At 46.4% G+C, this 124,992-nt stretch overlaps 2 protein-coding genes across 2 annotated transcripts; both read left to right on the forward strand.

The window, feature by feature from the left end:
- The first annotated feature begins 56,749 nt into the window (after positions 1–56,749).
- LOC145338610 (putative G-protein coupled receptor 139) lies at positions 56,750–57,628 on the forward strand. Its single transcript, XM_080182989.1, has one exon. The coding sequence runs from the start codon at positions 56,750–56,752 to the stop codon at positions 57,626–57,628; it is 879 nt and encodes a 292-aa protein (XP_080039115.1).
- A 10,403-nt stretch (positions 57,629–68,031) lies between these two features.
- Positions 68,032–116,139, forward strand: LOC145338611 (uncharacterized). Its single transcript, XM_080182990.1, has 15 exons — positions 68,032–68,129; positions 68,446–68,613; positions 81,816–81,865; positions 91,321–91,471; positions 92,135–92,211; positions 92,302–92,466; positions 100,988–101,132; positions 105,766–105,842; positions 106,705–106,866; positions 108,455–108,550; positions 111,802–111,897; positions 112,963–113,058; positions 114,451–114,546; positions 115,954–116,049; positions 116,093–116,139. The coding sequence occupies exons 1-15, from the start codon at positions 68,032–68,034 to the stop codon at positions 116,137–116,139; spliced, it is 1,620 nt and encodes a 539-aa protein (XP_080039116.1).
- Positions 116,140–124,992: the final 8,853 nt, after the last annotated feature.

Raw genomic sequence — 124,992 nt, forward strand, 5'->3', positions numbered from 1 at the left:
GGTGAATCGAGAGTTCTGGCCTCAGACAGAGCATATAAAGCACAGACAGTTTACAGATTACTGATACGAATGCGAATCTTTACACCTAACCTGCTGTTCAAGTCCGAAAGTGGCCGGCAATGTGTGTGGAAGGAGCACTGATGACAGGTTAAAGAGATGTGTATCGTCTCCAGACAGTACAGTGAGTGAGGTTTTACAAACCCAGGCAAGTCACAGAGGTTACAGATAGTGCGACATGAACCCAAGATCCCTGTTGAGACAAACAACAACAAAGAACAAAATCAGCCCAGGAAACAGGCCCTTCGGCCCAACGAGCCCGCGCCGCCATCTCAATACCACCAGTCCCCCTCTCCACCCATGACCCCTGTCTAATGTTTTATGGCCATCCAGATTGAGGGAAACTGTTTTAGGGACAATTTATTCCTGCCAATCAGCCTAATAGCACATCTTTGGGGTGTGGGAGGAAACCGGAGCACCCGGAGAAAACCCACGCAAGCACGGGGAGAATGTGCAAACTCCCACAGACACCGGCCCAAATCCATGTGTCTGCACAGCAATCAGCGATAGTCACTGAGCTGTCGTCTTGCCCAGTATCTGGTCCAGTTTAGGCACACACTAACGACATGAAGTACTAGGCCAATCTCGAACAACCAAGAGCAGCCCCAGTACGACCCATCGCGTGTATGGTCTGTTTGAGGTTGTCTGGTTGTCTGAAGGCAAGAAGTGGGGGTGTGGGGATGGCCCTGGCGAGATGTTCGTCTTCATCAATGACAGACCATTGTTCGCAGCAAACTACCCAGCCTTCAGGAGAACAGTGACCACAACACCACACAACCCTGTCACAGCAACCTCTGCAAGACATGCCGGATCATCGACATGGATACCATCATCACACGTGAGAATACCATCCACCAGGTACACGGTAAATACTCTTGCAACTCGGCCAACATTGTCTACCTGATACGTTGCAGGAAAGGATGTCCCGAAGCATGGTACATTGGGGAGACCATGCAGACGCTACGACAACGGATGAATGAACATCGCTCGACAATCACCAGGCAAAACTGTTCCCTTCCTGTTGGCGAACACTTCAGTGGTCACGGGCATTCAGCCTCTGACCTTCAGGTAAGCATTCTCCAAGGCGGCCTTCACGACACACGACAGCACAGAGTCACTGAGCAGAGACTGATAGCCAAGTTCCGCACACATGAGGGAGGTCTCAACAGGGATCTTGGGTTCATGTCGCACTATCTGTAACCCCCATGACTTGCCTGGGTTTGCAAAACCTCACTCACTGTACTGTCTGGAGACAATACACACCTCTTTGACCTGTGATCAGTGCTCCCTCCACTCACACTGTCGGCCACTTTAGGACTTGAACAGCAGGTTAGGTGTAAAGATTCTCATTGTAATCATTAATCTGTGAACTGTCTGTGCTGTTATATGCTCTGTCTGAGGCCAGAACTCTCCATTCACCTGACGAAGGGGTTAACCTCGAAAGCTTGTGAGTTTACTATCAAATAAATCGGTTGGACTTAAACCTGGTGTTGTCAGACTTTTTACTGTGTTTACCCCAGTCCAACGCCGGCATATCCACATCACAGCTGCATTTTAACATTGCTGGGATCGGATCTGACCTGAACGTAGCAAAATAGCACAGAGGGTCAAGGCGACTGAAGTTCAACACCATCCAGAACAAAGCACCCACTTGATTGGCACCATATTCACAAAACATCCTGTCTCCCAACCAGCGACGCTCAGCAACACCACTTTGTATAATCGACACGATGCACCCCAAGATACTGTCATAGATTTCTTATACAGCACCTTCCAAACACACGACCACTTCCATTTAGCAGGATAAGGATAACAGATACAAGGGAACACCAACATTTGCAAGTTCTCCTGCCAGCCACTCATCATTCTGACTTGGAGATATATCGCCGTTCCTTCACAGCTTTAGAGACAAAATCCTGAAGTGACGTAGGATGGATCGTTGCCAGAAAAAGGTCCCCACAGTTTTCTCAGAGGAACATGTTAATATTCACACACCTGATGTGTGGATTGGCTCCCTGTTTCCCCTCAGTGAGGAGAGCTCACCTACAGGCACAGACAGTTCCTGTAATACAGGAGTAAATGTGTCCCCAATCCTGGTTCATTAATAGCAGCATTATTTTTCAACATGGGATGAATGATTGAACTGGAAACTCGTATTTAAATACAAATGACGTGTAAAATTAAATTTCCCACAATGTATCAGGTTGCTTTGTCACTTACCTTCACCATTATCGTACTGGTCATTTACTCTTCCAATCTCCAAAATATTGAATGTACTCTGTGCGAGGAATAGATGTCCCAGAGCAATATGTTCACCAACAAACATCAGTGCATATTTATATCAACAAACATAGGATGGCGCGGGAGCACAGTGGTAAGCAAGAAGGCGAATGGGATGCTGGCCTTCATAGCGAGGGGGATTGAATATAAAAGTAGGGAGGTCTTGCTGCAACTGCAAAGGGCACTGGTGAGGCCGCAGCTGGAGTACTGTGTGCAGTTTTGGTCGCCGCATTTGCGCAAGGATATTTTGGCCTTGGAGGGAGTGCAGAGGAGGTTCACTAGGCTGATACCGGAGATGAGGGGGTTGGACTATGAAGAGAGGCTAAATAGACTGGGTCTGTACTCGTTGGAGATTAGAAGGCTGAGGGGGGATCTTATAGAGACGTTAAGATAATGAAAGGGATGGATAGGGTAGAGGTAGAGAGATTCTTCCCGCTCAGAAAGGACAGCAGGACTAGAGGGCACAGCCTCAAGATAAGCGGGGGGGGGGGGGCAGTTTAGATCAGAGTTGAGGAAGGACTTCTTCACTCAAAGGGTGGTGAATCTCTGGAATTCTCTGCCCGTTGAAGTGGTGGAGGCTGCCTCGCTGAATGTATTTAAGTCACGGGTAGGTAGGTTTTTGACAGACAGGGGAATTAAGGGTTATGGGGAGAAAGCGGGAAAGTGGAACTGGCGCTCCTCCATCAGGTGTGTGGAAGGTTTTGATCAGAGAAGGGCGTACAAAGACACACACAGTTTACAGAATACTGATTAGAATGCAAGTCTTTGCAGCTAACCTGCTATTCAAGTCGTAACGATACAGACAATGTAAATGGAGATAGTATTAGCACAGGTTACAGGGATGTGTATTGTCTCCAGACAGGACAGTAAGTGAGATTTCACAAGTCCAGGCAAGTCATGGGGGTTACAGATAGTGTGACATGAACCCAAGATCCCATGTGTGCGGAACTTGGCTATCAGTCTCTGTTCAGCGACTCTGCGCTGTCGTGTGTCGTGAAGCCCGTCTTGGAGAACGCTTACCCGAAGATCAGAGTCAGAATGCCCGTGACCGCTGAAGTGTTCGCCAACAGGAAGGGGATAGTCTTGCCTGGTGATTGTCGAGCGATGTTCATTCATCCGTTGTTGTAGCGTCTGCATGGTCTCCCCAATGTACCATGCTTCGGGACATCCTTTCCTGCAGCGTATCAGGTAGACAATGTTGGCCGAGTTACAAGAGTATTTACCGTGTACCTGGTGGATGGTATTCTCACGTGTGATGATGGCATCCATGTCGATGATCCGGCATGTCTTGCAGAGGTGCTGTGACAGGGTTGTGTGGTATTGTGGTCACTGTTCCCCTGAAGACTGGGTAGTTTGCTGCGAACAATGGTCTGTTTGAGGTTGTGTGGTTGTCTGAAAGCAAGAAGTGGGGGTGTGGGGATAGCTCTGGCGAGATGTTCATCTTCATCAACGATGTGTTGAAGACTCCGGAGAAGATGTCGTAGCTTCTCCGCTCCGGGGAAGTACTGGGCGACAAAGGGTACTCTGTCCATAGTATCCTGTGCTTGTCTTCTGAGGAGATCGGTGCGGTTTTTCGCTGTGGCTCATCGGAACTGCCGATCTATGAGTCGAGCGCCATATCCCGTTCTTATGAGGGCATCTTTCAGGGTCTGGAGGTGTCTGTCACAATCCTCCTCATCTGAGCAAATCCTGTGTATACGGAGGGCTTGTCCATAGGGAATGGTTTCTTTAACATGTTTAGGGTGGAAACTGGAGAAGTGGAGCATTGTGAGATTGTCTGTGGGCTTGCGGTACAGTGAGGTGCTGAGGTGACCGTCCTTAATGGAGATGCGTGTGTCCAAGAATGTAACTGATTCTGGAGAATAGTCCATGGTGAGTCTGATGGTGGGATGGAATTTGTTGATATCATCATATAGTTGTTTCAGTGATTGTTCACCATGAGTCCAAAGGAAGAAAATGTCATCGATGTATCTAGTGTACAGCATCGGTTGAAGATTCTGTGCAGTGAAGAAGTCTTGTTCGAACCTGTGCATGAAGATGTTGGCATATTGAGGTGTGAATTTGGTCCCCATGGCTGTTCCATGTGTCTGCATGAAGAACTGGTTGTTGAAGGTGAAGACATTGTGGTCCAGGATAAAGCGGATGAGTTGTAAAATTGCATCTGGAAACTGGCAGTTGTCGGCGTTGAGTACTGAGGCAGTCGCAGCAATGCCATCGTTGTGGGGGATGTTGGTGTCCAGCGCCGAGACATCCATTGTGACGAGAAGTGTCCCTGGTTCAACTGCTCCATGTGTGCTGAGTTTCTGTAGGAACTCCGTAGTGTTGCGACAAAAGCTGGGGGTTCTTTGTACAATGGGTTTCGGGATGCCCTCGACGTAGCCGGAGAGGTTCTCACTCAGAGTCCTATTGCCCAATGCGATGGGACGGCCGGGTGTGTTTGCCTTGTGCATCTTTGGGAGGCAGTAGAGATCTACAACGCGGGGAGTACATGGGATGAGAGCAGGGAGGGTGCTCTGAAGGCCCAGATCAAAGGTCTTGATCAGATTGTTGAGTTGACGAGTGTGTTCTTTGGTTGGATCTGCGGGTAACTGTCTGTAGTGTTCCTCATTGTTTAGTTGTCGGTACACTTCTTCACAGTAATCCGTTGTGTAAGTTAGAGTGAATGCAAGCTGTTTTTCTTCCACTGAGGCCAGGGGAGAAAAAATAACTAGAGGACATGGGTTAACGGCTAATGTTACGCCGTTGTTTAAGAAGGGTGCCAGGCAAAAGGCGGGGAATTATAGGCCGGTTAGTTTAACATCTGTGGTAGGTAAAATGTTAGAATCTGTCATTAAGGAGGAAATTGCGAGGCATCTTGAAGGGAATTGCTTCATAGAGCAGACGCAGCACGGTTTCATTAAAGGGAAGTCGTGTCTGACAAATTTACTGGAGTTCTATGAGGATGTGTCTAGGGCGGTGGATAGAGGAGAGCCGGTGGATGTGGTCTTTCTAGATTTTCAGAAGGCGTTTGACAAAGTACATCACAAGAGGTTATTGCAGAAGGTCGAGGGACATGTAGTTGGGGGTAGGGTGTTAGCGTGGATAGAGGATTGGTTGTCAAATAGGAGGCAGAGAGTGGGGGTCAACGGGTGCTATTCGGATTGGCGGATGGTGACTAGTGGAGTGCCCCAGGGGTCGGTGCTGGGGCCTCAGCTTTTTACCATTTATATAGATGATCGGGAGGAGGGAACCGAGTGTAGAGTGTCGAAATTTGCTGATGACACCAAGATTGGGGGAACGGCAAATTGTGCGGAGGGTGTGGAGAGTCTACAGAAGGATCTAGATAGGCTGGGCGAATGGGCCAGGAAATGGCAAATGGAATTTAATGTTGGCAAGTGTGAGGTGGTCCACTTTGGTAGGAAGAATGGTAGGAAGGACTATTACTTACGGGGCGAAAAACTGCAGCAGGCGACGGTGCAGAGGGACCTCGGGGTCCTTGTGCATGAGTCGCAAAAACCCAGCCTGCAGGTGCAGCAGGTGGTCAGGAAGGCGAATGGGATGCTGGCCTTCATAGCGAGGGGGATTGAATATAAAAGTAGGGAGGTCTTGCTGCAGCTGTATAGGGCATTGGTGAGGCCGCAGCTGGAGTACTGTGTGCAGTTTTGGGCGCCGCACCTGCGCAAAGATATTTTGGCCTTGGGGGGAGTGCAGAGGAGGTTTACTAGGCTGATGCCGGAGTTGAGGGGGTTGAGCTATGAGGAAAGGCTGAATAAACTGGGCTTGTACTCGTTAGAGTTTGGAAGAATGAGGGGAGGTCTCATTGAGACGTATAAGATGATGAATGGGATGGATAGGAAAGAGGTGGAAAGACTCTTCCCGCTCAAAAAAGACAGTAGGACTAGGGGGCACAGCCTCAAGATAAAAGGGGGGATAGAACGTAGTTGACGAAGAACTTCTTCACTCAAAGGGTGGTGAATCTCTGGAATTCTCTGCCCGTTGAAGTGGTGGAGGCTGCCTCGCTAAATATATTTAAGACGCGGGTTGATGGGTTTTTGATAAGAGAGGGGATTAAGGGTTATGGGGAGAGGGCGGGAATGTGGAACTGAGACACGACAGATCAGCCATGATCTTATTGAATGGCGGGGCAGGCTCGAAGGGCTAGATGGCCTACTCCTGCTCCTATTTCTTATGTTCTTATGTTCTTATGTAAGGGTGAAGGGGGAAAAGATTGAAGGGAATATTGGGGAGGGGGGACGTTTACACAGAGAGCGGTGGGAGTGTGGAATGAGCTTCCAGATGAAGTGGTAAATTCAGGCTCACTTTTAACATTGAAGAAAAGCTTGGACACGTACATGGATGAGAGGGGGTGGAGGGATATGGTCCAGGTGCAGGTCAGTGGGAATAGGCAGAAAAATGGTTTGGCATAGACAAGAAGAGTCAAAAGGCCTGTTTCTGTGCTGTAATGTTCCACAGTTCCAGGAGGGACAGTGAGACAGTGAGAGATACTGCCACAGGCTGAGGTTCCATGCTGCATGTATTTCAGACAAAACCAGCACGGACACAGATCGTTCTACTAAATCAATGAATCACGTCACCTTTGGTAAATAAGATTTTCTCTTAGCGGAACCATACAAATTCTCCATTTTAAACTCAGAATCATTCCAAATGCCAACTTTTGCATGGTGGCACAGTGGTTAGCACTGCTGCCTCACAGCGCCAGGGACCCAGGTTCGATTCACACCTTGGGTCGCTCTCTGTCTGGAGATTCCACGTACTCCCGCTTTCTTCACTGGTTTCCTCTGGGTGCTCGGGTTTCCTCCTACAGTCCGGAAGACAGACGGGAGAGGTATATTGACCATGCTAAATTCTCCCTCAGTGTACCCGAGCAGAAGCCAGAGTGTGGTGACGAGGAGATTTTCACAGCAACCTCGTTGCAGTGTTAATGTAAGCCTATCTGTAACTGTTACAAGTGGTGTGCCTCAGGGATCTGTTTTGGGGCCACTGCTGTTTGTAATTTTTATAAATGATCTGGATGAGGGTATAATTGGGTGGATTAGTAAATTTGCTGATGACACCAAAGTCGGAGGTGTGGTAGATAGTGAGGAAGGGTGTCATAGTTTACAGAGAGACTTGGACAAGTTGCAGAGCTGGGCCGAGAGGTGGCAGATGGAGTTTAATGCGGAAAAGTGTGAGGTAATTCACTTTGGCAGGAATAACAGATGTGTAGAGTATAGGGCTAACGGTAGGACTCTGAATAGTGTTGATGAACAGAGGGATCTAGGTGTATGTGTACATAGATCCCTGAAAGTTGGGAATCAAGTGGATAAGGTTGTTAGGAAGGCATACGGTGTCTTGGCATTTATTGATAGGGGGATTGAATTTAGGAACCGCGACGTCATGTTGCAACTGTACAAAACTCTGGTGCGGCCGCACTTGGAGTATTGTGTGCAGTTCTGGTCCCCACATTATAGGAAGAATGTGGAGGCATTGGAGAGGGTGCAGAGGAGGTTTACCAGGATGTTGCCTGGTATGGAGGGTATGTCCTATGAGGAGAGACTGAGGGATTTGAGGTTGTTTTCGTTAGAAAGAAGGCGGCTAAGAGGGGATCTTATTGAAACATATAAGATGATTAGAGGTTTAGATAGGGTGGACAGTGATAGCCTTTTTCCTCGGATGGAGAAAGCTAGCACGAGGGGGCATGGCTTTAAATTAAGGGGGGGTAGTTATAGGACGGATGTCAGGGGTAGGTTCTTTACCCAGAGGGTGGTGAGGGATTGGAATGCCCTGCCTGCTGCAGTTGTAAATGCGCCTCGTTTGGGGGCGTTTAAGAGATCCGTGGATAGGTTTATGGATGGAAAGGGATTGGTTTAGGTTAGAGGGTCACTGTTTTTTTAATTGGTCGGCGCAACATCGTGGGCTGAAGGGCCTGTTCTGCGCTGTAATGTTCTATGTTCTATGATATCTAAATCTTATTTCTGTTAGAAAACATTGCAGAGTCAAAAAGTGACCCTCAACTCCCGGACATCATTCTAACATAACTGCAGGATCAGGATTTACCTTTCCCCTTCTACTTTAAGGTTTTTTTTTTCAAAAATAATTAAAAGATTCCAATCCTATGACAGCACTATTTATGTGATGTACATTGATGAAAGTACAGCCAGTCCCTTCAACAGTTCTTTGTGCAACCAAACTTCACTCACCCAGACAAACAGAAATGTCCAATAGAAGAAAACTGCCATTTAAGACATAAATCTGAAATAAAACAGAAACCACTGCTGACATTTGTGGAAATAGGCGCAGGGTAAAGGTGTCAGAACGCATGTAAAATGTTCCAATCTTTTTGACATTAAAAGAAAACTTTGGATCCAAAGGCGGTAACTGGGCATATTTGTTTAGTGAGTGTAAGTAATTTCACTCTCCATGGACAGTAACTGTATTCCCTGGATGGTTCCCCCTCTTTGTTTATCAAGGGAATTCTTTCAGTGAGTTATATCAAAGTTTCAGTGGGTGGAAACAACACCGATATTCCAAAGAATTGGAGACTCCACAAAGGAGTGATCAGAATCTGAGACAAGTGATTGGAGTGACAGAGCGAGAGATCAGAATCTAAGAGGAAACACAGATGGACATTTGACACCAATGGATCAGAATCAGAGTACAATACATTGGAATGAGATCTCCCCTCATTCTTCTAAACTCTAGCGAGTACAAGCCTAGTTTATTCAGCCTCTCCTCATAGCTCAACCCCCTCAACTCCGGTATCAGCCTAGTAAACCTCCTCTGCACTCCCTCCAGGGCCAAAATATCCTTGCGCAGGTGCGGCGCCCAAAACTGCACACAGTACTCCAGCTGCGGCCTCACCAATGCCCTATATAGCTGCAGCAAGACCTCCCTACTTTTATATTCAATCCCCCTCGCTATGAAGGCCAGCATCCCATTCGCCTTCCTGACCACCTGCTGCACCTGCAAGCTGGGTTTTTGCGACTCATGCACAAGGACCCCGAGGTCCCTCTGCACCGTCGCCTGCTGCAGGTTTTTGCCACGTAAGTAATAGTCCTTCCTACCATTCTTCCTACCAAAGTGGACCACCTCACACTTGCCAACATTAAATTCCATTTGCCATTTCCTGGCCCATTCGCCCAGCCTATCTAGATCCTTCTGCAGACTCTCCACACCCTCCGCACAATTTGCCTTTCCCCCAATCTTGGTGTCATCAGCAAATTTCGACACCCTGCACTCGGTTCCCTCCTCCAGATCATCTATATAAATGGTAAATAGCTGAGGCCCCAGCACCGACCCCTGGGGCACCCCACTAGTCACCAACCGCCAATCCGAATAGCACCCATTGACCCCCACTCTCTGCCTCCTATTTGACAACCAATCCTCTATCCACGCTAACACCCTACCCCCAACTCCATGTCCCCTGACCTTCTGCAGTAACCTCTTGTGAGTTACCTTGTCAAACGCCTTCTGAAAATCCAGAAAGACCACATCCACCGGCTCTCCTCTATCCACCGCCCTAGACACATCCTCATAGAACTCCAGTAAATTTGTCAGACACGACTTCCCTTTAATGAAACCGTGTTGCGTCCGCCCTATCATGCAATTCCCTTCAAGATGCCTCGCAATTTCCTGCTTAATGACGGATTCTAACATTTTACCTACCACAGACGTTAAACTAACCGGCCTATAATTCCCCGCCTTTTGCCTGGCACCCTTCTTAAACAACGGCGTAACATTAGCCGTTTTCCAATCTTCCGGCACTTCCCCGGAATCCAGCGACGTCTGGAAAATAACCACCAAGGCATCCACTATAACCTCCGCCATTTCTTTCAGAACCCTCGGATGCATTCCATCCGGTCCTGGGGACTTGTCCACAATCAGCCCCTCCAGTCTGTCGAGCACCACCTCTCTAGTAACAGTAATGTCATTAAGACCCTCCAGTCCTACCACCTTTCCATCGCTAACACCCGGCAAATTATTTACGTCCTCCTCCGTGAAGACAAAAACAAAAAAGTTATTCAAGACCTTAGCCATATCCCCATCCCCTACCACTAGCTCCCCTTTCTCATCCTCTAAAGGACCAACGTTCACCCTAGCCAGCCTCTTCCTTTTTATATATTTATAAAAACTCTTGCTATCCTTTTTTATATTAAGTGCTAGCCCAGCCTCATAGCTTCTCCTACCCTCCTTTATCAACTTCTTTGTCAATCTTTGTTAACATTTAAACCTTTCCCAATCCTCTTCTCGCCCACTACTCTTAGCTACTCTAAATTCCTCCGCTTTTAATTTAACACTTTCCTTCACCTCCTTCGTTATCCACGGCTTACTACCTCTCTTCCTACTGTCCTTTTTAACCATCGGAATAAATTTCTGCTGAGCACCAAGAAAGATCTCCTTAAAGATCCTCCACTGCTCCTCAGCAGACCTACCTTCCAACGCACTCCCCCAGTCCACATTCGCCAATTCTTCTCTCATCCTACCATACTCCCCTCTATTCAAACAAAGGACGCGTGTCCGGGAACCCACTTTCTCCTCCTCCATCTGCACCAGAAATTCCACCATACAATGATCACTCTCTCCAAGAGGATCCTTCACCGCAAGGTCCCTAATTCTACCCGCCTCATTACATAGCACCAGATCCAAGATAGCTCGCTCCCTCGTCGGCTCCAACACATACTGTTCAAGGAAATTATCCCGGCAGCATTCCAAGAACTCCTCCTCGAGCCCACCTCGTCCAACATGGGTCGACCAATCAATATGCAGATTGAAATCTCCCATAACTACGGCCGTCCCATTCCTGCACGCCGCACTTATCTGCGTGTTAACCGCCCGCCCCACCTCCAGATCATTATTCGGGGGCCTATAGACGACACCCACCAGCGTCTTCCTCCTTTTGCTGTTCCTAATCTCCACCCACAACGATTCCACTTTCTGCTCTTTGGTTCCTATATCATCCCTTACTACCACCTTGATACTATCCTTAATCAGCAGAGCTACGCCACCCCCTCTTTCCTCCTGCCTATCCTTCCTAAACACTTGATAGCCCTGTACATTCATCTCCCAGTCCCTGTCACCCTGCAGCCACGTCTCTGTAATGGCCACCAGATCGTATCCATTTGTGTCGATCTGCGCCACCAGCTCATCCACTTTATTCCGAATGCTTCGTGCATTCAGATAAAGCGCTTGTGATTATTTGAATTGGCCATATTCAATTCTCCCTCAGTTTACACGAACAAGCGCCAGAGTGTGGAAATTCAGGGATTTTTATGGTAAGTTGATTGCAGTGTGACTGTAAGCCCACATCTAACACTGATCAATAAACATTAACCTTATGTTCATCCACAAGGCATATTGTTCTGCTGGTGAGTGGTTGAGAAAACATCTCCACACCCACCCATTTCATCGAATTTGGCACTTTTTGTGATAATAGATGAGTCAGCCGAGGCTATGCCATCATACTTCACTGCCAGAGAGCAGTCCCCGCTGTGTGTTGTTGTAATTTATACATGTGTATGTCCATGGGGACCAGGGAGTGAAGTTAGTGTGAAGGAGTCTCCTGCCACCCCATTCTTACTCTTGTTACTGCAGATAATCTGCCTCCTGGCTTTGTCAGTTCTCCTTGTGTTACATCAGGCACTGGTGGGACGTGTGTGCCAGGAAAGGACCAGGCAGAGATGATCTCCATCAAAAAGAACATCTAACAACCCTCCATTGGCTTTCAGTGGAATAACCGTTGCTGAATTCATCACTATCAAAATCCACAGGTTACCATTGACCTGAAATCTCATTTGGACTCGCCGTATAAAAATGTCACTAACAAAGCAAGAGAAGAGCTACTGACAGATGTTTATAGAAGACGGTGTTGTTTCCGAAAGGCAAGGGAGTCTAAAACTAGAAAACATACGGTTAAGGTGAAAGGAGAGAGATACAATAGTTTCCAGAAGGACATTTTATTTACAAAGCAATGCTCTCAACTGTGTACAGTTCTGGTTGCTGTATTATACAAAAGACATTATTAAATTAAGAAAAGAGTGCAGAAAATATTTGCTAAGTTTCTTCATGGACTTGATGCTTTGAGTTATAAGGACAGACTGCATAGACTGTTTTTCTTTTCCTCTGGAACGTGGGAGGTTCCGGGGTGATCTTATGGGAGTCTATATAAAACAATAAGGGACACAGAGACAGAAGAGTCTAAAACTAGAGGCTAATGGTTTAAGGTGAGAGGGGAGAGATAAAAAAAAATCCAGCGGGTGGTAAGTGCCTGCAGCGACAGATCAGCCATAAACTTACTGAATGACGGGGCAGGCTCGAAGGACTAGATGGCCTACTCCTGCTCCTATTTCTTATGTTCTTATGTTCTTATGAGTAGAGGTGGGTACATCTTTGTCTTAAAAAAAACATTTAGACAGTTACAAGGGTAAGATTGGCATAGAGTGATATGAGCCAAACACGGGCAATTGGGAGAAGTTTCTTGGGTAAAAAGAAGGTGGCATGGAACAGTTGTGCCAAATGGCACATGTTGTAAGCCTTGATGACTCTATGTATCATTTCAAATTGCTTCAATATATCACTGGATGCTGGCACACTGTTAATATTTCATATACTCGTCAATTAATTAGACATTTCTCAGCCAGATCTTCTGATGTTTAACTCCATTATTGTGTTCTATTTCCTTACAGTTATCTCACTGACAATTGTCGTTCTGTGTCGAAAACAATGTGGTCTCTCCAATTGTGTCACTCGTTACCTGGTGGCCATGGCAGTGGCAGATCTACTCGTTATTATATTGGACTTGATATTGAGGCAAATTCCGATTGTTTTCTATGAACAGTTTTATTTTGTGTGGTCTCTCACCGTGTGTAACATCCACGCCGTCCTGCTTTATGCAGCCACGGACTGTTCTGTCTGGTTCACGGTCACTTTCACATTTGATCGATTTGTGGCCATTTGCACCCAGTGACTCAAAGGTAAATATTGCACCAAGAGAACAGCGGCAGTGGTTCTGGTAACAGTGACTGTGCTGAGCTTCTTGAAGAACATTTCCTGGTATTTCATGCTACTGGGTGAATATTATGGAGCCAATGACCCCTGGTTTTGTAGCATGCCTCTTGATGTTATGGACTCAGTGGTCTGGGGAGCAATTGTATTTGTGCACAACATTCTAAACCCGTGTGTCCCATTTATTGTGATCCTGATTCTCAACGTTTTGACTGTTTATCACATTTTAGTCAGCAGCAAGACTCAGAGATGGAAAGTCGAAGGAAATCTATTATTCTGCTATTTGTTATCTCAGCCAACTTCATTGTTCTGTGGGCATTGTACATGTTTCATTCTATCTGGAGGCGGATGTGGTTTCTGGGCCATAAGGATTTCTATGTACCTTATCTTGTGATGGAATTAGGCGTCATGATGCAGGTACTGAGTTGCTGCACAAACACTGCCATTTACGCAGTAACACAGACTAGGTTCAGAGAGCACTTGAAAGATATGCTGAAATATCCATTTATTCTAATTCTTCAATACTTTCACGTCTGAGAAATTTTGCATCTTTCCATAGTTGTGTCATTTTATTTAAGGGCAGTGGAGTCAGTTGGAATGAGTAGAGTTCTGAGTTGACAAGTCCCACCATTGTTACACTTTCCTTTCATCAATTGTAATTTAGAAATGTAGCATCACCTATCCTGAAGGAATGCCTATGAAACCAGCCAGCATCGTTCTGCTCCAATTGACAGAGTCAGCCTCTCAATGATTCTTCTTCCTTGCACAGATTGCACAAGGATCAATGAGTCATGGTCCCAGCTCTAATTTGTACGTATATTGACTGTGGGTCATTAAAAACAAATATCTTGGTGGAACTCAGTCCTCATGCTCCCGCTTGGCCAACAGAGAGAATCATTAAATAGTCCCACAACACCAGGTTAAAGTCCAAAACGTTTATTTGGTAATTCGAGCTTTCAGAGTGTTGTTCCTTCATCAGGCGAGTGCAGGATTTGTTACACAAATAGGACTTCTATAGACACAAACTCAATTACAAGACAATGGTGGGAATATGAGCCTTAACAGGTGATCAAGTCTTTACAGGTGTAGCCAATGTGAGTGGAGAGAGAGTTAAGCACAGGTTAAGGAGGTGTGAGTTGTCTCCATCGAGGACAGTTAGCGAGATTTTGCAAGTCTAGGTAATTCATGAGGGTTACAGATATTGTGACATGAACCCACAATCCACTGTGACCGTCCTCAGAACATGGCTGTCAATTTCTGCACAGCAATTCTGTGTTATGTGTCGTGAAGACTGCTTGGAGAATGCTCATCGGAAGCTCAGAGGCTGAATGCTCTAGATTGCTGGAGTATTCCCCGGCAGGTAGGGAACACCTGCCTCGTGATAGTCAAGTGATGCCCATCCATCCATTGCCGTGACGTCTGCAAGGTCTCGCAACTATACCTTGCCTCCCGATATTCTTCCCTATAATGTGTCAGGTAGACAATGTTGGCCCAGTCACAGGAGTATGTAGCGTGTTCCTGGTGGATGGTGTTCTCACGTGAGATGATGGCAGCCGTGCCGATGATCGGGAATGTCTTGCAGAGGTTTGTGTGACATGGCTGTGTGGTGTCATGATCTCTGTTCCCCTGAGGTTGGGTAGATCGCTGCGTGCAATTATCTGTTTGAGGTTGTGTGGTTATTTGAAAGCAATTAGTGGGGGTATGAGGATGGCCTTAACATAGAGCATAGAACATTCCAGCGCAGTACAGGCCCTTCGGCCCTCGATGTTGCGCCGACCAGTGGAACCAATCTAATGACCCTCTAACCTAAACTATTCCAATGTTATCCATATGCCTATCCACTGACCATTTGAACGCCCTTAAAGTTGGCGAGTCCACAACTGCTGCAGGCAGGGCATTCCACACCCTTACTACCCTCTGAGTAAAGAACCTACCTCTGACATCCGTCCTATAATTACCACTCCTTAATTTAAAGTTATGTCCCTTTGTGTTAGCCATCACCATCCAAGGAAAAAGGCTCTCACTGTCCACCCTATCTAACCCTCTGATCATCTTGTATGCCTCAATCAGGTCACCTCGTAACCTTCTTCTCTCCAATGAAAATAACCTCATGTCCCTCAGCCTTTCCTCATAAGACCTTCCCACCATACCAGGCAACATCCTGGTAAACCTCCTCTGCACCCTTTCCAATGCCTCCACACATTTCTTATAATGCGGTGACCAGAACTGTACGCAATACTCCAAGTGCGGACGCACCAGAGTTTTGTACAGTTGGAACATGACCTCACGGCTCCGAAATTCAATCCCTCTCCCAATAAAAGCTCACACACCGTACGCCTTCTTAACAACCTTATCAACCTGGGTGCTAACTTTCAGAGAGCTATGCACATGTACACCGAGATCCCTCTGCTCGTCGACACTACCAAGAGTCCTTCCATTAGCCCTATATTCTGTACTCCTGTTACTCTGACCAAAGTGAATCGTCTCACACATCTTGCCTTGGCAAAATGATGAACATACTGAAGATTCTGGATAAGATGTTGAAGATTAAAGGTCAGATGTCCTTTGTCTTCGGATAATTTCAGAGGCGTTGGTGGGTTTTGGGAACTGTAGGGTCAGCATAAGCTGACCAAGACAGGTTGTTAGAGTCTGGACAGCTCAAAACATAAAACCTGCATTTATGCAGACATGGGGCATGTGCTCATTTACTCTTTCGTTTTGTTGATATTGAGGGAGAGTTTATTGTTGCCACAACAGTTCACCAGATTCTCGTCCTCATTGCTGTACTCTGTCTTGTCAGTCTTTGAGATCGAGCCCACAACGGAGGTGTCATCGGCAATCTTGAAAATGGAATTTGAGAGGAATTTCACCACACATTCGGAGGTGTATAAACATATAGTGGGGGAGGGGGCTGAGAACACAGCCTTGTGTGGCCCCTGCGTTGAGGATGACTGTGCAGGTTTGAGTTCTCAGGAAAGTTTGGATAGACTGGAAGTTTGTTTCTGGAGCGTAGGAGGATTAGGTGTGATGTTATGGAGGTCTATAAAATAATGAGGGGCACAGATCAGCTAGATAGTCAGTGACATTCCCCCAAGGTATCCCAGCCTAAAATTAGACGGCATAGGTTTAAGGTGAGAGGCAAAAGATACAAGAAGGTCGAGAGGGGCATTTGCTTCACACAGAGCGTGCTGAGTGTCTGGAACAAGCATCCAAGTCCCTTGTCAGACCCCACTTGGAGGACTGTGCGCCGTTCTGGTCGCCTCACTACAGGAAGGATGTGGAAGCTATTGAGAGGGTGCAGAGGAGATTTACAAGGATGTTGCCTGGATTGGGAGGCATGCCTTATGAGGATAGGTTGAGGGAGCTGGGACTCTTCTCCCTGGAGAGACGAAAGTTGAGAGGTGACCTGATAGAGGTTTATAAGATGTTGAGAGGAATAGATAGGGTGGATTCTCGGAGGCTATTTCCCAGGGCTGAAATGGTCGCTACGAGAGGGACACAGGTTTAAGGTGCTGGGGAGCAAGTACAGAGGAGATGTCAGGGGTAAGTTTTTCACTCAGAGGGTTGTGAGTGAATGGAATTGGCTGCCATCAGTGGTGGTGGAGGCGAACTCGCTGGGGTCTTTTAAAAGACTTTTGGATGAGTATATGGGATCTAATGGGATTGGGGGTTATAGATAGGTCTATGGATTGGTAGGTATGGATGTGATCGGCGCAACATGTGGGCCGAAGGGCCTGTTTGTGCTGTAGTGTTCTATGTCCTATGTAGTTGCTGAACTGGGTTCAATTTTGTCTTAAAAAAAACACATGTACTCTGTTGTATCGGTAACTTGGCTATCGAGGGACTTGGGCTAAACATGGGTAATTTTGATTAGTTTAGTGGTTAAAAAAGAGTGGCGTGGGCAAGGTTGGCCATAAGGGCTCTTTCCAAAGCTGTAAACCTCTGTGACTTTACAACTTAACAACTGCCATCGGCCAACTAGGAAAGAGCAACGCCTTTGGGGGACAGCACAGACAGAGTGGACAAAGATCAACTTAGTCCAACATAGATCCATTCAAAGGTCTGAAGGCAGCAGGGAAGAAGCTGTCCTTTAATCGGTTTGTACGTCACTTCCGAATGTTGTATATTTTTTTTCTGAACAAACGAAGGTTGAAGAGACAATGTCCTGAGTTATACTGGCTGCTTTGGTGAGGCAGCGGAAGTGTAGATGGAGCCAGTGGGTGGGAGGCTGGTTTGTGTGAGGGATTGACTGACATTCACAACTGTTTCTCGTTTTTTGTGGAATTGGACGAAGCTGGAGCCATGCCAAGCTGTGAGATATGCGAAAGAAGTGTTTACTATGGTTCGTACACACAGGGGGACGGCACAGACAGATCGGGCCGAGGGGCCTGTTTCCATGCTGGAAATATTTATCGAACATACCAGCTGATTTTCTTTTTCTTCTTCACCGTGGATGTGGAAGGATCATTGGAAACATGGTGTTGGGAATTACCCCAATGGCCTTCTCTTGAAGGTGAATTGTGGTGAGCATGAAATCTTCATTGGCAACAACAGTTTGTGCCAACTTGTATTGCAACAAAGTGTTTTGGAAATGGGACCCTAAATTGTCCCTAAACTAGTTTCCCTCAATGTGGATGGCCATAAAACATTAGATCAGGGTCATGGGTAGAGGGGGGGGGGGGGGGCTGGCGGTGTTAAGATGGCGGCGTGGGCTCGTTGGGCTGTTTTTGTTCTTTTTTGTTCCTTGTTCTTTATAAACATGCATCCAATTGAGTTTATTTTTTTACAGAAAGAGGGCAGCATGTTGGCACAATGATGAGCAGTGTTAACAAAGAACAAAGAACAACCCAGCACGGGAAACAGGCCCTTCGGCCCAACGAGCCCATGCCGCCGCATTCTCCTAAGCCTACCCTGCCCTGCGTGTCTGCGAATGGAACCCCTAACTTAGCCAGATTCAGGGGAGAATAGTGTCAATTTGGTAAACCAATCAGCCTAAGAGCACATCTTTGGGGTGTGGGAGGAAACCTGAGCGCCCGGAGGAAACCCACGCATCTACAGGGAGAATGCACAAACTCCCACAGACAATGGCCCAAATCCATGTATCTGCACCGCTAGCAGTGCTAGTCACCGAGCTGTTGCGGCGCCCGTCTACTGGTCCAGGATCAAGCACACACACCGACACGAAGTACTAGGCCACTCCCGGAACCTCCAAGAGCAGCCCACGCACGACCCACCGTGTGCATGCCCCTTGTTAGACAACAAGGTGGACCTCCACCTGCGGAATAAAAAGACAAAAACGTTAACATATAAGTCTGCATTTCCGGTGTCTCCCGAGGCTCTGACCCTATTTAATACCCTCTACTATAACCCTCCATCCTTGTTTCGCTCATGTGTCTATCTATGTAAACCTTAAACAAGTCCAACGTTCCTGCCTCCACGACCCTACTCGGTAGCGCGTTCCAGACCCCCACGACTCTCTGCGTGAAGAACCTTCCTCTCACATCCAAATTATACTTCTCCCCCCTCACCCTTAGATCATGACCTCTCGTATTTGTACCCAGTCTAGGGAGCAGCCTCTCACTATTGACTCTATCTATTCCCTTCAGTATCTTATTTATCTCTATCATGTCTCCCCTGAATCTCCGTCTTTCCGAGGAGAAAAGTCCCAGTGTTGTCTGATAGTATCAGGGAGCAGGACTCAGTTCACTCTCTGTGCAGAATCTTGCACGTTCTCTCTGTGTCTGCGTGTGTTTCCTCCAGATCATCCGATTTCCTCCCACAGTGCAAGGATGTGCGGGCTACTTTGATTGGCCGTGTTATATTGCCCCTGATGTCAAGGAGATTTGCAGAGTAAATATGTGGGGTTACGAGAATAGGGTCCTAAGGGATTCTGGTCTGCGTAGCATCGATGGGCCGAAAAGCCTTCTGCACTGCAGAGATTCCATGAAATTTAAGTTTAGAATGAGTATTAGGTGTATGCAATGAGGTTACTCTGATAATCTAGACAGGCTGGATGTCTGTAGAATTGGAATATAACGTTAGCAAATGTGAAGTTATCCACTTTGGCAGAAATAATAGTAGGAGGGATTATTATTTAAAAGGGGGAAAGCTGCAGCATGCTACGGTGCAGAGGGACCTGGGGGTCCTTGTGCACGAATCGCAAAAACCCAGTCTGCAGGTGCAGCAGGTGATCAAGAAGGCAAATGGTATGTTGGCCTTTATCGCGAGGGGGATACAATATAAAAGCAGGGAGGTCTTGCTGCAACTGTACAGGGTACTGGTGAGGCTGCAGCTAGAGTACTGTGTGCAGTTTTGGTCCCCTTATTTGCAAAAGGATGTATTGGCCCTGGAGGGAGTGCAGGGAAGGTTAACCAGGCTGATACAGGAGATGAGGGGGTTAGCTTATGAAGAGAGATTGAATAGACTGGGTCTGCACTCGTTAGAGTTTAGAAGGCTGAGGGAGGATCTTATAGAGACTTACAAGATAATGAAGGGGATATATAGGGTAGAGGTAGAGAGATTCTTCCCACTTAGAAAGGGCAGCAGGACTAGAGGGCACAGCCTCAAGATAAGGGGGGGGGGGGGCAGTTTAGATCAGAGTTGAGGTGCAACTTCTTCAGTCAAAGGGTGGTGAATCTCTGGAATTCTCTGCCCGTTGAAGTGGTGGAGGCTGCCTCGCTAAATATATTTAAATCACAGGTAGATAGATTTCTGATAGACAGAGGTATTAAGGGTTGTGGGGAGAGGGCGGGAATGTGGAACTGAGCCACGACAGATCAGCCATGATCTTATTGAATGGCGGAGCAGGCTCGAAGGGCTAGATGGCCGACTCCTGCTCCTATTTCTTCTGTTCTTATGTTCTAATAAACAATCCAATGAAGGGTACTGCACCTTGTTGCACACAGATAAAACATTACTCCACACTGTCCCCATCAAAAGCTCCAAGGACACGTGGATCATGGGTTAGAAGCAGTGTAAAGATTCCTCCCAAGCGTCCCTCTCAAGGTTTCCCAGGACAGGTACAGCACAGGGTTAGATACAGAGTAAAGCTCCCTCTACACTGTCCCCATCAAACACTCCCAGGACAGGTACAGCACGGGGTTAGATACAGAGTAAAGCTCCCTCTACACTATCCCCCCATCAAACTCTCCCAGGACAGGTACAGCACAGGGTGAGATACAGAGTAAAGCTCCCTACACACTGTAACTATCAAACACTCCCAGGACAGGTACAGCACGGGGTTAGATACAGAGTAAAGCTCCCTCTACACTGTCCCCCCATCAAACACTCCCAGGACAGGTACAACACGGGGTTAGATACAGAGTAAAGCTCCTTCTACACTGTCCCCCCATCAAACACTCCCAGGACAGGTACAACACGGGGTTAGATACAGAATAATGCTCCTTCTACACTGTCCACCGCTCATTGTTTCCAGAGGAGCATTTGGAGAGGAGACTCAGTACAGAGAGTTTGAAGGTAAGGATTTTTTCTTTTTTTTCAGAGTTTTTTTTTAAACGCCTGCCCAATTTTTTAAGACATGATTTCCCACACACAGCACCTGGTGATCATATCAAATCCATCCTTGGCGATCCAAATGCAGATATATCCTGACTCTCAGCATCTGCTCCAATAACTTACCCACCAATGAGTTTATGTTCAAAAATCTGCAGTCCCTTTGCTTTCTAATGCCACCTTTCCTGAAAGTGGCACAACATCTACCACCCCCCCCCAACCAACCCCCCCACCCCAGTCTTATGGCACTGCAGCCGATGATGTATATATCTGCTTATATCTATCCGAGGGCACCAATAATATTTTCCTTAGCTTTCCAAAATGTCCTGAGATGCATTGCTCAGGTCCCAGATATTTACCAATCTTCAAACATTTTTAAGAAATCTGGCAAACTTTCTCCTGTGATGTGAATGTGGAAAGGCAACAAAGAACAAAGAACAAAATCAGCCCGTGGAACAGGCCCTTCAGCCCAATGAGCCCACGCCGCCATTCCAACACCACCAGTCCACCTCTCCACCCATGACCCCTGTCTAATGTTTTATGGCCATCCACATTGAGGGAATCTGATTTAGGGACAATTTAATCCTGTCAATCAGCCTAATAGCACATCTTTGGTGTGTGGGAGGAAACCGGAGCACCCAGAGAAAACCCACGCAAGCACGGGGAGAATGTGCAAACTCCCACAGACACCGGCCCAAATCCATGTGTCTGTACAGCAATCAGCGATAGTCACTGAGCTGTCGTCTTGCCCAGTATCTGGTCCAGTTTAGGCACACACTAACGACATGAAGCACTAGGCCAATCTCGAACAACCAAGAGCAGCCCCAGTACAACTCATAGCGTGTATGCCCCTCGTTGGACATGAGGTGGACCGACTTAAAACCTGTGAATGAAAAGGAAAAAAAAAACACATTATTATTGTACTATATCCATTTACCTTACCAGGGACGCCCCAATGCTAATGACCCTTATTTAAAACAATCTCCTATATCCACCCATCTCCAACTCAGTCATGTGCCTGTCTAAGTTACTCTTAAAGGACTCTAGTGTGTTGGCCTCCACCATCTTACTTGGCAGAGCATTCCACACCCCCACTACCCTCTGTGTGAAAAACCTCCCTCTAATATCTGTGTTGTACCTTTCCCCCCTCACCTTCAGTCCAAGGCCCCTTGTCAGTATTGAGTTACCAGAGTTCAGTAGATTCTAACTGCTTTTCTGCAGAAAATATGGGCGAGAAATATCCGGCTCGGAATTCAGACCCGACTTCCACAACAGAGAACCTTGCTGATCTTGAAGTTCATTTTGCTCTGACTGGTTACCTTTTGTGTTTAATGTGCTTGAAAAATACCTGGATATCCTTTTTTTAGGCTTTCTTGCAAAGTTGTTTCCTCCCGCCTCTTTCACTTCCTGATTTTCATTTATAAGTGTAATCCTGCACCCTCTATACAACTCGAGTGATTCGCTTAACATCACCTTCTGACACCTGGCACTTTCTTCCTTCATTTTATTGACCAGCTCCTCAATATTTCTAGTCATGCAGTGTGTCCCGTCCACCCGCCAGCCTTGCCCTTCACACTGACAGGAATGTGCTGGTCCTGACCTCTCATTACCTCTCTTTCAAAAGTGTCCCACTTGCCAGACGTGTCACTCCCATTCTATGCTTTCTAAGTGAAAATCCATCAGGATTACAGGCATATTTTTCTTGCAGCTATCTCAGATCTCCCTACATATTTTCTCTTCAACTTAACTTTGACTGTTTGGGGCCTGTAGTCACCAAGTGATCGCTTCTTTCTGTTTTTCATATATCCTCACTGAGGGAAAGATTGGATGATCCCTCAGGGATACTGTCTCTACATGGTGTCAAGACAACTTGCAAGTCAAAAATGCAAGTTCCCCCTCTTCTAGAACCAGCCCTTTTGTCCTTCTTGCAGCAACTGTACCACAGAACATTGAGCCGCTAGCCCTTCCTTCCCTCAGCCATGTTTCCCTCAGTGGATGTCGTCTACTTGGATTTCAAGAAATTCTTTGACAAGCTGCTGTACAGGAGACGAGTGAGTAAGATTAGCGCTCATTGTGTGAGAGGCAAGTTACCATAATGGACAGATACTTGGCTGACTGGTGTTAAGCAGGGAGTGTGGAAAATATGATCTGTTCAGGTGGGAAGCCGATGATGCATGAATTTCCACCAGGGTCAGTATGGGGACAACAGATTTCTCACTCAATATGTTAAAGATCTATATCAAGGAACAGAAAGTACTGTGGATAAACTTGCCGATTATACAAAGGAGTATTGAAGAGATGGAGATGCTAAGAAGGCTTTGAACATTACAAGAGTGGCGAACACAGTGATAGATGGAACACAACGTGGAAAATCGCGGCATATCCTCTGCTAGTAACACTTGAGGCATAGACTATTTTCTAAATGGAGGCTGAATTCAGAAATCAGAACCGCAAACAGACATGGGATTTCAAGTTCATGATTCTCTTCAGGTTACTTTGCAAGTTGAGTTTGTAGTTAGCAACCCGAGTGCAATGTTAGCATTCATTTCTAGAGCCCTAGAGTGCAAAAGCAGGGATGTAGTGCTGAGGATTTAGAAGGCTTTGAGAAGACCACATTTACAATATAGTGAGACATTTTGGGCCCCCCATCGGAGGAAGGATGGTTCAACCTGGGAGAGTTTCCAGAGGAGGTTCAAAACATCGAGGGCCGAATGGCCTGTACAGTGCTGCACTGCTCTATGTTCACGAGAATGATTCTGGGTAATAGATCTTGATGTATGAGGAGTGTTTCACGTGTGTCATTTGTACTTCATCGAGTTGAGAAAGATTATGGGCAATCTCATTGAAAATTTGAGAATACTGATCGATCTGGACAGAGTGGGGAGGGGAAAGGTGTGTTCATTAGAAGGAGAGAACAGAGCCTGGCATCAGATGGAGGGACAGCCCTTCAAATCCGAGATGAGGAGGAATGTCTTCAACCAGATATGGGGAAATAGTGGAACCCATTGATACAGAAGCCGGTGGAGGCCAGGTCACTGAGTGTTGTTAAGACAGAGACAGGTAGGTTTTGGTTATGGGGGGGAGCGGGGCCGCCGGGGGGTCGGGGGGGGGGGTGGCGGAGAATGGTGTTGAGAAAGTGATCAGCCATGATTAAATGTGAAGCAGTCTCGAAGGGCCGATTGGCCCAATTCTGTTCCTAAGCCATATTAGAACATAAGAACATAAGAAATAGGAGCAGGAGTAGGCCATGTAGCCCCTCGAGCCTGCCCCGCCATTCAATAAGATCATGGCTGATCGGTCGTGGCTCAGTTCCGCTTTCCTGCCATCTCCCCATAACCCTTAAATCCCCTGCCTACCAAAAACTTATCTATCCGCCTCAAATATATTTAGCGAGGCAGCCTCCACCACTTCAACGGGCAGAGAATTCCAGAGATTCACCACCCTTTGAGAGAAGAAGTTCCTCCTCAACTCCGTTCTAAACCGTTCCCCCCACTTTATCTTGAGGCTGTGCCCCCTAGTCCTGCTGTCCTTTCTGAGCGGGAAGGTTCTCTCCACCTCTATCCTATCCATCCCATTCATCATCTTATACGTCTCTATTAGAGCACCCCTCATTCTTCTAAAGTCTAACGAGCACATGCCTAGTTTATTCAGCCTCTCCTCATAGCTCAACCCCTTCAACTCCGGTATCAGCCTAGTAAACCTCCTCTGCACTCCCACCGAGGCCAAAATATCCTTGCGTAAGTGTGGCGACTAAAACTGCACACAGTACTCCAGCTGCGGACTCACCAGTGCCCTGTACAGTTGCAGCAAGACCTCCCTACTTTTATATTCAATCCCCCTCGCTATGAAGGCCAGCATCCCATTCGCCTTCCTGACCACCTGCTGCACCTGCAGGCTGGGTTTTTGCGACTCTTGCACAAGGACCCCCAGGTCCCTCTGCACCGTCGCCTGCTGCGGTTTTTTCGCCATTTAAGTAATAGTCCTTCCTACCATTATTCCTACCAAAGTGGACCACCTCACATTTGCCAACATTAAACTCCATTTGCCAGTTCCTGGCCCATTCACCCAGCCTATCTAGATCCCTCTGCAGACTTTCCACACCCTCCGCACAATTTGCCGTTCCACCAATCTTGGTGTCATCAGCAGATTTCAACACCATACACTCGGTTCCCTCCTCCAGATCATCTATATAAATGGTAAATAGCAGAGGCCCCAGCACAGACCCCTGGCGCACTCCACTAGTCACCAAGGTTTTAACCTAGTCACTAGGTTTTCTGATCTCAGCCCCATGTGCCCAGGCATGTTCTGAGTTTATCTGTCACTTGCGTTGAAATAAGTACAGTTTAGTACATCACTCGCCCCTTGTTCTTCTATCATGCTAATATCTGTATTATGTATTTCAATTTCTCTCTTTAAATCCTGTATAAACCTCAACGCTCCCTTTTGTCTCGCTACTCTTTACTTCTCGCCCACCTACCTGACGAAATTAAACAATCCCAAGTCGCTTTACAGGATTTCCCCACCAGTGTATTTTCTCCCTCCCAGTTCAAGTGTAACCTACTCCTCGTGTACAAGTCCCTCTGCACCAGCCGAGTTCCTAAAGCTGGAGAGTGGGTCCGACTGCACTTCTCTGAGGTGCCAGCGCCGACATCATCTTCCAAAATGGAACAACAGTTCGTAAGTGCTTGCTTTAAACAGGACTCTAGCTGTTCTGCTGTTTTCCTGGGTCCCCAGGCGTTTTTTTTTTGCATATTCGCATTTGATGAGACTGATTGATTGGTAGTTGATATGACTGGGTGGAACTACGCTTAGCTGTAGTTATCAATCTCGATGCTGCTTTGAGTTGTGAGGGAACAGTGCCTCTCCATTCCCTTCAGTGAAGATGGAGACTGGGATGTGCAAGGGAATAAGTGTCTTTCTCTGAGATTCTGCTGCTTCGATGTGGGCTCTTCTCAATGAGACTTCCACCTGAGAAGATGCAGATTTGGAAGTCTCAGAGGCAGGGATCCCATTCCGCCAATGAACCCATCAGACTGAGAGTTGGCATGGACGAGGTTTATATATCTGACATTCTGCATTTGAAAATGTGTCCTTCCCTTTAAGCCACTGTCTCGATCTCTGTCCAGAGTTTTTGAAAGGCCAATGTCCATGAAGCATATCTGCTTCTGGTGTCCACGTATCAAACACAAATTTGAATGCATTGTAATATCAGTCACTTGGAAGACATGGTCTCCCCTTGTTCAGATCCAATGTAAAATGTCTCTCTGTTCCATGCCTTTGTTTAGTGCCTCACTACAAATCACTCTCGTCAGTTAATCCAATTAATTTGTTTCACATTTTCTACATTTATGTGTGATGGTAAATTTTCTTCCACTAGCGACTGTGTGTCACTTGCATAAGAACAATGGCCAATTCCAGAATTTTGGGATCCTGTCAGAGGTTTCAATAGATCAGGGTGGGACGTTGTGCAACTGAAAATGAAAACCCTTTTTTTGGATCACAGAAAGAAAGCTTATTATGATTGATTTTATTTTCAACATTTAACATGTTGCACTACACCAGAAAAGGGAACATTTAATATATTTTTCAACTGTTGCCGGAAATTCCGCTGTGTGATGGCGTAAATGCATGTGTTTGTGCAACAACTCAGGAGTTGCAACATGAGGCCTATTTCAAGTATGAAAGTAGGAATGTACACAGAATCAAAGCCAAGATTAAAAAGTCGCTGCCACATTGAATATATCAAGAAGACAGACCACAGGATTATGAAGTTCCCCGATAAAGCAAATAACAAAACTATGGATTTCTGTCGACTATCCATTTCTTGGTCCTTGTCATTATCCCCTTTGCTCACAGCCCGTAGTTTCCTGCGTGCTCTGTTGCTCGCCAAAATGTGCCTGACCGTTAAAAAGTTGAGAAGTAGAATCAGAACAAATGGGATCCCTGGTGTGAAGATACTATGGAATATCTCGATAGCTCCCCACACGTCTGAGAACATCATGAGAACATTCATGTAACAAAACCAAGGGCTGTTGTTCAACCAGTACCAATTGGTCAGCATAAAGTACCACGTGGTGTCCTTTAAACTGCACAGAACGGTCACTGTCCCCAGCACCAAGGCCGCCATTCTCTTGGTGCAGTATTTACTTCTCAGCTTCTGACAACATATTAACACAAACCGATCAAAGGTGAAGGTGACGGTGAACCAGACGGTACAGTCAGTAACTGCATAAAGCAGCACAGCGTGAATATTACACACAGGGATGTGTCGCACAAACGATAGTTCATATGCAATGGGAATCTGCCTCAAAATCAGGTCCAGGATTACGACCAATAGAACTGCTGTTGCCATGGCCACCAGGTAGCGTGTGGTTGAACCGGACAGTCCACATTTTCCCCGAGAAAATATCATGATCGTCACCAAGTTAACTGCGAATAAAAGAAAGCTTCAAGATGAGTAAGAAGAATGTGAGCAAACCATTACCGCTGTGATTAATGTAGAGTGAATTTACCCTGGTCCCCACACACCAGCACCTGCTCGCGTTCACTGAGGAGAATTTATCATGGCCACTGTACCTGGTTAACACGTCTTTTGGACTGTGGGAGTACCCGGAGGAAATCCATGCAAACAAGAAGAGAAAGTGAAAACTCCACAAAGACAATGACCTCAGATAGAATCGAACCCGGGTCCCTGGCACTGTGAGGCAGCAGTGCTCACCACTGTGCCACCATGCTCCCAAACTGGACTAGATACAGGGGAGGTGAGGGAGGACTGGGGAAATACAGACCTGTTTCCATTGTTTAACCAAGGATGAAATTCAGTGGCAGACAATTATCACCCAGGCAGATTTACATTGGTGTTGGGCAAATTAGTAGAAACAACCCCAAAACTTGGAATGACTGTCCCGTCACAAGATATAGACTAGTCAAAGATGATCAGTGTGGATTTTTGAAGGAAGATCTTGCCTCACACATTTGATTGAAGTCTTTCAGGATGTGACAAACAGTGGGTTTGAAGGCAGACCATTGGGTGCCCTGTGTATACAGATATCGTAAGAAGTCGGGTTTAATTCTAACCAGTTTATTCGATAGTAACACCACGAGCTTTTGGAAACAGTGTTCTTTCGTCAGGTGTGTGGAAGGTTCTGATCTGAGAAAGGCGTATAAACACACACAGTTTACAGAATACTGATTAGAATGCAAATCTTTACAGATTACCTGCTATTCAAGTCATAAACATACTGACAATGTAAATGGAGAGAGCATTAGCACAGGTTAAAGAGATGTGTATTGTCTCCAGACAGGACAGTTAGTGAGATTTTACAAGCCCAGGCAAGTCATAGGGGTTACAGAAAGTGCGACATGAACCCAAGTTGAGGCTATCCACATGTGTGCGGAACTTGGCTATCAGTCTCTGCTCAGCGACTCGACTCTGTCGTGTTTGTGAAGTCCACCTTCAGAGCACCCTCCATGCTCTCATCACACACACTCCCCGTGTTGGAGACCTCTACTAACTCCCAAAGATACACAAGGCAAACACACCCGGCCATCCCATCGTATCGGGCAATGGGACCCTGTGTGAGAAACTCTCTGGCAACATCGAGGACATCCTGAAACCCATTGTACAAAGAAACACCAGGTTTTGTTGTGACTTCCTTCAGAAACTCAGCACACATGGAGTAGTTGAACCAGCGACACGCCTTGTCACGATGGATGTCTCGGGGCTCTACACCAACATCCCTCACAACGATGGCATCGCTGTGACTGTCTCAGGACTCAACGCCAACAACTGCCAGTTTCCAGATGCAATTCTACAACGGCACGGTAGCACAGTGGTTAGCACTGCTGCTTCACAGCTCCAGGATCCTGGGTTCGATTCCTGGCTCAGGTCACTGTCTGTGTGGAGTTTGCACATTCTCCCCGTGTCTGGGTGGGTTTCCTCTGGGTGCTCTCCTTTCCTCCCACAGTCCAAAGATGTGTGGGTTAGGATGATTGGCCGTGTAAGAAATTGTCCCTTAGTGTTCAGGGATGTGTAGGTTAGAGAGATTAGTGGGTACAATATGTAGGGATATGGGGGTAGGGCCTGGGTGGGATTGTGTTTCGTGCAGACTCGATGGGCCGAGAGGCCTCTTTCTGCACTGTAGGGTTCTATGATTCGAACTCATCCGCTTCTTCCTGGACCAGAATGTCTTCACCTTCAACAGCCAGTTTTTCATCCAGACACACGGAACAGCCATGGGGACCAAATTCACACCTCAATATGCCAACATCTTCATGCACAGGTTCGAACAAGACGTCTTGACTGCACAGAATCTTCAACCGATGCTATACACTAGATACATCGATGACATTTTCTTCCTTTGGCCTCATGGTGAACAATCACTGAAACAACTATATGATGATATCAACAAGTTCCACCCCACCATCAGGCTCACCATGGACTATTCCCCAGAATCAGTTACATTCTTGGACACACACATCTCCATTAAGGACGGTCACCTCAGCACCTCACTGTACCGCAAGCCCACAGACAATCTCACAATGCTCCACTTCTCCAGCTTCCACCCTAAACATGTTAAAGAAGCCATTCCCTATGGACAAGGCCTCCGTATACACAGGATCTGCTCAGATGAGGAAGATCGCGACAGACCCCTCCAGATGCTGAAAGATGCCCTCATAAGAACAGGATATGGCGCTCGACTCATCGATCGACACTTCCGATGCGCCACAGTGAAAAACCGCACCGATCTCCTCAGAAGACAAACACGGGACACGGTGGACAGAGTACCCTTCACCGTCCAGTACTTCCCCGGAGCAGGGAAGCTATGACATGTTCTCCGGAGTCTTCAACATATCATTGATGAAGACGAACATCTCGCCAGGGCCATCCCCACACCCCCACTTCTTGCCTTCAGACAACCGCACAACCTCAAACAGACCCTTGTCCGCAGCAAACTACCCAGTCTTCAGGAGAACAGTGACCACAATACCACACAACCCTGCCACAGCAACCTCTGCAAAACCAGATCATCGATACGGACAGCATCATCTCATGTGAGAACACCATCCACCAGGTACACGGTACATACTCTCGCAACTCAGCAAAAGTTGCCTCCCTGATACGTTGCAGGAAAGCATGTCCCGAGGCATGGTACATTGGGGAGACCATGCAGACACTACAACAACGGAGGAATGAACATCGCTTGCCAATCACCAGACAAAACTATTCCCTTCCTATATTTATCTGACCCATGGAACTTTCAAAACACTTTTTTAAAAAATTACTAAATGTACCCGCCTCTGCTACTACCCCTGGCAGCCTAGTCCAGACACTCAACACCCTCTGTCTGAAAAAATACGCCTCAGGACCATTTTGGATCTCTCACCTCTCACCATAAACCTATGCTGTCTAGTGTTAGACTCCTCTACTTTTGGGAAAAGATGTTGACCATCCAGCCAATCTGTGCCCTTTGTTATCTTATAGACTTCTGTAAGATCACCTCTGAGCCTCCTACGCTGCAGAACAAAAAAAAATCCAGTCTATCCAGATTCTCTTTATAACTCAAACCACCGAGTCCCGGGAACATCCTCCCACCTCCTCTAACCTAATTATAAGTGTGGGGGAAGGTATTTTTTATATATTTTTATTTTTCTGCTGGTAATTGTTTCAGGGATGGCAGTTCAGGCAGTAAGCTGCATCTCCTGTGGGATGTATGTGGTGAGGGAATCTAGTAGTACAAAGAACAAAGAACAAAGAACAACACAGCACGGGAAACAGGCCCTTCGGCCCAACGAGCCCGCGCCGCCGTCCCACTGTCTCAGTGTCCTATTCGTGATTTTAGTCTACGCCTATTGTGCGAGGATCAGGGAGGTCCAATTTAGGGACAATTTAGTACCCAATCAATCAGCCTAAAAGCACATCTTTGGGGGATGTGGGAGGAAACCGGAGCACCCGGAGGAAACCCACGCAACCACGGGGAGAACGTGCAAACTCCCACAGACACAGGCCCAAATCCATCTGTCCGCACAGCAACAGAGATAGTCTCTGAGCTGTCATGTTGCCCTCGAGATGGTCCAGTTTAAGCACACTAACGACATGAAGCAATAGGCAACTCCCGAAGCAACGTCCAAGAGCAGCCCACTACAACCTGCCTAGTGTTTCAGGTGATTTTACTTGAAGGAAGTGTGTTAGATTGCAGCTTCTGGAGGAGCGTGTAAAGGAGCTGGAGGTGGAATTAGAGGAACTCCGCATAATTCGGGAGGCGGAGGAGGAAATTGATAGGAGTTATAAGGAGATAGTCACTCCTAAGAATGAGTCTTGGGTCACTGCCAGGAAGAGGGGAAAGAAGCAATTGGGGGGACAATCCCCTGGAGCTGTTCCCCTCCAAAATAGATTTTCGGTCCTGGAGGCTACAGTTGAGGAAGAATCAACTGGGGATAACCGAAGGGAGCAGGTCTCTGGGGGTGAGCCTAGTGTGAAAGCTCAGGTGATTAGGGGATGTAAAAGATTGGGCCTCGTGATTGGGGACTCTACAGTTAAGGGGACGGATAGGAGAGTCGGAAGTAAAGGTAGGGACTCGGGGCTGGTGTGTTGCCTACCAGGGGCTGGGGTCCGGGATGTATCGGAAAGGGTATTCAGGACTCTTAGGGGGGAGGGAGATCAACCCCAAGTTATAGTTCATGTGGGGATGCATGACATAGGGAGGCTAAGGGAAGGGGATATTAAGCAGAGATTTATGGAGTTGAGGTGGAAACTAAAGGCCAAGTCAGAAAGAGTGGTTATCTCCGGACTCTTGCCTGTGCCACGGGATAGTTTAGAGAGGAATAGAGAGAGGGAAACTTTGAACTCGTGGCTGAGGGGATGGTGCAGGAGGGAGGGGTTCAGGTACTTGAGCAATTGGGGCTCATTCTGGGGAAGGTGAGACCTCTATAAGAATGATGGCCTACACCTGAATCAGAGGGGAACCAACATCTTGGGGGGTAAATTTGCTAAGGCTATGCAGGGAGGTTTAAACTGATTCGGAGGGGGGGTGGGATCCTGAGTAGAGGGGGTGAAAGTGAGAGGGGCATAGATGGGGACTGCAATGCACGGCATCGTGGGGGTGGGGCGGAGCAGGGTTTGAAATGCGTATACTTTAATGCGAGGAGTATTCGCAATAAAGTGGATGAACTTGCAGCGTGGATCAGTACCTGGGACTTTGATGTTGTGGCCATTTCAGAGACATGGATAGAGCAGGGTCAGGAATGGTTGTTGCAGGTCCCGGGGTTCAAATGCTTTAGTCGGAGTAGAGAAGGAGGTAGAAGGGGGGGAGGGGTAGCATTATTGGTCAGTGACTGTATCACAGTGTCAGAGAGGAAGTTTGATGAGGACTTGTCTGTTGAGGTAGTATGGGCGGAGATTAGAAATAGAAGAGGAGAGGTCACCCTGTTGGGAGTCTTTTATAGACCTCCTAAAAGTTCTAGAGAGGTTGAGGAAAGGATTGCGGAGATGATCCTGGTTAGAAGTGAAAGTAATAGGGTAATTGTTATGGGGGATTTTAACTTTACTAATATTGATTGGAATTGCTATAGCTCTAGCTCGTTAGAGGGGGCAGTTTTTGTACAAAGCATGCAGGAGGGTTTTTTGAGTCAGTATGTAGATAGGCCAACTACAGGTGAGGCTATATTGGATTTGGTGCTGGGAAATGAGCCAAACCAGATGCTAGACTTGGAAGTTGGTGTGCATTTCGGTGATAGTGACCACAATTCGGTTACGTTCACCTTAGTGATGGAAAGGGATAGGCATGAACTTCGGGCCAGTAGTTTTAGCTGGGGGAAGAGTAATTATGAGGCCATTAGGAGACAATTAGGAAGCATAGGTTGGACTAGGAGATTACAGGGACTGGGAACGTCTGAAATGTGGAGCTTTTTCAAGGAGCAGCTACTGCGAGTCCGTGATAGGTATGTCCCTGTCAGGCAAGGAGGAATTGGTAGGGCTAGGGAACCGTGGTGCACTAAAGTTGATTCGTTGGTTAAAAAGAAAAAGGAGGCTTATGTTCGGATGAGACTTGAGGGCTCGGGTAGTGCACTAGAAAACTTTAGATTGGCTAGGAGGGAGTTGAAGAGTGAGTTAAGTAGGGCTAAAGGAGGACATGAGAAGACTCTGGCTGATAGGATTAAGGAGAATCCTAAGGCGTTCTATAGGTATGTCAAGAATAGAAGGTTGGTTAGGGCAAGATTAGGGCCAGTTATAGACAGCAGAGGGAAGTTATGTGTGGAACTGGAAGAGATTGGAGAGGCATTGAACCAATATTTCTCTTCGGTGTTCACGCAGGGGGACAAGAATATAGCTGAGGAGGACACTGGGTTGCAGGGGAGTAGAATAGACAGTATTACAGTTGATAAGGAGGATGTGCTGGGTATTCTTGAGCGTTTGAAAATAGATAAGTCCCCTGGTCCGGATGGGATTTACCCCAGGATTCTCTGGGAGGCAAAGAGAAGTGATTGCAGAGCCTCTGGCTCTGATCTTCAGGTCGTCGTTGGCCTCTGGTATAGTACCGGAAGATTGGAGGTTAACGAATGTTGTCCCATTGTTTAAGAAGGGGAACAGAGACTTCCCCGGGAATTATAGACCGGTGAGTCTCACTTCTGTTGTGGGCAAGGTTTTAGAAAAAATTATTAGGGATAGGATTTATAGTTATTTGGAGAGTAATGAATTGATTGGAGATACTCAGCATGGTTTTGTAGCGGGTAGGTCGTGCCTTACTAACCTCATTGAGTTTTTTTGAAAAAGTGACCAAAGAGGTGGATGGGGGTAAGGCAGTTGATGTGGTATATATGGATTTTAGTAAGGCGTTTGATAAGGTTCACCATGGTAGGCTTCTGCAGAAAATGCAGATGTATGGGATTGAGGGTAATCTAGGAAATTGGATCAGGAATTGGCTAGCAGAGGGTGGTGGTTGATGGTAAATATTCATCATCGAGTTCGGTTACGAGTAGTTGCCTCAGGGATCTGTTCTGGGGCCACTGCTGTTTGTAATTTTTATTAATGATCTGGATGAGGGTATAGTTGGGTGGATTAGTAAATTTGCTGATGACACCAAAGTCGGAGGTGTGGTAGATTGTGAGGAAGGGTGTCATAGTTTGCAGGAAGACGTGGACAGGTTGCAGCGCTGGGCCGAGAGGTGGCGGATGGAGTTTAATGCAGAGAAGTGTAAGGTAATTCACTTTGGTAGGAATAACAGATGTGTTGAGTATAGGGCTAACGGGAGGACTTTGAATAGTGTGGATGAACAGAGGGATCTAGGTGTATGTGTACATAGATCCCTGAAAGTTGGGAATCAAGTCGATAGGGTTGTTAAGAAGGCATATGGTGTCTTGGCGTTTATTGGTAGGGGGATTGAATTTAGGAGTCGCAGCGTCATGTTGCAACTGTACACAACTCTGGTGCGACCGCACTTGGAGTACTGTGTGCAGTTCTGGTCCCCACATTACAGGAAGGATGTGGAGGCTTTGGAGAGGGTGCAGAGGAGGTTTACCAGGATGTTGCCTGATATGGAGGGGAGGTCCTATGAGGAGAGGCTGAGGGATTTGGGGTTGTTTTCGCTGGAAAGAAGGCGGCTAAGAGGGGATCTTATTGAAACATATAAGATGATTAGAGGTTTAGATAGGGTGGATAGTGATGGCCTTTTTCCTCGGATGGAGAAAGCTAGCACGAGGGGGCATGGCTTTAAATTAAGGGCGGGGGGTAGTTATCGGATGGATGTCAGGGGTAGGTTCTTTACCCAGAGGGTGGTGAGGGATTGGAATGCCCTGCCTGCTGAGGTTGTAAATGCGCCTAGTTTGGGGGCGTTAAAGAGATCCGTGGATAGGTTCATGGACGAAAAGGGATTGGTTTAGGTTAGTGGGTCATTGTTTCTTAACTGGTCGGCGCAACGTCGTGGGCCGAAGGGCCTGTTCTGCGCTGTAATGTTCTATGTTCTGTGTTCTGTGAACTCTTTCTAGTTTAATGATGTCCTTTATCTAACACAGTGACCAGAACTGAACAAAACATTCTCCAATAATGCAATTGTATTCTGATACAATCACAGATTCATGTTTCTACCCTCCGAAATTATCCAGGAGAGGATTTTGATAAATTTATCTGTATGTGACTACACATATCTCACTGACAAATCTCAGAATGGCTCTTTGTTCCAAACATTCCCTCCTTTGTTTAAATTAATCAATTGTATATTCGCCAAGTTTTGTGAAACGTTGTTTTAATTTCTCCAATTGTTTGTTTCACACAGTACATTTTACTCTGCTTATCTATACAGCCTAAGTCTTGCATCAACTCGGACCATCACAGTTCATTGTCTGAATGTTCTTAATAATGTTAAACCATCCTCACCTTCTTAATATACAAACTGATGGAATGTGGATCTTTCTATGAACTCTAATTACTGATCAATTCCACTTTGCTGGAGAGTGTTTCGTTTAAAAAAAATGTCCTATTCATACTATAACACCAAAGACAGGATTCAGCCACTCGGCCCATCGAGTCTGGCCCGTCATTCCACCATGGGTGATTATTTTTTCTCTGATTTCCATTATCCCGTCTTTTTCCCATAACACCTGATCTGCTTAATAATCAAGAACCTTTCTCTCACTCTCTCTGTGTCTTATAGACACTCAATTGCTTGGCCTCCACAGTCTTCTGCGGCAAAGATTTTCACAGTTCCATCCCTCCCTGGCTGGAGAAAGTTCCTCCTCATCTCTGTGTCAAAAAGATTGCCCTTTTATTCTGATGTTCTGACCTCTGGTTCTCGTTGTTCCTCCCAGTGGCAACATTCTCTCCACATCCACTGTATCCACGCCTCAAAGTATCCTGCGAGTTTCCTCATGATTCTACCCCTCTGTCCCCACCCTTCTAAAGTCCAACAAATACACACCCAGAATCCTCAAACGTTCCTCATACAACAAGCACTTCATTCCACACCCATCATTCTTGTGAACCTCCTCTCGAGGCATTTCCAAGGCCAGCACACCCTTGCTAGGATATGGGGCCCGAAACTGCTCACAATACTCCAAGTGTAGTCTGACCAGAGACTTATACAGTCTCAGGAACACATCTCTGTGTTTGCATTCTCGCTCCTGAATCGTTTGTGAGGAACCTTTTTGTTCAAAGTGAAATTTCAGAGTGCGTTGAACCAAATGTATATTCTGAACTATTCTGGTGGCTATTGTGTGAGACACAGTTCCCCTATTCAAAAAATGGAGGACAGCACACAATGTTTCTCATTTTACTATTGCCTTTGTGTGCATGATCCACAGGAAATGAATATCACATTTTCTGTACAGCACCAGGAAATGCCAGTCATCTGTGTTGAAACCATCGAAAAATACACTTCACTATCACATCTGTGGGGGCTATAGACTCATCCCCAGGTTTCTGTAGAACAACCTATTCAAACAAATTAATCTGCTCTGCAGCACAGCCCAGCAAATGTATTCCCCTCAATCCCCCAACCAAATTGAATGTTCAAATAACAGATCTTTTCTGCTTTATTTAGTATTGGCTGGCAATAAGTTGAGGCAATTTGAAATATGTTTGTCCTGATCAGTGACCCCATCTTTTCCCACAATATCCCATGGACAAAACACTCCACCTGTTTTCAAATTTCTCTTAACTTGCTGAAACGTACAAATGTTTGGGATAAAAATAAGTAAATCTACTCCACACATTTCAAACATGCTGACATCGTTTCTCCCAGTTTATTTTTCTCCCCCCAGGGTAGATGAGTCAATTATTCGGGTGCATAGGTTCAAGTTGTTGGGTGGTGGAATGGAATTGTAAAGAAGATGAGCGGGGAAGTTTTTTTTTACACAGAGGATGGTGGGTGGCTGAAACTCCCTGTCGGGGGGGAGGTAGGAGAAGCAGAACAGCTGTGATAGTGAATTTAAGGGACATTTTCATGAATACATGAAGAAGGTGGAGAGAGAGGTATTGACCCTGAAAGGGAGTTAAGACGGGCAACATGGTCCTTGCAAGCTCGGAGGGCTGAAGGGCCTGTTAATGTGTTGTAATTTCATTCGCTCTTTGTTCTTTGTTCTAAACACTGGTGACTCTAACAAGACAGAATACCCCGACACTAACCGATAGCAGGTTTAAAAATGTGGGGTAACATTTCATTTCTTGAATTAATTATCTTTATTTGGGAAACAGAATATCCTCGATAAATTGCTGCTACGTGTTCTGATCTGCCCCATTATTTTCACATCTCAATGGATATTGGAACCCCGCGTGACTTTGTCACTACGGAGCCTCCAAATAACTTCCATTAAACCCATATTTGCTTCCTGCAGAATTATTCCAAAATGTATCAGCTGGCAACAACCAGTACTAAAGTCAATTTCGGAAATGCTTAGCTAGAACAAAGAACAAAACCAGCCCGGGAAACAGGCCCTTCAGCCCAACGAACCCACGCCGCCATTTTAACATTACCAGTTCCCCCCTCCACCCATGACCCTTATCTATGCCTATGGCATTCCACATTGAGAGAAAACTAATTTAGGGACAATTTATTACCTCCGATCAGCCTAATTGCACATCTTTCGGGTGTGGGAGGACACCGGAGCACCCGGAGAAAACCCACGCAACCACGGGGAGAATGCGCAAACTCCCACAGACACCGGCCCAAATCCATGTGTCTGCACAGCAATCAGTGATAGTCACTGAGCTGTCGCCTTGCCCAGTATCTGGTCCAGTTTAAGCACACACTAAGGACGTGAAGTACGAGGCTATTCTTGAGCAACCAAGAGCAGCCCAATTACGACCCATCGCGTGTACGCCCCTCGTTGGGCAACAGGGCAGACCGAACCATCTGTGAATTCAATGAGTGTCATTCTCCAAATTATTATTCTTGGAACATTGACTAGAGTTACTGAGATATTTCACATGCTATGATGTGACGCTGGACAGAACAATCGGTTTAAGTAAGGTCAGTGTGTCAACTTTACCCCCAGTCGGGTACCATTCTGTCAAAACTGAAACGGTACCTAACTCAGCGAGAATCAGTCGAACATTAGTTATTATCGATGTTAAAAAGCTTTGACTGCCATTTGCAATCAAATCAACTATGAAAGAATCTGCAGAGTTGCAAATTCTGTTCTCATTTTAATTGGTGTAACGAATTCTAATGAACAATAAAATCATGTACCGCCAGAAAATCATTCATAGATCGTGCAGTGTGACCGGAACTGATCTGCCACAGACAATTTGCTAATGCACGCTTCAGGCTTTGATCACATTTATTTTCCAAGTGATACGAGTAGAAAGCCATTCCAGATATATGGCTGGCTACAGATTTCCCTCAATGACATTGCACGCTCTTACTTATTCTCCCAGGCAATGATACGGTTCGTATGTAGCAAGGGATGGGAAAGGACAGGGTGCCGGTGACTGCTGGATCAGAAAACAATGCATTATGTATTCAGGACACTTAGGGCGAGACAGTGACACAGTGGTTAACACTGCGACCCCACAGTGTTAGGGACACAGGTTCGAATCTTGCCGTGGGTTCCTGTCTGCGTGGATTCTGCACGTTCTCCCTGTATATGTGTGAATACTGTCCAGGTGCCGTGGTTTCCTCCCCCCAGTCCAAACAGGTACATGTTTAATACATTGACCATTCTTATTTCTCCCTCAGTGTACCTGAGCAGGCGCCAGAATGAGGTGACTCGAGGATTTACACAGTATCTTCATCGCAGTATGAATGTTAGCCTACTTGTGACCAAAAAAGAAACTTTATATTTCAGCCAGATGAGCTAGCAGGACCCGGCAAAAACTTCAATGTTCTAATCTGCTCACCTTTCTCACTTTATGTACTTCTTCTTTGCAGACACAATCCATGAACATTTTATATTGGTTAATGTCCAGACACATCTCAAACTTTGGGAGCAAGTACAATTGGAACCTAACTTTGACCATTTTGCACCAAGACAACTTAATGACTGCGGAGTTTTCCAAATCATTGCAATCAGAAAATGAAAGTCTGAATATGAGAAAAATCACAGGTTGTAAGCAGAGAACATTGTCTGTCACAAAGCAACACTAAAACATTGGATTAATGTCTGAGTGTCCCTACATCATGGATATAAATAAAGGCAGAAACATAAACATTAAAATCATTAAAGAGATAAGAACATACCAGAGACACCGACAACAGCCAGGATGGGATAGTATATCTTTTCTATCTCCACAACTGCTGCAAATATCATATAGACGTCCATCCCCTTGTCTCAGTTGTGAGCTGTTACTTCCTTCCCCTCTCCAGAATGATCGACACATTCAGTCTCTGGAATCACACTTTAACTGCAGTTCTTTTATTGATGGATGAGGGAAACCCCCAGTGACACAATTCGTGTCCCGGGAAACAGGAATTAATTACAGTCAGTGAACAAACAAGTTCAGTTCTCCACTTTCAATTTCCAATTTCCAAACACGTAAATAGATTGCAAATTTTCTGTGACTATGGCATGAAATAAGCACTAAAGTTTTCCAAAGCATCAAACATGTTGTTAGGATGTAGCTCTCATCGTTGAAACCTTCCCAGAAGGTATACAAAAAATCATAAAAGCTCGTTTGTAACGTGAAACGCGGCGCGGGACCCGACACACTGTTTAGGACTGATGTGTGGGTGTGTGTGTGTGTGTGCGCATGTGTGTGTGTATGTGTGCGTGTGTGTTCATGTGTGTGTTCGTGTGTGTGTGTGCACTTATGTGTGTTTGTGCGTGTGTGTGCGTGTGTGTATATGTGTGTGTGTGTTGCACATTCTCTTCGTGTCTGTGTGTGATTCTCGTTTCCTCCCGCTATGTGTAAGCTGTGCTGGTTAGTTGCCTGACTCATGTTAAATTCTCCCTCTATGCGCCCAAACAGGCACCAGAGTGTGACACTCGGGGATTTTCACAGTAACGTCATTACAGTGTAAGCCTTATTTGTGACGAAAACATAACTTTACTTCAGTTTAGAGGCGTGAACTCAGCAGCAATTTTGATTTGTTTGGATATGATTTATTCTTGTCGCATGTATCGGTGCTGTTTGTTGTGCGCGCTTGAAACAAAGCAGACCGTTCATAGAGAAGGAAAGGAGTTAGTGCAGAATGTAGTGTTATTGTCATAGAGAGGTTGTACAGAAAGATAAACTTCTTGTGGGGCATTTCCATTTTCGAGTCTGACGGCAGCAGTGAAGAGGCTGTTCATCAGTCATTTGATACGTGACCGAAATCTATTTTATCTTTGACACAAGGAAATGGAAATGAGAATGCCCTGGATGTGGGGCGGGTTGGGCGGGGGGGGGGGGGGGTGTCCCTTACATTTGCTGGTCACTTCTCCGAGGCAGGAGAACGTGCAGGCGGAGTCAGGGGATGGGAGACTGGTTTGCCTGACAGATCGAGCTACAGTCGCAATGTTTTCTCGTTGCATGCGGTCTTGGGCAGAGCAGGAGACAGACCAATCTGTGATACCAAAAAAAAAATGTTTACCATGGCGCATCTGCAAAAGCTGGTGAAAACCGTCGCTGAAATGCCGAATTTTATTCCTCTCTTGAGAAAGTAGAGGTTTTGATGAGACTTTCTTAACGATAGTGTCGGCTTGTGGGGACCGGGACAGATTGTTGGTGATTTGGACACCCAAAAATATGAAGCTCACGACCATTCCTACTTCGTCCCATAATCTGGACAAGGGGACAATGGTCAACATGAGGATGGATAGAGCTGTATGACAGCTACCATTCTGGACAGTGTCCTCTGTGTAGATTAACAAACAGGATCATGCACAATTAATATCTAACTGCCTACTTGTCCATGTATCTCTCCTGAATTCTCTCCTTCTATAGAATACTGTACTGTCGCTCTTGCTTTCTATACTCCTTTCCTCTCTGTGCCAAAACCTCTTTGTTGATTTTCCTTGGTTTCTTAGCAAATCTGATCCTTCACAAACTCAGGATGTTGGTTCATCAATAATTACTCATTATGTAAAAAAATGCATCAAATTAAATTGGCCTCCAACAGACCCCAGGGTACTGAATCCCAATCAATCAGATTCACTAGGTTTATAATTCAAGGTTGAATCTGCCTCAGCCACAATCTCAGGTAGGCAGAAATGTTGTCTGTGGCAGAGAGATTTGTGAGAAGTGGTTTAAGTGTATCAGTCCCTTTTGTAGATTCTCTCATTTTTTGATGCTATAGAATGATTTTTTTCTTCCCCAATGCTGTCAAATTATTTGCTTCTGATTTCGCCGTTTGAAACGAGATCACCTGACTTGCCGTGTCCCACACAGTGCCGACTAATTGTTTTGTTTTTCACATGTTGGGGCATTGACCCATCAGCTGAAGGATGGTGGCAGCTGGGAATAAGCAGGAGGGCTCTGCTGGGAAATGCTGCCTTGAGATTTCGTCAACAGCTCGAGTCAAGATGAAGGGCCCCCAGACTCAGATTCTCCAGAGCCAAACCATGGCGCTGCTATCGGTGCAGTGTCAGTCCTGTCATTCGGACAGCACAATTGTGAGACATGGGAATGGAACATTCTCTCTAAGGTTCCATTCCAGGAGGAGAAATATTCTGGATTACAGAATGGCCTTTGAAATTTCTAAACGCCAAGTTAATCTGCTAATTTCCTGATCTGTTTCAGAAAAGAAAACGAAAGGAATAAATGTTGGAATTTTATGGGATGCAGTGTGTGTGTGAGTGTGTGTGTGTGTATGTGTGTGTGTGTGTGTGAGTGTGTGTGTGGGTGTGTGTTTGTGTGTAAGTGTGTGTGTGGGTGTATGTGTGTGTGAGTGTGTGTGTGTGGGTGTGTCTGTTTGTGTGTGAGTGTGTGTGTGTGGGTGTGTGTGTGAGTGTGAGTGTGTGCGTGTGTGCGCGCGTGTGTATGTGTGTGTGTGTGTGTATGTGTATGTGTGTTTGTTTGTGTATTTTTGTGTGTTTGTGTGTTTGTGTGTGAGTATGTGTGTGTGTGTGTATGAGTGTGTGTGTGAGAGTATGTGTGTGTGTGAGTGTGTGTGTGTGTGTGAGAGTGTGTGTGTGTGTATGTCTGTGTGAGTTTGTGTGTGTGTGTGTGTGTGTGTGTGTGACTATGTCCATCCTAGCCATATGATTTGTAAGAGGATTTGGTTACATTGCACATTTAATAGTTCTTCTGAAAATTGACATGGGACAAAGAACTGACTGGACATGAGTTCCAATCGCCTCTCACAGTCTTCAACATCATGTGAGGATCTGACAGGAATGGATCACACTGAGAGTATGAGCCAGATGATTCCTGTCTGTCTGTGTGGAGAATTCACATTCTATGAAGTGCGAAGTGCATCTTGTCGATTATACAAAGTGGTGTTGCTGAGTGTGGCTGGTTGGGAGACAGGATGTTTTGTGAATATGATGCCAATCAAGCGGGTGCTTTGTTCTGGAAGGTGTTGAACTTCAGTAGCCTTGACCCCCTGCTCTGTTTTGCTACATTCAGGTCAGATCCGATCCCATCGATGTTAAAATGCAGCTGAACATGACACGGGTAACACGACAGCTCAGTGACTATCACTGTTTGCTGTGCAGATACACGGTCCTGGGTCGGATCTCCGACTTGGGTCGGTTCTGTGGGAGTTTGCACATTCTCCCCGTGCTTGCGTGGGTTTTCTCCGGGTGCTCCAGTTTCCTCCCACGCCCCAAAAAAGTGCTTTTAGGCTAACTAGTGTTTACAAATTGTCCTTAAATTAGACCTCCCTCAATCTGGCGCACATAAAATTCTCTAAATTTGCACCCCTTTATTGTGGAGTCCAAGAGGTGTAGACAAAAGTCACAGATAGAAGGAGGATTGGAATGAAGCGTTCAGTGAATGTTAAAATGGCGACGTGGGCTTGTTGGGCCGAACGGCCTGTTTCCTGTGCTGTGTTGTTCTTTGATCTTTGTTCTCTGTAACATCATACCATCTCTGCTGTCACTGGGACACATCCCTTTCGATTTCTGTCGCAGTAAGAATAGCTCACGGTCTATTCCTGGAAATACAGCGGCAGACTCCGTTGCTGTTCTGCTATAATAGTCTACGCCACATCCCATCGGTGTGGGCCAACTTTATTTTTCCCCAGGGTGACGGGTTCTACAAGTACAAGACCATAACAGCGACATGAGGCAAATCTACCTCCCCACAACAAATGGTTTACAAATATGTAAAGCGATAAATTTGATATGGACATTAGGGTGCGTTGATCGCAATTGCTTCATTGTGATAGGAGATGTTGGAATGGATATCGTTTCTTTTCATGTAAGTTCATGGATTTTTTGAAGGAACGGATTCACCGAAATGCTAATTAGTTTCATCAACATTTTACTCGTCTCACCCAGGCCAGTTTACCATCGCCAATCACTCGTGTGTTGACAGCGATAGCCGAGTGTTATTCAATGGCTACACAGCACAGCTTGTCCCAAGTCAATTGGCTTCCAGCCTGAGTGGATTCAGCTTCATTGAATCACCCCCTTTCCCCTGTTCATTCACGGTTGATAGAGCTCCAGGAGCTGAGGAGGGAACAGATAAAGAACAACGAGAGGTACGGCACAGGAAGATGTCATTCCGCTCACCATGTCTGCACCGAGACGGATGCTTCTCTACTCCAACATATTTTTGACTCGACGTTGTCCATATCCCGATATTCCCTGTCTATTCATGTAACTATTCAAATGTTTCTTCAACGCTGTTATAACAATCTGTTTCCACCACCTCCTCAAGCAGAACATTCCGATCATTTACCACCCAATATGCAAAAAAAAACTTGACCTGCCATCTCTTTTAAACACTCCCCCCCTTTCACTTCCAGAGAATGTTCCAGAATAATTACCCTTTCGATGCTGCAAAAAAAAAACACGGACTCTCCGCTCTATCCAGGCCTGTCACAATGTTGTAAAACTCTCACCCTGCCCCCATCAAACCTCTGTCAGCTCCACATCCTGCCATATCCTCTGACAATCTACCTTATCATTTGCTACACCCCAATATTTAAATCAGTTGCAAACTTACTAATAAGCCACAAAACACTGAGAAGCAGCAATGGTCCCAGCACTGATCCTTGGGGAAATAGACCTCCAGTTAGAAAAAGTACCGACAACAGCGACTGTCTGCTGTCTATACCCAAGCCAGTCTGTACCCATCTTATCAGCTCACCTAGGATCCCATATCATTTCACCTTCTGTATTAGGCTGCCACGAGGAAATTTATTGAAGGCTTATTAATGTCCGATATACAAAATCTACTGCCCTGCCCTGGCCAATACTTCTTGTCACTTCCTCGAAGATCTGAATGAAGCTTGTGAGAGATGATATCCTCTTCAGAAAAAAAAGACACATGGTGTTTATCACTAACAAGCATATTCTTGCCAGATCTGAGCACATCCTGTCCCTAAGAAATTTGTCCAATAATTTCCCCATCACTTTTTTTTTTGGATCACAGGCCTATCATGTTTTCGGATTGTCTTTTCTGCCCTTTTTAAACCAAAGGAACAATGTTAGCTACTCTGCAATCCTGTGGTACATTGTCGGTAGCTAAGGAAGAGACAATGATTTTGGCCAAAGCCACAGCAATTTCTTCCCTCACCCTCCAAATATTCTGGGATAGATCCGATCTGGCCTTGGGGCTGGTCCATCCTATTTTTTTCTTTAAACCCCAATACCTCTTCTTTTTATCTCAAATTTCTGGAATATCAAAATCCTCCTTTCTGCACTTCCCATGCACCATATCATTGTCCTTTGCGAATACTAATCCCAAATACTTGTTAAGGGTCTCAGCCCCTTCATCTTGTTCCACACACAAATTCTCTCGTGTTCAGCTCTTCTGTGAGGATTGCAATAAAGCTATAATGAGCTCAGCAGCTCAGGCAATTTGGCAAAAAGATAAACTATGTGACTGTGAGCTCAATAAATGAGGTAGATAGTGCTGCCGTTGACACGTTCTACACTGCTGCAAAATGACTCGAAGTTGGTTTGTGCAGTGTTCCGTTCCTGGGTTAATTTGTGCTGATGTTTTGGAGCCTTTACTATTCAAAAACATACCTATGCTTACCTTAAAACATTCAACGAGGGAGCCTCAACTGGTTTACTGGCGGGGATTTCCACAGATTCATAACCCTCTGGATGAGGAGGGTCCGCGTCAACTCAGCCTTAAATCTTAACTTGAGGCCATTCCCCCCTAGTTCTAGAGTCACCCGCCAGTGGAATCTACCTCCCTGTTTCTATCTTATCCTTCATCATTTTATACAATTCTGTAAGATCCACCCCTCCGTGCCCTCGCCTGCTCCCTCTCCCTCCTCTCCCCCCCCACCCCATCCCCACGCCCCCCCCACTCCGCCCACCCCCCAGAACCCCCCTTAACTCTTCTGAACTCCAATGAATACAGTCTCAGTCCAATCATTCTCTCCTCATAAATCAACCCGCTCAACTCCGGAATCATACTAGGGAATCTCCTCCGCACCCCCTCCAGTGCCAGTATAACCTTTCTCAACAAATATACATCACTAATAGAACATAGAACATAGAACATAGAACATTACAGCGCAGAACAGGCCCTTCGGCCTGTTATATATTTATTATATTGTATTATATATTATATATATTATAATTTATTATATTATATATACTAAATATACATTCCTGTTAAATAATAGGTTTTAACAATTTTCCCAACAAAATGTTTTGGTCGCACAGGATTTTTATACTGAATCACCGAAATAAGACTCACATCTCACTCCAACCACTCAGCCAATTTTCAATCTAAACATACATTAACTGACATTTAACCCTGAATGGTTGCATTGTGAGCACATTTAGAGAAATAACACACTTCTCTCAGCTCTGTACTTGTTCAATGAGAAGTCTCCCAGCGCCAGGTTAAAATTCAACAGGTTTATGTGGAATGGTGACCATTCAGAGCACTGTTCCTTCATCAGATGAGTGAACACTACATCAGTCCTGAGGACTTATCTACATTAACATAGAACATAGAACATGAACATTACAGCGCAGGACAGGCCCTTCGGCCCATGATGTTGCGCCGACCAGTTACAAAACAATGACCCTCTAACCTAAACCAATCCCTTTTCATCCATAAACCTATCCACGGATCTCTTAAACGCCCCCAAACTAGGCGCATTTACAACTGCAGCAGGCAGGGCATTCCAATCCCTCACCACCCTCTGGGTAAAGAACCTACCCCTGACATCCGTCCTATAACTACCGCCCCTTAATTTAAAGCCATGCCCCCTCGTGCTAGCTTTCTCCATCCGAGGAAAAAGACTATCACTATCCACCTTACCTAAACCTCTAATCATCTCATATGTTTCAATAAGATCCCCTCTTAGCCGCCTTCTTTCTAGTGAAAACAACCCCAAATCTCTCAGTCTCTCCTCATAGGACCTCCCCTCCATACCAGGCAACATCCTGGTAAACCTCCTCTGCACCCTCTCCAAAGCCTCCACATCCTTCCTACAATGTGGGGACCAGAACTGCGCACAATACTCCAAGTGCGGCCGCACCAGAGTAGTGTACAGTTCCAACATGACGCTGCGACTCCTAAATTCAATCCCCCTACCAATAAACGCCAAGACACCGTATGCCTTCTTAACAACCTTATCTACTTGATTCCCAACTTTCAGGGATCTATGTACACATACACCTAGATCCCTCTGTTCATCCACACTATTCAGAGTCCTCCCGTTAGCCCTATACTCAACACATCTGTTATTCCTACCAAAGTGAATTACCTCACACTTCTCCGCATTAAACTCCATCCGCCACCTCTCGGCCCAGCTCTGCAACCTGTCTAAGTCTCCCTGCAAACTATGACACCATTCCTCACAATCTACCACACCTCCGACTTTGGTGTCATCAGCAAATTTACTAATCCACCCAACTATACCCTCATCCAGATCATTAATAAAAATTACAAACAGCAGTGGCCCCAAAACAGATCCCTGAGGCACACCAATCGTAACTGGACTCCATGACGAATATTTACCATCAACCGCCACCCTCTGTCTCCTATCTGCTAGCCAGTTCCTGATCCAATTTCCTAGATTACCCTCAATCCCATACATCTGCATTTTCTGCAGAAGCCTACCGTGGTGAACCTTATCAAACGCCTTACTAAAATCCATATATACCACGTCAACTGCCTTACCCCCATCCACCACTTTGGTCACTTTCTCAAAAAACTCAATAAGCTCAGTAAGGCACGACCTACCCGCTACAAAACCATGCTGACTATCTCCAATCAATTCATTACTCTCCAAATAACTATAAATCCTATCCCTAATAATTTTTTCTAAAACCTTGCCCACAACAGAAGTGAGACTCACCAGTCTATAATTCCCGGGGAAGTCTCTGTTCCCCTTCTTAAACAATGGGACAACATTCGCTATCCTCCAATCTTCCAGTACTATACCTGAGACCAACGACGACCTGAAGATCAGAGCCAGAGGCTCTGCAATCACCTCTCTTGCCTCCCAGAGAATCCTAGGGTAAATCCCGTCCAGTCCAGGGGACTTATCTATTTTCAAACCCTCAAGAATATCCAGCACATCCTCCTTATCAACTGCAATACTGTCTAGTTTACACCCCTGCAACCCAGTGTCCTCCTCAGCTACATTCATGTCCCCCTGCGTGAACACCGAAGAGAAATATTGGTTCAATGCCTCTCCAATCTCTTCCGGTTCCACACACAACTTCCCTCTGCTGTCTGTAACTGGCCCTAGACTTGCCCTAACCAACCTTCTGTTCATAACATACCTATAGAATGCCTTAGGATTCTCCTTAATCCTATCAGCCAAAGTCTTCTCATGTCCTCTTTTAGCCCTTCTTAACTCACTCTTCAACTTCCTCCTAGCCAATCTAAAGCTTTCTAATGCACTACCCGAGCCCTCAAGTCTCATCCGAACATAAGCCTCCTTTTTCCTTTTAACCAACGAATCCACTTTTTTGGTGCACCACGGTTCCCTAGCTCGACCAATTCCTCCTTGCCTGACAGGGACATACCTATCAAGGACTCGCAGTAGCTGCTCCTTGAAAAAACTCCACATTTCAGACGTTCCCAGTCCCTGTAATGCTTCTTAAGACACCCTGTCACCACGTTGTTCTCTCCAAGATCACGGTGTTCCGCTTCCCAAAATCACCACAACCCACTCATCTCAGTGGTTCTTCTCACACCCTCAGTGAATGCTCCATTATCCAACCATTCTGCTAATCGGTCTGGGTATCTCCCTCCCCACTCCATCAGCAGAGCTCCCTTGCCTTGAAGGAGCTGATGGCTGGTCCATGTGTTGGGGTTGGCTGGGACTCCACCAGATTGAAACCTTCCTTCAGAGGCGGGAAATCATGAAATCTGCAAGTAAATTTAAAAGAGCAGTGTTAGTGTGTGGGTGCTGACTTTTCCGAGTGTGGGGTGTTTGCAGAAGAGGGAGTGGAGAGAATGCTTGGGGCCAGCAGGAGCTCCCAGCTCTCCGGGACAGAGGGGTTGGGAGCTGCGGGTTAGACGGGTCCAGCCCCAGGGACGCTGCTCTGGTCATTGGAGAACAGCAGAGTGGAAGTCCCTGCTTCCAAAACAAAAAAGATTTTCATCGTGAAAGGTGCATTGGAGAACACGCCCCTGTCTACATCATAGAACAAACTAGAAATGGTCGACAGCTTCAAGTTTTTGGGTGTCCAAATCACCAACAACCTGTCCTGGTCCCCACATGCCGACACTATAGTTAAGAAAACCCACCAAAACCTCTACTTTCTCAAGAGACGAATGAAATTCGGCATGTCAGCTATGGTTTTCACCAGCTTTTGCAGATGCACCAAGGACAATATGTTTTTCTTCTTGTATCACAGATTGGTCTGTCTCCTGCTCTGCCCAAGACCGCATGCCACAAAAAAAAACTTACAATTGTTGTTCAATCCATCTGACAAACCAGCCTCCCATCCCCTGACTCTGTCTACACTTTCTCCTGCCTCGGAAAAGAAGCCAGCAAAAATGTAGGGGACCCCCCACACCCCGGACAGCCTTATTTCTTCTGTCAACAAACGATTTAGAAGTCGATCACCGACCAAATGTCTCAAGAACAGCTTCTTCGCTGCTGCCGTCAGACTTTTTAATGGAACTACCCCACAATGAGTTGATTTTTCTCTACAACCTCACTATGATTATAACCCTGCATTCTGCACTAACTCCTTTCCTTCTCTATGAACAGTTTGCTTTGTTGCAAGAGCGCACAAGAAACAGCACCAATACTTGAGGCAAGAATAAATCAAATCAAAACAAATCAAAATTTCTGCTGAGTTCAAGTTTCTCAACTGAAGTAACGTTATATTTTTAGTCACAAATAAGGTTTACATTAACACTGCAATGATGTTACTGTGAAATCCCCGAGTATCACATTCTGGTGTCCGTTCGGGCACAGAGAGAGAGAATTTAACATGGCCCATACAGACAAGCAGCATGTCTTTCACATTGTGGGAGGAGACGAGAGCACCCGGTGGATAATCACACGCACAGACACAAAGAGAATGTGCAACACACACATACACACACACACACACACACACACACTCACACACACACACAAACATACACACACACACACACACACACACACACAAACCAAGAGCAGACCTCGGGATCCTTACACTGTCAGACAGCAGTGCTAACCACTGTGCTGCCGCGCCACATTTCACATTACAAACGAGTTTTTATTATGCGTGTATCTGCTGGGAAGGTTATAAACTATGAGAGCTGCATTCTGACAGCATGTTTGATGCGTTGAGCAACTTTATTTCTTATTTCATACCATCGTCACAGAAAATGTACAATGTGTTTACGTATTTGGAAATTGGAGATTGAACTTGTTTGTTCACTGACTGTGATTAATTCCTGTCTCCCGGGACACAAATTGTGTCTCTGGCGGTTTCCCTCATCCATCCATAAAAGACTGCAGTTAAAGTGTGATCCCAGAGACTGAATGTGTCGATCATTCTGGAGAGGGGAAGGAAGTAACAGCTCACAACTGAGACAAGGGGATGGACGTCTTTATGATATTTGCAGTAGTTGTGGAGATAGAAAAGATATACTATCCCATCCTGGCTGTTGTCGGGGTCTCTGGTATGTTTTATCTCTTTCTAATCACTGCTTTAATGATTAAGTGTACGCCTGTATTTATTTCCATGATGTAGGGACACTCAGACATTAATCCAATATTTTCGTGCAGTTTTGTGACAGACAATGTTCGATGTTTACAACCTGTGATTTTGTCATATTCACCTTTCACTTTCTGATTGCAATTATTTGGGAAACTCCGCAGTCATTAAGCTGTCTTAGTGCAAAATGGACAAAGTTACGTTAAAAATATATTTGCTCCCAAAATGTGTGATTTGGCTGGCTGTTAACCCAGTTAAAAATGCTGATGGATTTTGTCTGAAATGAACACTTGTATAACGTGAGAAAGGTGTGTGAATTGGTACGTATAATCTTTCATCGGGTACTGCCAACCCATCTGACCGAAATATGAAGCTTCTTTATCAGTCACAAGTAGCTGGATACTCACACTGCAATGGGGTGTAAGTCCCTTGTTCACCACATTCTGGCGCCTGTTCAGGGACACTGAGGGAGAGATAAGAACGGCCAATGCATTAAACCTGCACCTGTTTGGACTGGGGGTGGAAACCACATCACCTGGAGAATAGTCACACATATACAGGAGGAACCTGCAGAATCCACATGTACTGTCATCCACATTGAGATTCGAACACACTTCTCTAGCGCCGCGGGGCAGCAGTGCCAACCACTGTGCCACCGTGTCACCCTAAATGTTGCAAATACATAAAGTATTGCTTTCTGATCCTGCAGTAGTCGGCACCCTGCCTTTTCCCATTCCTTGTTATATATGGGCCATATTGTTGGCTGGGAGAATATATAATAGCGTGAAATGTCATTGAGTGAAATCTATAGCCAGCCATAGATCAGGAATGGAATTCTGTTCATATTACTTGAAAAAAAAATTGTGACTAAAAGCCCAAAGCGAACATTATCAAATTACCCGTGGCAGATTTGTTCCAATCACCTCAATCACTTTGTAAATGGTTATCCTGATGGTACAGGAGTTTATATAAAAGTGAGATCAGCTGTTGATTAGAATTCATGAAATCAGTTCAAATGTTGGTATAAGCTGCAGCCCAGCAGATTCTATTGCATTTGATTTGATTGCAAAGGTTCGTCAAAACTTAGTAACAGCTTTATAAAAATAAATTTCTGACTGATTCTTGCTGAGTTGAGTTCAGTTTTGACAGAATGGTGCCGACTGGGGTTTGCAGCTGACACACTGAGCTTTATTTTAAACCAATTGTTATGTCCAGGTTTCCCATCAGATCACGGGAAGTGTCTCAGTAACTCAGGTAGAGGTGGCCAGAGGAATAGTTTGGAGAATAACACACATTGAAGAGTGAAGTCGTTCCGAAAGTGAACTTAGTACTGGTTGTTGCCAACTGATATATTTTGGAATAACTCTGCAGGAAGCAGATATGGTTTATTAGAAGTTATCTGAAAACTCTGCAGTGACAAAGTCATGCGGAGTTCCAATATGCCTGGAGATTTGAAAATAATGAGGCATATTGGAAGATAAAACAGCAGATCATACAGGATATTCTGCTTCCCAAATAAAGGTAATTAATTCAAGGTATAAAATGTTATCCCACACTTTATAAACCGATTATCTGCCAGTATCAGTGCATTCTATCTTGTAAGAGTCATTGGAATTTAGAACAAAGAACAAAAACAGCCCGGGAAACAGGCCCTTCGGGCCAACGAGCCCGGGCCGCCATCTTAACATTACCAGTCCCCCTCTCCACCCATCACCCTTATCTATTGTTTATGGCATTCCACATTGAGGGAAAACTAAGTTAGGGACAGTTTATTACCTCCAATCAGCCTAATAGCACATCTTTGGGGTGTGGGAGGAAACCGGAGCACCCGGAGAAAACCCACGCAGGCACGGGGAGAATGCGCAAACTCCCACAGACACCGGCCCAAATCCATGTGTCTGCACAGCAAACAGTGATAGTCACTGAGCTGTTGTGGATTACCAGGGCTTCTCACTGAACACAAATACACGTGGGTATTTATACATCATGAGTCTCAGTGTGGGTCACGATGTAAACCCCTGATTCCGGTTCGGATTGCTGGTCTCCCTACTTCAGTAACGGTGCAACCCCCAGACTCCACCAGGACCCACACTCAATCTGACAGCTGCAGTCACAATACAATCTTTCGGGGTCCCACCAAGACCCACAACCCTTCCGGCGGCGTCGCCATCTCCTTCCTTGAAGTTACCTGGGTGGTCTTGGCTGTCCCAGCAGGCCTCCTCCTGAGGAAAAAAGCCGGTGCCACAACCTACCCAGCTGCAGCTGTTTAACGGTGTCCAGTTTGTACAAACAGGTAAGGTTCGCAATGTCTGCAAAACAACATTCAGATTTGCCCCTCTGTCTTTATGGAAATGAAAGTTAAAGAATGAAAGACATGAACAAGTGAGGGAAACATGAATAAAGAATTGATGTTGGTGCCTGGAGCAGTGTAAGCTTGAGGAGATCAGCCATGAGGAAGGGTTATGTTTGTGATATGTGCTGTGTGCAAAATGCATTAAATTCATTAACCCTCCCCCCACCCCACCCCCCTTCACAATAAAAACCTCAGGGTCAAGTTCCCCTGAAACAACACACTTATTTGAGAGTTGTATGCGAAAACCTTTCTCCACAAAATAGTTGTGAACAATCTTGTTGTCCCAAAATTCAATCTGTTAATGGCTGGTCATTTACTATTTCACAGGGGGAAAAAAAATGAAGATTGTGCAGACAGTGAAATTTTGTTCAATGATAAACTCGACTGGTGGTGACACCAGCTCCAGACCAGAATGGTCTACTGCTCCTGCCTCGGAGGGAGTGCAGAGGAGGTTCACCAGGCTGATACCAGAGGTGAGGGGGTTGGCCTATGAAGAGAGATTGAATAGACTGGGTCTGTACTCATTGGAGTTTAGAAGGATGAGGGGGGATCTTATAGAGACGTATAAGATAATGAAGGGGATGGATAGGGTAGAGGTAGAGAGATTCTTCCCGCTTAGAAAGGAGAACAGGACAAGAGGGCACAGCCTCAAGATACAAGGGGGGCAGTTTAAAACGGAGTTGCGGAGGAACTTCTTCACTCAAAGGGTGGTGAATCTCTGGAATTCTCTGCCCGTTGAAGTGGTGGAGGCTGCCTCGCTAAATATATTTAAGTCACGGGTAGATAGGTTTCTGATAGGCAAGGGAATTAAGGCGGGAAAGTGGAACTGATCCACTTCAGATCAGCCATGATCTTATTGAACGGCGGGGCAGGCTCGAGGGGGTAGATGGCCGACTCCTGCTCCTATTTCTTATGTTCTAATGTCCTCGTGATCCTTATGTCCTGACTGGGTCGGCTGTCACAGTTCATGGACAAGGAGACCTACATACTCTGACTCAATGTTCCCTTGATTGGCTGTATCTCCTCTTTCTGTGTCCATTCTGTCTTCACTTCCTGCAATGTTAGACACAATTATAGATTGTAAGTTGCAGCAGATACAATGCAGATCTAGGTCAGCTTTTTTTTACGAATATAGTGTTGATTCCTCCAGGACAAACAAAGCCAGAGAATGTTCGACATCCACATCATGTTGTGTAAAGATAGTTCTTCCGTATTTCCCCGAGATGCTCTCGGCCAGGTGAAGGGAAGTGGAGTTAGAAAGGGCGACTGTGTATCATAGGGGTGACATGGATAAGACAGGGCAAAGGGTATCGTTCCGTGTTGTAACTTTTATTCAGCTCCATGAGTCTAATTGTTAAATAGAACAAAGAATAACACAGCACGGGAAACAGGCCCTTCGGCCCAACGAGCCCGCGCTGCCATCTCAACAATGTGTTTTCCCTCCTCCACCCTTGACCCGTGTCTATGTTTATGGTACCCCCATTGGAAACCAGATCAAGGGGAGAATAATTTAGGGACAATTTGTTACACCAATCAGTCGAAGGGCACATCTTGAATTTATGTCGTCTTTTTCCAGAATTCTTCATCAAGGGAGCCAGTTTTTTTCCTTTTTTGGCTGTATCTCCCTCTGTAGATTTTATACATTTCTAACAAGTCACCATCGACCTTCTTTGTTCCGAGGAATATAATTTCGACCTATCCAATCTCTCCTCAGGGTTACACTGTTTTAGACCTGGCCACATTCCCGTAAAACTCCCTTTTCACTCACTCAAGAACAATTCTTCCTTCCTGTAACGTGATGACCAGGGCTGTGAAAATTACTCCAGTTGTGCCCTCAGCAGTGTTTTATACACTTCAAAGATTATACCCTAGCTGTTGTACTTTATACCTCTGCCAGTGAAGCAGAGTGTTCCATTTGCGAGTTATCTACTTCCTTGTTGACTTGAACAATGCAATGAACAATGCAGATGTATGGGATTGGGGGTGATCTAGGGAATTGGATCAGGAATTGGCTAGCGGATAGGAGAAAGAGGGTGGTGGTTGATGGTAAATATTCATCATGGAGTTTGGTTACGAGTGGTGTGCCTCAGGGATCTGTTTTGGGGCCACTGCTGTTTGTAATTTTTATTAATGATCTGGATGAGGGTATAGTTGGGTGGATTAGTAAATTTGCTGATGACACCAAAGTCGGAGGAGTGGTAGATAGTGAGGAAGGGTGTCATAGTTTGCAGGAAGACTTAGACAGGTTGCAGAGCTGGGCCGAGAGGTGGCGGATGGAGTTTAATGCGGAGAAGTGTGAGGTAATTCACTTTGGTAGGAATAACAGATGTGTCGAGTATAGGGCTAACGGGAGGACTTTGAATAGTGTGGATGAGCAGAGGGATCTAGGTGTATGTGTACATAGATCCCTGAAAGTTGGGAATCAAGTAGATAAGGTTGTTAAGAAGGCATACGGTGTCTTGGCGTTTATTGGTAGGGGGATTGAATTTAGGAGTCGCAGCGTTATGTTGCAACTGTACACAACTCTGGTGCGGCCGCACTTGGAGTACTGTGTGCAGTTCTGGTCCCCACATTACAGGAAGGATGTGGAGGCTTTGGAGAGGGTGCAGAGGAGGTTTACCAGGATGTTGCCTGGTATGGAGGGGAGGTCCTATGAGGAGAGGCTAAGGGATTTGGGGTTGTTTTCGCTGGAAAGAAGGCGGCTAAGAGGGGATCTTATTGAAACATATAAGATGATTAGAGGTTTAGATAGGGTGGATGGTGATAGCCTTTTTCCTCTGATGGAGAAATCTAGCATGAGGGGGCATGGCTTTAAATTAAGGGGGGGTAGTTATAGGAAGGATGTCAGGGGTAGGTTCTTTACCCAGAGGGTGGTGAGGGATTGGAATGCCCTGCCTGCTGCAGTTGTAAATGCGCCTTGTTTGGGGGCGTTTAAGAGATCCGTGGATAGGTTCATGGACTAAAAGGGATTGGTTTAGGTTAGTGGGTCATTGTTTTGTAACTGGTCGGCGCAACATCGTGGGCCGAAGAGCGTGTTCTGCGCTGTAATGTTCTATGTTCTATGTTCTATGAACTGCTGCTTTTATGGCCTGTGTATGTGTACACCGAGATTTCTTTCTTTATGTACCTTTCATAGTCTGTCATTATTCATTATTTATTCCCTATAACAGTTTGACCTCCCTCCTCCATGGTAACATACACACCACTTTAATACCCACATCACCAACCCACCAATATGGATGTTTAGATGAGAGCTGTTGCCGTCACCACTCAGCAAAACTAGGTGTTGTCTGCAAGCTTTCCAAATGCACCCCCCATGTTCAGATCTCAAGCATTAACAAACAAGACAAACAGCAGGGGAACAACACCAAACCCTGTGGAACGGTGCTTGAAATGAAATATTCGATTCACAAGGTCATCCATCGACAAATACAATTTGGTTTCTCTTGTGGAGCCGAGTAGTGATCCAGTTTTCCTATTGACCCGTTTCCCATGGGCTTTTACACTTTTGAAAATTCTCCGTTGTGGAACTGTGTCAAACCCCTTGCTGACATGTGTACACTGGACATCCAATGCACTGCCTTCTAAACCACTTCTTGTCACTTACTGAAAAAAAACTTCAATCAAGTGGGTGGGGCCAAATCTTCCTTCAACAAATACACGCTGGTCATTCCTGATTTGTCTGTATCTTGCGATGGGGCAGACATTCCTAATTTCGGGATTGATTCTACTAATTTGCCCAGCACCAATATAAGTATACCTGGGCGATAATATCCTGGCACCTTCTTCAATCTGTTGATAAACAGTGGAACCAGGTCTGTTTTCCCCGCAGTCCTCCCTCACCTCCCTGACATCGAGTGCAGTTTGGAAACATGGTGGCACCTTGCTAAGCACTGCTGCCTCACAACATCAGTGACCCGGGTTTGACTCCTGTCTTTGGTCACTGTCTTTGTCGAGTTTGCACTTTCCTTTTCTCTATGTTTGGGTTTCCTCTGTGTGCTCTGCACACCCCCACGACACCTTCCAAAAGATTTGCTAACCAGGTGCATTGGCCATGCTGAATTCTCTCAGTGTACCCAAACACGCCATGGTGTGGGGAGATGAGGGTATGTTCTCTGTAAGTTTATCGCAGTGTTAATGCAAGTCTACTTGTGACACTAACAAATAAAATAAATTTCAGAGCATCTTCAGTCTCCTCCCTGAACTCGGCCAGTTTGGAGATTTGGAAACCTCAATTTGGGAACTGAGGTTACTTTTTTTTCACAGAATAAATGTTATTGTCGATCACTGGACAGAACGAATCAATGAAATGTACATAGAATCATTGTGACTATTATTTGTTCATATTCACCTTATTCATTTTGAAGCTTTCTTTTATTCACAGTTAACTTGGTGACGATCATGATATTTTCTCAGGGAAAATGTGGACTGTCCGGTTCAACCACATGCTACCTGGTGGCCATGGCAACAGCAGATCTATTGGTCGTAATCCTGGACCTGATTTTGAGGCAGATTCCCATTGCATATGAACTATCATTTGTGCGACACATCCCTGTGTGTAACATTCACGCTGTGCTGCTTTATGCAGTTACTGACTGTACCGTCTGGTTCACCGTCACCTTCACCTTTGATCGGTTTGTGTTAATATGTTGTCAGAAGCTGAGAAGTAAATACTGCACCAAGAGAATGGCGGCCTTTGTGATGGGGACAGTGGCCGTTCTGTGCAGTTTAAAGGATACCACATGGTACTTTATGCTGACCAATTGGTACTGGTTGAATAACAACCCTTGGTTTTGTTACATGAATGTCCTCATAATGGCCTCAGGCGTGTGGGGAGCTATCGAGATATTCCATAGTATCTTCACGCCGGGGATCCCATTTGTTCTGATTCTACATCTCAATATTTTAACGGTCAGGCACATTTTAACAAGCAGCAGAGCACGCAGGAGACTACGGGCTGTGAGCAATGGAGATAATCACAAGGACCAAGAAATGGATAGTCGACATAAATCCATAGTTTTGTTATTTGCTATATCGGGGAATTTCATAATTTTGTGGCTTGTCCTCATGATGTATTCAATGTGGCAGCGACTTTCTAATTTTGGTTATGATTCTGTGTACATTCCCACTTTCATACTCGAAATAGGCTTCATGCTGCAACTCCTGAGTTGCTGCACAAACACATGCATTTATGCCATGACACAGAGGAATTTCAGGCGACAGTTGAAACATACATTCAGCATTCCCATTGTTGGTATAGCGCATCATATCATATGCTGAAAAATCAATAAATCAGAAGAATCGATCGTTCAGCAACCCAAAAAATGGTTTGCACTTTCAGATGTTACAATGTCCCACTCTGACCTATTTTAACACCTGACTTGATCCCACAAATCCGGAATTTGGCCATTAATCCTGCACAAATGGCACAGAGACAATAGTGGAAGAAAAAGGAAGGTTTCTCTCATAGAGCAATGTAGAAAATGTAAAAATAAAGTGGATTACTGACAAGACCATCGTGTTGATGAGAAGAGGGATCTAGGTGTATGTGTACATAGATCCCTGAAAGTTGGGAATCAAGCAGATAAGGTTGTTGGGAAGGCATACGGTGTCTTGGCATTTATTGATAGGGGGATTGAATTTAGGAGCCGCAGCGTCATGTTGCAACTGTACAAAACTCTGGTGCGTCCGCACTTGGAGTATTGTGTGCAGTTCTGGTCCCCACATTATAGGAAGGATGTGGAGGCTTTGGAGAGGGTTCAGAGGAGGTTTACCAGGATGTTGCCTGGTATGGAGGGGAGGTCCTATGAGGAGAGACTGAGGGATTTGGGGTTGTTTTTGTTAGAAAGAAGGCGGCTAAGAGGGGACCTTATTGAAACATATAAGATGATTAGAGGTTTGGATAGGGTGGATAGTGATAGCCTTTTTCCTCGGATGGAGAAAGCGAGCATGAGGGGGCATAGCTTTAAATTAAGGGGTGGTAGTTATAGGACGGATGTCAGGGGTAGGTTCTTTACCCAGAGGGTGGTGAGGGATTGGAATGCCCTGCCTGCTGCAGTTGTAGATGCGCCGAGTTTGGGGGCATTTAAGATATCCGTGAATAGGTTTATGGATGGAAAGGGATTGGTTTAGGTTAGAGGGTCATTGCTTTTTTAATTGGTCGGCTCAACATCGTGGGCCGAAGGGCCTGTTCTGCGCTGTTATGTTCTATGTTCTATGTTCTAAGACTGACTGATCGTGAGGCAGTAAATACACCCCATGAAATGGCGAGAAATTTCCCACTGCATGCAAAGAACAAAGAACAAAGAACATCCCAGCATGGGAAACAGGCCCTTCGGCCCAATGAGCCCGCGCTGCCACATCCTCCTACACCTACCCTGCCCTGTGTGTATGTGAGTGAAACCCCTAATGTAGCCAGATTCAGGGGAGAATAGTGTCAATTTGTTACACCAATCAGCCTAAGAGCACATCTTTGGGGTGTGGGAGGAAACCGGAGCACCCGGAGGAAACCCACGCAACCACAGGGGGGAATGCGCAAACTCCCACAGACACCGGCCCAAATCCATGTATCTGCACAGCTAGCAGTGATAGTCACTGAGTTGTTGCGGTGCCCGTCTGCTGGTCCAAGATTAAGCACACACAACGACACAAAGTACTAGGCCACTCCCGGAACGTCCAAGAGCAGCCAACGCACGACCCACCGTGTGCATGCCCCTCGTTTGACAACAAGGTGGAATAAAAAGACAAAATGTTAACATGTAATACTACATTTCCGCTGTCGTCCCAAGGCTCTGTCCCTATTTAATACCCTCCACTATAACCCAAACTGCATCCTAACAAGGGGAGGCCATGTCTTCCAACTGATTGATGATACAATACATTCTTTGTTTTTTGATACGTAGACACCAGAAGCAAACATGTTTTCATGGACAGTCGTCTTTCACAACTCTGGACAGAGAGGGGAGGGTACATTTTCAAAACCAGAAAGTCAGAGAAGTAAACCTAATCTATGCCAACACGCAGTGTGAAGAATTCAAAGGCAGAATGAGATATCTGTCTCTGCAAACCAGCATCTTCTCAGAAAGAAGACCCATTGAGAAAGATCCAAGACCGCACAGCAGATTCTCAGAGAAAGGCAATTATTTCCTTCAATATTCCAGTTTCCAATTCAATGGAGTGAAAGGAGAGACACTATCCTCTCACAACTCAAAGCAGCTTTAGGCTTGCTTATTACGCGTCAGTTTAGTCCACTCACTTATATCAACTACCTGTCACTCAAACTAATCAGGAACGAGTGTGTAAAAAAAATCTGTGGGCCCAAGAAAACAACAGATCGATAATAGTCCAGATTTAAACAAGCTATCACGATCCGGTGTTCCATTTTTGAAGCTGATGTGGGCTCTGGCAGATCAGGGGAGTGCAGCCGGACCCATACTCCAGCTGTAGCTTTAGGAACTCGGCTGGTGGAGAGCTGACTTGTACAGAGGGATGGGTTACACCTGAACTGGGAGGGAGCAAATACACAGGTGGGGATGTTTGGGAAGGCCACTCAGCAACGTTTAAACTCGTCGCCAAGGTGGGTGGGAAGTTAAGAGCAGTGAGACAAAAGGGAGTGTTGGGGCTTATACAGGATTAAAGAGAGCAATTTAACTACAGAATACAGATATTAGCATGATAGGGAATGCGGGGAGAGTGATACATTAATTTGTATTTATTTCAATCCAAGTGGCAGATAAACTCAGAGCAAGGCTGGGCACATGGGACTAGGTTTCATAAGACCAAGTGACTTAGAAGCATAATTAGGCCATTCAGCTCATCACGTCCACTTCACCATTTAATCATAGCTGACTAATTTCACAAAACCATTCCTTTTCCCTGGAACGTTGATCCCCTGGCCCACCAAAACATATCTATCTGTGTCTAAAAAAAACTCAATGATCTTGCCTCCACAGGCTTCTGTGTCAATGGGTTCCATAGTTTCTCCATCCTCTGGCTGGAGGCAGATCTCCTCATCTCGGTTTTGAAAGATTGTCCCTTTAATCTGAGGCTGTGCTCTGCTCTCTCCCAACGTACACATCTCCCCTGCTCCCACTCTATCCAGGCCGGACAGCATTCAGGACGTAGCAATGAAATTGTCACTAAATCTTCTCAATTCCATCGAGAATAGGACCAGACACCTGAATCCCTCCTCATACGTCAAGATTTATTAACCAGGATGATCCTTGTGAACCTCCTCTGCAATCTCTGCGGGGCTGAAACATCCTTGTACAGGACCCAACATTTCTCACTCTATTCTAAGTGTGATTTTATCAAAGCCTTCTAAATGCTCAGCAGTACATCCCTGTTTTAACATTCTAATCCTCTTGAGATGAATGTTTATATTACATTTACTTTCCTGACTGCAAACGACCTGCAATGTAACCTTAAGAGAATGATGAACTTGAGTTCCCATGTCCCTTTGCAGTTCAGATATATGAATTCAATCTCCATTTCGAAAATAGACTCTGCCTCAATTCTAACTACCAAAGGTTCCGTTACATTTTCCCGCGTTGTATTCCATCTACCGCTGCTTTGTCCCTCTCCGATGGTGCCGATCCTCCTTCAGAACCTCCATCTCTTCAATACTACATGTCCCTCCGTCTATCTTTATATAACCTGCAAATTTATCCACAATGCTCTCAGTTCCTTCATATAGACTATGAATGTGTAGAGTGAAAATCTGTGGTCCCCACAAGGACCCCCACTGGAAATCCACGATTTATCGACAGCCGAATTGAAACCGACACATTATCCACACTCGCTGCCTTCCACCAATCAGCCTCGCGTCTGTCCGTTGTGGTAGGGGTTAAGGGTGAAAGGAGGAAAGATTAAAGGGAATATTGGTGGCGTTTTTCACGCAGAAAGTGGTGGGAGTGTGGAATGAGCTGTCGGATAAAGTGCTAAAGGCGGGGAGACTTTTAACATTTAAGTAAAACTGGGATGGGTTCATGGATGAGAGGGGTGTGGGGGGACATGGTCCAAGTGCAGGTCAGTGGGATGAGGCAGAAAAATGGTTGGGCACAGACGGGTAGGGCCAAAATGCCTGTTTCTGAGCTGGAATTTTCTATGGTTCTATGGTAACTTGCCCTGAGCACCAGGGAGCACCAGCTCCCAACAGTCAACGGGAAATAGAACATAGAACATTCCGGTGCAGCCCAGACCCTTCGGCCCTCGATGTTGCGCCGACCAGTGGAACCAATCTAATGACCCTCTAACCTAAACTATTCCAATGTTATCCATATTCCCATCCACTGACCATTTGAACACCCTTAAAGTTGGCGAGTCCTCAACTGCTGCAGGCAGGGCATTCCACACCCTTACTACCCTCTGAGTAAAGAGGAGCAGATTTGCAGGCAGATTTTTGGGGAAAAAAATGCAAATTAACAGGGTGATTTTGGTGGTGATTTTTACTTACCCCTGTGTTGTTTGGACTCACTTACTGCTGGGACTTAGATGGGACAGAATTTGAAAGGAAAATGCATTAATGTTTTATAAAAATAGGATGTAAATAGCCCAACTCGGAGAGGAGCCATATTAGACCTCGTATTGGCAATGAACCCAGACCGGATGATTGATTTTTCGGTGGGAAAACATTTCGGAACAGTGATCGTAATTGCAGAGGTTTGGAAGTACTTGTTATAAGCAGAAGAGTGAGTCCTCGGGAACAGGCGTCACACTGGGGAAAGACTAACTGCAACACCTTTTGGCAGGATCTGGAGAACATGGATTGGGGGAGGCATTTTGAGATTATATCAACATCCGACATGCAGGAATCTTTCAACATTCAGTTGATTGGAATTCAGGACCGCTATGGACCTGTGAGGATGAAGGATAAGTGTGACAAGTATCAGGAAACCTGGGTAATGATGGATATTGTGAGTCTTGTTGGAAACAAAAATAAAGTATTGTATAAAGCCTAAAAGGCTTAGGACAGATGATGTCCTTCAAGAACATAAATAAAGTGGGAAAGGCCTTAACGAAGGCATTAGAAGGACTAAAACGATTCATGGAAAGTGCTTAGCAAACAGGATTAAGAAAATCCTATGGCATTTTATACGTATGTAAATAGCAAGTGGGTAGCCAGAGAAAGGACAGGTCAATTCAAGGATAGTGGTGTGAGTCTACACATGGAACGAGAGGAAATTGGCAAGAAACTAAATGAATTCATTGCCTAAATGAACACGATACTAAATGAATATTCGCCAAAGAGAATCACTTGGAGGATAAGGAGCCTCGGGTGAGGTGTGGACATCTTGTGGGTCATGTCGACATCAAAAAGGAGGTAGTGTCGGTTGTCTTGAAAGCCTTGGAGTAGATAAATCCCCAGGATCGAGGAAGATCTGTCCCAGAATAGTGAATGAGGCAGGGGAGGAAATTGCTGGGACAGTGACAAAAATGTTTATAACCTTGTTGGCTTGAGGCGATGTTCCCAAGTAATGGAGAATGACCAATGTTGTATCATTGCTTAAGAAGGATAGCAGGAATAATCCTGGAAAATATAGGCTGGTGAGCATTACAACAGCAGTAGAGAAATTATTGCAAAATATTCTAAGGCGCAGGAATTACTCACACTTGGAAGAAAATTGACTTCTTAATTATCAGTAGCATGGTTTTGTGCAGGGAATGTTGTGCCTCATGAACTTAATCAAGCTCGTTCGAGGGAGTGAAGAAGATGATAGATGAACCAAAGGCAGTTCATGGTGCATACACGGACTTCATTAAAGCGTTTCACAAGGTACCTGGTGGGAGACTGATATGCAAGTGAAGTCACATGGGTCACAGAAGAGCTGGCAAGATGGATAAAGACCTGACTCGGGCACAGAAGGCAGGGACCATCGGTAGGGAACAGTTTTATTTTGCCGAACGGCAAAATAAATAGCGAATGAGGCTGGGGAGGAAACTAGCGGTGTTCCAAAGTGGTCATTCCTGTGGCATCATTATTCATAGTATATACAAACAAATTGGAGTAAAATGTAGCCGGTATGATTAAAAATGTTGTAGACGACACAAAATGTGGTGGCGTTTGAGAGAATATTGTTGGAGGATGCAGATTGGTTGGAGATCTGTGCGGACAAATGTCAGATGGAGTTTGATCTGGTCCAACAGAAGTGAATGCATTTTATCCGTTCCAATGCATGTCGGAAAATGGTAGAACCCTTAGAAATATTGAGAGGCAGAGAGATCTGGGTGTACACATCCACGTACTGAACGTAGCAACGCAGCTGGATAAGTGAGTCAAGGAGGTAGACAGCACGCTTGCCTTTATCAATCGGCACACACTGAGTGAAAAAGCTGGCAGGTTATACTGCAGCTGTACAGAAACTGCAATCGGCCTCATTCGGAATATTGTCTACAATTCTGTTCGCCACTTTATCGGAATAATATGGAAATGTTGGAAAGGGATTTGCCTTACCAAGTTGATGGGAGCGTTCTTGAATTCGCTGCAAAACTATATTTTGAGAGATGATTGATTAACTTGTGGAAATATGAAGAATTGGTTATAAATAACCTTCAAAGGAGAGAAAATACTCAAATCCAAAAAAAAACAGTCCTGTCAGCATTATGTTAGAAATGCCTTTGGCTGGATATCAGAAAGAATCAACACATACAGGAAATCCATTTAAACTGTACATCTGGGAAGGATAAGGGACAGTTGAGCCTGGATATTCACCTAACCTGCACATCTTTGGAGATTGGGATGAAACAGGAGCACCTGGAAGGAACAGACACAGAGATAGGGGGAAGGTACAAACACCACACAGATGGTCACCTGGGACCGGGAATAGAACTGGGATTGTGAGGCAGCAGTGAGAGAACTTGTGACACCCCACAACCCCTTAAAATAGAACATAGAACACAGAACATAGAACACTCCAGCACAAACAGGCCCTTCGGCCCACAAGTTGCGCCGATCACATCACCTACCAACCTACAGACCTATCTATAACCCTCAATCTCATTAAACCCCATATACTCATCCAGAAGTCTTTTAAAAGACCCCAGCGAGTTCGCCTCCACCACCACTGACGGCAGCCGATTCCATTCACTCACCACCCTCTGAGTGAAAAACTTACCCCTAACATCACTTCTGAACCTCCCTCCCCGCACCTTAAATCTGTGTCCTCTCATAGCGACCATTTCAAACCGGGGAAATAGCCTCTGAGAGTCCACCCTATCTATTCCTCTCAACATTTTATAAACTTCTATCAGGTCGCCTCTCAACCTTCGTCTCTCCAGGGAAAAGAGTCCCAGCTCCCTCAACCTAACTTCATAAGGCATGCCTCCCAGTCCAGGCAACATCCTTGTAAATCTCCTCTGCACCCTTTCAATAGCTTCTACATCTTTCCTATAGTGAGGCGACCAGAACTGCGCACAATACTCTAAATGAGGCCTGACAAGGGTCTTATAAAGTTCCAGCATTACCTCCCGACTCCTAAACTCAATCCCTCGATTAATGAAGGCCAGTACACCATACGCCTTCTTGACCACCTCCTCCACCTGCGAGGCCGATTTAAGAGTCCTGTGGACCCGGACCCCAAGATCCTTCTGCTCCTCAACACTACAATAGATCAACAATGAAGAAGATACCAACCCCGACGACACTGGGTTAGGGAATATGGCCTGGAGGGAATCGAACCAACGACCTTGGCATGATTTAAACCACAATCTCACATCAGAGCGAAGCAATGAACGTCCAATGCAGTCCATTCAGCCCATCGAAGCTATACCAACCCTGACAATGCATCTGACCCAGAATTTATCCCTGCATAAACGTCACGACTTGCCCCAGCTTCCACATCTGGCAAAGGAAAAGACAATTTATCATGGCCAAATCTCCCCACGTAGAGGAGATTTACAAGGATGTTGCCTGGATTGGGAGGCATGCCTTATGAAGATAGGTTGAGGGAGCTAGGTCTCTTCTCCCTGGAGAGACGAAGGTTGAGAGGCGACCTGATAGAGGTTTATAAAATGTTGAGAGGAATAGGTAGGGTGGATTCTCGGAGGCTATTTCCCAGAGCTGAAATGGTCGCTACGAGAGGACACAGGTTTAAGGTGCTGGGGAGCAGGTAGAGAGGAGATGTTAGGGGTAAGTTTTTCACTCAGAGGGTGGAGTGGCCTATCCTTATAAGGCACGCCTCCCAATCCAGGCAACATCCTTGTAAATCTCCTCTGCACCCTCTCAATAGCTTCCACATCCTTCCTGTAGTGAGGCGACCAGAACTGCACACAGTACTCCAAGTGGGGTCTGACAAGGGTCTTATAAAGTTGCAGCATGACGTCCCGACTCCTAAACTCAATCCCTCGATTAATGAAGGCCAGTACACCATACGCCTTCTTGACCACATCCTCCACCTGCGAGGCCAATTTAAGAGTCCTGTGGACCTGGACCCCAAGATCCTTCTGCTCTTCAACACTGCTAAGACTCCTACCCTTGATATTGCATTCCTTCATCCCATTGGTCCTGCCAAAATGGACCACTACACATTTATCCGCGTTGAAGTCCATCTGCCACTTCTCCGCCCAGTCCTGCATCCTATCTATGTCTCGCTGCAACTTCTGACATCCCTTCAGACTATCCACAACACCACCAACCTTCGTGTCATCGGCGAACTTACTAACCCATCCCTCCACTTCCTCATCCAGGTCATTTATAAAAATGACAAACAGCAAGGGTCCTAGAACAGATCCCTGGGGCACTCCACTGGTGACCGACCTCCATTCAGAAAAAGCCCCATCCACAACCACTCTCTGCCTTCTGCAGGCAAAAAGTCTGACAACACCAGGTTTTCTGCAGGCAAGCCAGTTCTGGATCCACAAGGCTAAAGCCCCTTGGATCCCATGCCCTCTCACCTTCTCAAGAAGTCTTGCATGGGGGACCTTATCAACGCCTTGCTGAAGTCCATGTAAACCACATCCACCGCTCTTCCTTCGTCAATGTGTTCAGTCACATTTTCAAAGAACTCAACTAGGCTCGTAAGGCACGACCTGCCCTTGACAAAGCCGTGCTGACTATTCCTGATCATTCTAAACTTCTCTAAATGCTCATAAATCCTGTCCCTCAGAATCCTCTCCATCAACTTACCAACCACTGAGGTCAGACTCCCCGGTCGGTAATTTCCCGGGCTATCCCTGTTCCCTTTCTTGAAAATAGGAACCACATCCGCAATCCTCCAATCCTCCGGAACCTCTCCCGTCTCCATCGACGATGCAAAGATCATCGCCAAATGATGTATTATTGTCACGATTATAGAACACGGTGAAAATGATTGTTTCTTACGCGATATACTGACAAATTAAGAACATAAGAAATAGGAGCAGGAGTAGGCCATCTAGCCCTTCGAGCCTGCCCCGCCATTCAATAAGATCAGGGCTGATCTGAAGTGGATCAGTTCCACTTTCCAGCTTTCTCCCCATAATCCTTAATTCCCTTGTCTATCAGAAACCTATCTACCCGTGACTTAAATATATTCAATGAGGTAGCCTCCACCACCTGAACGGGCAGAGAATTCCAGAGATTCACCACCCTTTGAGTGAAGAAGTTCCTCCTCAACACCGTTCTAAACTGCTCCCCCCTTATTTTGAGGCTGTGCCCTCTAGTTCTGGTTTCCTTTCTAAGCGGGAAGAATCTCTCTACCTCTACCCTATCCATCCCTTTCATTATCTTGTAAGTCTCTATAAAATCCCCCCTCAGCCTTCTAAACTCCAACAAGTACAGACCCAATCTATTTAATCTTGCCTCGTAAGCCAACCCCCTCATAGAACATAGAACATAGAACATAGAACATTACAGCGCAGAACAGGCCCTTCGGCCCACGATGTTGCGCCGACCAGTTACAAAAACAATGACCCACTAGCCTATACCAATCCCTTTTCGTCCATAAACCTATCCAGAGATCTCTTAAACGCCCCCAAACTAGACGCATTTACAACTGCAGCAGGCAGGGCATTCCAATCCCTCACCACCCGCTGGGTAAAGAACCTACCCCTGACATCCGTCCTGTAGCTACCCCCCCTTAATCATCTCCAGTATCAGGCTGGTGAACCTTCTCTGCACTCCCTCCAAGGCCAATATACCCTTTTGCAAATAAGGAGACCAAAACTGCACACAGTACTCCAGCTGCGGCCTCACCAGTGCCCTGTACAGTTGCAGCAAGACCTCCCTTTTGTAGTGGTCAGAAAGCAGGAAACGAGAGAGCTCAGAATGGAGTGTTTCAGTCATCGTTAGGGTGTAGAGAAAGATCTAACTTCCAGTGAGCACAATCTCAGTCGAACCAAGCTGCCTTGGTACGTCAGTCATCCCATTCCAGGAATCAGTCAGGCAAACCTACCCTGTACTCCCTCAATCGCAAGGATGCCCTTCCTCAGGCAGGAAAACGAAAACTGCACACAATACTCAAAGTGCGTCCTCATCTGGTGTTGTGAGACTTCTGACTGTGATGGCCTCAGTCCAACCCCAGCATCTCCACATGATGGAGCAGAGACGCCCAGATCAGAAATGCTGCTGTTTCCCCGCCTGGCTGCCAGGGGTCGCTGCCCGGCTCCTTCCAGCAGTCCCTCTTGGCCTGCACCCGCTGCTCGTTGGCGGCAACATCCGGGTCCCTGTGGCGTGGAGCCGCCATCTTGCCGGGACATCACCAGCGGTCATGCCCCCGCCATATTGCCGTGACGTCACGGGAGCTCCGCCCCGTCGCCATATTGCCGTGAGGTCACCAAACCACCCCGGCGCCTCCGCCATATTGCCGTGAGGTCACCGCCGAGCCGTTCCTTGCATTTAAAGGTAATAAAGAAGGGGAAAAAAAGGAGAAAGGCAGAAAGGGAGTGTATTTAATTTAAATTAAAATGTAATTTGAATAAAAAGAATATTAAAAACCCAAGTCAGAACTGCGCATGTGCCGCCCCTTCTTCCAGAGAGTGCCGCACAGTTCAAAAGTTAATAAAATCACAATAATAATTGAAAATTGAGAATTAAGGCCGCTAAAGGGAGCAAAAGTCCTGTCCTTGGGGGGGAGGAGGTGAAAAAGAATCATCCTGTTTATAAAATACACCGCATTCAACAGGTTCAAGTGTGCGCATGTGCGGGAGGGGCAAGATGGACGCAGCCCCGCCGTCGCCTGGCAACCCAAGATGGCGGCCCAGCGTCTCCCCTGGCAACCCAAGATGGCCGCCGCCGGTCTCTTTCAGCTCGGGGGACAATCCAATATGGCCGGCGGGAGTGCGCAGGCGCAGTGAGGTCAGTGGCTGTGCTTGGGATGATGCAGCAGATGGAGCAATGGTCCCAGTTTCAATGGGAGGGAAAGAAGCTGCAGTGCTGCTCCCTGCTCTGCACTCCTCTCCTCTCCACCCTCAGCACACAAACTACAAGCAGCAGGAGACCACTCAGCCCTTCCAATCTGCCCACCCATTCATTACCATCATGGCTGATCATCCAATTCTATATCCAAATCCCCGGCTTCCCCCCCCCGATATCCCTCCATCCCTTCAGCCCCAAGAGTGAAATCTAATTCCTTCCTGAAATCTCACATCGTTTTATCCCCGACTCCTTTCTGTGGGAATCAATTCCACACATTCCCCACCCTCTGGGTGAAGACATTTCTCCCTCACCTCAGTCCCTAAAAGGTTCACCCCTTATCCTCAAACTGAGAGTCCCCCCCACCCCGGTTCTGGACTCCCCCCCCACCATCGGGAACATTCTTTCTGAATCTACCCTGTCTAACCCTGTTAGAATTTTATAAGTTTCTATCAGCTCCCCTCTCACTCGTCTAAACTCCAGTGAATATAATCCTCACCGACTCAGTCTCTCTTTGTATGAGGGACCTGCCGTCGCAGGAATCAGTCTGGTAAACCTCCACTGTACCCCCTCTATAGCAAGGACATCCTACCTCAGATAAATACACTGAAACTGCACACAATACTCTATCTGTGGCCTCACCAAGACCCTGTGTAATTGCTACAACACATCCCTTCTCCTGTACTCAAAGGTTTACCCCCTTACCCTCAAACCAGGAGGGCAGTAATCAGAACTTCTGCCTCACAGCACCAGGGACCGAGCTTCGATTCACATCTTGGGTCACTGTCTGTGTGGAGTTTGTATATTCTCACCGTGGGTTTCAACCTGATGTTCCAGTTTCCGTCCACAGTCCAAAGATGTGCAGGTAAGGGTGGATTGGCCATGCTAAATTGTCCATTAGTGCTTAAAATCATGTGGATTTGGTGGGTTGGACATGCTGAATTGCGCCTCAGTGTCCAAAGATGTGTAGGTTAGGTGGATTGGCCATGCTAAAATTTCCAATTTGTCCAAAATGTGTCGGTTAGAGGGAGTTAGTTTGGGGATTGGTACAGGGCTACGTGCAGAGAGCAGGAGCAGTGGGATTAGTTTGGGGATTCATACAGGGCTATGGGGAGAGAGTGGGATTGGTGGAGGGCTATGGGGAGAGAGCAGGGCAGTGGGATTAGTTTGGGGATTGGTACAGGGCTATGGGGAGAGAGCGGGGCAGTGGGATTAGTTTGGGGACTGATACAGGGCTATGGGGAGAGTGTGGGGGGGGCAGTGGCATTAGTTTAGTGATTGATACAGGGCTATGGGGAGAGAGCGGGGCAGTGGGATTAGTTTGGGGATTGATACAGGGCTATGGGGAGAGAGCGGGGCAGTGGGATTAGTTTGGGGATTGATACAGGGCTATGGGGAGAGAGCGGGGCAGTGGGATTAGTTTGGGGACTGATACAGGGCTATGGGGAGAGTGTGGGGGGGGCAGTGGGATTAGTTTGGGGATTGATACAGGGCTGTGGGGAGAGAGCGGGGCAGTGGGATTAGTTTGGGGATTGATACAGGGCTATGGCGAGAGAGCGGGGGCAGTGGGATTAGTTTGGGGATTGATACAGGGCTATGGCGAGAGAGCGGGGGCAGTGGGATTAGTTTTGTGATGGATATGGGGCCATATCGGGGTGGAGTTTGAACTCATCATCCGCAGGGGGACCCAGTAGATGGGACCACGATACCGGATCTTGACAGTTCAGCCTCTGAGGGGGGGTCAGTTTGTTAGAATACAGAGTGTCCAGTCTCTGAGGGGGGGTCAGTTTGTTAGAATACAGAGTGTCCAGTCTCTGAGGGGGGGTCAGTTTGTTAGAATACAGAGTGTCCAGTCTCTGAGGGGGGGTCAGTTTGTTAGAATACAGAGTGTCCAGTCTCTGAGGGGGAGTCAGTTTGTTAGAATACAGAGTGTCCAGTCTCTGAGGGGGGGGGGTCAGTTTGTTAGAATACTGAGTGTCCAGTCTCTGAGGGGGGGGGGGGGGTCAGTTTGTTAGAATACAGAGTGTCCAGTCTCTGAGGGGGGGTCAGTTTATTTAATTTAGTTTAATTTAGAGGTTTAAGAAACAGGACAAAATGGACAAGTTGGGGTGACAGACCTACATAGAACATAGAACAGTGCAGCGCAGGACAGGCCGTTCGGCCCACGGTGTTGCGCCGACCAGCTTTTAAAAAAAACAACACTAACCCACTAATCTAAACCAATCCCTTCTCGTCCATAAACCTATCCACAGATCTCTTAAACGCCCCCAAACTAGGCGCATTTACAACTGCAGCAGGCAGGGCATTCCAATCCCTCACCACCCTCTGGGTAAAGAACCTACCCCTGACATCCGTCCTATAACTACCCCCCCTTAATTTAAAGCCATGCCCCCTCGCGCTAGCTTTCTCCATCCGAGGAAAAAGGCTATCACCATCCACCCTATCTAAACCTCTAATCATCTTATATGTTTCAATAAGATCCCCTCTTAGCCGCCTTCTTTCCAGCGAAAACAACCCCAAATCTCTCAGTCTCTCCTCATAGGACCTCCCCTCCATACCAGGCAACATCCTGGTAAACCTCCTCTGCACCCTCTCCAAAGCCTCCACATCCTTCCTGTAATGTGGGGACCAGAACTGCACACAATACTCCAAGTGCGGCCGCACCAGAGTTGTGTACAGTTGCAACATGACGCTGCGACTCCTAAATTCAATCCCCATGCTGTAAACCTCTCTCCGACTGTGACTCTAAAAGGTTCACCAGGACATCGCCTGGTGTGGAGGGTTTTCACAATGAGCTGGGATTGAGTTAACTCGTGTCATTTTCCCTGGAAAGGCAGAGGTTGAGGAACAACCCAACTGGGGTTTGTAAAATTATGAAGGGCATGGATCGGGTGAACAAGTGGAAGTTTCTTTTTCCCCCAGGTCAGAAATGACAAACAGAAGGGGTCGCAAGTTGAAGAGAAGTGGGAGGGGGTGGGGGCTGGGAAATGTACAATACAGATATACGGAGGACGTATTTTTACACAGATGGTGCTGGGGGCTGGGAATGCACCCCCAAGCAAAGTTGTTGAGGCATACACGCTAGGATCACTGATGACTATGCCGCCTTGTTGTCCAACGAGGGGCATACACGCGATGGGTCGTACTAGGGCTGCTCTTGAATGTTCGAGAGTGGCCTAGTGCTTCATGTCGTTAGTGTGTACTTAAACTGGACCAGATACTGGGCAAGACGACAGCTCAGTGACTATCACTGATTGCTGTGCAGACACATGGATTTGGGCCGGTGTCTGTGGGAGTTTGCGCATTCTCCCCGTGCTTGCGTGGGTTTTCTCCGGGTGCTCCAGTTTCCTCCCACACCCCAAAGATGTACTATTTAGACTGATTGGAGGTAATAAATTGTCCCTAAATTAGTTTCCCTCAATGTGGAATGCCATAAGCAATAGATAAGGGTCATGGGTGGAGGGGGGGACTGGTAATGTTAAAATGGTGGCGCGGGCTCGTTGGGCCGAAGGGCCTGTTTCCCGGGCTGTTTTTGTTCTTTGTTCTTTGGTATTGGAACACGTGAGTTACCGTTGAATGGAAGTTTTTTTTGACACTGCAATAAAGTGATGACGTAAATCGCCAGCAACCCCAGTGTCTGTTCAGTAAGACTGAGGGAAGAATTCAACATGGCTAACGAATCGATAAACATGTCTTTCAGACTGTGGGAGGAAACCGGGGCACCCAGAGGGAACTTAGACACGGGGAGAATGTGCAGACTCCGCACAGGCAGTGACCCAAGCTGGGAATCGATGCCGTGTCCCTGGCACTGTGAGGCAGCACTGCCAACATTTGTGTCAATTTGCCACCTGGATTATGACGAGTAACGGGTGCAGTTTGTTCAAGCAATGCGTCAAGGAATAATTTAAACTCCCGTTCAAAAGTAGCTATGGCAAGACAAATGCCTCTGAAATTAGCAATGTAATTATTTTATTTTTAAATATACAATCTCCATTCCAATAAAGGCATTGTGTGGCGGATCTGAGATTTCAGTGCATTTTAAATCATACGATTGCCGGAGTGCAAACACAGCTGTTTAATGAGGTGTGGCCTGACTTAAAACAGCATCATATCCTTCGAAGAAAGAAACACAATGAGACGTTGGAACATAAGAACATAAGAAATAGGAGCAGGAGTCGGCCATCTAGCCCTTCGAGCCTGCCCCGCCATTCAATAAGATCATGGCTGATCTGTCGTGGCTCAGTTCCACTTTCCCACCCTCTCCCCATAACCCTTAATCCCCTCTCTTATCAAGAACCCATCAACCCGCTTCTTAAAAATATTCAGCGAGGCAGCCTCCACCACTTCGACGGGCAGAGAATTCCAGAGATTCACCACCCTTTGAGTGAAGAAGTTCCTCCTCAACTCCAATCTAAACTGCACCCCCCCTCCCACTTCTCTTGAGGCTGTGCCCTCTAGTCCTGCTGTCCTTTCTGAGTGGCAAGAATCTCTCTCCCTCTACCCTATCCATCGCTTTCATTATCTTGTACGTCTCTATAAGACCCCCCCCTCATCCTTCTAAACTCCAACGAGTACAGACCCAGTCTATTTAGTCTCTCTTCATAGTCCAACCCCCTCATAGAACATAGAACATAGAACACTACAGCACAAACAGGCCCTTCGGCCCACAAGTTGCGCCGACCACATCACCTACCAACCTACAGACCTATCTATAACCCTCAATCTCATTAAACCCCATATACTCATCCAGAAGTCTTTTAAAAGACCCCAGCGAGTTCGCCTCCACCACCACTGACGGCAGCCGATTCCATTCACTCACCACCCTCTGAGTGAAAAACTTACCCCTAACATCACTTCTGAACCTCCCTCCCCGCACCTTAAATCTGTGTCCTCTCGTAGCGACCATTTCAAACCGGGGAAATAGCCTCTGAGAATCCACCCTATCTATTCCTCTCAACATTTTGTAAACTTCTATCAGGTCGCCTCTCAACCTTCGTCTCTCCAGGGAAAAGAGTCCCAGCTCCCTCAACCTAACTTCATAAGGCATGCCTCCCAGTCCAGGCAACATCCTTGTAAATCTCCTCTGCACCCTTTCAATAGCTTCTACATCTTTCCTATAGTGAGGCGACCAGAACTGCGCACAATACTCCAAATGAGGCCTGACAAGGGTCTTATAAAGTTCCAGCATTACCTCCCGACTCCTAAACTCAATCCCTCGATTAATGAAGGCCAGTACACCATACGCCTTCTTGACCACCTCCTCCACCTGCGAGACCGATTTAAGAGTCCTGTGGACCCGGACCCCAAGATCCTTCTGCTCCTCAACACTACTCAGACTTCTGCCCTTAATAGTGTACATCTTCGGTGTCAGCCTAGTGAACCTCCTCTGCACTCCCTCCAAGGCCAAAATATCCTTGCGCAAGTGCGGCGACCAAAACTGCACACAGTACTCCAGCTGCGGCCTCACCAGTACCTCGTACAGTTGCAGCAAGACCTCCCTGCTTTTATATTCAATCCCCCTCGCTATAAAGGCCAGCATCCCATTCGCCTTCTTGATCACCTGCTGCACCTGCAGACTGAGTTTTTGCGACTCGTGCACAAGGACCCCCAGGTCCCTCTGCACCGTAGCATGCTGCAGATTTTCGCCCTTTAAATACTAATCGCTCCTACTATTATTCCTGCCAAAGTCGATAACCTCACACTCTCCGCACACGTGAATGCATCTGTCTGATTTCTGGAAGAATGGGATTATTGCGTGAGGAGAGGTTGGATTCACTGGGCCTTATCCGCTGGAATTTAGAATGAAAAAGGCATCTTATTGAATCATGTAAATAACTGTCAGGCCTGAGCAGACTGGACACAGGGAGATATATTCCCTTAGAACATGGTGTCATGGTCTCAGGATGTGGGTAGGCTTCTGGAACTGAGATAAGAATGACGGTCTTCACTCAGAGAACCTGTGGAATACTCTCCCACGATAATCCATGGTGGCCGCATCACTGAATATATTTAAGATGGAAGTACCGGGACTCTCAGTATCTCAATGTGTGTGTGGAGAATGCGGAAGTATGGTGCTGAGATAGATGTTCAAAAATTATAATAATGAACAGCGGAGTAGGATTGAGGGTCGAAAGCTTCTCTCCTGTTCTTTTTTTGTTTCTCTTATTCTATTCCTTCCAAATCTAATATTACAATTTAGATTTTGCTGCGTCATTCTGAGTGCAATTTTCCGAGACTTTGTGCTATTTAGCGCTAATGTTAACCACGGTAACACAGCGATTAGCGCTGCTGCTTCACAGCTCCAGGGTCCTGGGTTCGATTCCTGGCTCGGGTCACTGGCTGTGTGGAGTTTGCACATTCTCCCCGTGTCTGCATGGGTTTCCTCCTACAGTACAAAGATGTGTGGGTTAGGTTGATTGGCCGTGCTAAGAAGTTGCACCTTAGTCTCCAGGGATGTGTAGGTTAGAGGGATTAGTGGGTATAATACACAGGGATATGGGACAGGGTCTGGGTGGGATTGTGTTCGGTGCAGACTCAAAGGGTCTCTTCCTGCATTGTAGGTTTTCTATGATCTAATTATTTCCTTGTGTGTTATATAATGACACATCGTTGTTCCCGAGAGAGGATGCAGGTTCACGTATCACAGCTTCTTGCCCTCAACACATTTATCTCTCTCTTTATCTCTGGCTGTCTCTCTGCCTTTCTTCTATTTGAATACTTTATGAGGATGTATTGGATAAATTACTCTGAAAACAATTGTTTATTTATCCAAATCTCTCATCTCCAAAAACCACTCTTTGTTTGTCAAATTTGCATAACTGAGCACGTGATGGAACTGGGTTCCCGTGGACTCGAAACATAATTCCCCTCCTTTCTCCCTGAGAGGCCCGTTTTCCTTTTCCTGACAATTCTTTTTCTCCGAACATATGAATAAAATGCCTTTGGATTCTCCTTAATCCTGTCTGTCAAGAACACTTCGTGACCTCTTTTTGCCCTTCTAACTCCCTGTTTGAGTTCTTTCCTACTCTCTCTGTATTCCTCCAGAGCTCCATCTGTTTTTAGCTGCCTGGACCTAACGTACGCCTCTCTTTTCTTTCTGATCAGACCCTCAATTTCCCTGGTTACCCATGGCTCTCGATTCCTACCTTTCCTATCCTTCCTTTTTACAGGCGCATGCCTGTCCTGCAGCCCCATCAACTGCTCCTTAAAAGACTCCCACATGCCAGACGTGGATTTACCCTCGAACAGCCTCTCCCGATCAATGGCCACCAAATCCTGCCTAATCCGGCTATAGTTAGCCTTCCCCCAATTCAGTACCCTACCTGTAGGACAACACTCATCCTTGTCCATTACTATCCTAAAGTTAACAGAATTGTGGTCACTATTTGCCACATGTTCCCCTACTGAAACTTTGATGACCTGACAGGGCTCATTCCCCAGTACTGGGTCCAGTATAGCCCCCTCTCTAGTTGGGCTATCGACATACTGTTCCAAAGAACCTTCCATTACACATTTTACAAAGTCCTCCCCGTCCAGACCCCCAGCCCTAAGCACTTTCCGGCCTATACCAGGGACATTGAAGTCTCCCACTACAACGCCCCTATTTTTTCTGCACCTATCCAGACTCTCCTTACATATCCGTTCCTCCACTTCCCGTGGGCTGTTGGGTGGCCTGTAGTATATCCCCAGCATAGTTACTGCACCCTTCCTGTTTCTGAGCTCCACCCACAGCAACTCATTACATGACCCTCTAACTTGTCCACCCTCTGCACCGCTGTAAGATGCTCCCTATTTAATACCGCTACTCCCCCACCTCTTTTAGCCCCTCCTCTGTCTCGTCTAAAACACTTATACCCCGGAATGTTCAGCTGCCAGTCCTTTCCTTCATTAACCAAGTCTCCATCACCACATCCAAATTTCGCGTAAGCATTAAGGCCCTAAGTTTGTCTGTCTTACCCGTTACACTCCTTACATTGAAGCAGACACACTCCAGACCTCCAGGCCCACTCAGCTCATCCTCCTTCAGAATGCTGTTCCTCTTAGCTCTCCTTGCTCTGGCCCCCAGCTCAACCCCAGCCTCAATGCTTACTGGCCTACTGTTCTGATCCCCACCCCACCCCCCCAACATTAGTTTAAACCCTGCTGAAACACTCTAGCAAAACTCCCAGCCAGGATATTGGTGCCCTTCCAGTTAAGATGTAAACCATTCTTTCTGTACAGGTGCCATCCTTTCTTGAAGGCTTCCCAATGATCTGTGAATTTGAAACCCTCCCTCCTGCACCAGTCCTTTCATCACGTGTTTGATTGTACAATCTCCCTGTTCCTAGCCTCACTAGCACTAGGGACTGGGAGCAGTCCAGAGATTGGTACCCGAGAGGCCTTACTTTTTAGCCTGGCACCCAAATCCCTGAATTGTTCTCGTAGGACACCCTTGTTCTTTCTATCGACGTCAATGTGTACAATGAGATCATTTGATTACCTTCCCTTTTTTAATAAGCTTCTTACCCTCTCGGAGACATCCAGTACCCCGGGCATCCAGTACCTGGGACATACGCTTCCCCCAGTAACTGTATCCCAATTCTATAAAGGAAATGGCAGGAACTCGCTGGGGTCTTTTAAAAGACTTCTGGATGAGTTTATGGGATGGAATGGATTTGGAAGTTACACATAGTTCTATGGCTTGATAGGCGCAACTTGTGGGCTGGAGGGCCTGTTTGTGCTGTAGTGTTCTATGTTCTATGTTCTATGTATGAGTGAGAGGCCAGTTTGAGGCATTTGATGTCGGACGTGGGAGTTCCTAGAGACGATTTCCCTCCCGGAAGTCTGTATCCGTGCCGGGTGCATGGAACTGGAACTCCTGAGAGACTGTGTCAGGGAGCTGGAGCAGCGGCTCGATGACCTCAGTTCAGTCAGGGAAAACGAGAAATTACTAGATCGAAGTTATAGGCAGGTGGTCACACCGGGGGCTTGGGAGGAAGACACGTGGGTCACACTGAGGAAGGGTACAAGTCAGCAGGGTGACGTACCAGAGAGTACCCCAGTGGCAGTCTCCCATAATAGTAATGGATGGGAGAGGGGAAGGGGAGTGAGCAGTCAGTGGAGGGATCAGCCGATCCAGCCTGTTTTATTTACAGAATTCAAACGTTCCAGTCCTGGTAACTCACAAGTCCTTTTTTTTTCAAATTGCATTCAAAATGCCTTTCCACAAAGTTTGTTTCTTTTCGGTCGATTTCAGATCTTTTCTCAATGTTCTCGATGAAACGGAATTCTGACACATCACCAATTTTGTTTCTGGAATTCAAACTAAGAGCAAACGATTCATTCTCGGAACTATTTTTTTTCTGGAGCGAATAAAAACTGGAATGAAAGCAGAAACTGGACATCCCCACGGCATTCCATCCACATCCCCTTCCCCCCAGGAAGTTCGACTTGACCCGTCCGTGATGTGGGAAGAAACAATCAGTCACGGTCAGGATGATGGACACATTTTCTTCTCAGATCAACACAGCCTTTGCCTCACATTGTCCGGGGTCCTGACTACTTCAGTTCAGATTCAAACATTTATCGAACTCAATGTGTTCATTCTTCATGGATGTCGGAGCAGATTTCAAATGGTTATTTTTCAGCCAATCAGCAGTGCTGCCTGTGGCCAAAACCAAGCATCTCCGATGGCCATTTGTTGTGATGTTTGTGAGAAGCGAACAAGTTCAGGGTGGTGAGTGAGTGCAATCGGCTGCCGTGGAGACAAACTCGCTGGGGTCATTTAAGAGACTTCTGGATGAGTACAAGGTTATAGATCATCGAACCCTACAGAGCAGAAAGAGGCCCTTCAGCCCATCGAGTCTGCACCGAACACAATCCCACCCAGCCCCTACCCCCATATCGTTATATATCGTACCCACGAATCCCTCTACCCGCGCTACCCTGGACACTAAGGGACAATTTCTCAGCAGAGCCAATCAAACTAACCCGCACATCTTTGGACTGTGGGAGTAAACCGGAGCACCCGGAGGAAACCCACGCCGACACGAGGAGAATGTGCAAAATCCACACAGACAGTGACCCGAGCCGAGAATCGAACCCAGGACCCTGGCGCTGTGAAGAAACAGTGCTAACCCACTGTGCTACCGTGCCGTGATAGATAGGCCTGGGAGGTAGGGATATGATCAGCGCAACTTGTGGGCCAAAGGGCCATTTTGTGCTGTAGTGCTCTGTGTTCTATGTTCAGGAGGAGACAGGCTACAGTCTCAAAAGAAATTGGACAGAGATAAGCAGGCTGCAGGCTTCGAATACAAGGACAATGGACATTTTCTGGTCAAACTGGTTGTTTACAGAACACAAGCACTGGGAGATCTGGAACAGAAATGCCCTGTATCTGGGACAGATCTCCCACACACCTGATGAAGGAGCTGCACTCCGAAAGCTCGTGGCATTTGCTACCAAATAAACCCGTTGGACTTTAACCTGGTGTTGTGAGAATTCTTACGTTGGATACACAGCCAGAGATGGGTGTGGCCGCACCTGATTGGACTTTGTGGAACCGAACGATGGATTGGCAATAACAAAATAAAACAATGCTGGAAAACAATGAGGCAGAAAATGTGCTGGACAGTGCAAATATCTCTCTTTCAATTCTCCAAAGAAAGACAGAAACGGCACCAACTACCCGCAACGACAAGCATGATGAGAGATCCGCCCTAAAGACAGAAGGAAAACAAAATCCAAAGTATCAGACCAGACTGCGGGATCAGACTCTGCAGCAGACTCCGGAGACAGGTGTAGGCCAATGTCTGCAAGGGTACTTCTCAGGCAAACAAAACTTCATTGAATGACTGGTATTGAACTTGAACTTGAATATTCTGTAATTAACTTGTGTTGACTGTGTGCGTGAATAAATATTCGTGTGCTGACAAGGAGATGAATCTCAGTTACTTGGCCATCTTCTAAGGGTTAGAAACGGACTGTGTGCCGGGTACAACACCAGCAGCAGTAGCACATGATTAGTACGTGGTTGCAAGGCGTGGTCCCACAGGGTTGACATCCCTCACAGCAGATTTTATCTGGCATTGAGGAAGAAGCAACTAGAGGAAAGAAAACATTGTATCTCACGCAGTGACACTTCACTAAAAGGGTTTGGTAAGCAACCTGGCATTTTACAAGGTTTTTGAAGGAAGGCAAAACAATTTATCAAGGGAATTACAGACCAGCTAGCCTAATGTTTGGAAATTGTTGGGAGTCTACAATGAAGGATGGGTTTTTTTTTCATTTAATCAGAGAGAGCCAGAATATGTTCCTGACGGAGAAATCAGGTCTGGAAAACCTCGCTGACTGTTTCCTTTTGTTGAGATGTCTGACGTAGCGGGCAGAACATTGTCTCTGGTTATTGTCCATACGGACTTCCAAAAAGCCTTTGATAAGCTCCTACATGAGAGAACTTTAACTGAGGCAGAGGTTGACGGATTTGAGGGAAAATTGCTGCCGTGACTGTGAAAATGGTTGAGTGACAGGCGACACAAAGTAATGATCTTGAGTAGGTACTGAAATTAATGGGGCCTGAACAGTGGTGTCCACAAAGGTGTATATTAGGGAAACAGTTGTTCATCAGCTTTCCTGTTAATGACTTTTCTCCTTGCGTATAAAGTGGTGTATCACAAACTGATGACAACTTTTTGTTAGCCTTTTTTTTGGACAGCATAGATAGTAGCATAAAATTGCTAGGGTATATGAATGGACAACATACATGAGCAAAGCTGTGGCAGGTAAATGTTTAATTGATGCAAGTGCAAGGTTATTTTGCACCAAAAATTACAGGTTTACTTTCTGTCTAATGGAATGAAGTTCAATACGATGGATGTCCATTGAGATTTTGAGTTTCAACTGCAGAGATATTTAAGATGCCATGTACAGGGGAAGAATGTAATCAAGAGAGTAAGCTGAATGCTAGTCTTTATATAGATGTGTCTGGAGAATGAGGATGCAGAAGTTAGAAACCACACGGAGTCATTGCGAGCAGATTTGGGCTGGTAGGAAGGATATATTATCTCTGAGAGTGTAGGTTTACAAAAATACCATACAGAATTGAGGCGTTTAATTATGAGGAGAGATTTTTACACATCAGGTCTATTTTCGCTAGAATTCAAAAGGTAACATAGTGATTTGTTCGACGTTTCCAAGGAACTAAAAGGGAAAGAGAGGGTGAGTGAAGAGAATGCGCCAATAGTTGGTGATTCTCGAATTAGGGGACACAGACAACAAATTGGGGGGGCGGGGGGGAGCGTTCAGGAGAGTTGTTAGGAAGCACCATTGGACAAAAAGAGTGGTAGAATTTTGGGACCTTCTTCCAAAAGCAGTAGATGACGCTAAATAAGTTGAACGAAACAAATCTGAGATGGATCGGTGTTGGTTCGACAATCTTATTAAGGTTAAAAGGGTGAAAGGCAGGAATATGAAGTGAGGCCACTGACCTTTATAACCTCATTGCATGACTGCAGATCCACATCAATGTGCTTCACTGCAAAGTGCCCTCGAAAGTGAATAAATAAAAAACAAACAGCATCGATGGACTGAATAGTCTACTTTTCTCCATTTGATCTGATAAAAGGAACAGTAATAACAAACTCAAACGTGTGTGACTAGTCACAGTCTCAGGCGTGTGTGTGCTGCCTGTCCTGTTGTGGTGCAGTTTTATTTATTTAGCGATGGCCATGTGTTGGAAAATGATGCGGGTGCCTATCACAGCAGAAGGAGGGTGACCTGAAGCGACCCTCTGATGTGGTCAGACATTCTCACTTTCCATTGGCCAGGAGACTCAGTTATGAAAGACAGCATTGCACCAACGTCAGCTGGAGGGAAAAAATTGGAACATAAAATAAACGGTGACCATCGTGGAAATGCAAATAGATTACGTTCAAATCTTATCATTGTCGCAGTGAGGTCGTGTGTAAATCATGTGTTAGTTAGTGGCACTGCGGAGGGTTTGAAATAAATACTTACTGATAGAGTTTGATTGAAGGACACTTAAAGGGTTCACTCTTTCCTAAAAATAACTCTCTAACTGAGACTTAGATCCTTATTTACTGTCCAATCATCTCTCCCATCTACTTCAATCTGTCTCATACGAATATTGCTTTCTCTTTCCAGAATGTCACCGAGTGAGATGATGACTCTGCTACTGTTTCTGGTCTGCCTCGGTGAGTCATTTTCATTGCACAGAGTGGTCATGTTTTGACTGTCAAGAATGGAATCTTTCTTTGCTGCATTCCTACTCAAATAGACCAGCCGATGAGGAGAAATTGAGTTGTTAATGATACCATCTGATGGAGCTCAGAAGAAAAGCAGTTTGTGGGAGGGGGGGTGCGAATTTCATCGGAAACTGTAAAATCCTAACAGAACCAGGCAGGACAGATGCAGGAAGGATGTTCCCCATGGTGTAGGTGTCCAGAGCCAGGGGTCACAGTCTAAATACAGAGGGTTAACTGCTTAGCACAGAAAGAAGGAGAAATTTCTCCTCCCAGAGAGCGACCAGTCCGTGGAATTCATTAGTACAGAATACAGTTGAGGCCAGAATATTGTATGTTTTCAGGAAACAGTTAGATATAGCACATGGGCAGAAGGGGATCAAAGGATATGTGCGGAAAGCGGGGAGAGTTGATTCAGTGAGATAATCAGCCTTGATCGGAATGAACTTTGGATCATTGGGCTAAAACGCCGTCTCCTGCTCTTACATTCCATGTTTCTTTTCTTCCCAAAGATTTTCAGGGAGATCAGTTTGGAGAAACATGGAAAAGTGTGGGTGTTTTGAAAATACATTAAATGTCATTAGATCTGTTAATATTTGCTGCCTTTGGAGCACACGCAATATTTCCCTCAGCAGCGTCCCTCACAGACGTTGAAAAAACACGTTAATAGGTAAAGGCGATGGGCGGCACGGTAGCACAGTGGGTTAGCACTCCTGCTTCACAGCTCCAGGGCCCTGGGTTCGATTCCCGGCTTGGGTCACTGTCTGTGTGGAGTTTGCACATTCTCCCCATGTCTGCATGGTTTTCCTCCGGGCGCTCCAGTTTCCCCCTACAGTCCAAAGGTGTGCGGGTTAGGTTGATTGGCCGTGCTAAGAAGTTGCCCCTTAGTCTCCAGGGATGTGTAGGTTGGAGGGATTAGTGGGTATAATACATAGGGATATGGGACAGGCTCTGGGTGGGATTGTGTTCGGTGCAGACTCGAAGGGTCTCTTCCTGCACTGTAGGGTTTCTATGATCTAATTATTTCCTTGTGTGTTATATAATGACACATCGTTGTTCCCGAGAGAGGATGCAGGTTCACGTATCACAGCTTCTTTCCCTCAACACATTTATCTCCCTCTTTATCTCTGGCTGTCTCTCTGCCTTTCTTCTATTTGCATACTTTATGAGGATGTATTGGATAAATTACTCTGAAAACAATTGTTTATTTATCCAAATCTCTCATCTCCAAAAACCACTCTTTGTTTGTCAAATTTGCATAACTGAGCACGTGATGGAACTGGGTTCCCGTGGACTCGAAACATAATTCCCCTCCTTTCTCCCTGAGAGGCCCGTTTTCCTTTTCCTGACAATTCTTTTTCTCCGAACATATGAATAAAATGCCTTTGGATTCTCCTTAATCCTGTCTGTCAAGAACACTTTGTGACCTCTTTTTGCCCTTCTAACTCCTTGTTTGAGTTCTTTCCTACTCTCTCTGTATTCCTCCAGAGCTCCATCTGTTTTTAGCTGCCTGGATCTAACGTACGCCTCTCTTTTCTTTCTGATCAGATCCTCAATTTCCCTGGTTATCCGCTGCTCTCTAATCCTACCTTTCCTATCCTTCCTTTTTACAGGCGCATCCCTGTCCTGCAGCCCCATCAACTGCTCCTTAAAAGACTTCCACATGCCAGACGTGGATTTACCCTCAAACAGCCTCTCCCAATCAACGGCCACCAAATCCTGCCTAATCCGGCTATAGTTAGCCTTCCCCCAATTCAGTACCCAACCCGTGGGACAACACTCATCCTTGTCCATTACTATCCTAAAGTTAACAGAAGTGTGGTCACTATTTGCCACATGTTCCCCTATTGAAACTTTGACGACCTGACCAGGCTCATTCCCCAGTACTTGGTTCCAGTATAGCCCCCTCTCTAGTTTGGCTATCGACATACTGTTCTCTTTTAAACCCTGCCGAAACACTCTCGCAAAACTCCCAGCCAGGATATTGGTGGCTTTCCAGTTAAGATGTAAGTTGGTGTCGGTCAACGTTTCAGAGAACGACATGTTTACAATTTTTCCGAAATAGCCCATGTGCTTAAAGCTCAAATATGTCATAAAAGAGTTTTGTGTAAGTCTTGAATGTTTTCTACTGCTTCTGTTGCTAAATCTGTGTTCTTCAGGGTTTGGAAATTATTCTTCAACCTAATGTGCCACCAAATAGTTTTTTTTTCTCTCCATCATTATAGAGAAAACATAACGAGATGTTTTGTAGGTGAGCTGAGAATGGAGAGATGTCTGTCCGATCATTTCCCTTTCCCTTGGTTACTCTATTTCTGTATATTTAGAATCATAGAGATGGATCATAGCAAGAAAAATGGCCCTTTGACCCAAACCATCCATGCCTACCAGGTTTCCTAAACGGAACTATTCCCATTTCCTTCTGTTTAGCCCATATCCCTCTAACCCTTTGCCACCGATATACCTGTTCAAATGTCTTCTTTAAAGTTGTCATTTTACTTGTCTCTGCCACTTGGCAGCGCGTTCCGCAAAAGTGCCACCTTCTTTGTTTAAAAGTTTCTTCTCGGATCCCTTTTAAATCATTCAACTCTCAACTTAATCCTGTGCCCTCGAGTATTGGACTCCCTACCCTGGGGTTAAAAAAAACAACCTCGATATTGACCTGATTATGACCCTCACAATTCTATAAATATCTATAAGTTTATCCCACATCCCCTACGCTCCAGGACAACAAGACTCAGCCGGTCTAGCCTCTTTTTTTTGCACACAATTCAAACGTTCCAGTCCTAGTAACTTACACGTACTATTTTTTTGCAAATTGCATTCAGAATGTCTGGAGATGAGGGGGTTGGACTATGAAGAGAGGCTGAATAGACTGTGTCTATACTCGATGGAGTTCAGAAGGATGAGGGGAGATCTGATAGAGACGTATAAGATAATGAAGGGGATGGATAGGGTAGAGGTAGAGAGATTCTTCCCACTCAGAAAGGACAGCAGGACTAGAGGGCACAGCCTCAAGATAAGGGGGGGGGGGTGGTTTAGATTGGAGTTGAGGAGGAACTTCTTCACTCAAAGGGTGGTGAATCTCTAGAATTCTCTGCCCGTTGAAGTGGTGGAGGCTGCCTCGCTGAATATATTTAAGACGCAGGTGGATAGGTTTCTAATAGACAGGGGAATTAAGGGGAGAAAGCGGGAAAGTGGAACTGATCCACTTCAGATCAGCCATGATCTTATTGAATGGCGGGGCAGGCTCGAAGGGCTAGATGGCCAACTCCTGCTCCTATTTCTCTAGTGATAGAGACTTGGGTGGAGAGATGGCAGACAGAGTTCAATCCAGAAAAACATGAGGCAATAAATTTTAGAAGATCTAATACAGAGCGGAAAATACACTAAATGGCAAAACACATAAAAGTATTGATAGACAAAGGGATCTGGGATGACAGGCGCACAGGTCGCAAAGTGGAAATGCAGGTGAAGAAGATAGCCAAGAAGGTAACCAGCATGCTTGCCTTCATCGGCTGGGGCATTGAGTTTCAAAATTGGCAAGTCATGTTGCAGCTTTATAGAACCTTAGTGAGGCCACAGTTGAAATATCATTTTTAATTCTGATCACCACACTTCCAAAATGATGTAGGGGCTTTGGAGAGGGTACAGAAAAGATTTACCAGGATGTTGTCCTGGTATGGAGGGCATTAGCTATGAGGAAAGGTTGGAGAAATGTGTTTTGTTCTCACTGGAACGGTGAGGTTGAGGGGAGACCTGATCGAAATCCATAAGATTATGAGAGGTACAAGCAGAGTGGATCATCAGAAGTTTTTTTTTCAGGGTGGAAGAGTCAATTACCAGGGGGCACAGATTGAAGGTGCGAGGGGCAAGGTTTAAAGAAGATATAGAGGCAGATTTTTACACAGAGGGTGGTGGATGCCTGGAACTCGCTGCCGGGGGAGGGAGTGGAAGCGGATACGGTAATGGTTTTTAAGGCGAGTCTTGATGAATTCATGAATGAGATAAAAATATAGGGTTTTGAGCGTGGAAAGATATTGGGTTTCAGTTAAGTTGGGGAGCGGAGTCAGTTCAGTTTGGAAGCAAAAGGGCCTGTTCCTGTGCTCTTTCTTCTTTGTTCGTTGGAAGGACGGGACTGACTAGTTAATGTTCCAGGGTACAGATGCTGCAGCAAATATAGAACAGGATGTAAGGGAGGGAATGGAGTTACACTCTTGATTAAGGAGAACATCACAACAGTACCGAGAGGGGATATATCCGGGGTTCGCCCACTGAGTCTATATGGGATGAACTGAGAAATAAGAAGTGGGGAGTCACTTAGAAAGGGTTTGAAACTGTCGGCCCTTCAAAACGTCAGCAAGAAATTAAAGAGGAAATATAGAACATAGAACATTACAGCGCAGAACAGGCCCTTCGGCCCACGATGTTGCGCCGACCAGTTTTTTAAAAAAAACACTGACCCACTAATCTAAACCAATCCCTTTCCGTCCATAAACCTGTCCACAGATCTCTTAAACGCCCCCAAACTAGGCGCATTTACAACCGCAGCAGGCAGGGCATTCCAATCCCTCACCACCCTCTGGGTAAAGAACCTACCCCTGACATCCGTCCTATAACTACCCCCCCTTAATTTAAAGCCATGCCCCCTCGTGCTAACTTTCTCCATCCGAGGAAAAAGGCCATCACTATCCACCCTATCTAAACCTCTAATCATCTTATAAGTTTCAATAAGATCCCCTCTTAGCCGCCTTCTTTCCAGCGAAAATAACCCCAAATCCCTCAGTCTCTCCTCATAGGACCTCCCCTCCATACCAGGCAACATCCTGGTAAACCTCCTCTGCACCCTCTCCAAAGCCTCCACGTCCTTCCTGTAATGTGGGGACCAGAACTGCACACAGTACTCCAAGTGCGGCCGCACCAGAGTTGTGTACAGTTGCAACATGACGCTTTGACTCCTAAATTCAATCCCCCTACCAATAAACGCCAAGACACCGTATGCCTTCTTAACAACCTTATCTACTTGATTCCCAACTTTCAGGGATCTATGTACACATACACCTAGATCCCTCTGCTCCTCCACACTATTCAAAGTCCTCCCGTTAGCCCTATACTCAACACATCTGTTACTCCTACCGAAATGAATTACCTCACACTTCTCCGCATTAAACTCCATCCGCCACCTCTCGGCCCAGCTCTGCAACCTGTCTAAGTCACCCTGCAAACTATGACACCCTTCCTCACAATCTACCAGACCTCCGACTTTGGTGTCATCAGCAAACTTACTAATCCACCCAACTATACCCTCATCCAGATTATTAATAAAAATTACAAACAGCAGTGGCCCCAAAACAGATCCCTGAGGCACACCACTCGTAACCGAACTCCATGATGAATATTCACCATCAACCACCACCCTCTGTCTCCTATCTGCTAGCCAATTCCTGATCCAAGTACCTAGATTACCCCCAATCCCATACATCTGCATTTTCTGCAGAAGCCTACCATGGTGAACCTTTACAAACGCCTTACTAGAATCCATATATACCACGTCAACTGCCTTACCCCTATCCACCTCTTTGGTCACATTCTCAAAGAACTCAATAAGGTTCGTAAGGCATGACCTACCCGCTACAAAACCATGCTGACTATCTCCAATCAATTCATTACTCTCCAAATAACTATAAATCCTATCCTTAATAATTCTTTCTAAAACCTTGCCCACAACAGAAGTAAGACTCACCGGCCTATAATTCCCAGGGAAGTCTCTGTTCCCCTTCTTAAACAATGGGACAACATTCGCTGTCCTCCAATCTTCCGGTACTATACCAGAGACCAACGATGACCTGAAGATCAGAGCCAGAGGCTCTGCAATCACCCAGCTTGCAGGTGCAGCAGGTGGTCAGGAAGGCGAATGGGATGCTGGCCTTCATAGCGAGGGGGATTGAATATAAAAGTAGGGAGGTCTTGCTGCAGCTGTATAGGGCATTGGTGAGGCCGCAGCTGGAGTACTGTGTGCAGTTTTGGGCGCCGCACCTGCGCAAGGATATTTTGGCCCTGGAGGGAGTGCAGAGGAGGTTTACTAGGCTGATACCGGAGTTGAGGGGATTGAGCTATGAGGAGAGGCTGAATAAACTAGGCTTGTACTCGTTAGAGTTTAGAAGAATGAGGGGAGATCTCATTGAGACGTAGAAGATGATGAATGGGATGGATAGGATAGAGGTGGAGAGACTCTTCCCGCTCAAAAAAGACAGTAGGACAAGGGGGCACAGCCTCAAGATAAAGGGGAGGCGGTTTAGAACGGAGTTGAGGAGGAACTTCTTCACTCAAAGGGTGGTGAATCTCTGGAATTCTCTGCCCGTTGAAGTGGTGGAGGCTGCCTCGCTAAATATTTTTAAGAAGCGGGTTGATGGGTTCTTGATAAGAGAGGGGATTAAGGGTTATGGGGAGAGGGCGGGAAAGTGGAACTGAGCCACAGCAGATCAGCCATGATCTTATTGAATGGCGGGGCAGGCTCGAAGGGCTAGATGGCCTACTCCTGCTCCTATTTCTTATGTTCTTATGTTCTTATGTAATTCCAATCAATATTAGTAAAGTTAAAGTCCCCCATGACAATTACCCTATTACTTTCATATGTAAGAGAATTGCAGATAGCTCCAAGAAAAAATAGGATGCTAATAATAGGGGAATTTAACATTCCCAACATCGGCTGGGACAACCATAATATGAAAGGTTTGGATGGAGAGAAATTTGTTGAATGTATTCCGGACGGATTTGTCATTCAGAATGTGGATGGTCCGAGTAGAGAGGGGGAAAAACTGGACCTCTTGGGAAATAAAGAAGGACAGATGACAGAAGTGTTAGTGAAGTATCGCTTTGGGAACAGTGAACATATTTCTATTAGTTTCAACCCTGTTATGGTGAATGATCAGTCTGGCTTAAAGGTTAAAATTCTGCATTGGAGCAAGGCGATGTCAATGCTATTGGGCAGGAACTTTCAACAGTTAATTGGTGGAGTCTGTGGGAAGGTCTGATAAGTGGGAGGCTTTCAAACGTGTACTAACCATGGTTCGGGTTCAGAACGTTCACCTCAGATTGAAGTGCAAGGTTGAAGGAGGGAACACTCGACGACTCAGGTGACTGAGACCCTGGTCAAGAAGAAGGAGGCACATGGACATGTGTAGGCAGCTGGGATCAAGGGGATCCCTTGAAGGGTATAGAGTGTATCAGAGTGGAGTTAAGCGAGAAATCAGGAGGGCAAAAAAGAGGGCACACGATTTTCTCTTTGGCAGATAAGGCAAAGGAAAATCAAAGGGAGTCGACAAATACGTGAAGTTCAAAAGAGTAACAAGGGAGAGATTAGGACCTCTTAAGGATCAACAAGATCATCTGTGTGCGGGGTCCACAAGTTGGGGGGGGAGGGTGGGGGTGAAATCACAACTGAATATTTTTCATCACTGTTCACTTCTGAGAAAACATGGATGTTTGGTACATTGGGGAAGGAAATGGTGATGTCTTCTGGAGTGTAAATATTACAGAGAAGGAGGTGCTGGAATTCGGAAAGATCATCAAGTTCGGTAAATCCCCAGGACCTGATGAAGTGTATCCTAGCACACTGTGGGAGGCTAGGGAGGAAATTGCGGCTCCCCTTGCTGAGATATTTGTATATCAATAGTCACAGATGAAGTGCCTGAAGAATGGAAGTTGGCAAATGTTGTGCCTTTGTTTAAGAATATTTGCAGAGAAAAGCCTGGGAACTATGTGCCGATGAGCCTCGTATCTGTATTTGTTAAGATGTTAGAAGGTATTTTGAGAGGCAGACTCAACAGGAATACAGGGACTGATTAGGGACAGACAGCATTCCTTTGTGAGTGGAAAATCATGTCTCACAAATTTGTTGGAGTTATTTGAAGAAGTAACCTAGAAGGTAGATGAGGACAGTGCAGTCGATGTTGTCTACATGGACGTTAGCAAGTTCTAAATGGTAGGTTGTTGCATAAGGTTAAATCTCACTGGTGCCAGGGTGAGTTCGCCAAATGGATACAACATTGGCTTGGTGACAGAACAGAGAGGATAGCATTAGACGGTTGTTTTATTTAACTGGAGGTCTGTGACGATTGGTGTGCATCAGGGATCAGTGACGGGTCCACTGTTATTTGCCAAATATATTAATGAATGAGAATTCAGTCGGCGTGATTAATAAGTTTACAGATGACACCAAGATTGGTGGGATAGTGGACTGTGAAGAAGGAAATGAGGGGATCTTGATCAATTGGGTCCGTGGACTGACACAAGGCAGATGGAGTTTCATTTAGATAGATGCGATGTGATGCATTTTGATGGATTGATCCAGAGCAGGACTTACTCAGTGACTGGGAGGGAGTGGGGGAGGGTTATAGAAAAACAAATCTCCGGGTACACTTTCGCCATGTAAGTGATAATCCTTCCTACCATTATTCCTACCAAAGTGGACCACCTCGCACTTGCCAACATTAAATTCCATTTGCCATTTTCTGGCCCATTCGCCCAGCCTATCTAGATCCTTGGTTACCATAAAGGAGAAACTGAAATTCTGCCTGCAGTGTCGATGCTGTGGCTACCAGCAAACCTCAAACGGTAGGAATCTTGTGGAGAGTATCTCACATCCTCATGCGCCCAAATCTCTTCACCGTCGAAAAAGGCACGATTCGGGAAATGTGGTGGGATTGTCTGGATGAGTGAGCATCAGAACAACACTCAAAGCTCAAAAAATCTCCAGGAAAAAAAGCAGCTCTCCCCTGATCAATACCCCTTCCACAATGAGACAATCCTTCCAGTATCAATGCACAGTTGCAGCAGTGTCAACAAGCTACAGGATGAGGTGCAGGAAATTGGAAGGCGTACAGGATTGCACTTTCCAAAACCAAATGCCGGTCCCATCCAGCAGAAAAAGAGCAGCAGATGCATGGAGGATACCTGAGGTTGTCCCTCCAACCACGAACCATCCTGACTTGGAAATGCATTGGCTGTTCTTTCAGAGTCGCTGCGTTCAATCCCTGGAAATATCTCCATTGCAGGTCCAGGTATAGCACACGGGACTGGAGCACGTTTAATCAGCTTCGCCTAATGACAACGAACGATGGCCAATAAATGCTGGGCCTCGCCAGAGACGTCCACCACCTGTGAGTGGATTTGAAACAAAAAAATGACGATCTGTCTGTGAGAATTGGGTTTCGGTGGGAAGAGGGTTCGTGTGGAGTGGGTTGTCTGACGTGATGTGAGGGGCGAGAAAAGAACAATCTTATCGATAGACACAAAATTTGAAAATAATCAATGTTCCCCATTTTATCTTGGCAAGTTGCTACCCGAGAGGGACTGTGTTCCACTCTCATATTCGCTGTACATCATCTTAACACCTATCTGTCATTCAGTCACAGAGCCAGCAGTCACTGATCCCTGTGTAAATCACACTGTCTTGGAACAGCCTTGGAGAAGCATCAATTGTAGTGATTATGAGTGTTCCAGCCCTTCGAAGAGGTACTGTGACGCCTCTCTCAGCCACGGATGGTACAGATTTAGCAGGTACTTTAAAAGAATAAGTTTAGGAAGAGTAATCAATAAGTTGCAATTACTGGATGTGTCTCAATTTGTGCCAAGGGTAGGATTAATATTAATTAATTGATACGAGTTAAAAGGTGAGCAGTTTGGTGGGTTAACTATCTGAAATGTCTCTCAGTGTATAAATAGCTGTATTGACCATTGCAAACCTCCCCTTAGTGTCAAACGATGTACACTAAGGATGTGCAGGCTCTGTGAATTAGCCATGATAAATTGTTCTTTATTGGCCAAAGATGTGCAGATTGGCCATGCTGAATGCGTTGGCTCACGGGAATTATTGCGGGCTTGTCTTGGCCTGGGTGGCACACTATTTATGGTGTGGATATGTCGGACTGGGGTAAACACAGTAAAAAGCCTGACCACACCAGGTTTAAGTCCAACCGTATCCACGTCGATGATCCGACATGTCTTGCAGAGGTTGCTGTGGCAAGGTTGTGTGGTAGTGTGGTCACTGTTCCCACGGTTGGACTTAAACCTGGTGTTGTCAGAGATTTTACTGTGGCGTACTATTTCACAGAGCCAGCACAGAGATGATGGACTGAATGGCCTCAGCATGCACTGCTGGAGGTTCGATAGGATTCCACATTTATTGAGATTTACTAGTTGACTCTCTGACTGTTGTTTCAGTCCTGCAGGCAGCAAGATTCCAGAATCGGTTTTCCCAGTTAGACAGTGCTCCACGTATGCCACCAGCTGGCTGAAAGGTACTCCGAGACTTTGTAATATCAGTTTCCCAGTCTCTACCGGAGTTCCCATTTGTTCACGTTCTTCAATGCCTCTAACAATTGTTTCAGGCTCCCACCCCACTGTCGAGCAGGGAGAGGTCGAGGCGGTGGTTTGTTTTAACTACGATGGAAATCGCTGCCGTTGGATGCGAGACATAAAGATCAAACACTGCGGGAATTTCTATGTCTATGAACTCCCACCGGGACCAGAATGTGACGCTGCTTATTGCACAGGTACATTGCTTTACTTGCACCTTCCAGAATTGTGACACAGCCGTGAAAGCAGAATAGATGGGACACTGTTCTTTGGAAAACATATTTCCAACCTCACAGGAGGTTATTGCAGAAGGTCAGGGGGCAGGGAGTTGGGGGTAGGGTGTTAGCGTGGATAGAGGATTGGATGTCAAATAGGAGGCAGAGAGTGGGGGTCAATGGGTGTTATTCGGATTGGCGGATGGTGACTAGTGGAGTGCCCCAGGGGTCGGTGCTGGGGCCTCAGCTATTTACCATTTATATAGATGATCTGGAGGAGGGAACCGAGTGTAGGGTGTCAAAATTTGCCGGTGAGACCAAGATTGGAGGAAAGGCAAATTGTGCGGATGGTGTGGAGAGTCTACAGAAGGATCTAGATAGGCTGGGCGAAAGGGCCAGGAAATGGCAAATGGAATTTAATGTTGACAAGTGCGAGGTGGTCCACTTTGGTAGGAATAATGGTAGGAAGGATTATCACTTACATGGCGAAAAACTGCAGCAGGCGACGGTGCAGAGGGACCTCGGGGTCCTTGTGCATGAGTCGCAAAAACCCAGCTTGCAGGTACAGCAGGTGGTCAGGAAGGCGAATGGGATGCTGGCCTTCATAGCGAGGGGGATTGAATATAAAAGTAGGGAGGTCTTGCTGCAGCTGTATAGGGCATTGGTGAGGCCGCAGCTGGAGTACTGTGTGCAGTTTTGGGCGCCGTATTTACGCAAGGATATTTTGGCCTTGGAGGGAGTGCAGAGGAGGTTTACTAGGCTGATTCCGGAGTTGAGGAGGTTGAGCTATGAGGAGAGGCTGAATAAACTAGGCTTGTACTCGTTAGAGTTTAGAAGAATGAGGGGAGATCTCATTGAGACGTATAAGATGATGAATGGGATGGATAGGATAGAGGTGGAGAGACTCTTCCCGCTCAGAAAGGACAGTAGGACTAGAGGGCACAGCCTCAAGATAAAGGGGGGGGGGGGGCGGTTTAGAATGGAATTAAGGAGGAACTTCTTCACTCAAAGGGTGGTGAATCTCTGGAATTCTCTGCCCGTTGAAGTGGTGGAGGCTGCCTCGCTAAATATATTTAAGACGCTGGTTGATGGGTTTTTGATAAGAGAGGGGATTAAGGGTTATGGGGAGAGGGCGGGAATGTGGAACTGAGCCACGACAGATCAGCCATGATCTTATTGAATGGCGGGGCAGGCTCGAAGGGCTAGATGGCCTACTCCTGCTCCTATTTATTATGTTCTTATGTTCTAAATAGCCTCGGACTGTTCTTTGGGGAGGCGGGGGGGGCGGGGGGGGGCTCAGTTTCTCGGCGAACTCCAAATGACTGGTGTATATGGATTTTAGTAAGGCGTTTGATAAGGTTCACCATGGTAGGCTTCTGCAGAAAATGCAGATGTATGGGATTGGGGGTAATCTAGGGAATTGGATCAGGAATTGGCTAGCGGATAGGAGGCAGAGGGTGGTGGTTGATGGTAAATATTCATCATGGAGTTCGGTTTCGAGTGGTGTGCCTCAGGGATCTGTTTTGGGGCCACTGCTGTTTGTAATTTTTATTAATGATCTGGATGAGGGTATAGTTGGGTGGATTAGTAAGTTTGCTGATGACACCAAAGTCGGAGGTGTGGTAGATTGTGAGGAAGGGTGTCATAGTTTGCAGGGAGACTTAGACAGGTTGCAGAGCTGGGCCGAGAGGTGGCGGATGGAGTTTAATGCGGAGAAGTGTGAGGTAATTCATTTCGGTAGGAATACCAGATGTGTTGAGTATAGGGCTAACAGGAGGACTTTGAATAGTGTGGAGGAGCAGAGGGATCTAGGTGTATGTGTACATAGATCCCTGAAAGTTGGGAATCAAGTAGATAAGGTTGTTAAGAAGGCATACGGTGTCTTGGCGTTTATTGGTAGGGGGATTGAATTTAGGAGTCGCAGCGTCATGATGCAACTGTACACAACAAAGGAAAGAAGGCGGCTAAGAGGGGACCTTATTGAAACATATAAGATGATTAGAGGTTTAGATAGGGTGGATAGTGATAGCCTTTTTCCTAGGATGGAGAAAGCTAGCATGAGGGGGCACGGCTTTAAATTAAGTGGGGGTAGTTATTGGACTGATGTCAGGGGTAGGTTCTTTACCCAGAGAGTGGTGAGAGACTGGAATGCCCTGCCATCTGCAGTTGTAAATGCGCCTAGTTTGGGGGCATTTAAGAGATCTGTGGATAGGTTTATGGACAAAATGGGATTGGTTTAGATTAGTGGGTTAGTGTTGTTTTTTTTTAAAAGCTGGTCGGCGCAACATCGTGGGCCGAAGGGCCTGTTCTGCGCTGTAATGTTCTTTGTTCTATGTTCTATGTTCTAAGACCATCCGTCCTCCTGCTTCTCGTTGTTCTGTATCCCAGATGCATCCGGTGTGTGGTAAACAGTGGCACATTCGGAAACCTGTTACCATGATAAACACAACTTCAGCTTGCATATAACAAATGAATTAGCGCAATTTTCAACAAATGACATATCCCTGCTCGGGGTCGTAAGAAGTCGTAATCCTGAACCGCTATCTTACATTTATTTGTTCCACTGTCAACAATATTCCTCATCGAGTTAAATATCTCTTCAAAGTCAGCTCGCAAAACAAAACAAGCTGACATGGGCTTTCAGTCCTCCAGAACACCCCTCAAAGGAAAGATTTTTTTCGATCATGTTCCAAACAGCAGGTTCCAGAGAAAGAGAAAAGCCTGTTCACTCTTGCTTGACTCTGTGAGCTTCACAACTTCCATGAGCAAATGACTCTTTCTGTGCTCAATCAACCTAATGAAACCTCACTCTCAAACCCTGGCACAGCGCGGTGCCACAGAGGTTGGAACTGCGGCCTCACAATGCCAGGGACCTGGGCCCATCTCTTGAATTGGGTGACTGCCTGCGTGGTGTTTGCCCATTCTGCGTGGGCTTCTTCTGGGCGCTCTGATTTCCTCCCACAGTCCAAAAAAGAACGTTATTAGTCGAGCAGACCAGAACGCCTCGGAGGGCGTGTAGGTTCAGAGGATTAAACGTGTGGAGCTGCAGTGGATCGGCAGGATTGGGCCAGGGAAAAATGCTTTGTCGGAGAAATGGTGCACCTCACTGGGATAACAGGCACTGATTCTACACAATCCCTAAAGTGCAAAAAACATGAATTAGTTCAGATTAAAACAATCATCCCATGATCTAGGATTTTCCACCATTTTGATCATTTTTGCTACCGTCTTCAGAACAAACAGGCATACAATATACAAAGCTCACTTCAAAATTCCCCTTTCACAGGAAACATTGCAACTTTATAAGACCCTGGTCAGACCCCACTTGGAGTACTGTGCGCAGTTCTGGTCCCCTCACTACAGCAAGGATGTGGAAGCTATTGAGAGGGTGCAGAGGAGATTTACAAGGATGTTGCCTGGATTGGGAGGCATGCCTTATGAAGATAGGTTGAGGGAGCTGGGACTCTTCTCCCTGGAGAGACGAAGGTTGAGAAGCGACCTGATAGAGGTTTAAAAAATGTTGAGAGGAATAGATAGGGTGGATTCTCAGAGGCTATTTCCCAGGGCTGAAATGGTCGCTACGAGAGGACACAGGTTTAAGGTGCTGGGGAGCAGGTACAGAGGAGATGTTAGGGGTAAGTTTTTCACTCAGAGGGTGGTGAGTGAATGGAAACGGCTGCCGTCAGTGGTGGTGGAGGCGAACTCGCTGGGGTCTTTTAAAAGACTTCTGGATGAGTATATGCGATCTAATGGGATTGGGGGTTATAGATAGGTCTATGGCTTGGTAGATATAGATGTAATCGGTGCAACTTGTGGGCTGAAGGGCCTGTTTGTGCTGTAGTGTTCTGTGTTCTATGTCAATGTGTGTATTATTTTCACAGCAAGCTCACACTCAACAACATATGTCGCAACAATAACTGAATGTTGGGAACCACAGTTACATTTTTCAAAGTGTGCTCGCCTTGATTTTTTTTCCAATTGTGGAGGAGACAATTCTACAGTCTACGTTAGAATGAGGGACACGACCCCCAGCGAATTATGGGAGAGCACATAGCGAGAAGAAATAGTACGCAGGAACAAGTAGAATAGGGTTGGAATGGTTGAACAGTGGGGAAGGAAGTCACTTCGTAGAACATGATGAAAGCAGGGAGAAAATAAACTGCGCGGCATCACAGTAATAGGGTAATTTGATGAAGGAGATGGGGCAGTCAGCGACGTTTGGAATTGGGATCTGGTTAACAAAGAACAAAGACCGACACAGCACGGGAAACAGGGCCAACGAGCCCAACCATTTGAGGTGGGATCACATACTGGTCACAGGTCGAGGGTTGGGATATGTCGTGACAAAGCGGATTGGGATCCAGTGACCCAGGGAAGAGGTATGAGTGATCGACGAGCGTGGTGTTTAGTGATGGTAGAGAGTGGGACGCAGTGACGGAGGGGAGTAAGAAAGTAAACAAAGGGGATAAACTTGTCGAGACGAAGTGGAGTGGGAAATAGTGACCGAGGGTAGTATGATGCCATGTCTGAGAGGAATGGAATGGAATGATTGAGGGGAGTGGGATATTGTGATCAATAAAAGTGGGGTGCAGTGCCTGAGGGACGTGAGATATAGTGATGGAGGGGAGTGGGATAGTGTCATTGAGTGGAGTGAGATATAGTGACTGGGGGGAATGTGATGTAGTGACTGAGGGGACTGGGGGTGTAGTGACTGAGGGGAGTGGGGGTGTAGTGACTGAGGGGCGTGGGGGTGTAGTGACTGAGGGGCGTGGGGGTGTAGTGACTGAGGGGAGTGGGGTGTAGTGACTGAGGGGAGTGGGGGTGTAGTGACTGAGGGGAGTGGGGTGTAGTGACTGAGGGGAGTCGGGGTGTAGTGACTGAGGGGAGTGGGGGTGTAGTGACTGAGGGGAGTGGGATGTAGTGACTGAGGGGAGTGGGGGTGTAGTGACTGAGGGGAGTGGGGGTGTAGTGACTGAGGGGAGTGGGGGTGTAGTGACTGAGGGGAGTGGGGGTGTAGTGACTGAGGGGAATGGGATGTAGTGACTGAGGGGAGTGGGGGTGTAGTGACTGAGGGGAGTGGGGGTGTAGTGACTGAGGGGAGTGGGGGTGTAGTGACTGAGGGGAGTGGGGTGTAGTGACTGAGGGGAGTGGGGGGGTAGTGACTGAGGGGAGTGGGGTGTAGTGAGTGAGGGGAGTGGGGTGTAGTGACTGAGGGGAGTGGGGGTGTAGTGACTGAGGGGAGTGGGGGTGTAGTGACTGAGGGGAGTGGGGTGTAGTGACTGAGGGGAGTGGGGGTGCAGTGACTGAGGGGAGTGGGGGTGTAGTGACTGAGGGGAGTGGGGGTGTAGTGACTGAGGGGAGTGGGGGTGTAGTGACTGAGGGGAGTGGGGGTGTAGTGACTGAGGGGAGTGGGGGTGTAGTGACTGAGGGGAGTGGGGTGTAGTGACTGAGGGGAGTGGGATCTAATGTCTCCGAGGAGTGGGATAAAGTGACGGAAGGAAAGTGGGATGAAGCGATTGAACAAAGTCGGAAGGAATGACTAAGGGGAGGAGGATGTTGTACCTGAGGACTGTGGGATGGAGCTAATGAAAGGAATGGGAGTTTGAAGAGTTAATGTTTCAAGTCAGTAAACTTGTGGGGTGCCCTATGTTTTGATCCGTTGTTGGGGGGATGGGGATAAGTAGGAATTAAAGGGATAGTCTTCAATTATGTTGGGTGTTGGCAATATATAGACCAGAAGGAGGAGGAGACGGTGAATGCGTCCCTGGAACCCGCTGGACCACTGGATATAAACATTGCTGATCTCCTCTGGGCCCCATCACCAATTTCCTGCCCATTCTCCATAACCTTTCAATTAATTACTCATTAAAAATAAACCTTCTGCACCTTGTGTGAACCCAAGTCCTTTGAATACTAGATTGAGTTACAAAAGCTTCCATAACTCAAGAACAAGGCTGTGTGAAGGGGACAAGGAATAAATGAAAAGTTGTTCCGAGTCTTGCTGTGAATGTCAGTTCTCTGTAAACAATGTCAGAGACTAACTTCTCGACAATGATGCTTGGAGCAAAAGGACGACAGTCTCTCCAGTTTGAGCTAACGTTACTGTCAGTGACGTTATCTGAAATCGGGCGTTCTGCCCAAAGGCAGGAAAATGTTCCCTGAAATCTTGGGCACGCTTGGAAACTGTAACAACCTTCAGTATAGAAAGTTCCGAGTAAAAACAAGCTGAGGAATTAAAATGAGCGGGTGCAGTGATTGTGTAGGGTGGATAGTCCATTTTGTTGTCTTCCTTGAGAATTTCAGGATCTTCACCCCACCATACCATAGGGTTATGGGATCATGGAATAGCCCCTTTAACCCATTGAGACTGCATTGACAGCATCAAACACTAAAAGACCATGCAAATCCCATTTCCAGAACTTCTCCTATATCCTTGAATAATACATTCCAAGTGCACATCTAAATGTTCTTTTTTGCAAGCCATCGGCATCCGTTATCTTCCCAGGCAGTGCATTCCAGATTTCCACAGCCCTCTGAGTGGAATGTTTTTTTTAATTCTCTCCAATACACTCGAAATCTCCTGCCCTGAACGCTAGGTCTGTGTTCATCATTTACCACTCAGTGAATGAGAATAGGTGTCACTACTCCCGCTGTCCATCCTGATCATCGACTTCCAAACTTCAATCATGCCTCTCCTCAGCTTTTCTCTTCTCCAAGTTAAACAAGCCAAGCCTCTCCGCTGCCTCCATATGGCTCAAATATTCCTTCCCAGGCAACAGCCTAGTGAACCTCCACTGTACCCCCTCTAGTACTATCACATCCAGTGACCAAAACTGCATACAAGTTTCTACCTTTTACCGAGCCAATGCTGTGTGCAACCACAACATCGCCTTCCTGTTCTTGCAATGGAGAGCATCACTTCACATTCCTCACTTGGGTTTTGTAGAAATTGGGCAGATACGTTGACTGACCCCTTTAAGAATTCCAAGCTATGTACCTCCGATTGTAACCACACATGCTGGTCCTCTTCAGAGACTTGCCAATGTTTTCCCAGGAGGAGGATAGTTGTGGAGTAATTCAGATACTCACGTCAACAATGATTCCTGAAATGTCCTCGGCCAATTGGCCTGAGTTTGGCTCATATCCATCGAAAGCTCTTTTTATGCATGTGTTATACAAAAGTCTGCAAATGCTGTAACTGTACCACTCCACCCCCCACCTCCCCACATCACCCACCCCCCCCACCTCCCCACATCACCCCACCCCCACCTCCCCGCATCACCCCACCCCCCCACCTCCCCGCATCACCCCACCCCCCCACCTCCCCGCATCACCCCACCCCCCACCTCCCCGCATCACCCCACCCCCCCACCTCCCCGCATCACCCCACCCCCCACCTCCCCGCATCACCCCACCCCCCACCTCCCCGCATCACCCCACCCCCCCACCTCCCCGCATCACCCCACCCCCCCACCTCCCCGCATCACCCCACCCCCCCACCTCCCCGCATCACCCCACCCCCCCACCTCCCCGCATCACCCCACCCCCCCCACCTCCCCGCATCACCCCACCCCCCCACCTCCCCGCATCACCCCACCCCCCCCCACCTCCCCGCATCACCCCACCCCCCCCACCTCCCCGCATCACCCCACCCCCCCACCTCCCCGCATCACCCCACCAGCCCCTCTGGCTGTTTATTCCTTTTACGCACCACCGTCTGTACGAGAAAGCTGATCCTCAGGACCCGTTCAAATCTTCACCCTCTCAATCTTATTCCCTCTAATTTCAGACTATCCTATCCTGCACAAAATATCTTATCGAAACCCTCGTGATTTTATAAACCTCAATAAGGTCACTCCTCATTGACCAGCGGAAGGCAATCCAGTTGGGGAACATAGAAATTTGTTTTCATCCTTCTTTACTAGCAACTTCTTGTACTCTATGACAGCATTTATTTACTCATGTATCCAGATCATTCAAATGTCTCTCAGGGGAAATGAAACAAATGAACAGGTGTATTTTTTATTTAAATTTCTATTATGTGAGAGTCGCTGGCTCGGCACAGTATTTATTATCCGATCCTTCTTGAACCAGTGGAGATGTTAGGGGTAAGTTTTTCACTCAGAGGGTGGTGAGTGAGTGGAATCGGCTGCCGTCGGTAGTGGTAGAGGTGAACTCACTGGGGTCTTTTAAAAGACTTCTGGATGAGTACATGGGATCTAATGGGATTGGGGGTTACAGATAGTTCTATGGCTTGGTAGGTATAGATGTGATTGGCACAACTTGTGGGCTGAAGGGCCTGTTTGTGCTGTAGTGTTCTACGTTCTATGTCATCCCTGAACTGTCAGAGAGGGAATTCCAGGCTTTTGCCACAAGAGCAACAGTGAAGGGATAGCTGATAGTTTCTCAGAAGATTTAAGACATTTAGCTTCCGTTCTTGAATGCACCAGTTTGATGATATGATTGTCTATGTCTCTAACGTGATGTTCTCTCTGTCTCCCAGTCACAGACCTGGCACAGACTGACCCATGTGAGGATCACACCGTTCTGGTCCAACCTTGGAGGAGCTCAGACTGTAAAAACATTGATTGTAGTAGTTCTGTGCAATGCGACAGCGAAACTAAACATGGCTGGTACAGATTTAAAAGGTAATTGGAAATAGCCGATTTCAAGCCCATTCGTCAATGAAGGAAGGGTTGGTTCCTTTCCATGTTGAAAATTCTTTTCGGAATGGAGGCATCCCTGGCAACGTCAAGAGGTGCAGCCCCCCCACAGATTGTCCTTGAATAGGCCGGACGGTGGGGGATGTGGGAGTGGTGGTTAGTGTGGGGTGGGGGCGAGCGGGGGTGGGGTCAGTGGTGTGATCTTCATTCATGAAGCATGTAAATTGTTGCTGCAGTTCCTTGTCTCTCAGTGGTTTACTCATTCACTTCGGAAGACAGTGAGAATCCCATCATAACAGCAGGGGTCTGGCCTTGAATTTGGACAGGCGGGTAAATGAGTCAGAGTTTCCCTTCCAAACGAGCTTTAGTAATGCTTTTGGGTTTGTTTTATAAGTGGCGTTTTCAAATTCAGCACCGTTGATATTTGAAATGGAGCTTCAATGTTTAACAGTATTTACATTTCACCGTCTGCCTGGGTCCCCAGAGCATTAACAGCTGATCCATTGAATGTTTGCGCTGCAGTCGGGGGCTATTCGGCTAAGCGAGTCTTCATCGACTTGTGAAAAGAGAATCCAACCCATTCACTCGACCGGTTTACAAAAAAATCCAACCAAGCAACACATCTTTGGAAACTGAAGGAGAAGATAAATAACAGCCAATCCACTTCCCCAGCATCTATTTAGCAAGGGACAATTTAGTATTGGCCAATCGATCTAACCCACTTTGGGCACTAAGAGACAAATTACCATGATCAGTTCATCCGCCCAAAATATATTTATACATTAAGGTGCAATTTACCCTGGCCAATCCAACTGTCTTTGGACAATAAGGGGCAATTTAGCGTTGTCAGTCTACCGAAGTGAAAGACATTGGGACGGCAGATGGAAAAGGCTGCTCTTGGAGGAATTCACCAACACACGGGGAGAAAGTGCCTGTGACCAGCTGTGTGTCTCAGTGCTGGGCTGACTGCTATGTGTCATTTATATTAATGATTTGGGTGAGAATATAAGACACAAGGTTAGTAAGTTTGTAGATGACAACAAGATTGGTGGCACAGCGGACAGTGAAGAAAGTTATCTCCAATTGCAAAGGGATCTTGATCAATTGGGCCAGTGGGCTGACGAATGGCAGAATGAGTTTAATTTAGACAAATGCGAAGTGATGCATTTTGGTCGATTGAACCAGGGCAGGACTTACTCAGTTAATGGTAGGGCGTTGGGGAGAGTTACAGATCAAAGAGATCTCGGGATACAGGTTCATAGCTCCTTGAAAGTGGAGTCACAGGTGGACAGAGTGGTGAAGAAGGCATTCGGCATGCTTGGTTTCATCGGTCAGAACATTGAATACAGGAGTTGGGACGTCTTGTTGAAGTTGTACAAGACATTGGGAAGGCCACACTTGGAATACTGTGTACAGCTCTGGTCACCCTATTATAGAAAGGATATTATTAAACTAGAAAGAGTGCAGAAAAGATTTACGAGGATGTTACCAGGATTTAATGGATTGAGTTATAAGGAGAGGCTGGATAGACTGGGACTTTTTTTCTCTGGAGTTTAGGAGGCTGAGGGGTGATCTTATTGAGATCTATAAAATAATGAGGGGCACAGATCAGCGAGATAGTCAATATCTTTTCCCCAATGGAGGGGATTCTAAAACTGGAAAGCAGAGGTTTGAGGTGAGAAGGGAGAGATACAAAAGGGTCCAGAGGGGGAAGGTGTTCACACAGAGGGTGGTGAGTGTCTGGAAAAAGCTGCCAGAGGTAGTGATAGAGGAGGGTAAAATTTTATCTTTTGAAACATGTTTAGATGGGTACAATGGGTATGGAGGGATATGGGCCGAGCGTGGCCAATTGGGATTAGCTTAGGGGTTTATACAAAAATGGTGACATGGAGAAGTTGGGCCAAATGGCCTGTTTCCATGCTGCAGTTTTTTTATGATTCTATGTCTCTAACTGAAAACTCCACATTATCATCAGTTCCCCAAGTTCGGAATCATACCCGTGCTAACCACTGTGCCACCATTCCTGTCCGAACCATGACTTTGTGTTCATTCGGCCAGCAATATGGTTTCTGCCATCACAACTTTCTGGGAGCCTTTGTTGCTGGCACCCCAGCATGCTCTTCTCTCCCACCACCCCACCCCCCAAGTATTCCGGCTACAGAGCTGAAGACCTTTCCCCAGAATTAGCCAAAACCCCCACCAAGTCAATCGTGTCCAACTCCAAAAGTAGCACCTCCAAAAAATGTGGAAAGCGCTCCAAGTATATCCTGTCTGACATAAAACTGCACTTATGTGTCTATACGGGTAGAGCTGAGGAATATGAGGGCGGAAATCACTTTCATAGCGTTGTACTATCGCACTCCCCCCCCCCCCAGAAAAAAAGCTGGCAGGAAATTGAGGTGCAAGTATGTAATGAGATTACAAATCGAGTCAAGAAAAATAGTGTAGCAATAGTCAGGGATTTTAACTTTCCCAACATTGTCTGGGACAGACACAGTATTAGAGGGTTGGATGGAGAGAGATTTATTGAGTGTATTCAGGAGGGATTTCTCATTCAGTATGTGGATGGCCTGGCTGGAGAGGGAGCAAAACTTGACCTCCTCTTGGGAAATAAGGAAGGGCAGGTGACAGAAGTGTTAGTGAGGGGTCACTTTGGGAGCAGTGACCATAATTCTATTAGTTTTAAGACAGAAATGGATTATGATAGGTTTGTCCCAAAAGTTAATATCCTAAATTGGGGCAAGGCTATTTTTGATGGTATCAGGCAGGAACGTTCAGTGTGAAGAGGGGGAGTCTGTGGGAAGGCAAAGCGATCTCTGGTAAGTGGCCGGCTTTCAAAAGTGTGTTAACCAGGGTTCAGGGTAAACACACTCCTCCCAGAGTGAAGGACAAGGCTGGTAGAAGTTGGGAACCCTGGATGGCTCGGGATATTGAGGCCCTGGTCAAGAAGAAGAAAGAGGCACATGACATGCATTGGCAGCTGGGATCAAGTGAATCTCTTGAAGAGTATAGGGGGTGTAGGAGTAAATTTAAGAGAAAAATCAGGAGGGCAAAAAGAGGACATGAGATTGTTTTGGCAAGTAAAGCGGAGGAGAATCGAAAGATCTTCTACAAATACACAAAAAGGTAAAAGATTATCAAGGGAGTGAGTAGGGCATCTGAAAGATCAACAAGGACATTGGCCTGCATATCCATAAGAAATGGGTGAGATCCTAAATTAATATTTCTCATCAATATTTACCATTGATAAAAAAACATGGATTCAGAGAACTTGGGGAAATAAATAGCGATGTCTTGAGGAGTGCCCAAAATGTAGGAAAGCTGAGGTCTTAAAGCGCATCAAGGGAGATAAATCCCCGGAACCTGACGAAGTGTATCCCAGGACATTGTGGGAGGCTAGGGAGGAAATTGTGGTTCCCCTGGCTGAGATAATTGAATCATCGATAGTGTTTGGTACCTGAAGATGGATGGTTGGCAAATATTCTGCCTTTGTTTAAAAAGTGCTGCAGGGAATAGCCTGTGGACTACAGGCCAGTGAACCTCTCATCTGTGTAAGTTGTTGGAAGGTATTTGAGAGACAGGATCAACGGGGGCATTTAGAGATGCAAGGACTGGTTAGAGACAGTCAACATGTTTTGGGAGTGGAAAATGATGTCTCAGAAATTTGATTGAGTTTTATTTGAAGGGGTAACCAAGAAGATCGATGAGGGCAATGCAGTTGATGTTGTCTATATTTACATTAGCAAGGCGTTTGAAAAAGTGCCACACGGTAGGTTTTTGCATAAGGTTAAATGAAACGGGATCCAGGGTGAGGTATCTAAATGGACACAAAATTGCCTTCTTGACAGAAACCAGAGATGGTTGTAGCGGGTTGTTTTTCAAACTGGAGGCCTGTGACCAGCGGTGTGCCTCAGGGATCAGTGCTGGGTCCACTGTTATTTGTCAGTTTTATTAATGATCTAAATGAGAATAAAGGAGACATTGACATCACACCAAGATTGGTGGCATAGTGGACAGTGAAGAAAATTATCTCCGATTGCAGCAGGATCTTGATCCATTGGGCCACTGGGCTGACAAATGGAAGATGGAGCTTCATTTAAAAATGTGAGGTGATACACTTTGGTAGATTGAACCAGGGCAGGACTTACTCAGTTAATGTTACTGTGTTGGGGAGAGTTACAGAGCAAAGAAATCAATGGGGGTTATAGCTTCTTGAAAGTGGAGTCGCAGGTGGACAGAGTGGTGAAGAAGGCATTCGGCATTCTTGGTTTCATCAGTCAGAACATTGAATACAGGAGTTGGGACGTCTTGTTGAAATTGCACAAGACATTGGTTAGGCCACACTTGGAATACTGTGTACAGTTCTGGTCACCCTATTACAGAAAGGATTTCTATAATAGGGTTTTCATGCTGTAAAAATTGACGTCTCTATGACGCTATGCCCAAGTGGGACAGTCACCACGTAATATGTGATCCAGACAGGATACGTGCCCCAGTGGGAGCAATGGAACTGAACTGAATGGGCTATTGCTCTGGGTGCCACAGGTGCAAATCCCAACACGGGAGCCGTTTGGACTTTAGCTCCATTGCAACATTAACCTTGTATATGTTGTTTCAGTTCGGGTGGATGGCAGATTCCAGAGACCGTTGTCCCAATCTATCGCTGTTCTGCATATTCCACAGCCTGGATACAGGGTAATTTCAGACTTTCTAACATCAGAATTACACGGACTGTCCGTTTCCAGTTCCATTTCTGGTAACAGTAACACTCCTCCCTTCACCTGCGGACGTTGATGGTAGGGAAGGCTAATTTGGTGATGAAATCCAACGTCAAGGGACGATATATCGATTCTTTCATGATGTAGAACATCGTTGGTTAGCTCCTGTGTGGTTTCAATCGCACTTGACGTTTACCTTGATGTCTGGGTCTCACTGCCTGGTGACAGAATCCAATTTAGAGTCCAGGATATCACCACTAGTGGAGGCATTGTGGGAACAGTAGTAAGCACAGCTATCTCACAGTGCCAGGGACGTGGCTTCCATTTCGGTCCTGGGCGACTATCTGTCTGGAGATCGTACATTCTCCCTGTGTTTTATCGGATTTCTCCGGGTGCTCTGATTTTCTCTCAATCCAAGTATGTGCAGTTTTGGTGGATTTCCCTTGCTAAATTATCCCTGAGTGTCGAAACATGTATGACTTAGGAGGATTGGCCATGGTAAATTGCCCCCTTATTGTTCAAAGCTTTGCAGATGTGTGGATTGGCCATGCTACATTGCCCTCATTTTCAGAAGATATGCAAATATCTTGGCCATGGCAAATTACCACATTGATGTTATGTCCATTCTCCTTGTGGAGTTGCCCTCGTTCATCCCGAGGTAAATAGATTAATAAGGCTTATGGGGTAAATGCGTAGGTTATGGGGTATGCCTGGGTACCAGCCGATCCAGATTCCATCAGCTGAATGGGTTCGATCTGCACAATTGAAATTCTAAGAATGTATGATTCTGTCGGCCGTTGGTGTTTTGTCAAATTTAACATTTACAATCATCCTTCCAGGAAGACACCCCACTTTGGCGGAAGGGATAGCAACAAGGACACTTTGTATTCACTGGAATGAAAATCCCTGTTTATTGTCCCACGACACAAAGATCAAGAACTGCGGCAGTTACTTTGTGTATGAGTTGAAACCTTTGTTCTATTGCGCTGCCTACTGCACAGGTAGATGGCCAATTCTCATTGTTCTGAAACCTGCTCCAGAATACCTGTGTCCAAAGTAATTATGACTGTTTCCTAATGAGAACGTTAACTTCTCACCAAAATAAAAGGACACATGTCCAGGCTGAGGGCTGTGTGGAGTTTACACATTCTCCCCGTGTCTGTGTGTGTCTCCGCTGGGAGTTCCTCCCACACTCCATATGTGTGCAGGCCAGATGTATTGGCCATGCTAAAATTGTCTCTTAGTGTCCAAAGATGTGTGCTAAGTGTAGATTGGCCATGCCAAATTGTGCATTAGAGTCCTAATATGACTGAGCTGAGTGGGGTGTTGTGACTGAGGGGGGTGGAGTGTTATAACTGAGGGAGATGGGATGTAGTGACATGGGGAGTAAAATACTTACTGAAGGCAGTGGGAAATTGAGACTGAAGGCATTGGGTGACTCAGGTGAGTGGGATGGTCAAACTGAGGGGAGTGGGATTTAATAGCGGGACGTGGAATGTAGAGATGTGTAGAGTGGATGCAGTGATTGACAGGAGTGGGGTGAAGAGACTGATAAGATTGGGATGCACTGACTGAGGGTTTTGGGGTGTACTGACTGAGGGTTTTGGGGTGTACTGACAGAGGAGTGGGATAAATGGACTGATGTCAGTGTTGTGTCATGACGGATGTGAATGGGGTGGACTGACTAAGGGGAGTGGGATAAGGGAGTGAGAGAGTGGTAATGTAAAAGGATGTGGTATGATAAGAATGTTTTTCTCTTTTAATTCACAGGTTTTAAGTCGGTCCACCTCGTGTCCAACGAGGGGCATACACGCGATGGGTCGTACTGGGGCTGCTCTTGGTTGTTCGAGATCGGCCTAGTGCTTCATGTCATTAGTGTGTGCCTAAACTGGACCAGATACTGGGCAAGACGACAGCTCAGTGACTATCACTGATTGCTGTGCAGATACATGGATTTGGGCCGGTGTCTGTGGGAGTTTGCGCATTCTCCCCGTACTTGCGTGGGTTTTCTCCGGGTGCTCCGGTTTCCTCCCACACCCCAAAGATGTGCTGTTAGGCTGATTGGAGGTAATAAATTGTCCCTAAATTAGTTTCCCTAAAGTGATGCCATAAGCATAGATAAGGGTCATGGGTGGAGGGGGGGACTGGTAATGTTAAAATGGCGGCGTGGGCTCGTTGGGCTGAAGGGCCTGTTTCCGGGCTGTTTTTGTTCTTTGTTCTTTGAGTCAGATTTTGAGAATGAGGTATGACGTTTTTAATGAGTGACGAGAGTGGGATTGAGAGAGTGAACCCAACAGGCTTTAAGCTGAGATGTTTGTCGAATGAATAGAATGAGAAGAGGATGATTCAGGGAGTTACATGCGTGGGAATCAGGGAGTGAGAGACCAGGGTGTATTGACACGCATTAGTCTATTGCGTGCATCGTGCAGTGTGGTTTGACATCTAGTTGTTACACAGTATTTGAGTATGGATTGATTTTGGGTGAAATAAGTTGGGAAGTTTAAATTCATCTGAATTTACGTAACAAACAGATTAACATCTCAAATGGTTTCTACTCCGTAATCTCCCAAATCTCCATCCTTGTTACAGATCCAGGGACAGCACCCATTGTTGGATCCGGTAACCCAGCATTGTCAGAATCCACTAATGCGGTCTCACCGAACAGAACAGAGTCTACAACCTCAGGTACCCATCTGCTGCTAGTTTCTGTGGATGAGATGTACACCCAGTATTTCAGTGGGCTAGGAACGGTGACATATTGGTTAACACTGCTGCCTCACAGCTCCACAGATTCGGTTTCCATTCCCGGCAATGTCTGTGTGGAAGTTGCACATTCTAAGAACATAAGAAATAGGAGCAGGAGTCGGCCATCTAGCCCCTCGAGCCTGCCCCGCCATTCAATAAGATCATGGCTGATCTGAACTGGATCAGTTCCACTTTCCCGCTTTCTCCCCATAACCCTTAATTCCCTTGTCTATCAGAAACCTATCTACCCGTGACTTAAATATATTCAGTGAGGCAGCCTCCACCACTTCAACGGGCAGAGAATTCCAGAGATTCACCACCCTCTGAGTGAAGAAGTTCCTCCTCAACTCCGATCTAAACTGTGGTTGGTGCAGAGTCTACGGCTCGAATGGCCTCCGACTGCACTATAGGATTCTATCATCGAGACTAATGGAATGGAGTGAATGAGGATGGTGACGTTTAGTGATAGAGGGTAGTTGTGGTTGAGGGAAAGTGGATTTAGAGAGTGAGAGAACGGGAATGTAAGAAGCGAGAGGCAGCGGGATTTCGGGACTGAGGACAGTGTGACCCAGTGAGTAAAGGAAGTGGGATTTGCGGAGAGAAGGGTGTTGTTTTTAAGGGGAGCAGGGCTGTGATGTACTGACAGGAGTTAAAACATTTCTTGCAGATTACAGTGTGATTTAATGTTGAGTTGTGGCATAGTTTCTCAGAATGGCTGAATCTGAATGGAGTGAATTGGGGGAATTTATCTGAATATATGAAACCAACAGGTTTACAATTGATAAGATTTTCTATATGTAACAAGAAGTCCTGGTCTCCCCCGTCCCACACTGTCACTGCAGTCAAAAAAAAAACCCAACGCTTCTACTTTCTCAGAAGACTAGGGACATTTGGCATTCCAGTTCGGAATCTCACCAGCCTTTACAACTGCACCTTCAGAAGCATTTTTATTTCTGGTTGTATCACAGCTTGGTGTGGGCTCCTGCTCTGCTCAAGATTGCAAAGAGACTACAAAAGGTTGTGAATGTAGCCTAATCCAATCCAGCCTCCTATTCACTGACTTTCTCAACACTTCCGCTGACACAGCAAAGCAGCCAGCAGAATTAACTTCCCCATGCACAACGGATATTCTCGTCAGCCTTTTCCCTTCAGGAAAAAAATATATAAAACTCTGAGGTCACATACCGACCAACTGAAGAACAGCTTCTTCCCTGCTGCTGTCAGACTTCTGAATGGACTTAACTTGCATTAAGCTGGTCTTTCACCACACCCTAAATGTGGCTATAACATAAGAACATAAGAAATAGGAGCAGGAGTCGGCCATCTAGCCCTTCGAGCCTGCCCTGCCATTCAATAAGATCATGGCTGATCTGAAGTAGATCAGTTCCACTTTCCCGCTTTCTCCCCATAACCCTTAATTCTCCTGTCTATCAGAAACCTATCTACCCGTGACTTAAATATATTTAGCGAGGCAGCCTCCACCACTTCAACGGGCAGAGAATTCCAGAGATTCACCACCCTTTGAGTGAAGAAGTTCCTCCTCAACTCAGATCTAAAACGCACCCCCCCCCCCTTTATCTTGAGGCTGTGCCCTCTAGTCCTGCTATCCTTTCTAAGTGGGAAGAATCTCTCTACCTCAACACTATCCATCCCTTTCATTCTCTTATATTTCTCTATAAGATCCTCCCTCAGCCTTCTAAACTTCAACGAGTACAGACCCAGTCTATTCAGCTTCTCTTCATAGTCCAACCCCCTCATCTCCGGTATCAGCCTAGTAAACCTCCTCTGCACTCCCTCCAAGGCCAAAATATCCTTGCGCAAGTGCGGCGACCCAAACAGCACACAGTACTCCAGCTGCGGCCTCACCAGTGCCCTGTACAGTTGCAGCAAGACCTCCCTGCTTTTATATTCTATCCCCCTCGCTATGAAGGCCAGCATCCCATTCGCCTTCCTGACCACCTGCTGCATCTGCAGACTGGGTTTTTGCGACTCGTGCACAAGGACCCCCAGGTCCCTCTGCACCGTCGCCTGCTGCAGCTTTTCGCCCTTTAAACAGTAATCCCTCCTACTATTATTTCTGCCAAAGTGGATAACCTCACACTTGCTAACATTGTACTCCATCTGCCAGGTCCTCGCCCACTCACTCAGCCTATCCAGATCCCTCTGCAGACTCTCCACACCCTCCGCACAATTTGCTTTTCCACTTGTCTTTGTGTCATCGGTAACACATCTCTATGAACCCTATGTGTTGTTTATATAGCTTGCAAGAAACAATACTTTTCAATGTATGTTAATATGTGGGACAATAATAAATCAAATCAAATCTCCTCCCTCGTCCCAGATCCAGGGGCAGCACCAACTCTGGGATCCAGTGATCAGTCACAGGCAGAATCTACTGGCAAATGTTCACCAAACCCATCAATATCTCGAGTCGCAGGTGTTAATCTGCTGCGAGATTTTCTATCAAGATTCATTGTACATAAAATGTACGCTGGATTCCCTGACTCCAGCGAATGGAGGTGGTGACTGAGGAGAGAGGGATGCAGCGACAGGGGGAGTGGGATTGAGGGGATTACAAAGCAGTGACAGAGAGATGGGAGATATGGAGACTGAGGAGGGTGGGATATAATAACCGAGGGAGTTGAGAAGCAGTGACTGAGGTGTGTGGGATCCAGGGAAAGGAGTCTGACGGAATTAAAAACAGAGGGTAACGTGATGTAGAGATATGCCGGAGTCAGACTTAAGGGGTGAGTGATTTGTGATTTAGATGGTGGGGAGCGGTGGGGGAGGGGGTGTGTGACTGAGAATTTGTACGGAGAGGTATATAGGAAGTGAGGTGAATGTTTAGGGAGGCGCAGATGGCACTTTGAGAGTGAGGGGCGTTGGATCTTTGGAGTGTGGTGAGTAGATTTGTAGGAGTGAGCCTTTTGACATTCAGCGAGAGAGGGCTATTGGGGTTTTTGGAGTTGGAGGGTCGTTTTGGAGATGAGGGGGAGTTGGATTCAGGAGTGAGGGCTTGGGTTTTGTTGAAAGAAATTTGTGTATTGCGTGCAGCTTACAGAAGATTTGACCTATTGCTGTTGGCGCAGTTTTAGGGCACTGATTGATTATGGCTGGGGATATGTTGGAAAGTGTGAATTCACATGAATTTATGCAATAAAAAGATGAATAAATCTCCATACTTTTCATAGATCCCGGGACAATACCAAACCTTGGACACGATGATCTTTCACCGTCCAACTCCAGTGATCCATTTTCACTGGACAAAACAGAATCTGCAGCCTCAGGTATCAATCTGCTGCTCCTTCCTCTGGGTACAACGCACACCACACTTCTATGCTGCAATTCCTGACTCCAGCTGAGGTTTGGTGATTGATAGGAGTGAGAAGTAATGAATGAGGAGAATGGGATTTATTGGTGTGGCACCCGAGCATATTGGCGAGCACTGCTGCCTCATAGCTCCTAGGGTGAATCCCACCCTCGTACACTGTCTGTGCGGAGTTTGCACATTCTCCCAGTGTCTTTGTGGGTTTCCCAGACTGTTCCACTTTGTTCCAGCAGTCGAAAGATATGCGAGATAGGTGGATTGGGCATGCCAAATTGCCACTTGTTGTCAGGGGGTGTGCATGATGTTAAGGGGATAGGGTGTGCGGCACGGTAGCACAGTGGGTTATCACTGCTGCTTCACAGCTCCAGGGTCCTGGGTTCGATTCCCAGCTCGGGTCACTGTCTCTGTGGAGTTTGTACATTCTCCTTGTGTCTGCGTGGGTTTCCTCCGGGTGCTCTGGTTTCCTCCCACAGTCCAAAGATGTGTGGGTTAGGTTGATTGGCCGTGCTAAGAAATTGCCCCTTAGTGTCCAGGGATGTGTAGGTTGGAGGGATTAGTGGGTATAATATATGTAGGGATATGGGGGTAGGGCCTGGATGGGATTGGGTTCTGTGCAGACTCGATCAGGCGAATGGCCTTCTTCGACACTGTAGGAACCTATGATTGGGAGGAATCGGGTGAGCCAATGAGGGGAGTGGGTTTTCGCAATAGAGGGAAATGGGATTTACGGACTGAGGGAATCTAGATTTAGGGAGTGAGGGTACGGGGACTTAGGGAGTGAGATGAGTGAGATTCAGGAAGTGAGGTGTGTCAGATTTACGGAGTGAGGGACTGCGGAGAGAAGTTATTGTTAATGCAGAGTAAAGTGTGATTTAAAGTCGAGGTGTGGCACTGTTTATCGGAATGACTGATCTGGGTGGAATAAATCGGAAAATTGGGGAATTTATCTGATCCTATGAAACCCACAGCTGAATGATTGAGTTTTTTTAACTCTCTGATCTCCATATCTCCTCCCTTATTGCAGACCCGGTCACAACACAAACTCTGGGATCCGAAGAACAATCACAGCCAGAATCTACTGAAGCAAGTTCACCAAATCCATCAAAATCCCCAACCTCAGGTATCAATCCACTGCTATTTCTTTTTCTCTCTGGTTTCAACAGAAAATATAGTTCTGGGTTTCCCGATTTCGGTGAGTGGGTTTGATTGAGAGGATTGGGAATTAGTGGCTGAGGTCAGTGGGTTGGAGGAGGAGTAGGGTGTCGCGGCTGAGGATAGGGGGATGTAGTGACAGAGGGGAGTACCGTGGATTGACTGAAGGGAAAGGGAAGTAGTAACTGAGGGGAGCGAGATGCAGCGACTGAGCTGAGTGGATTTATAAGAACATAAGAACATGAGAAATAGGAGCAGGAGTAGGCCATCTAGCCCTTCGAGCCTGCTCCGCCATTCAATAAGATCATGGCTGATCTGTCGTGGCTCAGTTCCACTTTCCCGCCCTCTCCCCATAACCCTTAATCCCCTCCCTTATCGAAAACCCATCAACCCACGTCTTAAAAATATTTAGCGAGGCAGCCTCCACCACTTCAACGGGCAGAGAATTCCAGAGATTCACCACCCTCTGAGTGAAGAAGTTTCTCCTCAACTCCGTTCTAAACCACCCCCACCCCCTTTATCTTGAGGCTGTGCCCTCTAGTCCTACTGTCCTTTCTGAGCGGGAAGAGTCTCTCCACCTCTATCCTATCCATCCCATTCATCATCTTATACGTCTCAATGAGATCTCCCCTCATTCTTCTAAACTCTAACGAGTACAAGCCTAGTTTATTCAGCCTCTCCTCATAGCTCAACCCCCTCAACTCCGGTATCAGCCTAGTAAACCTCCTCTGCACTCCCTCCAAGGCCAAAATATCCTTGTGTAAGTGCGGCGACCAAAACTGCACACAGTACTCCAGCTGCGGCCTCACCAATGCCCTATACAGCTGCAGCAAGACCTCCCTACTTTTATATTCAATCCCCCTCGCTATGAAGGCCAGCATCCCATTCGCCTTCCTGACCACCTGCTGCACCTGCAGGCTGGGTTTTTGCGACTCATGCACAAGGACCCCGAGGTCCCTCTGCACCGTCGCCTGCTGCAGTTTTTCTCCACGTAAGTAATAATCCATCCTACCATTATTCCTACCAAAGTGGACCACGTCACACTTGCCAACATTAAATTCCATTTGCCAGTTGCCAGTGAGTGAGTGAGTGAGGGTAGTTGGGCAGAGGGAGTGAGATGAGTGGGATTCAGGAAGTGAGGTGTGTCAGATTTACGGAGTGAGGGACTGCGGAGAGAAGTTATTGTTAATGCAGAGTAAAGTGTGATTTAAAGTCAAGGTGTGGCACTGTTTATCGGAATGACTGATCTGGGTGGAATAGATCGGAAAATTGGGGAATTTATCTGAACCTATGAAACCCACAGCTGAACGATTGAGTTTTTTTTAACTCTCTGATCTCCATATCTCCTCCCTTATTGCAGACCCGGTCACAACACAAACTCTGGGATCCGAAGAACAATCACAGCCAGAATCTACTGAAGCAAGTTCACCAAATCCATCAAAATCCCCAACCTCAGGTATCAATCCACTGCTATTTCTTTCTCTCTCTGGTATCAACAGAAAATATAGTTCTGGGGTTCCCGATTTCGGTGAGTGGGTTTGATTGAGAGGATTGGGAATTAGTGGCTGAGGTCAGTGGGTTGGAGGAGTAGGGTGTCGCCGCTGAGGGGAGGGGGATGTAGTTACAGAGGGGAGTACCGTGGATTGACTGAAGGGAAAGGGAAGTACTAACTGAGGGGAGCGAGATGCAGCGACTGAGCTGAGTGGATTTATAAGAACATAAGAAACATAAGAAATAGGAGCAGGAGTCGGCCATCTGGCCCTTCGAGCCTGCCCTGCCATTCAATAAGATCATGGCTGATCTGTCGTGGCTCAGTTCCACATTCCCGCACTCTCCCCATAACCCTTAATCCCCTCCCTTAACGACAACCTATCAACCCGCATCTTAAATATATTTAGCGAGGTAGCCTCCACCACCTCAACGGGCAGAGAATTCCAGAGATTGACCACCCTTTGTGTGAAGAAGTTTCTCCTCAACTCCGTTCTAAACCGCTCCCCCCCTTTATCTTGAGGCTGTGCCCTCAAGTCCTACCGTCCTTTCTGAGCGGGAAGACTCTCTCCACCTCTATCCTATCCATCCCATTCATCATCTTATACGTCTCAATGAGATCTCCCCTCATTCTTCTAAACTCTAACGAGTACAAGCCTAGTTTATTCAACCTCTCCTCATAGCTCAACCTCCTCAACTCCGGCATCAGCCTAGTAAACCTCCTCTGCACTCCCTCTGAAGCCAAAATATCTTTGCGTAACTGCGGCGACCAAAACTGCACACAGTACTCCAGCTGCGGCCTCACCAGTGTCCTGTACAGTTGCAGCAAGACCTCCCTACTTTTATATTCAATCCCCCTCGCTATGAAGGCCAGCATCCCATTCGCCTTCCTGACCACCTGCTGCACCTGCAGGCTGAGTTTTTGCGACTCATGCACAAGGACCCCGAGGTCCCTCTGCACCGTCGCCTGCTGCAGTTTTTCGCCCCGTAAGTAATAGTCCTTCCTACCATTCTTCCTCCCAAAGTGGACCACCTCACACTTGCCAACATTAAATTCCATTTGCCAGTTGCCAGTGAGTGAGTGAGGGTAGTTGGGCAGAGGGAGTGAGGGTAGTGGGACTTACGGAGTGAGATGAGTGGGATTTAGGAAGTGAGGTGTGTCAGATTTACGGAGTGAGGGACTGCGGAGAGAAGTTATTGTTAATGCAGAGTAAAGTGTGATTTAAAGTCAAGGTGTGGCACTGTTTATCGGAATGACTGATCTGGGTGGAATAGATCGGAAAATTGGGGAATTTATCTGATCCTATGAAACCCACAGCTGAACGATTGAGTTTTTTTTAACTCTCTGATCTCCATATCTCCTCCCTTATTGCAGACCCGGTGACAACACAAACTCTGGGATCCGAAGAACAATCACAGCCAGAATCTACTGAAGCAAGTTCACCAAATCCATCAAAATTCCCAACCTCAGGTATCAATCCACTGCTATTTCTTTCTCTCTCTGGTTTCAACAGAAAACATAGTTCTGGGATTCCCGATTTCGGTGAGTGGGTTTGATTGAGAGGATTGGGAATTAGTGGCTGAGGTCAGTGGGTTGGACGAGGAGTAGGGTGTCGCGGCTGAGGGTAGGGGGATGTAGTGACAGAGGGGAGTACCGTGTATTGACTGAAGGGAAAGGGAAGTAGTAACTGAGGGGAGCGAGATGCAGCGACTGAGCTGAGTGGATTTATTGACGGGGGAGAGTCGGACGCATCTGCTGAGGGCAGTGTGAAGTCATCACGGAGGGCATTGGGAGGAAATGACTGAGGGAATTTGGATGTAGTCACTGAGGTGAGTGGGATTTAGTGACTGAGTGGAGTAGTATTTATATCTCATTTCCCTCACTCACTGCATCTCACCCTCCTCTGGAAAAAAAAAGCCTCAAACATGGTAGTGTGAATGTACAGAACAAGGGCGGGACAAGGAGTGAGAAGGTTCTGGAAACAGAATAAGGAATTACCACAGAATGAGGCTGGTATGGTGCCAGGAGACAGAGGTGTAAATAGTCAATATTGGAGTTACAGAGAGCGTGGCGGAGAAGAGGAGATGTTAAACAGAAGGAAAAAGGACATTGATTAACTGGGAGGGATATTTCGAGATAGATGTGGTCAGCTAAACTCTGAGTGTGTCTAACTTGTTGTTCGTTCTGTGTTCAGATACTGGTTACCAAACGATTAGTGTGGAGGTCGCTTCAGGAACGGAACTCGATGATGAAACAGCGAAGAGGATGGCGTTGAAGAAAGTGAGACTGCAATGCAAAGAGGGCTCACAGGGGAGAGACAACATCCTTCCTCTCACAGTCTGCACGCTCTGATTGCTGACTCCGGCTCAGAATTACAAACCTTTCCCTTCACACACCCCAGCCCATCCCCAGCTCTGTCCCAAAACAGGTTGACGAGGGATTGAAGAGGAACTTCTTCACTCAAAGGGTGGTGAATCTCTGGAATTCTCTGCCCGTTGAAGTGGTGGAGGCTGCCTCGCTAAATATATTTAAGTCACGGGTAGATAGGTTTCTGATAGTCAAGGGAACTAAGGGGAGAAAGCGGGAAAGTGGAACTGATCCACTATCAGATGAGCCATGATCTTATTGAATGGCGGGGCAGGCTCGAAGGGCTAGATGGCCTACTCCTGCTCCTATTTCTTATGTTCTTATGAATAGAATCCTACTTTTCATAAGCGTCTCCAGATGAGCTGAATGCCTTCCTGCTTTCTCCTCCTGTCTATCTCTCAATCTTTCTCTCCATCCATCTCTACCTTTATCTCTCTCTGCCTCTTTTTCTCTCGTTCCCTCTGTGTCTCTCCACCTCTCTCTCCCTTCCTCCTCCTCTATCTACCAATCTCTGTTCTGTCTCGCATTCGGTTTATCTCCCCCTCTCTTCCTCTCTCTCTGTCTCTCTCTCTCTCTCTCTCTCTTTCCCTCCTTTCTCTGCTGTCACACTCACCTGTTCTCCTCTCTGATCTGTAGGTGCAGCAGGCGTTCGAGGATCAGTGCCCGAACCAGCCCATCGATTGGGACCGGGTGGAGGTCCAATGCTCAGACGTGGATGAATCAGATCCCTGAGGGAGATGCGTGCGCGAGGGGGTGAGAAGCAACCGGATCCCGGGATCCAATCTCCTTGTGGTTTCGCTCCATGATAATTCAAACATAACTTCACTTTTGTTCACAGGAAGTGTCCATCTTCCGTTAGTATTGTTTTAACATTATGTAGAATATTGAGTCGATTTTGCGCTGCAGGGATTGAGAGCTTTAAGCATTACCGGGTGACACAGTAGCACAGTGGGTTAGCACTGCTGCTTCACAGCTCCAGGGTCCTGGGTTCGATTCCCGAGCTCTGGTCACTGCCTGTGTGGAGTTTGTACATTCTCCTCGTGTCTGCGTGGGTTTCCTCCGGGTACTCCAGTTTCCTCCCACAGTCCAAAGATGTGTGGGTCAGGTTGATTGGCCGTGCTCAGAAATTGCCCCTTAGTGTCCAGGGATGTGTAGGTTAGAGGGATTAGTGGGTATAATATATGGGGGTAGGGCCTGGGTGGGATAGTGCTCGGAGCAGACTCAAAGGGCCTCTTTCTCCGCTGTAGGATTCTATTTCCTGCGTGTTTTGTTTGTTTCAATGAGGGATTAAGATCCCGTTTTAAAATAGTGCCCGCAGGCCAGCTGAAACTAAATTAACCCACAGTTTGAGGATGAAGTGATCTGTTACTTGCCGAGGGGAGTTGACGAAAGCCGTGTGAGATACAGACAGTTGTCAGGACTGAAAACAGGGGCCAGGACAACAGATATCACTCGTTACAGGAGAACATAACTTAGGTATCACCAACTTGAATACAGGCTTCTGCAAAACTGGGCATTGAATTCTCACTGAAATATACAGAACCAGCAATGGGTTTTTATTCATAACATTTTAAATGACAAGATAGTGATTACTTACTGAAGTTATAAAGCAAACAAGTTACCACGAAACTCTGAGGTCAGTGCACTCTGTTCTATCCCAGCTCCATGCCATGTTATTCCTGCGCTCTCACACTTTGTATATCTAACACTTAAAGAAGGGAACAGCAGATACTTCCTCCACCTAAATATTGGGAAGTAACAGGAGATTGGCACTGCTCCCTGAATCAAATTCCGTCCTCTGAATACTGACCCATTCATCAACAGCATTTTACATCTCATCCATACAGAGGGAAATTCTGGTGTGCAGTTGGCACTCGATGACTGTTTCCCTTAGTTTTTGCCTGACAGCACCAAGACTGTTCCTTACCATCTCCAGATCATCACTCGAATGTAATGTGACATAGACAGGATGCAAGACTGGGTGGAGAAGTGGCAGATGGACTTCAACGCGGATAAATGTGTAGTGGTCCATTTTGGCAGGTCCAATGGGATGAAGGAGTACAATATCAAGGGTAGGAGTCTTAGCAGTGTAGAGGAGCAGAATGATCTTGGGGTCCGGGTCCATAGGACTCGTAAATCGGCCTCGCAGGTGGAGGATGTGGTCAAGAAGGCGTATGGTGTACTGGCCTTCATTAATCGAGGGATTGAGTTTAGGAGTCGGGAGGTAATGCTGCAACTTTATAAGACCCTTGTCAGACCCCACTTGGAGTACTGTGTGCAGTTCTGGTCGCCTCACTACAGGAAGGATGTGGAAGCTATTGAGAGGGTGCAGAGGAGATTTACAAGGATGTTGCCTGGATTGGGAGGCATGCCTTATGAGGATAGATTGAGGGAGCTCGGTCTCTTTTCCCTGGAGAGATGAAGGTTGAGAGGCGACCTGATAAAGGTTTATAAGATGTTGAGAGGAATAGATAGGGTGGATTCTCGGAGGCTATTTCCCAGCGCTGAAATGGTCACTACGAGAGGACACAGGTTTAAGGTGCTGGGGAGTAGGTAGAGAGGAGATGTTAGGGGAAAGTTTTTCACTCAGAGGGTGGTGAGTGAGTGGAATCTGCTGCCGTCGGTGGTGGTGGAGGTGAACTCACTGGGGTCTTTTAAAAGACTTCTGGATGAGTATATGGGATCTAATGGGATTGGGAATTACAGGTAGTTCTATGGCTTGGTAGGTATGGATGTGATTGGCACAACTTGTGGGCTGAAGGGCCTGTTTGTGCTGTAGTGTTCTATGTTTGATGTAATCCAATCTAAACGGATCTAAATCTGTCATCGATGCCCTCCTCATCTCCAGATTTGACGATTCTAATCATCTCCAGATCGACCCACACATGGCCCTCCATCGATTAATTCATTTTCTGCTCTGATCAGAATTGATTACAGCTTTCGTTCACCCATCCAATCTGAACTTCCGGCACGTTCCGGGCTCTGGCGCCTCCTCAATTTGGAAAATCTCATCCAAACTGTGACGGCACCCTGCCTGAAGCAGAACCGGTTTCTCTTGATTTTGTGAACTGTGCGTTTCAGAGACAGCTCTGTTTAATCGTTTGCTGATCTGCCAACTCCAGGCAGGCCACGTGTAGAGAACATACAAAAATAATTGTTCTTAGATAACGTGGTGTTTGTTTAAGCATCGACGCATGAATTTCTGTCCATCTTCCGGTTTTCCCTGGGAGTTCAGAATAGGTCTTAATTCTGCTTTTTGCAACAGACAGTCACCTGTCAATGGAAGGAGCTCGGCTTCCAGAGATAATTACATAGTTTCTGTTTTTTTGTGCAAAAAGCAGAGCATCTCTCTCTCTCTATCTCTCTGAAGGTAGTTTTGGGTGGGTCTCAAGAAACAGCTCTCTGTCTATGCCTCTCCTTTCAGATATTCATCCCTTCTCAGAAGACTAAGGGAGTTTGGCATATACGCCATGACTCTCACCAGCTCTTACATAGAAATCATTATTTGAGATGACTTTAAATGGGGGCAAGCGGGACTAGCGAGGGGTTTCAAAAAGGGGCAGCATGGACAAGTTGGAATGAATGGCCTGTTACGATGCTATAACCTCCATGACTCTATGGTATTATCACAGCTTGGTATGGCTATTGTTCTGTGAAAGACCACAATAAGTCTACAAAAGGTTGTGAATGTAGCCCAATCCATCCCACATATCCAAATCCCAACCATTGTCTACACTTCCCACTGTCTTGTCAAAGCAACCAGCATTATTAACGACCTCACGCGTCTCAGACATTCTCTCTTCCACCTTCTTCCATCAAGAAAAACAAAAATCCTGCGGTCATGTACCAACAGACTGGAGAGTAGTTCCTGCCCTGCAGCCGTCAGATTTCTGAATGGACCTACCTTGCATTAAGCTTATCCCTCTCCACATCATAGCTCTGACTGTAACACCACATTCCGCACTCTGTTGCTTCCTTCTCTATGAATGGTATGCTTTGTATAGCGCACAATAAACAATAAATTCACTGGATACTAATACATGTGACAACAATAAATCAAATCAAATCATAGATTCTGTGCTTGGTAAGGAGTAGGTTTTTTCTTTGCGAACCAATTTTGAGAAAGGGAGTTTAAGTTTTTGAGAAATATTAGTTAAATTAGAACGAATAGAGATTGTTCAACAGTTGAGGGTTGGATCTTATGTTTATATTTCTCTATTATTGAAATTTTCGATAACTTGTTCATTACATTTAAACTGCATTGTTGAAATATAATTTGCTTTAATAAAAGTTTGTGAGTGTGTTAACACAATAACCCCTTGAATGGAACATTCACACATTCATACAAAAATCAAAGTAAAAACAGTGAATGTCTTATCAGCCTTCATTACACACTTTGCAGTCTGAGATCTGGATTATAGGGAGTAAGGATTATAGGGAATTAAGCCACCGGGAGCGGATGGGATGTACCCCAGGTTACTGTGGGAGGTGAGGGAAGTGATTGCAGAGCCCCTGGCGATGATCTTTGCGTCGTCGATGGAGACGGTAAAGGTTCCGGAGGATTGGAGTATTGCGGATGTGGTTCCTATTTTCAAGAAAGGGAACAGGGATAGCCTGGGAACAGAGACAGACCGGTGAGTCTGACCTCAGTGGTTGGTAAGCTGATGGAGAGGATTCTGAGGGAAAAGATTTATGAGCATTTAGAGAAGTTTAGAATGATCAGGAATAGTCAGCACGGCTTTGTCAAGGGCAGGTCGTGCCTTACGAGCCTAGTTGAGTTCTTTGAAAATGTGACAGAACACATTGACGAAGGAAGAGCGGTGGATGTGGTTTACATGGACTTCAGCAAGTCGTTTGATAAGGTCCCCCATGCAAGAATTCTTGAGAAGGTCAGAGGGCATGGGATCCAAGGGGCTTTGGCCTTGTGGATCCAGAACTGGCTTGCCTGAAGAAGGCAGAGAGTGGTTGTGGATGGGTCTTTTTCTGCATGGACGTCAGTCACCAGTGGAGTACCCCAGGGATCTGTTCTAGGACACTTGCTGTTTGTCATTTTCATAACTGACCTGGATGAGGAAGTGGAGGGATGGGTTAATAAGTTTGTCGATGACACAAAGGTTGGTGGTGTTGTGGATAGTCTGGAGGGATGTCAGAAGTTGCAGCGAGACATAGATAGGATGCAAGACTGGGCGGAGAAGTGGCAGATGGACTTCAACACGGATAAATGTGTAGTGGTCCATTTTGGCAGGACCAATGGGATGAAGGAATACAATATCAAGGGTAGGAGTCTTAGCAGTGTTGAAGAACAAAGAACAAAATCAGCCTGGGAAACAGGCCCAACGAGCCCACGCTGCCATCTCAACACCACCTCTCCCCCCATGACCCCTATCTAATGTTTTATGGCCATCCACATTGAGGGAAACTAATTTAGGGACAATTTATTCCTGCCAATCAGCCTAATAGCACATCTTTGGGTTGTGGGAGGAAACCGGAGCACCCGGAGAAAACCCACGCAAGCACAGGGAGAATGCGCAAACTCCCACAGACACCGGCCCAATTCCATGTGTCTGCACAGCAATCAGTGATAGTCACTGAGCTGTCATCTTGCCCAGTATCTGGTCCAGTTTAGGCACACACTAACGACATGAAGCACTAGGCCAATCTCGAACTACCAAGAGCAGCCCCAGTACGACCCATCGCGTGTATGCCCCTCGCTGGACACGAGGCGGACCGACTTAAAACCTGTGAATGAAAAGAGAAAAACATTATCATACTATACCCATTTACATTACCAGGGACGCCCCAGTGCTAATGACCCTTATTTAAAAGGTTCTCCTATATCCACCCATCTCCAACTCAGTCATGTGCCTGTCTAAGTTACTCTTAAATGACTCTAGCGTGTTTGCCTCCACCACCTTACTTGGCAGAGCATTCCATACCCCCACTACCCTCTGTGTGAAAAACCTCCCTCTAATATCCGTGTTGTACCTCTCCCCCCTCACCTTAAGTCCATGGCCCCTTGTCCTACGTGTCTCTAACATAGGAAATAGCTTAACTCTGTTTACTCTGTCTATACCCTTCATAATCTTATATACCTCTATTAGATCCTCCCTCAGTCGCCGTCTTTCAAGGGAAAAGAGCCCTAATTTCTTCAATCTTTCCTCATAACCCAGTCCTTCCATACCAGGCAACATCCTGGTAAACCTCCTCTGCAGTCTCTCTAGAGTCTCCACGTCCTTCCGGTAGTAAGGCGACCAGAACTGGACGCAGTACTCTAAATGCGGCCTAACCAACGTTCTGTACAACTGCAGAAGGACCTTGGGGTCCGGGACCATAGGACTCTTAAATTGGCCTTGCAGGTGGAGGATGTGGTCAAGAAGGTGTATAAAGAACAGAGAACAACACAGCACAGGAATCAGGCCATTTGGCCCAACGAGCCCACGCTGCCATTTTGACAATGTACTTTTCCTCCTCCACCCTTGACCCGTGTCTATGCGTATGGTACCCCAATTGGAAACCAGATTGAGGGGACAATAATTTAGGGACAATTTATTACACCAATCAGCCTGAGAGCACATCTTTGGGGTGTGGGAGGAAACCGGAGCACCCGGAGAAAACCCACGCAAGCACAGGGAGAATGCGCAAACTCCCACAGACACCGGCCCAAATCCATGTGTCTGCACAGCTAGCAGTGGCCTTCATTAGTCGAGGGATTGAGTTTAGGAGTCGGGAGGTAATGCTGCAACTTTATAAGACCCTTTTCAGACCCCACTTGGAGTACTGTGCGCAGTTCTGGTCGCCTCACTACAGGAAGGATGTGGAAGCTAGTGAGAGGGTGCAGAGGAGATTTACAAGGATGTTGCCTGGATTGGGAGGCATGCCTTATGAAGTTAGGTTGAGGGAGCTGGGACTCTTCTCCCTGGAGAGACGAAGGTTGAGAGGCGACCTGATAGAGGTTTATAAAATGTTGAGAGGAATAGATAGGGTGGATTCTCGGAGGCTATTTCCCAGGGCTGAAATGGTCACTACGAGAGGGCACAGGTTTAAGGTGCTGGGGAGCAGGTACGGAGGAGATGTTAGGGGTAAGTTTTTCACTCAGAGGGTGGTGAGTGAATGGAATCGGCTGCCATCGGTGGTGGTGGAGGCAAACTCGCTGGGGTCTTTTCAGAGATTTCTGGATGAGTAGATGGGATTTAGTGGGATTGAGAGTTACAGATAGGCCTGGTAGGTATGGATGTGATCGGCGCAACTTATGGCCCGAATGGCCAGTTTGTGCTGTAGTGTTCTATGTTCTATTCCCAACGTCTAACCCATAATCCCTTTACTGTTCAAAAACGTATCTGTCCTTGCCATAAAACATTCAAAGAGGGAACCTCAACTGATGCGCTGGAGAGGGATTTTCACAGATTCATAACCCTGTGGATGAGGAGGCCCCCCCCTCAACTCAACTCTAAATGTTCTCCCCCTTATTTTGAGGCCATTACCCCCACCCCCCCATCCAGTTCTAGTGTCACGCGCCAGTGGAAGCAAACTCCCTGCTTCCGTTGTTTCCTTCATCGTCTTATATGATTCTGTAAGATCCCCGCATCCAAACTCTGCACGCTCCCCCCCACACCCCGCACCGTCCCCCCACAGCCGGACCCCCCATCACTCTTCTGAACTCCAATGAATGCAGTCCCAGTCCAATCATTCTCTCCTCATAAATCAACCCACTCAACTCCGGAATCAAACAAGGGAATCTCCTCCGCACCCCCTCCAGTGCCAGTATAACCTTTCTCAACTAATATACATCACTAATAAATATATTCTCAGGTTAAATATTCAATTCTCACAACAAAATGCTTTGGTCACACGGTATGTTTATACTGAATCACCGAAATAAGACTCACATCTCACTCCAACCACTCAGCCATTTTCAATCTAAACTTATATTAACTGACATCTAACCGTGAATGGTTGCATTGTGAGCACATTTAGAGAAATAACACACTTCTCTCAGCTCTGTACTTGCTCAATGAGAAGTCTCCCAGCGCCCGGTTAAAATTCAAC

The sequence above is a fragment of the Carcharhinus amblyrhynchos genome, unplaced genomic scaffold (genome assembly GCF_965287045.1).
Source record: "Carcharhinus amblyrhynchos unplaced genomic scaffold, sCarAmb.v2.hapA chromosome_108, whole genome shotgun sequence".
Classification (NCBI taxonomy): Eukaryota; Metazoa; Chordata; class Chondrichthyes; order Carcharhiniformes; family Carcharhinidae; genus Carcharhinus; species Carcharhinus amblyrhynchos.

What these genes read in the sequence shown, in the direction of transcription:
- LOC145338610 (XM_080182989.1), top strand. Translation starts at nt 56,750, where the DNA reads ATGATATTTTCTCAGGGAAAATGTGGACTGTCCGGTTCAACCACATGC.
- LOC145338611 (XM_080182990.1), top strand. Translation starts at nt 68,032, where the DNA reads ATGCCCCCGCCATATTGCCGTGACGTCACGGGAGCTCCGCCCCGTCGC. An exon ending in AACAGAGTCTACAACCTCAG is followed by an intron (nt 108,551 to 111,801) that starts GTACCCATCTGC and finishes TACTTTTCATAG; the next exon opens with ATCCCGGGACAATACCAAAC. An exon ending in ATCAAAATTCCCAACCTCAG is followed by an intron (nt 116,050 to 116,092) that starts GTATCAATCCAC and finishes TGGTTTCAACAG; the next exon opens with AAAACATAGTTCTGGGATTC.